General features: G+C 35.8%; 1 protein-coding gene across 1 annotated transcript; it reads right to left on the minus strand.

Moving 5' to 3' along the window:
• Positions 1-32,464: 32,464 nt before the first annotated feature.
• Positions 32,465-92,874, minus strand: LOC129237350 (putative uncharacterized protein DDB_G0291608). The gene is made up of 5 exons (XM_054872034.1): positions 92,290-92,874; positions 76,264-76,347; positions 33,694-33,791; positions 33,107-33,466; positions 32,465-32,689 (listed from the first exon to the last, which is right to left on the minus strand). Exons 1-5 carry the CDS (start codon positions 92,357-92,359, stop codon positions 32,465-32,467), a joined length of 837 nt encoding a protein of 278 aa, XP_054728009.1. The 5' UTR covers positions 92,360-92,874.
• Between the last annotated feature and the right edge of the window lie 51,305 nt (positions 92,875-144,179).

The following is a 144,179-nucleotide window of genomic DNA, read 5'->3' on the forward strand; positions in this document are numbered from 1 at the left end:
TTTTAAATTCGAAATCATTTAATTTATCGATGAGCTCTTCATTTGGCCGAGTTTCTTCCTGTTTGGAATGCGAAACTAGATTGTGATTGTGATTCGTAATCTTATGCATACCATTGTGACAGCACCTGGTATTCCGATGAGATGCCTTAGTATAGTATAACTTTTCTCCTGATGGTCTCGATACCCCCCTCTCGTCGGGCCTGGGTGTTTTCTATATTTTTTCCAGGCAAACGATGTGAGTGACATAACGTTCTTAAAACTGCCATGAATAGCCACCATGACGTATTTGCCTAATGCATCTCTCTCGGCTTTGCAACACCTATTTCTTGGTTTTCGGCATGTTATTACGCATTCAAAATGCAAAAATATGCACTTGAATCCTTGAAATACAAATTGAACATCTCACTGCACTTGGGGAATTAGTCCTAAATGAATAATAATACCCTAAAAGGTTTCGAGATCGAGATGAATCTTTATATAAATCAAGGTGTTCATTATTCAGAGAACAACCAAGCAGTAAGGGACCCAATAAGTCTTAAAAAAATAAAAATATTGAAATTTTAATTTTTTTTAAATATCCCTAAACGTAAGATATCGATATCGTATTCTGACAAGTTGAGAAAAGCAGACAAAAACTTCAAAATGTCTAAAAAAATTGGAAACTTGGTAGCACTTCATAGAATCTCGGTGGCATTGGAAGGTACCTCATAAACTATCAATTTTAATATTTTGCAAAGATTAGGTTAGCTTAGGTTGATCTGGCTGGCCTATTGGTTCATAGTGGTACCAGATAGAGCTTGACCCTTACGTTTCCTTGAACTACGCTTCTGCAGCCTTTCCTAACGCAAAGACTTCTGCTTGAAAAATACTGCAATGGCCAGGGAGCTTAATTGGCCGCCTGATGTTCAGCTCGACGCAATAAATCCCTGCACCTACACCCTTCATTATTTTTGAGCCGTCAGTAAATAATTAAGCGTATTGGAGCTAGGTTCTATACCCCATTTCCACACCTCTTCTTCTTTTGTTGTTCGGAATCTCTTCACCCAATTGTATTTCGGAGTCATATACTCCATATTGGTCCGAAAACTCATACCTATTGAGCTGTGTCCGAATATTTTACAGGTAAATTTACCCGTTGCGTTAAGTCTTGCGGCAGATCTAGCTGCTACACCTTCTGCCGTAATGTCAATGACTTGAGCACCATATTTTACAAAAATATATTATCAATCAGCCCACACAATTTCACGGTCTTAGATAGTTAATGCAGTTTAAAAAAAAAAATCTCATATCTGAGCAGTCAGTTATATGGAAGCCATAAATTATGGTGACCCGCTTTGTAGTGACAAACAACTGTATAGTATGAGGCCCCCCAGTCCCCCAAAACTTGTCTCCAAACAAAAATTTCAAATTAGGATAAAAGGCTGACGATGAATAATACCCAAAAAATGTACCTTGACCTTAACAAACTTAGGTTTATTGCCGGAATGCGCTTAACCTAAGAAAAAGTCTTAATGGTACGAATATCTTTTAATGTAACAAACACAGTTCTACAACGTTGGGTAGTTTACAAAGTCTGTCTTATAAGCGTTAGTGATGCCAATTAAGCTAATTTCAACAACATTAAACGAATGAAAGTGAAGATGTCGTGCATTCTGTTTGGATATAGAGGATATGAGAATGAAATTAGATTAGATTAAAGGAATAGTGCAGTGCTGATAGTTAAGAACTTTGTATAGGGAAGTACTTCATATAATTCCAAGTGTTCCAATATTTCGGACTGAATAGTAATTTCAGCTCATGTTTTCCTTATATCCCATTTACGGTAGAAGCTATCTTTCAAAGTTTCAAAAAATTATGCATCATGTGATAGACATTTTGATACTGAAGTAATTTAAGAAAAACAGAAGAAAAAAAAGGGTTAAAACAAAGACAATATATACATGTGGAAGGCAAAGATGAAGATGGAGATATATAAAAAAAAGATAAGAATAAAGAAAAAGATAGAAGTAAAGAGCAAGACAGCAATAGAAGTAAAAAAAGGACGGAGTTAAAGATAAGGAAAGATAAAAAAAAGATAAGAATAAAGAAAAAGATAGAAGTAAAGAGCAAGACAGCAATAGAAGTAAAAAAAGGACGGAGTTAAAGATAAGGAGATGAATATAATTATCTTCTCAAAATCACGTACTCGAAACATATATATCTATATAATATATATATATATTATATATAATTAGCGCTTAAACCCTTTTTGAAATACTCTTAGAGGTTTGCCGAGGGGAGACCGCTGTTAGAAACAATTTTTTCTATTATTTGGTGTTTCATGTACCTACGAAGACCAACTCAACACGAACTAAGAGGGAAGCTCCATATGGGGATTGGCTAGCGATCCATCCGCTTTACGGCGTAATTGGTGACCATCCAATGACCATACGAAGGTCATTACTACTATGCTTTAGATACATCAAATGTGCTTATATATCTAAATATAAACAAAGATTACCAGCTGCTATAGTTCAGGACTCTGTTTTCTTTTCATTTTAAAGTCCTTTTTTAAATTGTGCCGTTGCTGTTCAAATTGATATATTGAAAATATACTAATTATATACTCCTATAGATATTCATGAATAAAATCTAAATAAAAAAAATTGATTCCCTTTGTTATTTTTGTAATGAAAAATGGCGGGCGCTGTTAAACAAAAAAAAAACACAAATTAAATATAGCCGCCAGTTCTTTCCTATTACCTATTTGTTTTTATTACTTAGGAAAAATTCACTGGGACTAGACTGTCCGCGTATATTTAGAAAGTGGCGCAAAATTAATCACCTTATCGGAAGATACATAGCGGTCGCCGTAGTCGAATGAGTTGGCACGTAGCTACCATTCGAAAGTGTATAGGTTCGAAACTACGTGCACGAAACACCAACTGATAGAAAAAGTAGTTTCCAATGGTGATCGCTCCTCGGCAGACAATGGTAAGCCTCTAAGTGTATTTCTTTTCCTCACAAAGCTAATCATAAATATTCATTTGTCGTTCGGAGTATTAAACTAATTTTTTTATTTACTAAAAACGTAAAAAAAAAAATTTAATAATTTATTTTGCGCCACCATGTATGTACAATAAATACTCTATTTTGGAATTTTGCCGAACACAAAGCAAAATCTGCCGTGCCACAAGTGCCATATAACCAAAAAATACTTTTTTATATCGGTGAATCCTCTAATTTATCACACCTAACTGTAGTTTCAATTTACACTTTCCCAATTTACAGCAAGTGCACAGGGTTGCCATAGCTGCTGCCGCTGCTGCTACTGCTTGTGTTCCTTGTATCTGGGATAACAAGCAACAACTGTTGTTCAATATTACACCTAGGGCCAACCACGCTACTACCAAGCATATGCGAAGAATGCTGCATGGTTATAGGTGTATAAGCAATTGGTGGGACGCAGAGACAGACGTTCTAATATCCTCCAAAAACGCTTCTATTGCGCAAACATTTCAAAGGCACTTTGCCAAAAAGTTCAAGCCACACAAGCGCAATGTGGCCAAAAATGCTGGAAGCCGTTTACGCCATTACTATTTTGTACATGCACTACTACATGTGTATAGGCAGCATTTCTCGGTCCTTGTTTTGTTACATTCCTTTCAAAAGCAAAGCTTTCGGTTTATTTCCTGTTTTTTCTTTTCGATTTTTATGTTAGCCATTTCTCGTTATTTACACATGATAACAAAACGAGCAGCATTCTTGTGCTGCTGCATGTGTGCGTGTAGCAAACAGTGCTGCTACATGGTAATGATTGTTGTTCCATTCAAATTGATTTCAACAAGCAAATAAAATAGTTGAGTGGTATAGCTAGTAAAATTGGTAAAACCAACCAACCAACACCAGCAGCAGCCAAAGGAGCTCGTGCAGCGTCAGTCAAGCGCCCTTCGCCATTCTGCGTCTCTACGAAACGGCCTGCAGCCATGGCAAGCAGTAGCAGTTAATTTCGCTTTCACTGGCTTGACACTTGGTTTCACGGTCGGCTGAATGGCTGCTTGGCTGCCTGCTTATACACTATCTCTGGCTTTGGCACACGCTGGCGTATGCGTAACATTTGCGTGTATTTGCATTGAGTTTTTAATTGATTGAGTTTGTGTGTTGCTGGCTTAAATGTTGCTGCGCTCAAATGTCTGTGTGTTTTTTCAATTTCTCTTTACCCCTTTTACATATTTCTTGGAGTATTTTTTCAATTTAATGTTTGAATGTAAACAGATATGACATGCGTATGTACGTATGTTAGCAGACTGTTGTATATTCGGATGTGTGGGTGTATCAAAAACACTATTATGTGCAAATTTATTGGAGCGTAAACGATGCAAATATCGACAATAAAACATCATTGACATAAGCTAACATGTAAGCAAAGATATGTAGTTCAATACACTAAGCGCCCAAAGAAGGTACACGATTTGATATCACTTATTTCCTACTATATTTTTGCACATTTGGTTACACGAAATGTGGAAAAAATTCGTGAAAACAGACCCAGTTTGCAAATTTGCAAAAACTATCTTAAATCAACAATGGCTGAAATCCATAAATTAATGTTGGAATTGTTGTTCAATATATTTGGCCCCTAGCGACTTGCATCTGTTTCCAGACCTAAAAAAATTCAAAAAATGTTCTTATAGAACTTCAAAACTTATTGAACAACCTAATATATACTGAGCTAAATAACAAAATTACCAAGACTTAATTTTAATTATTATTTTAGGGAAGTATAGTTCATTCTCTGCGGCCGCCGTAGCCGAATGGGTTGATGCGTGACTACTATTCGGAATTCACAGAGAATCTCGGTGAAAGCACCAAAATTAAGCATCCAAAAACATACATCCAAGTTTTAAACTTTGAGCAAATGAAAAAATATATATAAAAATGTTCATCAAAATTTCAAATTTTTTATTTGAACTTTTAGAAAAATTTCGAGTACGCAGTTTAGCAAAGCATTGAATTTTGGTGCAATAAAATGCAAGTTCCAAATGGCTCAAGAATTGAAGGTTGATTTTGGCATTTTTGTTTTTTTTTTTTATGAATATTGGTTGAGCGTTTTTTTTTTAATTTGCAGAAAGTTTGAAACTTGGGTTTATAAGTTTTTTTACTAAAAAAAAATACACAAATAAAATTAAAAATAAATTTGGTTAAATAAAAATAAATAAGTTCTTAAAACTTGACAATAAGTCCCGATGCTATAATTATACAGGCAGATATAATTAGCCGAGCTCCTCCTCCAATTTGCGAAGTGCGCCTTGAAGGTGTTCCACAAATGCAAGGACCTACAATTTTATGCCGTCTTCGTACGTCAGATGGTCTTCTATAAGAAGATTTTTTTATAAACCTAATCTGGTGTGGAGCGTGGGGCCTTAATTTGGTGAAACTTATCGCAAAAGACCACGTTGGATAAAGAGCTGCACTGTGGGGTCGTGGACAGTTTTTAGCGACAACAAATCATAGAGCTAACGTGGAGCTATACAATTTTTCACTATAATTTGTAATAAAATTATAACAAGTATTTCCTAATTTTAGGTCAGACAGGGCATCCCTTGCCTTGAAAGTTTCCCTTGCCTCTTATTTGGGTTAAGCCTTTATGGAAATGAGATCGGGGATTTTTGGATGATTTGGAAAGCTAAAAAGTCAAGAAATTCGAGATTAAATAAAAACAAGATGCCGATTTTTTTTATCGCACACCCTCCAGAAGGTGAAAATTGGCTGCTTTTAAGCAAAGGAAATCATCTGGCTTTTGTAGTTAATTCCTATTTTCCTAGTTATTTTCTGTAAGAACATAGACGGCGAACTGGTGGCTGACGTTCAGAACATACTCAAGGTATGGGGGAACACTTCTCGCACATGATGAATAGTGGCAACAGTGGATGCCACAGGAAATGCGAACATCCCCATCCCCCAGGCGCTATCCGACCATGATGAGGTGAAAATATCTATAGAGCGATTAAAGAGTAGCAAAGTCGCTGAAGCCGATCCACTGTCGGCTGAGCTATTAAACCATGGCAGCGGGGAGCTGGTAAGCTGCATATATCAACTCCTATGCAAAATTGGAATTGAAGTGTACTCTGCCCAATGTATAGAAAGAGTGGCCCTGTAATCTGTGCCAACTACCGCGGAATTTTTATTGTAAATATTATATTACGTATAGGGTTCTAGCGAGCATATTGTACAAAAAGCTCAAGTACCATCAACCAACTAATCCGACTTTAACAGTGTGGCTTTAGACCTGGAAAATCCACAATTGACCTGGAAAATCACAATACGCCAGGCTTTGGAAAATACCTATGCAAGGCGGATCCACACACGCCATCTTTTCGTCGATTTTAAAGGCGCTTCGAAAGTGCAAAACGGAGTTGCTTATATGTGGCAATGTCAGAATTTGGTTTCACGGTAAAACTAATACGGTTATGCAAATGACGCTGCGGAATACCAGTAGCGCCGTCAGAAACAGGAAGGACCTTTTCGAGCCATTTGATGCCAGGTTTCAGAATGAGTGGCCATTTGTCGTGTAACTTCTTTGACTTGATGCTAGAAAAGATTATTCGACCCACAAAACTTCAAAATCGCTCAGGCTTCATTAAAAGAATATACAATTGTTGTAGTAAGAAAATTTGTTTATTTTATAACTAACATTAACACTGATAATAATGTCATCCTTGAAATTCAATGCCAACAAGTGCTACTTTGGAGAGAATTGAGTAGAGTGAAAAATTTAGTAGTAAATACCTCTCACAACGAAGAAAAATTATATTCATTTTTACTAGGCGAAGCTACCCTACACATACATATATTTAAGAAAATATATATATAGGCTCTTTGTGATTTAGATTTTTTTGGGAATCTTAATGCTGGAAATAATTTTAAGGAACATTGTTTTCTTCTAAAGCCACTTCCAAATGAGATAACTATACCAAAAAACGTTTACCTTCCTTAAAATTTTAATATATATTAGAATGAGACCTATAACACCTAATAAATGGTTCGACAAATTGCGCAAAAGAAAAATTTATATCAAAACTCATTAATGCAGTTTCGCTTAGATGCTATTACATTTAAAATCCCTATTAAATATACATAAGAGGTCTTAGAGAATATTTGTGCTAATTCGCCTCTTGGTATTTATCTGTTTTTGAAACAAAAAACGTAAACAATTATTTTATGTAAAGCACCTACTTAGCGGGTTCTGTGAGGACAATTAGGAAGTTTCCCCAAAACTTTCATTACGGAATTTTTTTCTCTTAGATATTGCAACCAGAATACTTTTCCAATACTACGCCTCGATAGATCGTGAACTTTCATGTGCCGCCCAATGTAGATGTACTTGAATATAAATAATATCACATCGGATTGAAATCCACCCGAGCACATTTACTCTGCGTACTTACGTATGTGCATGAGAGTGCACAGTTTGCACAATGTAAACGTCAGCAACAATAAATATTTTATCGATTTCAAGTAGCGCTGAGAAGCACACATAAGTAATTTTCTTTGCTGTTATGAAGTATGGATTGAGTGTAAAGTTATTCCTTGTTTTTGCAACAGATGGTGTTAGAAGAATTCTGGTAGTAGTAAAACCATTTGGAAGTACATATATCTGTCATATGCCATTTAATAGCTGATGGTTTAAGCTTCATTGGTAGAGTCTCAGATATTTTACAACAACTTTAAGGGGGAGCCTGGTTTATGAGGTCTAAAAATTGCATTTCTTTGCGATTTTTTTTAAGGAAAAAATTAATTTAGCACTGCAAAGTTTTTTATATCTTTTAATGAACATTTAAAAAGTATAAAAAATTTGTGTACTGGTTAAAATAAGTTGAAAAAAATGTTTAACATAGAAATTAGTAGAGCGCTGCAACACTGTAGTTTCCAACTGGCGTACAAAATACAGCTCGTAATTATTATCTAAAGCAAAAAATTCAAATGGATTTCTAATTATCATGATTTATTATTCTAGATGAACTAAGAAAACTGAGAGAAATTCCAAATTTCAACGTTTTAAAGAAAAAAATGTCTTTCTATAAAAAAAAATTCACTTCAACTTGGTATAAAAATCTTGAAATTTTTTTATTTATTTAATTTGTTAGTTCAAATAGAAGAGAATTTAATACTGAAGAGAACAAGCTATGATACATTTTAAAAGGTTCATTAGTTTTTTTTTTTTTCATTCATGTACGCCAATTCAAAGAAATCATAAAAATGAAAAGTCGAGAAAAGAACATAAAGTTTGTACTATAGCTGTCCGGTCACAGCGTAGCTACCTAACGCTCGCCTACCTTTGGCCTTGTATCTACGGAAATATTGAGAATTAGGCTCTGTAACTTTGTGTGAATATTCTGAAATATATTAGGAATCGCTTAAAACGAAAAAAAAAAAATTATTTTTTTTGATCTTATAAACCAGGCTCCCCCTTAAATTAAAAACCAAAACTGTGCATTTTCACTATATGGGTACTCACTGCTTGTAGTAAGCCTGGCCAAATTAGCAAATAAACAAAGAGTAAGAAACCCATAGCTTAATACTTAGTAAATTAAGAACCTACAGTTGATCTTTGGTTACGTTCTGGGATATTGTTGCTGCGTCTATATGCATTTATATCAGAGTAGCGGTTACAAAAACGTTATTACAGGTCCTATCCCGTAATGCACTAAATCTAGTAAAACTGTAAAAACTGGTAGCTTCTGACAACAACAATATAACGTCCAAGTCTCATTGGTACAAAAAAGATTTTTTTTTGTTGCAATGATCTATCAATTCTATATTTTTTGAATTGAATATTGTTTTTTTGTAATGTTTGCAAGATAAAATTGTGTTTAGAAATATTGGGTAAGGGAATAAGTTTCCGTCCTTTCTGAAGGTACAATATCTGTGGAATACGGGGGGTGGAGCAAGATTTCCCAATTAAGTTCCTCTAAATAAAGGGTGATTTTTTAGCTATTATCTTTTTAAACAGTTGGTTTAAACAGCTGACACACGTTTCGTGTTTTGTTTCACTGTCAAACATCTTCAGTTTGGTCTATAATTTAACCATGAATCGTCTTACAAACGAACAACGCTTGCAAATCATTGAATTTTATTATAAAAATGGGTGTTCTGTTAAGAAAGTTTATCGCGCGCTTCTTCCATTTTATGGTCAGTTTTATTGCCCCAGTGAAGCGGCTATTCGAGCTATTGTGACTAAATTTAGAACCAAATTTACATTATTTGAGATCAAACCACCAACACTCTTACGTAGACTGCGAACTGGGGAAAATATCGCAGCTGTATCGGCCAGTGTTAATGATGACCATCAATTATCGATTCGTCGCCGTTCGCAGCAATTGGGCCTCTGTTACTCAACAACGTGGAAAATTTTGCGAAAGGATTTAGGTGTGAAGCCTTTCAACATACAGCTGGTGCGAGAATTGAAGCCGAACGACCTACCGCAACGCAGAATTTTTGGTGAATGAGTTCTTAGAAAGTTGGCCGAAGATACACTTTTTCATCGAAAAATTGTGTTCAACGACGAAGCTCATTTTTGGATCAATGGGTACGTAAATAAGCAGAATTGTGGATTTTGGAGTAAAGATCAGCCAGAAGAATTGCAAGAGCTACCAACGTATCCAGAGAAGGTCACAGTTTGGTGCGGTTTATGGACTGGAGGTATCATTGGACCGTACTTCTTCAAAGATGCTGCGAATCGTAACGTAACTGTGAATGGTGAGCGCTACCGTGAAATAATATCCAACTTTTTTCCCCCAAAATGCAAGAGCTTGACTTGTATAAAATGAGGTTTCAGCAAGACGGTGCCACATGCCACACAGCACGCGTAACAATGGACTTGTTCAGAGGCGAGTTCGGTAAACATTTTATTTCACGTTCGGTACCTGTCAATTGGCCACCCAGATCGTGCGATATAACGCCTTTAGATTATTTTTTGTCAGGCTATGTTAAAGCTCATTCTATTCAGACAAGCCAGCTTCAATTAACGCATTGGAAGACAACATTAAAGCATTTATATGTGAGATACCGGCCGAAACATTGGAAAGAGTTTGCGAAAATTGGACTAGGCGGATGGACCATTTGAAGCGTAGTCGCGGTCAACATAAAAATTTCATGCATTTTTCTGAATTTTACGTGTGTTTTTTTTGAAAAACTTTCCTATAGCTCTTAAAAAATCACTCAAAAATTATGTCTGGACCGATGCATCTGGCCGATTAGCAACGTGTGGCCTGGCGTTGTCATGCAGCAAAATAAGTTTGTCATGTCTACCGTTCCGGCCGTTTTTCTTTCAGAGCTCGATTCAAACGCATTAGCTGCAGTCGGTAACTATCATCAGTGATAGTTTCAAATGGTTTAAGGAGTCCATAATAGAAGACACTTTGCAGGCTCTAACATTTTCGACGCTTAGGGTTATCATAATAGATCAATTTTTCATCACCAGTGACGGTGCGATGCAGAAAACCTTTTCTTTTCTGCCGTTCAAGTAGCATCTCACACTTCACCAAACGTCTCTCAATATCCCTCTCCTTCAATTGATGTAGCACCCAATTACCCGCTTTCTGGACCATTCACATCACGTGCAAACGTTTAACGTAGGTTGATCTGTCAACATCCAACTCTTTAGACATATCATCGAACTCTTGGTGCGTCTTCATCCAATAATTGTTTTCGTTGAGTATCTTCGTATTTTTTCGGTGCCCCTTCCCGATGTTTATCACTTACGTCAAAATTGCCAGTTTAGAAGCGTCGAAGCCACTCTTTACAAGATGTATAGGGTGCGCCATCTCTTATGTCGGTATGAAAACATTGAATAACTTTGAAAACAGAAAAACTGATTTATATAAGTGAGGTATTTTTATTTGGTTTGGTTATTTACAATTTATTAAAACTATTTTATAAACACCATTTCAATCAAGTGGCCACCTTTATTAGCAATCACAAACTGCGATCTTTTTTCTGCGTTTTTCATCCCCTTGTCAAGCATTTCGGGTTTTATAGCGTCAATTTCGCGTTGTTTCGGTGTAAAGCGATCCATGGTTGAAATTGTACTGAACTGACGTATCGAAAACATGAATGTTGAAGTCGATCGGTTGGTAAAAGACAAAGTTATTCAGCGTTTACATTCCGGCATAAAAGATGGCGCACCCTGTATGTATTTGATGGAGCGTGATTCCCATAAATATAGTTAAAGTAATTCAATAAGATGTTACGGACTGTTGCATAGGGCGGTACCGGATCAATATTATAAAAAAGATTATTTAGCTCTAAGAGGATTCTCAACAGTAGAGCAAACTCAGCGTAGTTAACCTCGGATACTCTCACAAAAAACAACTCAACACGCCGTAGGTTCCAAAAAGGGGCACTGAAAGCTGAGTTTTCTTAGAGCGCAAGACAGAGAGGCAGAGCTGTTCATAAAATTAGCAAAAAAATATATCTTGGTTATAGCTTCGACTTGGCTATCCTTTTATGGCTGATGGCAAATAGAATCCCAGTTGTTAAAATTGGAAATACTAATATACAACTTCTGGAGGATCACAAGACAGTATGCCTTGTCCTATCTTGTTTATATTTTTCCTTTATGACGTTGATCGTCGTTTCAAGTATTCTAATCATTTACTCTATGCAGATAATTTGAAATTTTTCCGCAGGATCCTCCCGTCTGTCGGATACATTGATATTACAAGAACATTTGAATGCTCTGAATGATTAGGCTCTGCAAAACGAACTATGCTTCAACACGTTTCCGCCGGCATGTACCACTAGTGGTACATTGAGGCATGTCCCATTGGGAGGCTTATCCCATTGTTGGTATATACGCAATTGTCTCCTCGGGTGGTTTTCTGAGAATGCTGGTAACGGTTTTCTGAGCAAAAAGGAGAGAAATAGTTTACATCTAACGCAGGTATAGTCGGCAGCTCTCACTGAGCGATATACAATCTTGGAGTTACAGAGCCGCCAAATGCCGAGAACAACAAATTCGGTCGCCGGCGGGAACATGTTCATACTAGTAAGAATTATTACATGACGTTTTCCAAGTCCACCAATCCACTTTTTTCAACTTATTACGTTTCAAATGCAAGTCGGGTCTCAGTCAATGAAATTCGTGATCTTGGTGTTATTTTTGTCTGGCCCTTTACGTTCGCTATTCATATTAACTGTATTCTTTCGAAGGCATATGCTAACTTAGCTTTATTGCGAGGCTATGCCATTAGTATTCAGAGGCTCATACACTAAACAAATCTTATATAGTACTGAATTCCGATCAAAGTTGGAGTATACCTCCGTTGCCTGGAATCCGCTTTGTTCCTCCCTTTCTCTTAGATTTGAAAGAGTTTAACGCGAGTTTGTACGCTTTGCTTCAACCTCTTCACTTTGATAGTCCTTAGAGCCAGGTGGTTGCTTATCAATGTTTTATTACTTGAGATCCGAAGACTTGTTCAAAGCTTATACGATATAATATCCGGGACCATTGACTGTTTAGGTCTACTGTGACAATTATGTTTTAATGTGAGTAGTAGAGTGTTTTGCCCTTATGTAATTACCTCAATTTAGCCCCTCTAACAAGAGGACTTGAAGAGTTTAATCAATTTTATATAAATTTTGCTTATGTTTCTGCGATTTCAAGGTCTTTGATTAAGTCACTTATTGAGTCTTATCAAATAAATAAACTATTTAATTTTAGTTCTTAAGTTTTTGTTAAGTAATCCTATAAAACAAGTCAGTAAGCTGTTACCATTGACTTGAATAAAGTAATACAGAAATAAAGACATTTCAATAGGAGCTCAACCCAAAAATCATAGTCTTCCCACAAAGGCGACCCAGAGTCTCCCTGGTTACAAGGCTCAATAAATTTATCAAAAAGTGTTTTATGTCCGAATAAGCAATATTTCTTCTCCATAAATTAATTTAATCAACATGACCTCTACTTGGTTCTACTTCAAATCTGATCCAATATATTTCGCCATGCACATTTCAAGGTACTTCAATCAGTCTCAGCAAATAGCTAAACACATACAAACATTGCTCTTAAGTAATGAATTCTTTCTCGCTAAAAATCACTAAAATGAAAATGTAAGAGTGGCAACAAAAGACTGCCGCAGCACTGTAACTATCAGAGAAGCATTGTGTCACCGTTGCAAATGAAAATTTTCATTGCAACTCAGCTGCAGTGCGGCATAATGCACGTAGATGTAATACATTTTTAATTTTTAATTAGCGAGCTTTAAATATAAATTATTAGAGATTAAACTCCGCGGTGAAATCATGAAACAATTACCTTTTATTTTATTAAAGGAAATTCCGTAGGAAAAGTTCGCTGCTGCTGCTGCTGCTGTTCAGATGCGCCTGTAATCGAGAATGGCTATGAAAAGTGAAAGAGCGCTGAACTTTGTTTTAATGACACTAGCTGACAAAGTGCACCACAGCTGCAGGCAATTTATAACAAAAAAAAGTCCAATAACGTCGTTGCAAAAGTGTGAAGTGCAAAACACATACACTTATATTTTTGCATGCGAACATTAAATGACCGCAGGCCACTGGAATTGCATTACGTAGTTTTCCAACTCGCTTGCATATAATACTTTTTCACTTCATTGCAACGCACATAACTCATCTAGTACTTCAAAGAAGATACTTTGCATTATTTTCGTTATTAATTTATTAGTTTCTTCTTGACTTTGTATTCAAAATTCAGTTAACTAATTTACGTTCATTCCTTTCTAATTCGAAAATTATCACAAAATTACTGACACTAGCACTATCACGGCTATCAGCGCGTCTACACGCCAACGAAATGCCTCCGAAAATGGCGGCGACGCAACTAGATCAAAACTAAACACTCAACGTGCTGCCAACGAACAGGAAAACAGTGAAGGCACAAAAGTGAAAATGTAAAGGCAGAAATGGAAAAGGACACGTGCATTATGTCTACCAGCTACTACACAACGCCAGTGTAGGCGTATAGTACCATGCATAATACTCGTATTTCAGTAATGTAAGTGAGCGAAGTGCAAATGTAAGTGCATATGTGTTTGTGTGTTGGAAAAGTGTGAGCTTGCCACCACAGCGGAGTGCAGCCGCAAAGCGTCATGTTGTCAGCCGCCAACAGACATCATAAGTTACCATCAAATGTCAGGGGGATGAAAAAAAAAAGTTGCGAAAGCGACAGCGGCACGCATACAAGGCACACACACACAGGCGTTGTTTCTCCTTTATTATTGCGCCTCATACACTGAGTATGTGTGCGCGTATTTTTTGTATCTCTTTAGCTTCTTCTGCTTCTTGTTCAACTGCATTCGCTCCAGTTCGTGCATTCGCATTTTTATTTGTTCTTGCATGCATGACATTCGTTATAGCAGCAGCCTCTTCATCTTTTGTTTTGCACAGCACAACTTCAGTTCACATGCATGAACGCACTCAAATAAAAGCAACAAAATAAAGTTTGCTGCTTTCATATTCGAGTAAGTGTTGTTACAAGCAACTATGTGTGAATAGAGGTTAGCAACAACTCAACAAAAAGTTTTATTTTTTATAAGAAATTGTCAACCAGACAAGTTTTGCGAATTGTTTCTAGTGGCGTCAACTGCGCGCCCAAATGTCTGTCGCATATCCTAGTCAATAGCTGTGAACATAGCTTGGCGCTCTTATTCGGTTATGGCAGGACGCTATGTAACAGCGCACTGTTAAAGCACACATTATGTTAGAAAAGCTTTCCGTTAAGTATTTGAAGGAGAGTTTTTCTTACTTTTTAAGCTTTTACTAGGCGCATATTCTAAACAACAGAGGGTTCACTTGACGAATTTTAATTTTTTTTAATTCACTAAATTTTTTTTATTTTTCATATTAACGTATGACAACTGTATTAAATCTACAATTTTTACAATGTGATCCCAAAGAATGTGCATGGTATCACAAATTTAAAAAAATACACTAGTCAACCTAGATGTGCAACAATCAGCGCGCTTTTAAGGTCTTACAACCGAAAAGGCTTTAAAAAATGCATAATATATATATATAATTGGTACGTACACCCTTTTTGGGTGTTTGGCCGAGCTCCTCCTCCTATTTATGGTGTGCGACTTGATGTTGTTCCACAAATGGAAGAACCTACCGTTTCAAGCCGACTCCGAACGGCAGATATTTTTTATGAGAAGCTTTTTCATGGCAGAAATACACTCGGAGGTTTGCCATTGCCTGCCGAGGGGCGACCGCTATTAGAAAAATCTTTTTCTTAATTTTGGTGTTTCACCGAGATTCGCATGCATAAGCTTATACAATAATAACCAGTGAATTACTACTAGAATTCTGAAAGCACTTACAAACCGTACTATTGCCTGATTAAAATGAAAAGTTTTTCTTGTGAGTTCGGCAATTTTTTAAAAATAGAGAACAAGTGTTCAAGATATGCAATTGAAGAACGCTCTGCACTAATGTACAACTATAAAAGAATCATGTTGACTATCTATGCAATAATGGAGGGCACGAATAATTCCTGGGACCTGGAGGCCATACCGAAGCTCCTCTGGGAAGCAGGTATAAGTGCCATTACCTGAATCCTTAAGAGGGGTACAATCTAATGAGTGCTCTATCTCCAACAATAATAATAGAGTAGCAATAACAATTATTGTTATAAAACTAGATATTTTGTGAAGTTAGCAGGTAAAATTAAATATAGGATGGTTTAGATCATAGGCGAGTCTCATTAGCGAGTAATTTTTCATTCTAAATGTAACGGGCAGCGCCTCACGATCTTTGCTTTAACAAGAGTTAAAAGGAAAAGATATGCACACCCGTGACAAAACGATTACACTTCAATATTTTGACTATTTTTCTGTTTCTTTTTAGTTTTCATTATTTTTGTATAAATTCTATAGCGCATTGTCTTAGAAACACCATAAAAATCCAATTTTTAAATTTTATGCAGAAATTTAAAAAATCCTCAAATTTCTAACCCAATTCTATAATTTTTAATTAAAATTTCTAAAAAAGTGTTTAGTATGCAGTTTTTTAAATTATTAATTTTCAGTACAATAAAGTGTAAGTTTGAAGATTTTGAAAAACACTGTTAATATTTTATACATATAAGAATACTAATATATAAAAAAAACGGAGATGTTTCGACAACATCAAACTTGCACTTTATTATACGAAACTTCAATGAACTAAAAAATTGCTAACGAAGAATCTTTCTAGAAATACTGAAATTGAAATTTGAAAAGGTCGAGCCAAGGAGCACCAGGAGATTTGGTGGCTCCTAAAACGGGTTGGGTACCTAATGCTGTATGATACAATATTCTGTTTACAAAATGCTGTATACAAAAGTCTGTATTTCAGAATTCTGTATTATAGAATCCTGTATACGAAATTCTGTATTTCAAAATTCTGTAAAAAATATTCTGTATTGCCGAAATACTGTATTGACGAAATTTCGTATTGACGAAATTTTGTATTGACGAAATTTTGTATTGACGAAATTCTGTATTGACGAAATGCTGTAAGTAAATGATAAGATATTCAACAAATTTTATAAAAAAGTGCGCACTTTTTTTCTTCAGTTTCGATAGAATCCACCGTATTTTTGCGTAGAACTCCTTTTCGCGTGGGCGGCCTTCGGCCGCGCTTCAAAAAAATAACCCTCATCAGTCCGACTCCGGCTACGCAATCCACCATATTTTTGCGTAGAACTATGTTTTTCGTTGACTTTTGTCAACACAAAATTTTTTCAATACAGAATTTTGTTAATACAGAATTTCGTCAGTACAGAATTTCATCAGTACAGAATTTCGTCAATACACAATTTTGTCAATACAGAATTTTTTTAAGACAGTATAGAATTTTGTAAATACAGAATTCTGTAAATACAGAATTCTGTAAATACAGAATTTTGTCACAGCAGAATTTTGTTACGTTAATTTACAGTATTTCGTACGAAAAGAATTTTGATATACAGCATTTTGTAGGGATCCCTCCTAAAACACTCAAGCTAAAAAGCCCATTGTATTTAAAGCTCTGAAAAGGGGGTAGATAGTCAAGGTGGGAAGGAGAAAAGTATCAGAGAAAGAGATAGGAAAGAATAGAGACAGAGATAGAGATACTTAGTCCAGTGAGACTTTCAAGATTCTTTGCCAAATCTGTTAATATCCTCCAGTTTTAGAGAACGAATATTACTCATTCTCATGACATCGGAACCCAATACTCGTAGCCGTGGTCTAGCAAAGGCAGGACACTCACAGAGAAAGTGATCAGTGCTATCCGCCTCCTCCAAGCATGACAGGCATACCGGGTCCTCGATGATTCCAATGGTGGTCATTTGCTGACCCCATGGGTTGTGTCCTGTAATGATACCGACCATCAACCGAATGTCTTTCCTTCTAAGTTTTAGTAGAAAGTTTGACAGTTTTCTGTTCGGACTTGTCACAAAACACTTTGCAGTTCTGCAGCCTTCTAGACCGGACCATCGCTCTTTATGTAGATTACATTATAATCGCTGATCCAATTCTTGATTCCTGCGGATCTAGAAATACTATTTTTTCTTGAATTTCTACTTTTTCTAGAAATTCTAATTTTTCTAGAAACGTTTCTTCTTAAAAGCCATGAAATTGCTGAGTTTATCTAATTTTTTTATATAGTACGAAACTTGTAACGATTTATACGGTTTTTATTAGACAATGATTTAGCTTTCATACGGCAATAATGAGCAACCAAGTAAGTCTTTTCTGTTAATGTTGTTCGTTAGTATCTTTTTAGGACTGATGTTTACTCACTGTTGTACACATTCGGGCTAATCGACCAGTGTAATGTTGCACGAGAAATGTTTCCCTATCTCTCCCGAAACCAGTATTTACTTTTCAAACATTTTAAAATACCCCTGATTTCCACAATACTGAGATCTTCCAATTAATTAAAAAATTGTCTATCATCTAATTATCTGGATAGAACAGAATAATGCCTCAGGAGGTGCGAGATCGTGTTTTCTTCTTATTCATCCTGACAGCTTGTGCAGAATTCATGTGTCCCATCCACCCACTGAGCTTGTCTGCCTATTAGGCATTGGCCCCGGTGCAACTAAAAATAAATATTTATCGAGAATGATTTTATTTTCCTCCAAAATATTGCTTATGAAGGTAAATATATTTTTGCAAGCAATTGAAAAAATGTTCGAAACACCATTTCCCCACTGATTGTAGTAACTACATATAATTTGGATTGAAATTTACTGCTTTTCGAGCGACGAAAAACGTTGACCATGCATTTTATTTTTGATCTACGATAAAAAGCAATCCTTGGTTCCAAATCAGTATTCCCATAAATTTTATGTTTTAATGCTTAAAAATTCATTTGTTTGAAATGTTGTCTGGGAGCTTGCGCCGTTTGGTCAAGAATGATTCTACATCTGCAATTAGCTTGGCATATTTTTTCGAACACTTTTAGCCACTAAAATATGGTATACTATTCAGAATTGACCAGCATTGACGCCTTAAGGGCAAAGTCACGGCATGTTCAATTATTACAAAAAACAGGGTACTATTTGCTTTGAAGTCCTTCGTGCGCAAATAATTTTCATTTAGTTTGACTTGTCGATGACTTTAGTTTAGTTCATGGTTGACATGCATATATCCCATGCGACTTAATTGTGTCAAAATGCGTTTGCTTCTTTGTGCACATTGAATTTCGACTAATCCAGCATAATTTTGAAACTAATTCAAATCTTACAAAAATTTTCTCCATCTCCCATATGATTAAAGAATTGATTTATGTACGCCCAACAGTTTGCGTGGTAATAATTAATATATTAAAATATAATATATGCATATATATGTATATACGTGTGATGCGCGTGTTGATGTTTTTCCACAAATGGGGGGACCTACAGTTTTATATCGCCACGGCGGCCGAATAACTCAAGTTAGTCAACAACCTAGTGTATGATATTATTTTTTAGCAATTTAGATTCATAAAGGACTATGCCCACCCTAATATTTCTATTAAAGGTTCTTAAAAACGCTGACTAGCAACTTTTCTCTGCCAGTTTTCGTGCTCTTCAATTCACATTGACTCTGTATGGCAAGTTCATGCCCTCATACTCTCTAATTTCGTAATGTCGCTCTCTTACGCGAGTCTAATCAAGCAACTGCAGCACGTGGTATGCAGCAGTCAAGTGAAGTGCAAACAAAAAGTAAAAACAACGATTTTGCAGCTTTCGCAACAGTACCAGACGGAAAGCTCAAATCTTCAACGTCGCAAAGCCCTTTGACAACATTTTTTAACTTGACTGCCACACGAAATGACAAGCGGCTTATGAGTCGAATTTTTAGCGGAAAAATTGCGAAACACTGGCAGCAGCGTCTGAGTATGCAATAACGTTGTTTTTATTGACATTTTTGCTGACCATCAGCATGTTTTTGAGCTTTAACGCTTTTTACATCAATGTTGCACAATTTGTCAGGAATTCTTGATGTTTTTTTTTTTTTGTATTAGTGATTGCCATGATTTTCATTTTAAACACTTTTTTCTTTCACATTAAGTTTTTATGTAACATGTTTTTTCGCGAATTCGCTTCAAATCAGCAATGAACATTGAATTTGCATGCATTGCACATATTTACGTGTTCTTTTCCTAATGACGGCAGCCACAAAAGTGAATGAAAACAAAGAGAAGCCTGAGCTGCCGCTGACAAATATCCTACATTTGTCTGCAAACCTGTGTGCGGAAGTATGTGTGCATACACGTGAATGCATACTCGCTGCGAAGCTGAGCTGTGACGTAGTTACTGACACTGCAGCTGCTTTTGTTTATGGTATCTTTGTTGTTGTTGTTTTTTTCTTCTTTTCATGTGTTTGTCTTCTGGCTTTTCAATGGTGAATAGCAAAAGGAAAACCAGGTATGAATACAAAAGTTAAAATAGATGAAAGCAAGGTAAAAGTTGATAAGGGGCGCAGCCCCTACATGTCAACCATTAACCTCTTACATTCCTCTTTTGGCACTTGTATATTTGTAGAATTGTTGATTTCGTAGGAATATAGGGAAAATTTGTGTAACATGCGGACATAAGTACATATAAAATATGGAATATTTACTTAGTCTTGCCATTAGGTCTGTTATAGATACTAAATTATAATACTTTTTTAATAAAGTCAGTTTTATTTATATATATAGGTATATAATTGGCGCGTACACCCTTTTTAGCTGTTTGGCTGAGCTCCTCCTCCTATTTGTGGTGTGCGTTTTGATGTTGTTCCACAAATGGAGGAACCTACAGTTTCAAGCCGACTCCGAACGGCAGATATTATTATGAGGAGCTTTTTCATGGCAGAAATTCATTCGGAGGTTTGCCATTGCCTACCGAGGGACGACCGCTATTAGAAAAATATTTTTATTAATTTTGGTTTCACCGAGATTCGAACCAATGTTCTATCTCTGAATTCCGAATGGTATTCACGCACCAACCCATTCGGCTACGGCGGCCGCCAATCATTTAATAATGTAAATATTAACGAAAAGGTTTTCAATTTTCATTCGAAATGGTCACCATTTGCTTTACACAAGCCTTCAAACGATTAGGCCATTCAGCTATTGGAGTACGCACGGTTTCCATGAATATTGACGTCGCTGCTCAAACCAAAGATTATTTGAGACTCTCCAAATTTCTGTGAGGCCTGCGAGAGGCCAAGTTCTCCAATTCTGACTACAAACTGTAGTCCAATATATAAAGATCTGGAAGTCCAGACGGCCAATTTCCTGCGGCTGTGAACCCAGGAATATTGTTTTTTAGCCCCTGCTGCGTGGTTTTTGCCTTATGGGCTGGAGCGGAATCTTGCTGGAAGATCCAATGCTCTCTACTGAAGAGCGTACATACTGCTCAACTGCCTCAGCACGCCTTCTAAGACCTCCTCCTGCTACACTTTTGCCCCGCTCTTAACCTCTTTTTCGCAGAAATGAAGAGATGTAACGCCTCTACAAGACAATCCCCACCAAGCCATTACGGAGGTTGGATGGTGGTCACGCTTAACCCTTGGAACAACATTTTTAGAGTCTTTAGAAGTTTTAGCATAGATTTTGTCATTTGGTTTATTAAACACGTTTTCAAGAGTAAAATTTTCTCATCTGTGAATAGAATATTTTCATGGCCATTGACCGCGTGCCACCAGAGAAGCTGCTTGCATCTGTCTAATTTTCTTCAAGCGCGTTGTCAAAAGATAACCTGTTGAGCGCGAAAGGCTTTCATGTGGGGATCATCTCTAATTAGTCTTGACATGGATCTGGTCGTTACATTCTTTTCCCTGGACATGACTTTCTGCGAATTCTTTCTCGAATGGCTTTTGTGGCTGCACTGATTCGAACCATGCGCGGACGATCACTTCTTTTTCTGTTTGCCACTTCAGTCGTTTGGGAAAATGATTGATCGTGCAGTAAACAAACATTCCCGAAATGTTAAATTCTTTCAGCAATTCGTAAATCTCACTCGCACGTTTACCACACTTTTGTAATGCAGTCACTGCAATGCGATTTTCATTAGCTCCCCACTCCATTGTTAACAAGCGAAAATTTGCCACGAAGCTGAGTAGAATTTATGAGTAGACAATGCATACGAACAAAAGCAAAAAGAACAGAACTTTTTTCTGTGAATTTGTTCTCGCCCTATGCATTTTAAAATTTGTCACCGAATTTATGGCAACACAAATATACATACATATCCGGTTCGAAATAAAAATGAGCTAATAGGTAATAGTTCGGAGACAAAGCAGAGTCGCGAACACCTTCCTATGTTTCCCATAGTTGAATAAGTTTAAGCATGATGTAACGGCTGCAGGCCTTGGGTTTGACAACTACTCTAGAAAATAAACCCACTATATTTTTTTTTAAATAGTTTCCACTCTTCGGAAGGTAAATCTCCGATATGGAAGGTGGTCAAAATGAATCACCCTTCCTACTTCTTTGTATTGCCAAGTTCAGTCTTGAAGCGTTTGATAAATTTGAAATTCGATAAAACCATGTCCTATACCATTCAAATCTCAGGCTTTGGTTGTTCCTGGAATAGCGCTCCTCGCTTCGTATTGGATATGAATATAAAGAAGTATTTATTCTGGCGCAAAGGAAACAACAAATTGTTCTTAAGGGCTGGCCATATTCTTTTTCGTTCATTATTCATAATAATATCATATTAAAAGTATAAATTATGAAATTTCAAGGATATTTCAGTTTAAAATTTTAAAAGGGCATTATTTTACTACAAATATTTGTAATAGCGAAAAGTAAACCAATTCGTTTTAAAAGCTGGATATATCCTCCTTTCCTTATATATCCATATTAATATCTTAGATTGAGTATAAGATTTTAAAACTAATTTTTGGAAAATTGGTCTTTTGAAACTTTAAAGTCCTTTAAAAAGTTTTATTCATGAAGCAATATAGAATTGAGTATGGGAGACAGTAGAAATGTTATAGAATGGCCTTGAGGATCAGACAAGTGAACTATCACAAAAAATTCAGCTGCTATAAGAAAGAAGTTAGTTCGGTGCGAATTGCCGTTAAAAATTAATAAAAGATTCACAGAGCAGTTTTTCAAACATTGTAACAAATTTAGTATAAACAAACTTAATTTGCGTGTGTAGTGTAAAAATAAATGTTTGATATTTTTTCTGAAAAAAGGCAAGTGACTTTGATATTAAAAACTCTGCTTTGGAACAGTTTACCGAGAATAACTAAAATATCAGAAACTTTAAAAAACTTCTTTCGTAGACATCCCAAAACCTAATCCAAGTTCAGAGAGAGAATTTAAGAGCAACCGCACAAGCTGTTTTTCCTCAGTTTGTTAAAACGTTAGTTACCCTTTCATATTCATATACAATATGCCAAAACCAATCAATCGTATGAGTAAAAGTTCTTTGCAAAGAACCCACCTTCTAATTCAGCAAATGCTCTTAGTTAGATTATTAAAAACTTTGCATAACAAAATTTCAAAATGGTTTTGGCTTTAAAATAGAATTTTCTACTTTGGTAGGAGGTTATCCTTAGCGGTGAATAGAATCAGCGACACAAGTCAAGCAAGTGGGGTACAATCAGTGGCGGATCTACCTAATGGCTTTTTGGGCTTCAGCCCAGGGCCCCGTGGTTGCAAAGGGCCCCCAGCCACCAATAAAAATAAAATACGAATGCCCTACAATGCCCTTTTACTACCACACTCACATTAGTTTTCTACTAAAAACACTAGACGGCCAGAACCGTTTAAACGGTGTAACGGTAAAAGTGCCAACTAATTAAGTACTGACACTTTTTGACAATGCTGATCCTGCGCTGACATAAACATTGATACTTGACTTTATATACATATGTTCTTTTGTTTGCTCACGTGTGCGAACGTTACTTGCAACGAAAAAAAAAATCGTAAGTTTGGCAACTAAAATCGATCAACTCGTGTGCGCGCCCATAAAACGAATCGGTAATTCACCTGCCACTTCCCTTGTCTATAGACGGTGTATTTTATAGCGTGCGTGTGTATTGCGTATATATTGGGGACTCCCCGTAGATCAAGAATTTAGTTCATGCTTGTCTTCGAAGTGCAAAAATAAACAAAAACTGGCTGTGTGCTGCTAATAAAGTTACTATATATCTTAAAAAAAGTTTTGGTGCGATAATACGTATCGAATTTTGAAAAGAGACGGTGAAGCTCCATGGAATATTCAGAACAAAGCAAAGGCAATTGCATCAACTTCGTAAGTAAATCTAGTTATATAGTACATAAGTGTTCTCTGTAAATTCTGTAAGGGTGGATGGGAATTCGAATTATGGCCAGCTCTACATGGAACCAAAAATCTGTAGAGGCTAGTGATTTATGATTTGTGAAATAATCGGTAGCGCCAATCGGTTTCAACAAATTAAGTTTACCGGTGGCTTCAACCAAACAAATCGACAGGAGTTGTTAAGAAAATTATTCCTCATCCAGCGGTCGGGTTCATCCACTCAAAAATTTATTCGCATGTTTTTTCTAATAAATTGCGTTACTTGTACAAAATATTAGTACCTATTAGATTATCTCAACGATTATAGGTTAATTCTGTTCTTTGATTATTTCTAGAATACCAAAATCATATCAATGTCTACAAGAAAATATAAAAGTGGAGCCGAAAAACGAAAATTACAGTTACCGAAACCAACAATATCGTACTTATCAAAAACAGATATGTCGGGTCAGTACAAAGGTGTCCAAGCATTAATTAAACAAAAAAATAAAAGTGCGGATTATGTACCATGTGCTGCACATTCCCTTAACCTAGTTGCTGAAGTATGTGTTGAAGTTGCAACCGAAATTGTAAATTTTTTTGGAGTGGTGCAAAAAATATATGTTTTCTTTTCATCTTCAACCCACAGGTGGGAATTGTTACATCGTGAAATGCAACTAAAATTTACGTTAAAAAGTCAAAGCTTTAAAAAATCATTATTCTGAAATTATGAAAATTTTAAAAACTTTAGCGAAAATGAGGATGAGAAAGCTGATTTCAGAAAAGAGGCACGAAGTTTATTTAATAAACTGACGAAACTGTCATTTGCAATTTTGATCACATTTTGTGAAGAAATTTTGGAGAGGTTTCATGTAGTAAATAAAAAAATACAGAGCCCTGGCTTAAACATTTGCGAAGGCACTAAATTAAGGCACGACAGCATTCGGATCAGAAGCTAAAAGAGTACGAAGGGAAAGCTAAAAAATTAAGTACTAGTGTGGAAACAAATTACAGCGACGTTTACAAGAGACAAATTACTTCAAAATTTGCCGATAAGTCTACTGCTAAAGTCTCAGTGTGCGGCGCAGAAAAATTTAAAAGAGACACGCTAAACGTTGCATTGTATAAGCTAATTATGGATTTAAATGAAAGGGGGTCAAGTCTATGAGACAACCAGCAAACAGTTTTATTTTTTAATGGGTTTGCAGAATAAAAACCAGGAAAGCGTGGATCTGCAAAGTGTACGCAATATTGTAAAATATTATTCAGATGACGTAGATGAAAATTTAGTAAATGAATGCATTCAATTAAAATTATATTTACTACAATCTAAATCAGACTGCTACACCTCTGGCAGTGAAATTTATAAGCTTATCCATGAAAGGGAACTTGTTGGTGTATTTCCTAATTGTTACACCATTTTAAAAATTTTTTTGACGTTGCCCATCACCAGCTGCGAAGCGGAGCGCTCTTTCTCCAGGGTGTTATATATTGAAAATAAGTATAGAACAACAATGTCGAACGATCGACTTAATCATTTATCTCTTCTTTCGATAAATTGTGATCTAACAAAGGATTTAGCAGTTGATGAGCAAATAATGGAATTCGCTGCACGAAAATGCAGAAAGATTGATTTGTAATTTAATATTCTTTATTGTCATATTTGTTTTGATAAATAAATGTTTTTATAAGATGATTTTTTTCTGATACATAACTATATACTGCATCACCATAGAAAACAGGGCCCCCGAGTAACATTAGCCCAGGGCCCCACAATGTCACGATCCGCCCCTGGGTACAATTTTTCAATATATTTGATAAATTTTATATACTGGATTCGATTTTACAGTTTTGAGTTTTCACGTTATTTTACGTTTGAAAAGTCCCGACTATTTTCAGTTAGTAGCATCTCTTTATATTAGAACACACATGAAACTTAGTTCAGCCAGATCAGTCTATTTCCTTGTGTTTCACATTCGTTTGAACCGAGGAAGTCGAGTAATTTTACTTTTCCATCATGACAACGCCCCACCTCACGCATCAGCAGTTATTGGGGCAAAATTAATAAAAATAGAGCTCCAACTCGTTTCACATACCTATTATATTATTATACTCGTTTCTCAGACTAATATTTGTAGAAATCACTGGCGGGAAAAAGATTTTATTCAAACGAGGAGGTGATTGCAGAAACGAATATTATTTAGACTTAAACAAGCGCTATTATTCGGAAGGGATCAATAAACCAGAACAGAGTTGGACGAAGTGTAGAGGGAGATTATGTCGAAAAATAAATAAATGTTCACCTCAAGCACTTACAATTAGAATTACAATTTGCAACAAACGAATTTTTCAAACGACTCGTTCATCGATCAAATCAGATCAGTGCAGGGAATTTACAAAGTAAGTTGAAAATTTTCAAATTTTTATTTTTGTTTTTAAATATTGAAAAATTTGCATATTTTAACTTTAACCTTTAATCGTAAATGCCTAGCCCAAAATTTTGAATTTTATTGTAACTTTGGACATTTAGCCGAATGGTACTCGCTAAATATTGAGTTGGGGAATAAGTTCAAAGCGTTTTTATATTTTCTTTTATTTTACAACGAAATGTTTGCTGTTTGGCAAAGGGTAAGTATTCATTCGATAGAACTCTTTCTGCTCTACAAAACTATGTTAACTGTGTTTTTGAGTTTTTTTAATTTTTTATTAGTTTTGAGGCTTAAAAATGGAATACCCAGCAGGCAAAAATCAACATTTTCGACACCTGCTCTTCTTTGATTTTCATCAAGGTCAAAAAGCTGTCGCAGCAGCCCGTGAATTTGCGACATGTATGGAGAAGATGTCTCAGGCGAGTCTACAGCACGAAAATGGATTGCAAAGTTGAATTGTTGAATTCAATGGGATTTAACGAAAAATTGGGAGCCTAGTGCCTCACGAGCTCAATGAAAAAACAATGAAAGTGTCCTTCAAATTTCTTCTCAGCATCTCGCCCGCTATCGAGCAACACGCGGTCATAAACAATGCTATTTGTGCCGAATCGTCACAGGAGATGAGAAATGGTGCCTATACATCAATATGAAGCAAAGAAAGGAGTGGATGGATCCAGGAGATCATGATCTGTGTTCGGTGCGACTGGGAGGGCATGGGGCACTGGGAAATGCTCGAAAATAATGCTCGGCCAAACCCCCAAAAAAGGTGTACGCGCCAAATATATACATATATATATAAACGTTAAGAACTTATTCCTACCCAATACTTCTTAGGTATTTACAAAGCTGAAAAATCCGAGTATCCGAGATACCGAGTAAAAACTGCAAGTTTTTTTATTTCTTTAAATGAAAATTTCAAGTCGAGCGGAGCAAAATTTAGTAGGTTATGAGAACTGGAGCATCCGTTGCTTCAGATCGTGTTTCTGTACCTACTCGGCATTAAAGCCTATTTCTGAAAGTTCTTTGTTTTACGTACTTGTACGCCATGACTCAAAATATCAATAATAATAACAAATCTGAAATTTTGCGCAGTACTTCGTCACATAATTTGTCAGGTAACTCTGAGAGCTAAGTTCACAAAACCGTACATGACATTTTTTTAGCGATAATCTGATTTTTTGGTTCTAATTTGTGATAAAAATTTAAGAAAATATTTTCCACCTGCAATATTATTATATCATTAAATTCGCACTATTTGTACCACAAAAAAAATTATAAAAACGTTAATTTTTTCAACCTTTGTTATTAATAGTAATTCTTACGATTTCTTCGAAAAAATTCAAATTCATTCAAATTTTTCTTCAGTTTTCTTAACGTTTTTGAGATTATTAGTTCAATGACTTTTGAGGAGGAGTTAAATGATATTTAAATATTATTAAACTTAATAAATGCTGGTATAAAAAAAATGTCGAATACTCTGAAAAGTTGTAAAATGGGTAATTGGTGCTGTGAGAGCAAAAAATATAAGTTAGAAATTTTTGGGGGATGCTGCCGAGGTGACAGCCCGTGGGTTTTTATACAATAAATTTAGCTGCTATCGCTTAAAAAGTAGGCTTCAGTTGTTGACACTATCCTTCAGTAAAAAAGCAGCAGAAGAAAATTAATGAAATTCGCATGTAAACAAAAAATATGCCAATAATAATAAATAGAATTTTCCACTGCAGCAGAACTCACATTAAATTTCTTACTCAAGTTTACCGCCCAACGAGACTTCATTGCAACGTGGCAGTCAAGCCCTTACACAACACACCGACGCGTAAAACACTGAGATGTAAGAGAGTGCCTTGAAGAAAAACCAAACAAATGCATGCCTTTCAACAGCGACAGCAACCATGTATATGTATGTGTATATGAACTCGAGTTGATACATACTTAGGTGGGTAGCTGCGTAAACGAGCTCGCATGCTCTAGTGATTTTTCCAGTAAATACGCGCACACGTATGTTTGTAAGTTGCATTTTTTGCTGTGCACACTTGCGGGCAGCGACGGAAGCTGCACTCGAGCAACAGCAATAGCAACACCCGCAAAAAGGCTAACCAAACAGCGTCAAACTAACCAACTATCCCACCAAAGTCAGCCGTGTGAGCAACTTGCTGTCGACCAAAAGCAGCCAGCCCGCCAACTAGCCATCCAAGCTGTATGAGTACACAACCTCACGCGCTCCGCTTCACTCCTTGGCAACGTGATTGCATTTAAAATGCAATGCAATTTACGTTTGCCACGCTGCTGCCGGCTGTTGGGGCGTGAAGGCACATACCAGTTGCTGCCCCTATTGCGGCAGTTGCCCTCTCAGTTGCAACGAATAATTGAGTGAAATTGCAAAACGAAAAAAACGAAAATATCCACAAGCTCATACAAAAAATACAAGTAAAAATCGATACACTGGTCGTTTGTTAGTGTGTGCGAATGTGTAACTGTGTACGAGCATTTGCCATACAAAATCAAGAATCGATTATTTCATTAGTTCTGCAATGTTGGCCTCTGGGGACTACTTCAAGCAACAGTGGACAAATAATTGCAAGCTGCTTCTTTTTTTTACCCTAAATGCGAGTACTAGACTTTGAATGCGGATGAACATAGAATTTTCTTAACTTAATTTAGATACCTTGGAATGCAACTAAATGCGAATGTTACAGAGTGGCGCAAAATTAATCACCCTCTCGAAAGATTTTTAATTTTTGTGAATGGTGTCGTACGTCCTACATATTTGACACGTGAGAACTGGACAACTGCAGTATAAAAACAGAGCAGCAATGAAGCGCGTAAAAGTCAAAATAAAGATTTTCAGTTATTCAAAAACAAAATTGGATGCAGAAGAAACACATATCTGCAATTGTTTCTTAACCCTTAAATACCCAAGTTTTTTTTTTTAGCAAAATAAATATATTTGGGTTTTTTTTAATTCTAAAACTTGTGCATTTTCCCCATGTAACGAATGTGCGGCGTATGGAAAAAACTGCACAAGGGTGTCACCAAAAGCTCACAATTCTTGGTAATGGAGTGTATACTTTTAATTAAGATTTTTTTTTTATTAAAACATGCATGAATGCAAATTGTTCGCATCCTCCACAGTGACCAATAGTTATTGACATAATATTGATCGAAAGCTATCAATAGAATATGAAAATATAGACTGTGATTCGTGAAAACGAACTAGCTGATCACACCGCCAAGTTAGCACCTCTAACTGCTCTGACTGCAGCAGAAAGACACCCCGCATGCCACTATCGACAAATCCGTAGAAACTTGTTTCTGTAGACCAAGCCATCAGCAGCAACCAATTGTTCATATAAACCTTATTCAACAGGTTGAACATTGCACACCTAGGCTAAGTTTACCAAATCTTTTTTGAAACGCATTCAGCGCAAAGCAAAAAACACTAGATACGAGTATAATAGTTTAAGAGTATAAGGGCCGGAGAACACCAAACAATTACGGCACATAAAGCCCACCATCGCAAACGATTTAAAAACAAAAAACATTTATGTGGGTGGTGAAGTTAGGCTTGGGGTCGAAATACGAGTATACATCCAAGGCTTTAAATTCGGTAATTGATCGTAGGGGGACAGACAATAAGATGTAAGAGCAAAACTCATCACTTTTGCGTAAGAGATAGAAGATGGCGCAAAATTAGTCACCCTTCCGGAAGGTTCATAATTTTTTCAAATGACATCAATCATATTTGACACTTGTAAACTAGACAGCTCCAGTATACAAACAGACAAGTAATAGAAGGGGTAAAACTCAAAATAAAGATTAGCTTCCCTTAAAATCATTGTTTTTATTTATTTACATGCTGTTCGTAGACTTTAAGAAGGCGTTAGACACTATTAAACGAGACGCACTGAGTAGAAAGGGAGTTACCCCAAGATAATCCGCCTCATTAAAGCCCTCTACGAGAACTCCGAACTGGCAGTGCTTCACAAAGGCGATATCAGCGATCAATTCACTACCAACCATCGTCCTTGATGACGTCATGAGCCAACTGACCCTGAACAAAAAGGCATCGTATGGAGTTTCACCAGACATCTTGAGGACCTTGAGGACCTGGACTTCGCCGATGACATCTGTCTTTTCTCTCACAAACTCTCTGATATGCCAGCGAAGGCGGACAAACTAGTCGCGCTGGCACGTACTGTCGGACTGGAGGTCAACATCGCCAAGACCAAGCCTATGAGAGTTAACCACAATAACGCAAGGCAGATATTGGTTGACGGATTCCCAGAGAAATTCGTTGAAAGCATCTGCTACCTCGGCTGCATCATCACGGCAGATGTCAGATGAAGATGTCAACTGCAGGCTAAACAAAGCAAAGGCTAAACAATATGGGAGGAAGCGAAACATGGCTGGTCTCTAACACCATCACACAGAGGGTATAATCCTTCATTAACAAATGGCTCCGCATCATCTGCAGAATATTTTGGCCAAACACCATCAATAACGAGGCATTGTAGAGATTAACAAACGAAGAACCCATCCTTAGACAAATCAAACGCAGAAAGTGGCGATGTGTGACCTACATTGAGAAACCACCAAATATCATCACAAGAATGGCACTGGACTGGAACCCGCGAGGCAGCAAAGGTCGCGGTCGACCAAACAAAACTTGTAGAAGGTCTGTGTTGCGCGAACTAGCAGATGCCGACATCTCATGGGACGGTGCAAAAACAACACCTCAGAACCGCATACGATGGAAAAGTCTTGTCGAGACCCTAGGCAAAAAAACAAAACAAAAATAAAAATTTGTTATTCAAAAACGAAATGGGATGATTGGTTATGGGTCTCCTTGTAGGAGGGCAATTTCCTTTCGAATTTCATTGACCTCCAGAAGTATACCGCCACAAACGTTGGTTAATGGTTCTAATTCGTCTAATTTTAGTTTCGTTAGAAATGTCTATTGGAGAAATCCATATTTTTCTAGTAGGAAGTGTATTTGTAGCCCATGAAACATTTGGGAGCACAGATTACTGCCAAGGCGGAAAAAGTGCATCTGCTCGGGATGGCACAGACATGCCAAGAAGTGATTTCCCATTACTTTCATTGCTTCTGTTCCCCTTCGTTGCTTTGGCTAAGAAATTTAATTGATGAACTTTTGCATCAATGCTGTGTAGAACTATTGCAAAATTTGTTTATTTTTCCCTAATTTCAATTTGAATTTTTTTGTACTTATGAATTGTATTTTCACTGTTTACTAAACTAGATTTTTTTAATAAAAATGAATTGCTTTTGTTTAAATTTATTTAATATGGATTTAATTATTACTTCTTTAGCATGGTTTTTGAAGAAAATATATATGTCGAATTTTTCTTCTTCTACGATTTTTGTTAAATTGTGGAACTATCCCCAAATTTACCAATATATGTGATCCTTTTTTTCTCCCTCGAACCATAAGAAATAAAAAGTAATATTTTTTTCACGATTTCTTTTCTGCCGCTTTTCTAAAGAACGTATCAACCGTAAAAAACAAAGTTGGGTGTATTTCGAAAACGTGTCTCTATTGCCCGATAACAGAAAGACGATTTACAGCGTTACTGTGAAATTTTTTCAATCTTCTTCTTCTTCTAGGGTTCAGCGGCCAAGCAACTGTAATTTTTTCAAATGATATCTATCTAGACATCGAACTGAAAACAACCGTTATTATATATTTGTACATTATGCAATAGTAACTGTTTACAATGTTTTCAGTTTACGTCTTACGAGTATACCTTCAAATAACCCAAATGTTATAAAAATTGTGGGCAATGTCCAAAAAAAACACCAAGAGAAAAGGCACTTTCTTTTCAAGCGAAATTAGTAAATGAATCTCAAATTAAAATATGCCATAAATATCATCCGCTACCCTCATACTAGCTTTTTATGATAAAGGCGGTTGTGATCGCGCTAGTTGGCCTTCAAGTAATGCTTTTGTTGTACTTTAGTTTCTGATGGTAACATTGTGCTATTATTTTTACCGGCACTGTACATAAGCAAATATTGCAAAATTAAAAACAAATACTCATATATCTTAGCGCATAGATGTATAAGTATGATAAAAACATATGTCTTATCTCATCAATAATAAAATTGTTCTTCATTTATTATCAATTCCGCTTTTTGTTTTATTTTCCATAATTTTTTTATCCACTTCTGCCAAAAATAAGCAATTTCCTGCTTTCTGTCTTTTTTTTTAATATCCGCTACGAATTTAAGTGGCTTCAAACTCATTGCAAGGTTATAAATATAAAAATATTTTTTTTACTCACATAATGCGATGATACGCATCTGGCTGGGCCTGCGTACACGTCACGGATTGCTCTGATTCCGTGGAGTCATCACGCAGCGTGGCAACTCCAAGCGGTAATATGGGTATTATAGCAGCTGTAGCAGCTGCTGCTGTTGCCGGAGGGCCCGCCACCACCGAATGATGTGTGGCTGGCGGCGGTCCAGTGATTGCCTGCGGTGATGGTGTCGTGCTTACACCCTCCTGCAAAATGTATTTACAGAACGAAAAAATTAATAAAAAATAGAAAGAAATGAAATAATGTTATAAATTGACTTGATGACGAAAGGATAATGTGAAGAATACAGTGGAATAAAGGGAAATGAAAACGGAAAACTCAATTTGCCTGGCTGCCGAACTAAATTAAAAAGTAAACGTACACACCATATGTACGACTGTCTGCTAGTAAGTGTGTAAGTAGAGATATGAGCATATGTATATGTATGTGAGGAGCTGAGCAAAATTAAAACCAATGATGCCGACACTTTAATGAGCTGTCCAAATTGCGACGAACGAACGGAAATTGCAATCGCTACACACACACGCACACACATATGCTCCTATATATAATATACTTAGACATATATTGTATTTCAACACACTTTGCCGCTTGGCACTCACCTTGATTTCGGCTGTTTCCGGCGCCGAATACCTTTTGCGCTCGTAATGTAGCTCACGCTCGATGGAACGACTTCGAAACGCTGGCGGACAGGAACGATCTGGCGGTGTTTGTATACGGGGCGCTGTAGTCCCGCTACTGCTGCTGCCACCAGTCACGTGTTGTTGTTGTTGTTGCTGCTGTTGCTGCTGTTGTTGTTGTTGTTGTGACTGGCCCGATGTTGTAGGTGGACTCTTCTCGCTTGGTCCTCCCTGTGCCTGCTGTTGTTGCTGCAGCTGATGTTGTTGTTTATGCTCTTCGCGCTTCTGTTGTCGACGTATTTCCAAATCAAGCAAACGCGCCTCACGTGCCTCTTTATCGCGCTGCATAGGTGAGCGGAGGAAGGAAAATTATAAATTTAAGTGAGTGACTGGCAAAAGGTTTGCGTGTGAAAATAAATCCGACTTTAAAAACCATGCGTTGACATACTTTTACTGTCCACATATACCGTTCATTTCTTTTTCAAACTTTTTTATTTATTTATTTTTTATCATTTTCTTATTTCTTTCCTTTTACGAGTGTCAATATTTTTCATTTAATTTTTACTCACCTTGTAATTGATGGCGTCCTGTTCCTCTTTCTTCGCTTCACGTTCGCTGCGTTGCCGGTCGCGTTGCTTCTCTTCGTCCGTTTGCGATGTTTTGCTGTCTGCAATTCAATTACAATCAAGTTTGTATCGATCTAATTATACCAATTAAATGTTTAATGAAATTTTTTTAACATCATTCACGTAAATGAAACGTAGTCGAAATGCTTTTGTTAAAAAAATTGCATGCAAATGCAGTCAAGACAAGGATTGGAAAGTCGACATGCTATTTACTATGCAAAAATTCAAAAGAAAATAATAGAAAATAGAAGTATATACAAAATTTACAGCTACATTCCACAAAATTTTTCTGAGTTATTTATGGCCTTACAACTATCACGCTTTGTTTTTCTAAATGCCGCTATTCATACCTATTACATACACACACATACAGATGCGGCCACTAAATGGAGCCAACATGCTCTTTTGTACCTCTGATTACATGTGTTATTCTATTCTATTAGACTACCGACATATAGCAAATATATATATATAATTTTTTTTTTCAGTTATAGCAACTTGCAATGTACGCATGGCGGGGTAACAAACAGTGATCCTAAACCTGAAAATTATGCTTTAGCTCAGCTGGCGCGTATAAGGAATATTTTTAGTTAGTAGCACCTCTTCATGTAGGCTAATGATCGCAGATTTCTCTTTTAAGGGCAATATTGCTATTCTTTCGGATAGCCAAGCTGCAATCCAAGCACTGGATTCAGCTACAACAACATCTATAGTGGTGGATCAAAGTAGGAATAGCCTTTCCAACTTGAGCGAAAACCATAATGTTACCTTAATCTGGGTCCCGGTACATCGGAATATTGAAGTTAACGAAAAAGCAAATTAACTGGAAAGAGGGGGATCTGCCATGAATAACGCTGTTGCAGAATCGGTATTCACACCATTAGGTGCAGTCAAGAGTACAATTTCTCTAAAATACCTTCGAATCGCGGATTGTAGATGGAGAGACCAGACGAAATGCAAAATCAACAGAACGTTATGGCCTACCTACAACCTCAAACAATCGTCAATATTGTTAAACATGAAACGACGGGACGCCTGGAGACTAACGGCAGTCAGTGCCGTTATTAAACAACTAAGCTCTGGGAATATTTTTAAATAGAGTTACTAACTAAGTTCTAACATAAAAAGTTTGTCAAGATATGTTAGTACTAAATGAAAACTATTATAAAAAACTTGTAATAGAGTACATCTTTGAATATTAGGACACCATTTTTGTGTTACAAATTTTTCGATTTAGGTAAATTTTGCTTCTGATATTTTACCTAATATGCTTAAAGCTTGATTCTTATGTATTTATAACCAGTTTTATGAAATTTTATATTCGATATATGTATGACAGTTGGACCACTGAATATTTTGATGAATATTTCACTTCAAAGCAATTAGAGATAAAGCAATTACAAAGGCAATATACACTGCGTTAAATAACTATAACAGTAAGACTAGAGACAAGTTTGGACATTTTATTTATTTTCTATTTAGTTTTAATATTCTTTTATGGAAACATAGTTATTACTCCTACAGAAACCACTTATATCCAAGTTTCAAACGTTGTGCAAATTAAAGAAAAATCCAGAAATTCAATTCATAAAAATGTCACGCATTTTAATCCAGGCAATTTTTTCTTCGAACAGCAGAACGCTTTGGGTATCTTGTTATTAAACTAACCAACCTTTCAGCCGAACATCTTTGAGGTAGTGGTCTATATTTTCAAAATGCATAAAACTGTCACTTCTCTAGATTTTTATTAAGCTTATGCATTTTTTCGAGTTCGTTGTGTAGTTTCAAAATGCGGTGCATATCAGTGTCTAGCTGTACAAACGCCTTTGAGACCAAAATCGACAGCGAACGACACGCATCGATTAGTCGGGACACCGCTGAGTTTATTGCCGGATGTGCAAGAATATTTCAAGGGATTTCCAGCAGAAGTTATTAGTAGTATTGAATTGCATTGGATAATATGGCAACTATCTTCATGTTGAAGAGTCAGCAATGGCGCTCGTAACTTTACATAACTTAACGCAACTTAACTTAAGTTAAAATTTTTCCTAGCTTATATATGGTCGTTGTTGTTGTTGTAGCAGTTTACTAAGTCCTGCTAGGTACGGTGAAGTCACCGACCGTGATCGTCAATCACATCTAACGGTAGGCACAGCAAACATGCTGCTTCGACAGGGTGGATCCAAAGAGAAAGACGTGTTGAATGCGTACGTTTAATGGGTCACGTTAATTTATGGTTATATCATGCGGTGTACTTTCACATGCATGACATTTGTTGAGTATGCAGTGGTCGATTCTGGCTAGGCAGGTGTTCAACTTCCTACAGTTTCCGTTACGTAATTGCTTTAGCAACGCGGATCTTACGTGGGAGCTGAAGGTGTTCGTGTGTAATAGGTAGTATTGGGGCTTCGATGACGGTGGTGAGGAACTCCCGATCAATATCGTTTATAACCAGCCCGTATACTGGGAGGTCCAGTGGATGTGAAGTCGTGGATCTCGCCAGTCAAGTCATGGAGATATTTCCTGATGCGCCTAGGAGGAGGCTCAACCTCCATCAGAAACTGCTTACTCAGCACAGTGAAATGCTCCTTAACAAAGAGCGTAGATGCCTTACATTGTAGATGTTGAAGGCGAAGTTCTCGAGAGATCTCTTATCCCTCCTTAGAGCAATATTTTTACAGTATTGTCGGTACTTGTTGCGGCTTTGCACTTTAGTGGCAAACGCAGTGCTGGCGCAGATAAGGACAGCAAACTGTCGAAAGTCACGTACAGTCGGTATTGGTATGTCATCGACTTTAACCATCAGTGAAATTTTGATTACCTTCATTCTGGTCGTAGATAAGGTCGCGTGGGTTTAGTAGAGGAAAATTAGAGATTCCTTGCAATGAAGAAAGGAGAAAATGTGGAGAAGTAATCGTTAACTTTTGAACACAAGCCATAGATGTTATTTGGCCCTTGAGGTACGATTAGCTAAAACTTTATTTAACTTAAGATCTTAAGAAACTGTAGATTTTAGATTCTAAAGTTTCAGTCTTACGTAAAATGAGAGCGGCGAGCGGGCTTGCATGTCTTCGAATTCATAATTCTTACAAAGAAATTTATGCGGCAATTATTTCCTAAAATAATTTATTTGGTGTTTTATTAAAGGACTCAAACTATTAAGCAGATGTAATAGAAAATATAAAAATCAAACATTGGCATATTAAGTTATTATTGCCAATTTCTTAACTTAAGTAATGCCTTTACTAACGGAGTTTTTTTGGGCATTCAAATCGGTGTGTGCTATTCTTTCGAAGCCAAAAAAAACTTAGGCTTTTTGGTAGATCCGACCATGTCAACTTTTGTGCATACAAAATCCTGATCGTCGGAAGCTTAATTTTTTGGTTTCATCTAAAGAAACTAGCAGCGAAAAACCGTTGTGTGACCCACACGGCTTTTGGAGAATGTGAATCATCTTTTTCAATTTGAGAATTTTAATTTAGACGGTTCAAAAGCGTTGATTTTGATACGACCCACAAAGATCGTGAGGGAAGGCCAATAATGCCTTATTGCGCGATGATTTTTTGGAGTGGCGCGATAAGTCATTTCATTGCATTTAAAGAACTGACTATCATGCGGGATCATTGAAGGCCCTGGAGAACGCGAAGTAAACCTCAAAGATTGTTCAAGAATGTAAGAAGAAGCTTAATTCTGTCGCAAGACAAAACAGGCTTGTACTTATATGGGTTCCGGGACACTCCGGTGTTGAAGGAAACGAATTGCCGACGAATTGGCCAAGCGTGGATCAGCGGTGCCCCTACAGAGGCCAGAGCCAATAATAGGAATCAGTCCCGATTATGTAGGCAGCGATTATGTAGGCAATCTACATAAAGAGCGATGGTCCGGTCTGGAACGCTGCAGAACTTCAAAGTGTTTTGTGACAATTCCGAACAGAAAACTGTCAAACTTTCTACTAAAACTTAGAAGGAAAGATATTCGGTTGATGGTCGGTATCATTACAGGACACAACCCATGGGGTCAGCATATGACCACCATTGGAATCATCGAGAACCCGGTATGCCTGTCATGCTTGGAGGAGGCGGATAGCACTGAGCACTTTCTCTGTGAGTGTCCTGCCTTTGCTAGAGCACGGCTACGAGTATTGGGTTCCGATGTCATGAGAATGAGTAATATTCGTTCTCTAAAACTGGAGGATATTTACAGATTTGCCAAAAAATCTGGAAAAATCTCACAGGACTAACTATCTCTATCTCTGTCTCTATTTTTTCCTATCTCTTTCTTTAATACTTTTCTCCTTCCCTACTTGACTATCTACCCCCTTTCCAGAGCTTTAAATACAATGGGCTCTTTAGCCTGAGTGTTTTAGGAGCCACCAAATCTCCTGGTACTCCTTGGCTCGACCTTTTCAAATTCAAATTCATTCAATCATGCGGGATAGGGGAAATCGGAAAAATTATTATTATTTCTAATAAGGAGCAGATGACTTTTCGCTACCTCATCGTTAAGAAGAATAAACTAAAATGTGATTGCATTAAATTTTATTCTATTTATTTTGCTAAATTATCGATAACTTATTAAGGCAATTCAAACTAATTCGGTTTCAAATTAAAAGCATAACAAAACTAATTCGCTTAAATAATTATATTTAATATCATTATTATGCCTGTAAAGTACTTAGGTACAAATACAAAGTAGGCTTTTCAAAAATAGTGCAGCACTGACTTTTATTATACTTCGGTTAGTAATTAATTTTCATTCATTAATAAAATCAATTACTGGTTGATTAGAAATTAAATCAAATAAATATCAAATAAATGTCAAGAGTACAAAATTCATAAATTTCACCAAAAATAATGCCCTGCCCCCCATTAAGCCACACTAACAAAAACCCCAGAGACGCTGCAATTAATTGCATTTGGTTTGACACCCAAAGGAATGTGGGTGCAAATAGAGTTGTGCGAGTGTATGTGCATGTGTGTGCATGTAAGTGGCTACTTGTTCACATATGTTTGTGTGGAATGCATGTGCGCCATTGTGGTCAATTGAACGTGACAGCCAAAGTAATGGCAATAAATGAATTGCAGCCAACACGCGCTCGCTCACTCGGTAAATGATAAATAACTATGTAGGACGTAGAGTAAATGCATAATTAATGAAAAATCATTACTTATTCAAAGCGATGCGTTTAAATAGTACGAGTGCATTCACGATTCGGAATGAGGTTAATTCACAACAGCATGGGTACAAATTGATTTGTGGTCGGGAAGCGTGAAAGAGTGCGCCTCCAAAATTTAAAAAAAGAAGACTTCAAGTACACAACATACACTGGTGCAGCAAAAATTTCTGTGAACTTGAAGTCAATTGTAAGCCATGTTTTGCGAGGCACATTGCATTGGATTCTACTGTAGGTGTCAATATTCGTCAAAAAAAGTTCATTGACAGCCATGTATTTGGTGAAGATAATTGAGTGTTACAGGTTATCAAAATTAAGGTAAAATCGTTAAAATTCTCTACACTCTTTTGTTCCACTGCGCCAATATGGAAAGTATGATGTGCTATTTCTGACCCAACGAGCGCTTTCATGCCAATTGCTTTAAGTGTTCCGGATATTGTTGTAAATTCTTCTAAATTTTGTATATATTTGTAGTGGTTTGAGTAGAACTAGAAGTAAACTAAAACAAAATTTAAGAAAATTTAATCATTTTGAACTCTTTTCTATGTTAAAAATTATGGCATGGAGTTTCATAAATTTAAATATCTCCGATTCTTTTAATTCTTTTATATACTATACATATTTGATTTTCTCAAATTGGAAACGAAATTTTTTTTTTTCAAAATGTTCAGCAAATAAATTAAATTTTTATTTAAATCGATAGTACAATCCATATAATTTAATGTTTGAAGATTATTTCACGCAAATGTTGACCGCGACTGCGCTTCAAATGGTCCATCCGCTTAGTCCAATTCTGGCATACTCTTTCCAATGTTTCAGCCGGTATCTCACATATAAATGCTTTAATGTTGTCTTCCAATGCGTTGATTCAAGCAGGCTTGTCTGAATAGACATGAGCTTTAACATAGCCCCACAAAAAATAATCTAAAGGCGTTATATCGCACGATCTGGGTGGCCAATTGACAAGTCCCGAACGTGAAATAAAATGTTCACCGAATTCGCCTTTCAACAAGTCCATTGTTATGCGTGTTGTGTAGCACCGTCATGCAAGTCAAGCTCTTGCATTTTGGGCAAAAACAAGTGGGATATCATTTCACGGTAGCGCTCACCATTCACAGTTACGTTACGATTCGCAGCATCTTTGAAGAAGTACGACCCAATGATACCTCCAGCCCATAAACCGCACCAAACTGTGACCTTTTCTGGATACATTGGTAGCTCTTCTGCTAGCAATTCTTCTGGCTGATCTTTACTCCAAAATCCACAATTCTGCTTATTTACGTACCCATTGATCCAAAAATGAGCTTCCTCGTTGAACACAATTTTTCGATAGAAAAGTGGATCTTCGGCCAACTTTCCAGGAGCCTATTCACCAAAAATGTTGCGTTGCGGTAGGTCGTTCGCCTTCAATTCTTGCACCAGCTGTATTTTGAAAGGCTTCACACCTAAAATTTTCCACGTTGTTGAGTAACAGAGGCCCAATTGCTGCGAACGGCGACGAATCGATAATTGATGGTCATCATTAACTTTAACCGATACAGCTGCGATAGTTTCCCCAGTTCGCACTCTACGTAAGAGTGTTGGTGGTTCGATGTCTAATAATGTAAATTTGGTTCTAAATTTAGTCATAATAGCTCGAATAGCCGCTTCAGTGGGCCGATTAAACTGATCATAAAATGGAAGAAGCGCGCGATAAACTTTCTTAACAGAACACCCATTTTTATAATAAAATTCAATGATTTGCAAGCGTTGTTCGTTTGTAAGACGATTCATGGTTAAATTATAGACCAAACTAAAGATGTTTTACAGTGAAACAAAACACGAAACGTGCGTCAGCTGTTTAAACCAACTGTTTAAAAAGATAATAGCTAAAAAAACACCCGTTGGTAAACATAGCGACGCTTCAAACGATTTGCAAACGAACGTGATACCCTGTACCGGATGTTTTTTAGCTGCATGAGAACTATCGATATCAATAACTATACTATCGATATCAATAACTATTTTTGTCAGCTGAGAATGACAAACTGTATTAACATTTCTGTGCACAAGTCATCGTGAATCGTTTAACGCCAAAACAACGATTTCAAATTGTGGAAATTCACTTAAAAAAAGCTGTTTCCATAGTTCATAGAGCACTTCGTCCATTTGACGCGAAGGTTATATACTGGCGGCCTCATCGGCCCTTATTTCTTTTGAAATGAGGAAGCAGCTGCCGTTGAGATGAATGGCGAACGCTGTCAGAAATTAATCAGCTAAACATCGACCACAGGTGGTTACAACAAGACGACGCAACTTGCCATACAGTGGGTGCAACAATCGATTTACTGCAATATTCAAGCAACCATTGACGCCATACGGCCAGATTTATTGGAAAAAATAGTCAAACATTTGACTGATCGAATGAACCATGCAACTCGTACCCACGGTGGACATATGCCGGATGTTATATTCAAAAAATAAATGAAATAAAATTATCTACCGGACTATAAAAGAAAAAAGTTTATTCCAACAATATTCCTGCTTCGTATCATAATTTTATGTTCTCAGGGTTTAAACACCACCAGGGTTTAAAACACCCGATACGAGTGCGTATGCTATTGCTTCGTAGGAGCAGTATTTTACAATAATTTTTGACTGGTTCGTTGCACGTATTTAAATAAAGGGTTTTCCAATAACAGGTGTTATTGGTGAATGTATTGCGCTATCGAGAGATGATTAACGATTTTTTATGGCCGAAATTGGATGGTATTGATCTGGACAACGTTTATTTTCAACAAGGCGGCGCTAACTGCCACACAAGCAACGAAGCCATTGATCTTTTACGGGAAAAGATTCCGGACCGTGTTATCTCTCGAAGACGTGATCACAATTTGCCACCGAGATCTTGTGATTTAACACCTTGTCACTTTTTTCTTTGGGGCCCCCAACAGCCCAGGGTCGATTCAAGAAATTATGGAAAATTTCATGAAAAGGATATTGTCCTGTAAGCGTGGTCGTGGTGGTCATTTGCCTGATGTTATTTTCCACTATTAACGGCATACCTTCCTCTTTATAATGAAATAACCTCCGATCATTTATATTAAAAAATAGCATTCTGTTTGGAAAACCCTTATCTATGTAATAAATTAAAAAGAAAAAAATATGAAAATGGTAAAAAGAACAGAAGATATTTCATTGTAACAAAAATATTTATATACATTTTTATTTTGTCAGTTTTGTCAATTTACTTTTTATTATACTCAAGTCTACAGGAGCCATTCCAATGTAATATACATAACTTTTTAATGAATTTACAATGTGGCCTTATTGATTGGTTGAATTTCTTTTGTCATTGCAAGTACGATTGCATTGATTTGTTGTACAACATACAGATGCAAAACTTGCAAAGCCGTAAAAACTATTTACAGACATATATACATATATCTCACATTCGTAAATGCATATGTATGTATTGATTCATATAAATGCACGTAATTGTCTCTTGGCAATATTATTGTCCATTATAATTTCCTCTGCAACGACCACCACATCCAAACCAGACAAATACCACGAACACAAATACTGCACCAAAACCGCAATCATAATGAATTAATTAGATGTCGGAAATTGACTATTAGTGGGACATAGTTTCTTATGCATTATGATTTACGTAAGACCAAGTGCACATTTTATAGGGTGCACAATCTTTTATGCCGGTATGTGAATGTTCTTTAAAAAGTATAATAATAAATTAAAAAACAACAAAAAACCGATTTTCATACATGAGTATTTTTTTTATCTTGGGCCAGTTCATTCGGATCAGCTTTTGAATACAGCAGCAATGTACTGGCCGCCGTTGCTGGTCAAATGAAAAATGTGCCCTTTTCGCTGCGTTTTTCATCACTTTTTCGAGCATCTTCGGTGGTACAGCAATTATTTCGGCACGAATGTTCGTCTTCAGGTCGTCAATGGTCTGAAGCTTGTTGGTCTTCATTTCACATTTCATAGTCCCACAAAAAGTAGTCCGGTGAGAATAAATCTGAAGGTATAGTTGGCCAGTTATTGCCGCGATTTATTGACCGTATGACCATCGGTAATATGCTCGGTGAGCTAACAAAATTTAATGACTTTTTTCAATGTACAACAACACTTTTTCGACGCAGTGGTTTGGTGTGATTCATGGTAAAAATTGGACTGTATTAATGTATTAAATGTCAAATATATTCAATATTTATAAACAGATATTAAAGATAGTGCACCCATTAAAAAATAATGTAAAATATTTAAAGAGATATAGATGCAAACTGTTTTAGTAAGTATAGGTCCGGAAACTAACGAAAAGTTTTGAATAATTATTTCCAATAGTTTGTTTATTCTTTAGTTACAAGCAAACAAAACAAACAAATAAAAAAAGAACAAAGTTGCTTAAGATGTTCAAAGCGACCTACTTCCATTCCCAAAACAGGCGCTACATCTTTGGCTGAAGGACGTTTGAACTCTTTCTGAAACCCACTCAGTGTCTTGGATTAGTTATATTTTTTAATTAATTCGTAGATGCAGTTATTCAAGGCTATTTACAGGATTGCCAAAACTATCAAAGGAAATTTTGAGGATTAAATCAGGAGATCTTGCAGATGAAGACTCCTACCTATCCACGTAGACAAATTTGATCTGAATGGCATCTAACGGCAAATGAAAACTGAACTAGAACCACATTTGCCTTTGGTTCAAAATAATTTCGTTCAAAAGATTAACCATTGTGTACGGCAGAAATAGTAGGTAAGCAGCACCTGGTAATCAGTTTGATAAAACATCTGGAAAACATTAAAGGAAAAAGAGTCTTATGCCCAGACTTCATTAGGATATGAGCCTTTTTGTGGGCCCAAACATGCGTATTGTGAAACTGAATAGCTCCGTTTCAACAGTCAGAAGGCGGAAACGCCTGAACGAAGTAGCGGCAAAAATTGAACACTCTTGATGAAGTCAAAGGAGCTATAATTGCTACCTCCGCCGATATTTTCAGCGTAGTCGCTCTTAGATTATGCTCTACCCGTGCTGAAATTCCATCTTCTGCTCCAAGAGTAGATATCATCTAAACATATTTATAATGATCTACACTCATCCCCGACTTCTTGAAGAAATCATGCAAAACAAAACCATGTAAAACGAGGCACAGAGTGCATACAAAGTAGAGGGATATGTTCAATAAGCCTGAAGTGTAAATCAATCTAAAGAAGACAATACAAAAGTCGTAGATATGTTCATTATACCCGTGCAAAATGAAATAAGAATTGATTCAGAATGTGTATTTTTTTAAGTTTTCAAATCATCCCTTGCTTGCACTAAATCCTGTAGTAGATGGGGTTTGTTGCTTTTCTTTTAAAGAGCTAAAAATGTTAAGCGCTTTGTATATTATCGAATTACAATCAACCGATGCTTTTTTTACTATTCTCCTCTATCCAAAATACTAGAGTTTTTTCTACTGCTTCTATTAAATCATCTCGATGCTATGTGGAAAATTAAAGTGGTTCCCCTGGCTACACTTTTCCGAATGGAAGCTTCCATTCACTTTATTATTTTAAAAGTCGCCTCATTCATTTCTATTCTTTTGCTACGAATCTTGAGCCTTCTCCAGATTTTAGTTTATGTGAAAAATTTAATTTTTTTCCAAACGCTACAGTTTTCCTTTCCTTGGATTTTCTTTTTGTCGACGTTATAGGGCTCTAATAAAGTTGAAGCACTATTACGAAGTAAATTTTTAAAACTAAAAACAGATTTTTTTCACCTGTTATTAGAATTCAATCAAAACGTTCTCAAACGGAAATCGTGTAATTCGAGTACCGTGCAAATCGAGGGACTGGAGTATTGCTTCGTAAGCAATAATAATACCTTTTTGGCAGTTCCGTGGGGAGAGAGGTAGAAAGTGGAGAGGTGTTTAGTCCGAAGGTGTAGCTAAGAGGCTTGATGTCATGCATACAGCTATGTCGGTATAGCAGTTCGTCCTCATGGGCGGAATCCCAAAAACAAAACAAAGCAAATTCGGGGATTTGGATATGTTGCAACATAAAGCGGGAGCAATAAACAGCAAATAACAAAAGAACTAAAAAGCTATAAAAACTTGCAATATCTCTATAATGACTTTTGTGCTTATTTTTGTCCATCCTATTATCTCCTTAAATATTTTATATTTTTTCGGCTCATGATTTTCGGTCGCGCCGTAGTGCGGGTGTAATTGAGAGAGATGTTGAAGAATTGTTGCGAGTTATTTAGAAATCCTTCACATCATAGTTGTAATAGATTTTGTAAAGTTCAATGGTCATCTTACGTAAGCCTGTTCGTCACATCTGTTGGTCAATCTATATTTTTTTGAAGACTCCCATTAACCAGACAAATATCTCTGACGCTTGCTATAAAAGGACCGGAGGACACTCCAAGTGTATAGTTGCAAATGCACGTGCAAGTGTATAGGTAGAAATGGTCATAATCAGAAGATTTTCTTTTCCGAAACTTTTTTTTTTGCTTTTTCTTTAGAAGTTCTTTTTAAGTGGTGTATTCCAAGCTCAGCTCAGTATGGGAATATAAAATTTTATCGCACGCCGTTTTCTCGTGCATGCTTTAGCTTTTTCCCGTACTTATGTCCTATACAAATTGAACTTATACTGCGTGATTTTTCAACATACTTTGAGTTTAGATGGAAATGATTCTACTTTTTATTGTATTAGAAATAGTAAGTTTTGACAATTATAAATGTAAAATTCTATCCAACAGATCTCTCCGCCGACCACGGTTACAGATGCTGATTATTTCTTCAACATTTTCAATCACTTCGTAGCAAATTGCGGGTCATTTTCGTAAATCCGCCATGAATTTTGACGTTTTAAAGCTTCAATCGATTTGTTTGACTAGGGATAGTTCTGTCTGTAATATATTTCCCCAAAAAAAGTCTAGTGGTGTTTAGTCGCATGATCGAGACGCCTAATTAACAATTGAATTTCATGAAATTATGCGGTCGGGAAATTCATTTAGCAAAAAGCCCATTGATTCGATAGTTGTGTAACATATGTATGGCACCATCCTGTTGAAACCACATGCCATGTGATATGGCATATCTCCTCAAAATAGTTGATGAATGAAATTTGAAAAAGGCGAGCACCGAAAGATTGGTAATTCCTAAAATACTCAGGCTAAAAAGCCCATTGTACTCAAAGCTCTGAAAAAATACTCTAATTGGAAAGAACGAAAACTACTAATTCTCATAACATCGGAACCCAAAACTCATAGTGTTGCTCTAGCAAAGGCATGACACTTACAGAAAAAATGCTCAGTGTTATCCGCCTTCTAGTAAAACAGGTAAAAACAGGCAAATCGTGACCTGTAATACCGACCATTCACAAACGTCTTTTCTTCCAAGTTTTAGAAGAAAATTTAATAGTTTTCTCTTCGGGCTTGTCACAAAACACTTTGCAGTTCTGCAGCATTCTAGACAGGACCAACGCTTCTTTTGTAGTACATAATACATCCAATTCATAATTCCTGTAGAACTGATTCCGATTATTGCCTCTGGTTTCTATGGGGTAACCGCTAATCCGCAGTTGGCCAATTCATCGGCAATTTCATTTCCTAATAGTCCATAATTCCGTTGTTAACATCATTCGATACTGGAATCTATTGAGAACATGGAGAAGTTGACGAATTCGGGCGTTTTTCAACACCGCGGGCAAATTTTGAAAAAGAAATGCCCATTTTGCGCACGGGGAAGTGCAAACTGGCACAAATTTTTTCGGAAGTCTTCCCTACATCTTGACGCAATATTAAGAGCATTAAACAAACAAAAAGTTAGCTTAAGCTTTATTGATTTTATATACTTATAGTTTCAAAAACAGGTAAAAAAGTCGTCCTATTGTGGCTTTTTTCACCACATTAGCCCCTCTACTTACATTCATAAGCGCTTCGATGTTGTTTATGCACTTGTTGTTGTTGTTGATGCCTATATTGTTGCTGTTGTTGGTGCACGGGTTGCATGGGTTGCTGGGGCGCGCCTAGTTGATTTTTACGTTGCGACGAACGTACATTCATTAAATATTTCGAGAGGTTAGGTGGTGGCACCATTTTGGGCCAATGAAAATGAATTTTATTTTTGTTTTTTCAATTTCAAAAACAGTCAATCTTTTACACGTATGTTACTATAAATATATTTAGATCTTGCCACACGCATGCCCTTTGAAAAGTTATCAAATAGACGAAACAAATGTATTATATTTATTTGCCACTTGCATGTTGCATGCCACAACTATCAAACACGCACCTCAAATATTTATTTTTATTTCACTTTCCTGCTTCAACGGCAACAATTTGTTTCATTTACACTTCGATTGTTATTTTTATTTACTGATACAACAACCACTGTTCATTTAATGTCCTTCGCTTGAAATGTGTCCCTTTTCGCGACAGGAAATCAAATAAAGTGGCCACCAAAACTAACAATCTTCTGTTTCGACTACATTTGTAACTGCAACTGTATTATTACTTGTACCGTTACATGTAATTGCGAACTGTAATTGTAATTGTAATGAGGAATATACGCGCCAACACTACCGGTTAGTTGCTTCCGCCGTTGCTGTGTCAGTTAAAAGCTGTCGAGTCGGCGAAGCGCGTGCTTTGCAGCCACACAACCTCGATTCGCCAACGCAACACAAAGGCTGAGAACTACAATGAATATTTGCCACTGTCAGTTTGAATAGTAGAGTCACAATACTCGGTTACATACTAGCTTTGACCCACTCAAAATGTTTAGTTGCCTGGCTAGTGGCCATCACAATCGGCAGTCGTCACGCTTTCGCTAGATTAGCGGTGAATGCGAAGCCAAGTAAGCCGGCATTTTCCAGAAGGAGTGGTGTGTTGCAAGAGCGACTGCCTGGCCTGTTTGATTAGCTGTGCTCATATGCTAGTTATACTATTTTTATCATCAGTTGTGCACACATACATTTATTTGAGTATATTTGGAAGAGGTGGAGCATGAGTGCAAACGTGTGCAGTGCACAGTGTGTCATCTCAATAAATCAGCGCTTAATATTGTGTATTTCCTATATTTCGGCTATTGAGACTGCCCACTATGAATGTGCTTGTATTTCTCTTAGAGAGTAAAATATGATAAGGTGTAACAGTAACAGCTATTCATGTGAAACTACAGCCATTATATAGTAATTCTACATACTAAGTTTTAAAGTATCTCATCAGTTGAAGTTTTGAAATGACTTTATAGTTTCAAAGAAGTTTTATTTTAATGCGATTCATATAACGCGTTTGTTCGCGTTGAGTAACCACTATTGGACAGTGTATTTAAATATATAATATGGAGCTGAGAATGTTTGTTGTAAAAGCTTTATTAATATTAGCTAGACTGGACTGAAAAATCTCATTGATTTCAAATCTGGCATACTTTTTCGGGAGCCAAATAATTTTCCAAATATTCCAAGGCCCCTGAGTAATACGTGCTCTTCTAAAGCCTTAGGGATCATCTAGTACAGTAGATTCTGTTTTTATGCGGTATATACGTTCCGCAAGAAACAGCATAAAAAAACAGCATAAAAAAAGCTACCAGTTCTATAGTAAAACTATAGATACGTTTCAAAAGTGCTAAGAACCGCATAAATCTGAATTAATGTAATAAAATCGCATAAAAAAAGAGTACTAGTCCCATATTATAACTATAGATATGTTCCATAGACCGAGTGAATCTGAAAATAATTAAATAAAATCTCATAAACAAAAAATTGTAGTTTTGAAAATTATATCTTTATTTAAGAAACGTCAGTATCGAAAATAAATTTACATCGTCAGAAATAGAATCAGACAATACCCGCCTGTTGCGCATTCGTTTAGGATTTGGCGTAAAATCACTTCCGTCACTTGAGGAAATGTACACGTCTGATCTGGATGGTGATGCAGGCGGTTCCATACTTGTAGGGTTAGCATTTTTGATATAATTTGTGATGAGTTTTTGCTTAGCTGGCTTAGAAACTTGTTTATATGTACAATTCCCGATAGGACGACACGCATTTTTTTATTTTTTTAAAAAGCGCACTATATCAAAACCGCATAAAAAAAAATTGCATAAACACAGAATCTACTGTATACGAGTTCGCTCGATTTCGTAATTAATATATTTATTCCTAAACGTCAACAGTGGTTATTAAAAACCCAACTAGCTGGTAATATTTTTTAAATATTAGAACAACCTCCCGCAAATCCTGTATTTGCTAACAGCACCAACGACAACCTTTCAACAAGCATTCACTTCATTAAATATTTCGCTGTGATATTTCCATCTATAGCAGATAGGAGAAGGAGGCGAACCTTTGAGATTTTGATGCAAAAATCTACACCTCCGGGTTCAAGATGAACCGCGAGGCCAAGGCAGGTTTCTAATCTAAATTCCTATAACAATTCATTGACTAGAAAAGCTAGCACCTTTCGGCACACCGCTACCTAAGCCTGCAAAACCATCACCGACATTATGCAAACTGGTGCCAAGATAGCTTTCCTCAAGAATAGCAGGCTGCTATAAAACTAGAAAACTCAAACACCATAACCTTCAAGCTTGTAATGCAGTATATGGAGAAACTCAAATCGCACAGTCAATGACTCAATATCACTCTAGTTCGGTTTGCAGGTCATAGAAACATCAATGGCAATGAGAGGGTGAATAAGCTTACTTGGCTAGGATCCTTCTTAAGCTAGACCGAAACAAAACCAGTAGAAGTTTCCTTCAGCTGTATTAAGACGGAAATATAGTCTCACTCTTACAGCATTGCAAGTAGGCAATGGAAGGGAATACCAACCTATGCCATGTCCAGGAAGATATGGTCTGGCTGTAATGTATCACAGGTGAAACCACTGCTTGGATATGGTTGACCCAACATCTCAAGATTAACCGCGGCTCTCACTGAGCACTGGAAGATAGGAGAGCACGGAGCGAGGTTAACCGTGCCACACAACACTATTCGCCGTAGTTGTGGAGCAGTGACGGAGAAGAAAGCTCCTTTACCGAGCTTTCGACAAACCATTCCTTAACAACACCGAGGTTCAAATCACCTTAGATATACTTCTGGGCTTTAAAAAACTTTTCCCCGATAATACCTCAAATCCTGATGATAATGCTATACTAAATTAAAAAAAAATTTATATTTTTTATAGTGATGAATTAAAAGGAGATTTTGAGAAAGTTCATGCACTTAACCTTTGTCATAAAATAATTTTTAATATGAAGTTCAAAGAAAAGCTAAACACGGTTTTCGAAACCATTGATGTATAAGTATAACTAACAGTAACTATTCTAGCAACTCTTTCTATAACAACTTTACTATAATGAATGATAATTTTCATGACTTTGCCGACTTACTGCATATTTAAGACGTACGATATCACAAGAGTGGTTGAGTTAGGTAGCACATCATAGAGGCTCAAAGAATTCTAGAAAAATTTGCTAAAGACAAGCAGCGGGTTGGAATCAAATTATTGATAATAATTGATACGATTGCTCCACTGTGATTAATATCGAATTCATAAAACAAATTGTGTACTATTATAAGTTTTTTTTAGAATTTTTTTGAGAACGTAGACAATAAAAGGTCTCTCCTCCGCGTGCACCTATCAAAATTGTATAGACTGTATTCATAATTAAAACAAAAATTTTAGTGAAGGAGAATTTTTAGAGAAGATATCGCTCATTTGCTGCAAGAGTGTCATGAGCAAAAACAAACCACATCGAGAAAATTTTTGAGTTGCCTCCCTAAGAAAAAGTAAAGAAATGTTTTCATGTAATGAATTTTCTGCACAACATAAAAGAAGAGCTGGTGATCATTTCTGCATATTTATTAACAAAAATACTTTGTTTGGATTTTTACACTCTTGTCGTAAAATAAGTGGTAGGTGCACAAATATTTCCCTCTAACTTGATACCAAATATGAGAAACCGTTCAATAACATGGCTAAGTCCAAAACAACAGCAGTCAAAATAATATGGCGCCACTTGTTAGCAGAAAAATTTACAAAAGAAAAAAGAAAGTGACCATCAACGCCGACTATATGAGCACATTTATGTATGTATATATATATATATATATGTATCTCTCTACACCTAAACCATATCCGCATACAGCAAAACGGAGAAAAGACGTTGAACTAAAATTATGGTATATCTTTTCAACATTTTAAACCTTGTTGTACACATTTAGTACATACACACATCCATATGCAGCTGTAAGAAGAAGAGCACAATAGGAAAAAAGCTCAGAATTGCAGTGGAAAAAAAAAAATAATAAACAGTGAAATGTGAAAAATGTACAAGTACTTATAGCTACATACATATGTACACCCCTCATTTCAAATGAAACTTACGAACGGGTGATTTTCGATGTCTGGAACTTTCGATCAGAGTATCTCTGAAGCCGCCAATCAGTTTTTCGTGTTTCGGAATAGAGGTTGTGTATGCCTTATGGGCTCATTTACACCGTGACACTTCAAAATTTGGCGTGCCTCGCTTTCTCCGGTTTTACAATGCATTTTAATGTGATTTAAATTTTTTAGCAATTTTTCTTAAATTTTACTACTTTTGTGGATAACGCCATCAGGTTCAAAGTAATTCTGCCAAAAATTTCCATAAGAGTTTTTTTTTAATATAACCTCACTTATTTCTCATAACAAAAAATAATATATAAATAAGATCTCAGTAGCCCTAAGGAATATTTCAAATACCATTATCTCGAAAACTGGATAAAGAAGCAAAGGAAAGGGGTTTGGTGATGAACGAGGAAGAGGAACAAAGTACCTCCTGTCATCAAACAAACAGTCGGCGCACTCGTGCATCGTCACTCGCGTCACTGTTGACAATTATGATTTCGAGGTTGTAAAAGACTTCGTTTATTCAGGAACCAACAGTAACACCTCTAACTATGTCAGCCTTGAAATCCAACGGAGAATCTGTCTTCCCAACAAGTGCTACTTTGGACTAAGTGGGAAATTCAATAGTAAAACTTGCTCTCGACAAACAAAATACCTTATAAGGCTATTATCATGCCCGTCCTATTGTTTGGAGCAGAAGCTTGGACAATGACAACATCCGACGAGGCGTCCCTTTGATTGTTTGAGATAAAGATTCTGCTGAAGATTTTTGGCCTTTGCAGGTTAGCAATGGCGAATATCGTAGGCGATGGAACAACGATCTGTGTGAGCTTGAAGCGACATAGACATAGTGCAGCTAATAAAGATCCAGCGGCTTTGTTGTGGGTCATGTTGTTTGAATGGATACAAACGCTCCGGGTCTAAAAGTTTTCAATGCGGTACCAGCTGGTGGAAGCAGAAGGAGAGGAGATCGCGTAAGCGGTTTTCGCGCGATTCAAGATGAAAAAGAAGAAAATAAAATCAACTATTAAAACATTTACCAAAAAAAGTTGAAAGTTTGACGGCAGTTTCTTCACTGTGGTAATTATACCAAGGAGAAGTATTTTTTAGCATAATTTTCAGAGCCTTTCTGGCATGAAAATCCCTACTCAGATAATTCGTCTACCTTTCTTGGTCGGCTTGAAGCAGTAACAGCCTTTATGAATTGGTGAAATTTATTTCCCAAATTCAAGCCAGACTCAGTCTACGTTACAGTTTCGGGTTTAATGGATGTATGAATAGGTGAAATTGCCGAATTTGCAGTGAGTAAAGTACTCAAAAGACACTACAGACACAAAATCTTTGAAAAGTTGCTGCGGGATGTGGTTTGCAAGCCAAAAGCATCTTTGGTCAATACTTTTTCAAATTTGAGAAAGAAGCCATGGTGATTTGGTTGCGGGGTACAGCTTAACCCCTTGGGTACATCTGAAGTCTCAGACATGTCGTGCACTTGTTTACCCTAGGAGCGGATGGCGTGTGTTATTTTTATTTATGTTTATGCTGTTTATTATTGCTTTGCAATTCTACTGTAATTACCTGAAGTCATCTTAATACTATATATTATATATGTCGCTAATATTTTTGAAATAAATGAATTTTTACGTATAATGTACTGCTTTTACATACAACTCCAAGCACCCAAAAATATTTTCTCAAATAATTCCGTACCCAAAGGAGTTTCTCACATCTATCCATCACCTATCTTCTAAGTGCTAAAGGTTTTAGCAAGGCCTTACAACATCCCATAAATGCTTGAAGCCATCACTTTTTGGTACGAAATTTTAGTAACCAAATTATTTCAAGAAACGGATCCGTGGTTCGGCTGTTTGGTTGATATTTCGAGTCAGGTGGGTCTTCACGGTATGCTCGAAACCATTTATAGGCATTAAATTCCTTAAAATTTATAAACTAATTTATAAAAATTTCCAAAAGTTAGTAATTTGAGTAATTCTTTCCTGTATTGTTTTGAATAAGTTGACCGAAGACTGAAATGTAAATAAAACCCACAATTTGATAATGATTTACTAATTTGCTCGTTCGATATTTCGCCTTCAGTCTAAAGTCATCTTCAGGACCATAACCCTATGTCGGGCATATCCTCCAAAAAAAGTCCATACTTCTGCAAAAACACCCTTTACATAAGTTTGTATTAATATACAATTTATTTCTGTACACATACGTCTGTATCTATTGTTGTCTTAATATTTCAAGCGGTGGGTGCAAGCGTGTATAAAAATAGAAAAACAAGAATAAAAAATAAAATTTCCTGCATTGTCATTGCGACACTCGCAAATCGGTGCTTTTAAATGTTTTCACACCCAACGATACGGGTATGTGAATGTGAAAATATAAAAGTCTTCAAATGCACGAGTAAATGTATCGAAATACTTTAATTTTCTTGTCATACAAATATGTATGTGCATATACAGTATAGCTTCTATAATATGAACGAACATGCTTCAGTAATTCAACAAACAAATAACGAGAATTTAAAGCTATAATCCGAACAACGAAAAGTTTTCTTGCCTTAAAGAAACGAAAGTATCCCTAATTTTAATATTTTAATGTGTTTCGTTTACTTTTGATTGCTCTACGGGCCTTTGATACTCCATACTTTTAACTTAGCACTGAAACCGCTATTTTGATATATTTTTCAATAAATCTTTGACTCAAATGCAGGGTGTACTAAATATATTTTTTAATTTCTTTCATCACTGTGCGAAAATATCAGACAAAGGAGAGCTCAGACTAGGCCGATTGCTAACTCCGTCTTTCTGCATTTACTCGCTATGAAGCATTTCTCAGGAGCCAAATGTGCGCGCTTTGAACACGAGAATTACAAAAACAGTGTTGCATGAAATAAATGAAGAACTGAGTACTTTGCTCATCAAAACATGATACTGAAATTTGAACGGGCAAGTTCGACAATGAGCGAACCTCGGGGGAAGCAAGCAAGACCATCAGAAAACGAGTAAAACGGGAAGAGAGAGGAACTTTTAGTTTCCGAGATTTCCGCTATCTCTGCTCGCAAAGGCGCAAGTGACTTGAATGTTCGTAAAAGTTCCTTGCATAGAATTATTCCCGAAGATATGTATCTCAACTGCTAGAAGATGCAGTTGGTTAAAGTATTACGATGCTACTAAGAGACCTCTGTTATACTAATCGAGCGTGTTTACTTTCATCTTTCAAAGCATTGTATACATACACATACTTGATGAGCAAGCAAAACTGCCAACACTGAAGTATTACAAATCCCAAAGATAAACATCAAAGGGCCACTTCATTCATAAGCAGTAACAATGTGCGACACAGAATATTTCCTTCAAAAGATGCAGATACTTTAGTGCACGAAATCCGGTTTCTGCAAGACAAAGTGAACCCTCACATCGTTCAGGTGCTGACGGATGTCTTAAAAGCTGCAGAGTTCACTCAATAGTTCGGACTTGGCTCTTTTCCTTTTCAGATTTTTCTTTTAACAGCTAAGGTGATGAAGAGTTTTGGGCGGCCGTAAAAACCTATTCTGAAGAAACATCTAAACAATACATTTTCTGTGAAAACTCTATTTCACTTGAGGCGAATCATAGTGAAAAATAAAAACGAATATAAATGTATAATTTTCATTCGTTAAGTTCCTTAGATCGTAAGCTTATTGGCCGCTCCTTCTTTTTAGGAGAAACTGAAAAAGGTTTACGTCTAAAAAGATGTTGTGATTAAGTAGGGAAACATGTGGCTAAATGTGGACGCAGCAATAATTGGCAAATCTAGGTGGTAACGATGACCTTCTACAAGGTGGCGAACAATTAATCACCCATATTTATTTTTGAATAACATTTTTGCTTAATAAAAACAATTATTTTAAGCGATAAGCGATATTTTGACCTTCACGTATTCATTGTCTAGTTCCCATTTGTCAAATATTGTTGACGTACGACGCCATTTCCAAGAATTATGTATCATCAGATAGGGTGATTAGTTATGCACCACCTTGTATTAGAATATTGAATATAAAAAAACTACCTCAGTTGATACAGAAAATGGACCGCGTTGACTAACAAAGTTAGAAGACTACTGGTCCCAATTCGCAAAGATGTAACAAGTCAAGGGTGGTTAGTAAGGCGGACAAAGAGAATGATATGGACATTTTGAAGCCTATTCCAAATGAGCAAAGCGCCACGGAAGAGAAAGAAGTAACACCAGAATTTGTAGAGCGCTCAGCTGAGATGCAGGTAGAATATTTAAGAAATGTTTAAAATAGGCTAATGGAAATCTAAGACAGAAAAGCACATTTAATTTCACCTGAAAGGAAAAAAGTATTCCTAAAAAGGCACCGCTGAGCAAAGCTAAATAACATAATTCCTATTATATTAATTCATTATATATTTGAGTAATGGACTTTTTTCATGTTTCAATGATTCGAAAATGTCGTTAGTTAAAGTCAATTGGGGAAACTATATTAAGGAGGTTATACTGTATATGCACATGACTCGCACAGCTTAAATGCAAACAGAAATGTATGTATACTCGTCAAGTATTTTCATTTAAAAACTATGTACTTAGAGTCTCGCGGCAATGACATGCCAATAGTTCTTAGATGCACCGTTGAGTTTTGTGAACGTAGTTAAATAATAAATATTCAAGCATTCCAAGAAAATTGCATTTAAATGAAAGCCCATAAAAAATCGATAAATTCTCATTCTAAATGGAATTTATGCAAGCGTTTTGGAGGCAATTAGATAAACGAATGCGCGTATGTATATGTACTATTAAATATAATTGTACATGTGCATGTATGAATGTACATATGGTTGTACACATATTTACACACCCCAACTTCTTATTCCCAACGGTCATTTTATTACGCTCAATCTGTTACACCCAACCTACTACGAGTACAGTGGAATGTTAAAGTTTGTATGAGTCCTAAACGGCTTAAGGCTAAAGAGCCAGCACCTTTTGTTATGTCATACAAATACATATATACATGTATATGTGTATATGTAAAAGAGCTGGTTAAATCTGATATGCTAAATGCCATGCTAGTACCTACTTTTATTCAACAAAATTTCCAATGATAGTCACAACTTTACATTTTTTATAAATTTTAGCTTAGGTACATTCTTTATCGGCTACATACCGTAACTCACTGAAATTTAATATAAAAGCCCTCCAAATTTGTAAAAAATAAAAATAAAAATATAGAATTTAAGTGATATTCATATGCATTCGAAGGCATTCCGTGCTGCAAATAATTTCGTGGGAACCACCACAGCTCCGCCTTCCAGTAGCTCACTCTTAGAAGCCATAATTGCTCAAAACTGGCTCAATTTTATTTCAGTTTCGAAGAAAAATAGATCCTTTCCAAACTCTCATATCAAATTTTGAAACAGATAATTTTCTTGGGCAATTATTTTTGTGTTTTGTTTGGTAGTGCATCTTTAAGCAGTCACAACTTGTGAAGCCTGTGAGAATCTATCTTGTAAAATATCTTATTTAAAAGGTATTTTTTAATAGTTTAAATATTTATAGTTAGTCAAAAAGTTTCGAGGAATAGAATGGAATAGAAAAAAATAGGTCTTCATTTATATTTATTATCGCAAATCCCCATGCTATTGTTATTTAATGCAGTGTAGCTCAATTGATACCACAAGTATTTCTATAATTTTATTGCATCTTCGTGTACGCGCTTAACCTTCCTCCAGTCAAAACACATTTTGTTTCTAAATGTGAGCAGCTCGTGTAAGTAAAGCAGTTGAGAGTCTATAGAGAATATATAAACAAACAAGCAGGGGCAAACGTCTGCCTTTTGATAAATCAAGACGAAAATACTATTTTTCCAATCCATGTCCGTAAGCATAGTTGCTAGTCGTTCTGTGCTGTGGTTCTGTGCTAATGTACATACGTGTACGAACATACATATGTATGTATATTTACTTACATTGCCTTTAGAAATGTTACAGTAATCCTCTTATCCACTAAGGTATACAAATTAAATTCGAAATATGTAACTCAATATTTCTAATTTTTCTTTTTTCTTTATACCTTAGATTTAGATTGCGTTTCCATTTAAAGCATTTTTACTTTTTGCAAAAGCGATCCTTGCTATGTTTTGCCTTTAGAAAATGTTTCTTCCGCTTCATCTGTGTTAATCGCAAAATCTCTTTGCACTTTGTGGATTTCACCTTCAGCCTGGTTAGGTGTATACAAATACATACACAATTAAAAATACTACTTACCCTTGTTTGTGTCGATTTACAGTTGCACAGCTTTACAAAGGGCCCACATTTGAAACGGCAACCTTCTTTACTTTAGCTTTAACTTTTTTACGAGTTGTAGAATATTTCTTCGGCATTGGTTTTTAATTTGTTTGTTTTCTACACAAACAAACGAGGACGGCGATGGTATCTTAGTTGCAATTTTTAGGAAAATATCAATGGAAGAGCAAACAGTTTACAATGACCATGAAATTGTGCACTCGTAATGCCACAAAAGTATTGAAAGAAATGCCTTCTGATTACAAACAAATAATAGATTTTCTTAATTTCTCAGATTGTTTGGCATTGTTTTACCAAAATACCGCTTACAAATTGCTGGAAGAAATTATAATCTGAGTTAAATTTTTCAAAAGCGTATTTTGTATTTGTTTCTTGAAAAGTATAAGTTGCTATTGATATTGGTATGTTGTTATGTCACTGGTAAGTTTGTGGCGAAGAAACAAATTGTGAGATATAGGAAAAACAGACTAGTTGCAATATCAGTAGTCAAAAGGGAAAGATATAAGTAAAGTAAGAGAGAGATATAGATCGCCACCTTGTTTGACACCAGCCTTCTGGAAGGCGTATTCCACGACGTTTGGAAAAAGCAGCTATTAGTGCTTTTGCTATGTCTGAATTTGGTATCCCCGCAAAACTAATACGGCTATGTAAGATGACGTTGCTCAACACCAGCAGCGCCGTCAGAATTGGGAAGGACCTCTCCGAGCCGTTTGATACCAAACGAGGTTTCAGACAGGGTGACTCACTGTCGTGTGACTTCTTTAACCTGATGTTGGAGAACATCGTACGAGCCGCAGAACTTAATCGCTCAGGCACAATATTTTATAAGAGCGTACAATTGTTGGCGTATGCCGATAATATCGATATCATCGGCCTTAACAACCGCGCTGTTAGTTCTGCCTTCTCCAAACTGGATAAAGAGGCAAAGCGAATGGGTCTGGTGGTGAACGAGGACAAAACGAAGTACCTCCTGTCTTCAAACAAACAGTCGGCGCATTCGCGTATCGGCACCCACGTCACTGTAGACAGTTATAATTTTGAGGTTGTAAAAGACTTCGTGTATTTGGGAACCAGCATTAACACCTATAACAATGTCAGCCTTGAAATCCAACGTAGAATCTCTCTTGCCAACAAGTACTACTTTGGACTAAGTAGGCAACTGAGCAGTAAAGTCCTCTCTCGACGAACAAAACTAACACTCTACAAGACTCTCATCATGCCCGTCCTAACGTATGGCGCAGAAGCTTGGACGATGACAACATCCGATGAAGCGACGCTTGGAGTGTTCGAGAGAAAGATTCTGCGTAAGATTTTTGGACCTTTGCATGTTGGCAACGGCGAATATCGCAGACGATGGAACGATGAGCTGTATGAGCTTTACGACGACATAGACATAGCGCAGCGAATAAAGATCCAGCGGCTTCGTTGGCTGGGTCATGTCGTCCGAATGGATACAAACGCTCCGGCTTTGAAAGTATTCGATGCGGTACCAGCTGGTGGTAGCAGAGGAAGAGGAAGGCCTCCTCTGCGTTGGAAAGATCAGGTGGAGAAGGACTTGGCTTCACTTGGTGTGTCCAATTGGCGCCGGTTAGCACGAGAAAGAAACGACTGGCGCGCTTTATTAAGCTCGGCCAAAATCGCGTAAGCGGTTATCGCGCCAATTAAGAAGAAGAAGAGAGTGCTTTTGCTATGTTAGATAGAATCGGCAAAATGTTGGAGCGAATAGTGTACAACAGAATCTCAGCCAGTTTGGTTTTCGAAAAGCGCACTCGACAGTGGATACCATAAGTATGGTAATGAGCATTACTCAAAAAGCCACAAGATGCAGGAACTTGAAGAAGTAGAAGATGCAACTACTGTGCTATGGTAACACTAGACATAAAAAATGCATTCAATTTTGCGAGCTGGAGCCAGATAATGGGAGGGCTCGCAGCATTTAAAGTTCCGGCGGACTTACAGCGCATTATTGGCGACTATTTCAACAATAGGCTGGAGCTCTACGACACGCAAGTTGGCGTTATACAATATAAGGTGACCGGTGGTGTGCCACAAGGCTCGGTACTTGGTCCAACACTATGGAACGCAATGTACGACGGCGAGATTAAAATATCCCTTCTCGTAGAAGCAACCCGTGCTGGGTACGCTGATGACATCGCGTTGGTGGAAGTAGACAAACGTGTCGAGCCACTGAGGCCATATGCAATGACGCAATTTCACGTATACGAAAATGATTGATAGCAGCAAAACTGGAACTTGCAGCGCAGAAGACGAAAGTAGTTTTGCTTAGCAAAAGAAGGGCACTCGATGAGATCGTAATCCCGGTAGACGGGCACTCCATAAGGGTTGAACCGTACTTGAAATGCCTAGAAACTATTCTTGACTCGAGAATAACGTACAAGGATCATTGTGAGGCAGTCAGGAAAAAGCGCAGCTAGTACACTCGGGAAGAAAACCGACAGCTGTTTTCAATTGTCGCCACATGTACAATATAATAACATATGCGTTGCCGATCTAAGCAAATGCGAAAAAATCGCGTACGAAAGAAATAAAAACCACACATAGACTTAGCGCGCTTAGGGTCACGAGCGCTTATCGCATTGTTTCAGACCATAGCAGTCATATGGAGGAAAATCCCTATAGATCTCTCGGTCAAAGAGCTGAAGAGGTTGTATAACCTACCGCTAGGTGTTATAAAAGAAAAAGAGAGGCAGCGAACCATCTGAGAGTGGCAGCAACGCTGGGGCCTTTCAAAAAATGATCATTGGACGCACAAACTGATACCAAACAAATCGAAATGTTATCGAAGGAAACACAGGGAAGTTTACTTCTATGTGACGCAACTGCTGAGCGGTCACGCATGTTTTAAAGAGTATCTACACCGCTTTAATTTGAAAAATGACCCCTTCTGCCTGGTCCGCCCTGACGAACCAGAGAGTGCAAAGCGTGTGCTATTCCGGTACCCACGTTTCAACACCGCAAGAATACCTTTGCAGGTTTTTTGGCGAGCATCCCACAGAGACAAACCATACGATGCAAATGTGTGATAAACCTGCAAACTGACGAGCATTAATTGGTGTAGCAGCGCTTATAATCAAAACGCTGCGTGATGAAGGAAAGCGAACCTGCGCCATCTACAGCTTGATCTCCAAGCTGATAGAAATGATGAAGAATTGTTGAAAGACGAACACCAAACAGATTCTCGTACTGACAGAGACTGACTGATTTCAGTTTATATAAAAATATATAGTGATAGAAATAGAAATAGAAATAGAGATAGATATAGAAGGAAAGACGAAAAGGGAGATAAATCCACTTACCGTCTTTAAATAAAAAGTTAACACCAAAGAATCTTAAATGATATTCAGTCTAGCAGTATTTCTGCCGAATAGAGGCTGCAAGAGCCAGGAAAGCTAGTTGCATTTCATGCCCTAAAGTTCGGCCAGCGCATATTTAACTGTCATCTGACCAAGAGCGGGAAACAGTTAGCTTAAGGATTATCTTAAGCTTAAATAAATTCTATTCTAACATGGTTCAACTCGCATACAATTTCCTTTAATATCTCTGTGTTCTGATACGCTTAACAATTTGATAAGAAAGTACTCACAAGCTCCATTGAGAGAAGGAAAGACAGGGAAATTAGTCAGGAATTTGCAACCTAATTTTGAACACATTGCCAATTCAAAGAATGCTTGTCTATCGCAGTAAATATTGTAATTCTTAAAGGATACTACAGTGCTAAATAATCAATTTTAATATAAGGTATTATAATATAATAAAATAAAAAAATTAGAAGTCAGCAAAGAAGAAAAAAGCTTAAATTTATAGTATGTGGAGAGTTTTCAGCAAAAACAAGCTATTCCATCAATGAATAATTTAATGGATTATTGAAAATATGACCTTGCAATCACATACCATGACCACTCAAGCATATTGCGCCACCCTGTTTGGAGAAATTCCATTTACACTCAATTAATCTTATTGAATTATGCAAACGTATGCAAAATTATGCAAAAGTACTAAGTGAAACCATTAGATCGAAATAATTCCACTTAAAATTTTATTGCTGCATAAATTTATTCATAGCATATATTTCTTCAAGTCAGCAGACGAATGAGGCAATTTCAATAAAAACCAAAAACCTACTTTACATATGTATAAGTAATATATATATAAGTATGTATGTGGCACACTTTTAGTTTGCGTTCATTACATATTGCCTACTCAGAGAGTAAACTGCAATTGACCCAATTTGAACTCTATTGATAGTTGAATATTTAAAATCTTGGTATGTGAGCTAAGCAGCAGTTTTATTCTTCATAGTAGAAGAATTTTACATTTCCTTTATATGGAAATGCTCTTGTTCAGCATTACCGATTATAAACCGCGCAAAAAAAACGATAGCACACAAATATATTTTGGACAGTTGTGACTATTTTTTTTTTAAAGTTAATTATTTTTGTATAAAAGTATAGCTCCTTGTTTAGTAAAAACGATTTAAATCCAATTTTAAAATCTTGTATAAAAATTTGAAAATATCCATAAACTTCCATGTTTTTAATTAGCATTTCCAGACATTTGATTTTTTATCATATTTTCCCCTGTCGTGCATTTGTTATATGAACAAAATGCAAAACAGTGTCAATGAAAAAAATTATAAAATATCAAAGAAGCTTTTTAGCTACGTGAAACTTGCACTTTATTATTATACTAAAATTTAATAAGCTTCAAAAGTGCCAAAAACTGTTCCGAGTACCAAAAATTTTTCCGAAAAATTCGAATTAAAGCCCAAGGAATGGAGATGAAAGGTTTCTGCCATTTTTTTATAAGTTTGAAACTTTGATTTGTATAGTTTTTATTAGACTATGAGTTATAATTTTATAAGAATATAATATAATGTACATTAATAAAAAATTAAAAATTAAAATATTCAAATGTGCTTCCGCTTGTTACGGGTGTCGCACAGTGGGGACTTTTTTTACAAATTTTGTTCAAAAATGGCTACAGGATCCAAGTATTGACCGATTTTAATACTTCTTATTTTAAAATCCTCGCCAAATAATTTTGGAAGAGACTTTCTAGACTCGAATTTCCTTCTTTTTTATTATGTGAATCCTCTTTGTGAAAAAATTCGGAAAAACTTTAAAAATAAAAAAATGTAAGTATTGACATTCGGTTTGGCATTTTTTATTGTAGTTCTAATCGCCGGTAGTATATCCTGGCAAGTACACAAATTTCCAGCCCCTGTTAAGACGCGGAATCCTCTCCCAACTACCTAAAAACTTAAACATTAATATTTTTCAAGGACAAACCTAGAATATTCTCCACAAAAATATCAAAAAATTTATGTATTCGTTATTGTGCTTTCGGGGTGAAATTGAAGGTCAGTTCAAAGTCAAACACAGAATATTCACCGGAAAACCTTCAAAGTAATCATGTTGGCTTTGATTTACTCATCTGGCCTAAGCTGTTTTGATTTTGTTTGTGACAATTTGTTGACATGACATTTCGTTTAGTCTGATTTCTAACTTTTATTAATGATTCTACTTGCAATTATTGCGTGAACCTTGATATAATCATCTGCCCAGAATTGCAAAACATTGTGAGTTAAAATTTATTTTGCTTGTGGCTGAAACGTAAAAACTTTTGAATTATTTGTTAACTTTTTCTTTATTTAAGTTTTGGGAATAATCATGAATGTGTTATAATTAGTAAGCCCTATTCATGCGTCAAATTATTTGAATTAGAACATCATGATAGAAATGGAAGTTCATCTTAGCCTTAATAAAAAAATTACCCTTCTATAGATGCTGATGGTGAAACATTACTAAATAAACAGTTAGAGAATACCTTCATACAGATTTTTAAAGCAAAGCTAAATAAAGCATTAATAATTTTCGAAAAAAAATATTAAAAATGGCTGACAGAGGATTTTGTTTTAAGCAATTTTGGTAAACGTGGGAGACCAAGATATGCAAGTTTTGCAGAATGCTCCCGAAGTACAAACAATTGAAAAGTAAATAATATTATTGAAAATTATTATGCAGATGAATTTAAAGAAGCTTTTTTTAAAACTTTGAAAGATTCTGGGTGAAAAAATTATATCGTGATATTCAGAATTTGTTTAAATAAGAGGATCAACATGAAAAAATATGGTTTTTAATGAGAATGAAAGCTTAGCGCTCATAGAGGATTTAAAGCTATTAAAATGGCAATATGAGACGTTAAGAAAATATACAGAGGCAAAGGAAGTTGACTTATTTCCATTGTATAAATCTTTATATTCAGCAAAATATTCTTGTTATCCTCCCAAGGAGAGTATCACCGATAGCGAAAAAACAGTTCAGATCAAATTACAATCATTGCTGGACCATACTTCTTCACGTACATTAAAAACACCCAGTGTTATGGAAAAATTGTTTCCCATAAAGAAGCTTCTTCACATCGTATTAATATTTAAAATTTTTTGTTTCAAATTTGAACTTTTTTGTACGCAGATTAAAGTCCCAAAATAAATTTTGATTAATGGAAAAATTTCCAAAATCGCAATAAGTAAAATTTCTATAAATGAAAAAATGTTTTAACGAACTTCCTCTTAGTTTTATATTTCGCACATAAAGGCTATGATTCGTTAACTCGCCGCGAGGATAACATTGAGTAAAATTGCCAATTATATGATCAACCGTTGTTACTTAATTGAGAAAAATATGTAAAAATAACTATAACATTTAAATATGTAAATATAAAATATAAATATTTTTAATAAAGATGAAAGTTGTGTATACTTTTAAACGATTTTTCGAAGCACTTTTCCCATTCCGCGATAACATCACGTAAGTGAATTGAATGCATCAATCCTCACTTTCTGAAGCATTGTCTTCAAGGGAGAAGGGAGAACTTCTATAATGTGTTTGCTTTATTATTATTATCATATATGTGAACGAGTGTTGAACGTACTCGTTTGATCGAACTGTCATTCGAACACCGACAGCCACCCGTAAACGATCGAATTTAACCAAAAATGTAAGTAAATTGTAAAAATATATAATTACATATGGTTTTTGTAATAAATTTATTATAGGACGAGTTTTAATAAACTCAAACCCATCCAAAAAGATGTCATGGAGAAGTATATGGCTAGCAAAGAGTGCAATTGGAAGCCCTGAACTACTCAGGGAAATAAGTACCTGCAAATTTGAATTTTAGTTTTAAGTATTTAGTGAAGGATTTTTGATTTCATAAGTTGTTTTGAATTTTATTTTATTTTTTTAATAAAGTATATTCTTTAAAAAAAATATCGGGAATTGTTCATTTAAAAAGCGCGCGTTACACATATGTCAAAATTTTTTTTGCTGGAATATTGGTACAACTGTCCTTTATAGTGTCGCAGAGTTTGAGCGTGATCTGTAAATTATCTTGTTTTGGGCATTTGGGCGATTTTAACTATGGGAAAAAATATCGAACAAAGAATTTGTCTTAAATTTTGTGATTTTGTGTTTTGAACGGGACTTCGTTTGCCGAATCGTTGAAAATGTTGCAGAAAGCCTATGGCGAGTGAGCTTTATCAAAAATAAGGCATTTGCAGAGGGTCAAGAAGTCGGGGAAGACTTGTCTTCAACGGCTGAAAGGTCGACAAAGTCAAGAAAATGGTGCTGGAAAACCAAACGACAAATAAAGGATTTTATTTGGAAGTTATGCGACGTTTGAGGCCCAATTTGTGGAAAGAAAGCTCATGGATCTTGCACCATGATAACGCACCGTCTCACAAGGATCATATTGTGAACACTTTTTTGACCAAAAACTCGACAAATATCATCGAACAACCACCGTATTCACCGGGTTTAGGCCCCTGTGACTCTTTTCTTTCCACTAAAAACTTAAACTGCCACACCGCGGACGCCGCTTTGAGTCGATAGAGACCATTAAGGAGAATTCGCTGAAGGAGCTGAAGAAGATCTCTTCAAAAGCGTTTAAAAGGTGCTTTGATGACTGGACGAATCGTTGGTATATGTGTATTGCTTCGAATGGAGCCTATTTTGAAGGCGACAAAATAAATGTTGATGATTAAACAATTATTTTGCGTTTTATTGTACAATTACAGGTACTTTTCTGATAGAGTGTATGTGATAAAAATAAATAAAAAATTAATTTGTATGAGTATTATCTTTTTATTTCGCCTTAAGTATGATAAAAATACTTTACATTCAAGTTAAAAAATATTTTAAACACTTTTACAAGAATGCACATGTGTACATATATTTTCGATTTAGAGAAAAATTCAGTAAGGAATATCTCATTTGGTCTCTTATTGTTTGGCCGCTTCAGGAATCCGCAAGGGAAAGTTTGTAAATGAGCTAAAATAACTAACCATGTACATATTTACGCTGTGCCTCTAGATGCCTCCGCACTATTTTTTCAAACACAAAAACAAGGGCGAATCCATGGTTATATATTAGTTGTGTTTATTAAATTTGACAACAGTTTTGACAGTTTCACGTCATTGTAATCTCAAAACCCGATCCAAAGCATTGAAAAATTTGTAAACTCTTGTGAATTGAAAATAAGTTAAGATCCGTTGCATTCGTGGGTTTGACTGCGACACAGCTTATACGATTGACGTCTTACGTTATTTCGAATGGTTGTTGATCGTTGCACGGATGTGATGATTCAACAATTTTATATTATTGCTAAAATAACACAGCTCACATAAGTAAATACCATATACTTAGTTGGAAGTGATAGCTATTTATTTTAGATTCAAAATTTTTTATCATGTGTTAAATTTCTTGTGAATTGTTCGTTAGTATACGGTAAAGGTCTTAGACGTGATCAGCGTGTGCAAACCATACATTTTTATCTTGTAAATCAATGATCCGCCTGAGAAACCTTCTGCGTATAAAATAACGTAACCCTGTTGCCAAGTTCGCCTTGGTGGCCAAATTCGAATTCACAAATTCAGGCTTATGAAATTCACTCTTTCTTGGTGTGATGTAAGACTGGTTTCCAAAGTATTTTTGTACGCAGAACACTAGAAAAGCAGAGGTAAGAACACCCAAACTCACCGTTTTTATGGCTTTTCATATCCACTTTTCTCAAAACCATGACGAATCGGATACCACGGCGTGCTAGAAACATTATTCCATACTCAAATTAAAGTTTTATATAGTAGTCAAATTAAAGCTGTATCCAAACAATAAATAAACAAAAAATGTGTTAGGTACACTAAAATACATTGGAAACCAACATCATACATAAAGAAAAAACATGCAGGTCTGCGTAATCAGGTCTGCGCAATCAGCTATATAGCACCAATATAAAATAGAACTAAACCAGAAACATAATGACATTTTGGACTGTTTGCCACTGGGACCATGAAATTTTTGAAAATGGTAACTTATTATATATTTTAAAAACTGTATACTATAAATGATTTTTTTAAATGAATCATCAGCTGTATCTGTAAGAATGTGAATAGCGATAGAAGTAGAGAAATTTTTTTTTTTATCGAAGAGCTCTAAATTCAAATAAAAATCATTCGAAAATTTTGTATGAAAAAAATGCAATAAGTCGCAAAATCGAGAGAATTGAGAATGTAATTTTGAATATACAAGTACAGTGTAACCTCTCCTAATGACTTGTTTTCTATACCAAATCTTATGTATCGGAATCCCTCTTGAATGGACAAAAACTGACCGACGGTGAATGTGCGTCCACTCTAAAGTTAAAATTTTAAGTCAATTGATGAAGATTTATTCGAGCTAAGCTTCGAGTAGGTTTGAAAAATTTTCTTTAAAAAGAACGCGTTTAACACATTGAGTGTCAAGTGAATTTGAAGATAATCTTCACTGGAGCCAAAGCGAGGATTTTATTGGAAAAAGGTGCTAAATTAATGTATGTTAATTCCAAAGCGATCAACGTTCTGCTTTGCTGATTATTTTGAATTTTGGCCCTTTTTTATATGTCGCTGGTTTTGGTTTTTTTGTGCAACATGGCGCTGTATAACCGAATTAGAATAGTACAACTCATCAAAACGAAATGAAATTTGGACTAAATTTTTTTTTCCATTCTAAAAACATAAAAAATCGTCTAATGTGAAATAAATCCTATAGTGGGCCTTCAAGCAAAAAAAACCGTTCTGTTTGTATCGGCGATTTTATTTTAGTGGAGGCTAGATTTTCGCGTTCTTGTTGCACATCGGTGTAAGAAACTATGGGAACGCTGCGTTTTGGATATAAGATATGATCAGCAGTTCTATGTAAAACACAGCCAGAAATATTTTTGTGGAATATGTTCACCACCTAACTCTTCAATAAATGGATATTTTTTGTCTCTTATGTGGGAAAGCGCAAATACAATAGCAATACAAAGCGCAATACAAAGGGATTTAATGGTTTCAAATGCACCACAAATATATTTGTCTTAGAATTCTACTATAAGTGTCCTAATATCACAAAGCTCAAATTCCAACTTAAACGCTAGAAATAGGTCAAAACTCAAAATGTGTAGATGTTTCGTTAGGGTGCGTTTTTTGATTTTATAATAATTAATGCTGTAAACTTTAGTAATTATATATTTTTGATTTATTTTATATTATCGTATTTTATTAATTTAGTAAACATAAAATTAATAATTGTATGCATGCTTTTGTATATCTAAATATACTTATCATTCAATATAATTTCTTTTATTATAATTTTATTATAATTATTTTAGTTAATATTTCGATTTTTTAGCGTGTGCACAAAATTATCTTTTATGGGTTTTTTTTTTTTTCAATGCTTCTTTTTTGTAGTGGCCGCCGATGCCTAACAGCGCTCAAGAGACCGTTGACCTTTTAGCTGCCAGTTTTAAACCTACCTGGTGTGAGTGGTGAGTATCCAGTATTAAGCTAAGTACATTTATCAGATATACCTGTATGTCTCATCTCCTCCACATAAAAAGGAAAACAAAAAAACTGTAGGCTTTATTTCTGCAATGGTCTAAATCTTAAACTGAAGGAGTTTTGAAGGTTCTGAGAAACTGCAATTTAGACGCAATAACTAAGGAATTCGGAACTCACAGAGAGAACATTGGTTCGAATCTCGGTGAAACACCAAAATTAAAAAAAACATTTTTGCCCCTCGGCAGGCAATGGCAAACCTCCGAGTGTATTTCTGCCATGAAAAAGCTCCTCATAAAAGTATCTGCCGTTCGGAGTCGGTTTGAAACTGTAGGTCCCTCCATTTGTCGAACAACATCAAGACGCACACCACAAATAGGAGGAGGAGCTCGGCCAAACACCCAAAAAGGGTGTATATATATATAAAGTAATATTTCGCACAGCTTCAATGGCAAACATTTTTTTGTTTCTTTTTTTTATTTTTTTTTTCTTTTTATTAATTTTTTTTTGTTTTTTGCTTTTTAATAATTTTTTTTTGGTAAACGAAAAGAACTCGTGGAGATCGCACAAAAATTCAAAAATCGATTTCTCTTAGTAAAAAACTCCACAGATGGCGAGATTTGTGCCGAAATAGCTGTCACCCTGGCGTATACCGCAAATACGAAAGTTTGTTTGGCATTATAAATAAATACAATGAGTGATGTGTGTGGGTTCATTTATAAATGTCAAAGTACGCTTTTCATACATTTGTGTATACTTTATGTAATTTTTTATACATTTGTAAAATTTTTAATAACTGCACTACCAATAAAAATATTATACATAAAACAAGAAAAAATATAGATATTAGCAACCATTAGCAAATTTTTAACAAAATTATTACAAAACAAGAAAAAAAACTATATAATGAACGCACTAAAGTTTCGCACAAAATACATTTGTATGTATGTGTGTATGTATCTTGCTTTGCAAAAATGTGGCAAATAAAACTAGAAGGAAATTGAAATGTTCGCTAATCAAAACACAGCAAACTAAGTAGTAGACCAAAAATGCTGAACTCAAACAACAAACTAGATTTTTATTTTTATTTTTTTATTTTTTGTATGGTTACAGTTTTCAAGCCTTACCTCTAAGTTAGTGTTTAAAAATTGTTTGTTCTATGGGTACGATTACGATTACGTGAACGATTGATTACGTTTTTACTTTAACGTTTAAGTTGTACGATTTTGTTTTGTTATTGTACATACACTTGTACACTTTCTACACGTGTTTTTTATACAATTTTTTACTTGGTGGTTGTGACTTAAGTGGACTAAAAGTGGAAGAACCCTAAATTGAAAGAACACATATTTAAATACAAAATACGTTAAAAATGTTTGGATTTTAAATATTCAATTTTAATATAAATGTTGCGTAAACAAGCAAACAATATTTCTTTTTCGATAAGCAAAATTAAAGATGATCAACATTTAAATTCAAATGTATACATACGTACAATCAACTAATGTGAAGATTTAAGTACAATACATACATATACTATATAATGTTAAGCAGTGTGAATAGATGCAATTTATGTGTGTGTGTGTGTGACTGGTAACATTGTTGATTTAAACTGCGCAACAATATGGAGTTATTGTCTTGAGGTGGAATGAAATCAAGTTTGGATGAAAGTTCTAAAGCCATACAGTAAAATCTTCAAAGCTTTTCGCATTTCCAGGTAATATTCTCGTTTATAGCTCAATTAATTTTTAAATTATGTACCTAGATGCTTTTCAAAAAAGTAGAAAGCCTGGTTAAAGTACTTCTCTGAGCAAAATGTCTAGTTTAGAGAGTAAAATTTCACGAGGAGTAGGGAGCTAAGTAGACGAAATGGTTGAAGTACCAGTGTGGCACTGCCCAAATAGCATTAAAGTGCCGTTTTGGTACCATTATGAAACCTCCAACAGGAAGATATCAACAACCAACCGGAGCTATTAATGTAATAGGGCAGGTTAATAGAATTTAAGTAGGAGTCGTAGAAAGAAGCACCCATTGACCTTAATCGACTAGCAGCTAAGCTCGGACATTTACAGAGAAAGTGCTAAAGAGTCCTCTTCTCTGAAAGGTCCCCACAGCTTCTGTATGGTAACCCTAGCTTTTCTTTGATCCAATGACCCGTAAAAACAGCTACGAGTTGGAAAATTGAATAGCGTGGAATCTTTCAAACTTTCTGCGTCCTGCCCCAATTGTACTGGGGTCAAAGAATTTTCGAAAAAGCTCTCGAAGAAACGGAACTCTGCGCTTTTTTGAGAAATATTATAGGTTTTACAATTCCTCTTTAACAACAGTCAGATGAATGCCGATTACCTCTGAGACCAATTCAATCATTCCCTCTATGTTCTTAAGCCCTGGAACCCAGTTCAGAGAAATGTTATCTGCGCACTTAAAAGATTTGATCTCCTCTTTACAGGAGTTTACTACTTTGCGTCTGCACCATGGCATCGACAGTGCCTTAATCGCAGCTTTATTATCGTCAGCTTGTCATATCTCCCTTGCTCCCACGGTCCCTAAGCATTCTGCACTCCAGCAAAATCGCAAAGACTTGTGCCTGCAAAACACTAGCAGTATTCCGTAGTTTTAAGGAAATTGATAAATTTGCTGATTTAGGAAAACCTCTGCTTTGACTGCCGATTTCATCTTGCAACCGTAAGGGAAGGCAGACTGTACCAGCAATACGAAAAGTATTTTTTTTAATATTTCACAGCATTAGCTTTCTCGAAATAAGATCGTTTTGACCTATTTGCTGAAAAAGTCCAGAAAAATGCATTTTTTAGGCTGCCCTATGAACCCTATGTTTTAAAAATAATTTCACGCAAAATTTCACAAGGGGTCTTCTCAGTCGAAATGTGCATAAGAAATACGTAAAAGTCGTAATTGCATTTTTTAGCGCCTTACAAATGGGCCGAACTGGGTACATATTTTAGATAATCGAGGTATATATTCAGATAAGTATTTGAACAATTTTTTCCACTTTTTCGAAAGGCGTTCAGGTGCATAATTTAAAAATTATTTAAGCTATAAAAAAAACCTGACCTGACCAGAGTATTCAAAAAGCTTTGAGGATTTGAGTATTCATTTATTTATTACTTTCATTCTGATTTGGAATTGTTGCGCCCACTCAATGGCTGTTGCACTGTGTTATAAACTTTGCTGGTTTCAAAGAGGCTTGCAAAATTATTTCTAAAAAATACCTAAATTTCTTTAATTTCGGCAAAAGACATGAATTGCAGAATCTTGTGAGTCCCAAGAAACCTCTCTAAAATGAATTTATTGTTATTTACATATGCAATCGACTTCAAGAAAAGAGACCTGCGTAGTCGAATGTGCTTGCACTGTACGATCTTGCCTTAAAGATGCCTCGCCTATTTATGAAGTCTATGATTGTGTCTGCGGGTCTGAAAATGAAAGGACTAACTAACTAACTAAAAACTAACAGCTTCCTTCATTTCAGCCCATGTACTACAATGTTCGAGTAGGTGGAAGGGCTTATTTATTCTTAGCTGTTCTGAGAAAATAGTCTTGCCAACTTTAACTCTTGAATACCCATGATATTTAGAAGAAGAAGAATTTTTATCTTTCACTTGGCCAGAATGTGCAAGGTTTTAAAGTTATTACAGGCTTTATACATTACCACGTTTAGACAAACACTGAAGGTATTTTTTTCTGGTCGATAGAAATATTTGTTGCACCAGTTAACCAAGTAAATATTTCTATTAAGTCCAGATATTCTGTCAGTTTTGAACTAATTTTGTGGAAATTCTATACCAAAATTCTCGTTTTAATAACATAGGTTAGGTCCAAACACTGGTATAATTTTTTTTTTAAAGGTTATTGGTCATGTAACAAGTGCTGAGAGTTCTCACCTCTTCATCTCAATAGTGATCAAATATGAGTCGTTTTGTTCAATAATTTTTGTCAGTTTCGCGCATAGTTTCGTAATTCCACAATTAAAGCAATCCTAGTCTCTTTTAATAAAAAAAACTTGGCCTGCTTCTTTCCACAAGACAAACTTGATATCAATTTTGTAACGTTGAGAAAAATGTTTAAATGTTTGTCAAAGTGCTCTACTATATAGCTGATGCTGGTAGTGTCGTCATATAAAACAAAGGAACGATTCCATTCCAGGCGATCCAAATACTTTCGATATTGTCGTAAGCTCTCCCGAAAATTGGATAATTTGTTGGTGCGAGCATAATAAAAAGCGAACTGAAAAAAATGTTTGGAACAAATTTTGATAAAATCGAGATTCATTCAAAGTTAAAAATTTTTTTACCTAATGTTTTTTTTGGTTCCTTTTACATTTTTTATGAATTTTGTGTTCTCTTAATATTCTAAGGAGTACATAATAATAAAATAATAAAATAAAATTTTTTAAGAAACATTTTTATCGTCATATTTGAGAAAAAATCTGAATAAAAAAATTTGTAATTTTCGAGAAAAGTCCATCTTTTATTATTATTCCTCAAAAAGTTTTAACAAAAAAAAACCTTTAAAAAGAAAAATTATTACTGCTCAAACAGTTTTAACAAAAAAACAAACACCTTTAAAAAGAAATTTATTACTCCTCAAAAAGTTTTAACAAAAAAATAAAATTTTTAATTTATTTAATATAATTTTTTTTTTTATCGTAAAAATTGTAACATATTTATGAAAATGTTAAAAGGAGCCGATTATATTTTACTTTAAAAAACTCTATACCAAATTTTCAATTTTGAATGAATTGCAAAGTTATACAATTTTTTGCAAATTTACTTCTTATTATACTCGAGCCGACAAATAATCGAATATTCAGAAAATACTTGTATCACTTAACAGGGAATCACTCAATACCCTTCTTATCCGCGAATTCTGGCTGATACCGTTTGATCGCCTTTTTGAAATATGGTCAGTTGTTGTCTGAAATATTTAGTGTTTGGACCGACGGAGGCATATCACGGAGAATGATTCCCTTAAAATCCTACCAAGCACACAACCGTATGCCCTATTTTCGGTGGTCTCTAATCCGGGCTTGGCGATCACTTGAGATGGCTAACCGCGATCTTGTTCTCGTACTATAAGTGGCCTATTTTTCATCATCAATTAGCCTTCGCATCAAAATTAAACGGACTTTTTTAATTCCATTAATTTTATTTATGAAATTATTCAGACAAGGACTTTGTGAGGCATGGCACACTAAAGCGATAAAATCGATTTCCAAAGTTGGGCGAGCAGCATCTTTCTTTCGCGGGAGACACGTACGATATACAAATATCACTTTAGGTGATCGGTTGCTGTCGATTTTGCAGGCATTGTCAAATTTTTTGTTTTCAAAATTGCTGCTGATTGTTACGTATATATCTTCACTTCTTTGAATAATCAGCCTCTTCTCATCCGCTGCACAGAACATAAAGATCTTTAGCTGCACTGAAGGAACCACAGATTTGCAATTAATTAATAATTTTTTTACCACAGAACCATATCGAGTGGAATGCAAAATCTTGAGTCCAAAAATCCAAATAATTTATTTTCTGCAATGTAATTTTTGAAATATCGGCAAATAACGATTTTTGGTTAAAGAAAAACTTTCCAATTCAGCAATCAAAATATGGTGTGCACGAAACTTTATATTTATTAAAAACTTTTTTATTAAACCTTTTCCTTTTTTCTTTTTTACCTTTTTAGTTTTTGTAAAAAATTATTTATATATACCTATTTATTTTTTTAAGCATTATTATACCTTGCGAACGTATATTTTTTTAATAAAAACTGAATAGATAAAAATACGAACATTATTGATTTATGTTGTAAGAAATATAAAGGATCTTTCAAAAGACGGGCCCAGATGTTGTTTTAAAATAAAACATGTAAAAATTTAAAATATTTCAGGCTTCTCTATCTTTATTCCAAATACGGCTCTTAACAATTGTATATGAATCATTTGAATGTCCACCCCGAGCACGTCTACAGGTGACATCCGCCCAACAGTCGGCTCATGAATGCCTAATTGATGTGAACGTCGAGACATCGATGTTGTTGAGTGTTCAGCAACACTTGGCGCTACATCAACAATATTCTCAACAGAACCTTCAGTTTTTGGTCTACCAGTTTTTTTATGTTCGACAAAACCAGCTTGTTGAAATTTGTTCACCATTTTTTAAATTTTCCACTCATTAGGACGATTATTTTCACCAAAAAAATCACGAATTTTGCGAATGTTTTTCATAAGAAGTTTCAATAATTTTAACGCGTTGTTCTGTTGTGTAAAATGATGCATCTGTCTACTTGACAAATATCAAAGATGGTATAATTAAAAATATATAAAAAAGGAATTATTCACTAATGACATCTAGGCGTTCTTTTGAAGGACCCTTTATAAGAAAACGATTTTTTCATTTTTTGCTATTTCTTATACTTAATATATCCAGAAAAAGTTGAAGATATGTATACGCGAAAACCCTTGAATAGATTTAAAATTTATTAGAATATTAGAATAAAGTAAAAACAAAAATTAAATAAGTAAAATTTAGCAAGTGGCCAGCACAGAATCGATTTTTGTGGAATCATCAGTAAGTTTCTCTAGTTAAGATGGTAAGAAATTGGAAATATAAAACTACATACTTAGAAAGCCTTTAAACAATTTTTCAATGTGCATCAATAGTGCAGTTATTCAACTCACAGTTTGTCTTGCGATCAAATATCCTTGGAAAATTTTAATTCCAAATAAACGATGTCCATTTATTAATAGCACTGGAAATTTTTGGACACAGCGACAGGCTTTTCATAGGAACTAGATTGTCTGGCTCTAGAGTTTTTTTTTTTTTTGTTTTTTTTTTTTATAAACTAGTATACCTTCTAGTCCTTCTGGTCCTGTCTTTCTTAAGCAGCAGCTAAAGACCGCAGTTGAAACCATTTTACCTGGCCTGCTTGAGCACTCAGAAAATCAACTTGTCCGCACATCGACTACGGTTCGGGCCTAAAATTCTCATATGGTCCCAATAGCTAATTTGAGAGAAAGTAATATAAAGTGCATGGGAAATTTAGCTGTTGCATGTAGCTCATTAAAGGGCTCTGGGCAGCAATCTCACTACTGTCACTTACGAATTAGCTTCACACGAAAAATTTCCCCGACTTTGAGTTAGAGGTTTTGGCGATAAAAGTGTATGAATGCGATGAATGGTACAATGGTACGTTAGAATGATACAATAGCAAGCTGGACAATTTTTATTGAATATAATATAACGTAATTTATAAAAATCGCAAAAATAATACAGTTATATATTAGACAAAACTAAAAAATATGATTATCATAAAATATGTTTAAATACAATTTTTTATTAAATATTTTTAATTGTTAATTAATGATTTTTATTAGTAATTTCTGCTTTTTTCCAATCCATTGCACTTGCACGACAATTTTCACATGTCCAAAATCACAAATACAAAATACAAATACAATACAACACCAATACACGAGTATGTGAGTAGAAATTATGTAAATACATATATAAATACAAATACGAATATGATTTGGACAAAAATAAACATTTAGTGATTACAGCAAACTCAATACGTTACAACAAAAAATATATTGTAGTAGGCACGAAATTTCGCGAACAGAAATTATTTATGAATTTTTGAACATTTTTTATGCAATTTTTTCAATAAACTTTTTTTGTTTTTCATGAAATAGGACAAAAATAACAACAAAATATATAAACGATCATAAATATTAAATAGATTGTTTAACTCACTGGAAGAGCCTCCGCCAGCGCCCGGTGGCGGATATGAGAACCAAAATTGATGTGCCAGTTTGGTGGGGGTGCCCTGAGGGCTATCTGCAATATTAAATTCGGAAAAAGCGAAAATATTATTTGAAAATATCCTTCAAATATTGCATTCAATAGAAAATTAAAAAATATACATTCTATTTTTTGTATTTATTATAAATATCATGAACATTTATTAAAAAAAAAAACAATTTTCTATTTGATAAACTCTCGTGCGACAAACTGTGTGCTGACCACAACAGCAAAATACACACTTGCGCACACAAATACCATATGCTTGGATGTCAACAGCGGCAATCATAATAAATAACCAACAACAACAACAACACTTGCACCAGCAGCACAACTCAACAGAAGTGTCAGCAGTAACTACAAAATTCACACAATCATCATCGACCAAGCCAAGTAGTGCCAACAAATACCTTCTTTTTGTGGTTATTGTTGTTGTTGCTTATGTGTTGCTTTCAGCCGTCAATTTGGCTGGCTGGCTAGCTCGCACTCGTATACCTACATTTGAACGCTTGCCAAAACTCGGTGATATTAATTTTTAAATTTCACGACTGTCAAACGCGTCAAATTGAGATGGTCTGGTTGTGAGCCCGCCTATATGGGCGTTCCAATTAAAGACGAAGAGGAGTTGCTGTAGGTCTTAAACCACTAAGGGCGACAAAAATTCATGATGCTATTTTAAATTACAATAGAGTACAAGCAATCACACGGACGATATGAGGAGTGATCTCATCTCGAAGAAGACTGAAAAAGCTATGTAACAACATATTTTGATTGCTTAGAATAAAAGTGAATTATTTCAATATTAAATCTATGCCTTTAAGACCTATTTCTCTATTTTCGATTCCCAATGCGAAGATCTGAAAACCAAATGCTAGAAGAAGTTATTCTCTAATAGCGATAATTGGCTCGGCTGTCAGCCCTCCGTTCATGCCTGATTTCTGACTTAAATATGAAACAAGAAGTATATTTAATGAAAGCTTAGGTATTAAATATCTCAAAGTGTCAGAAAATTCATAAGGGCGGTCACTAAATTCAAATATTCATAACTTTCAAAGATACAAATGCAGCGCCATAGCGTGGAAAAGGTTGAGATATCAACTGCAGCCAGAAAAAAGGCGCATATGCTCAATCGAACCTAGCTCCATCCCGAGTTTAATAAGGGAACTGGGTCTGGATGAGGTACTGTGAGGAGTAGAGGCCACAAAAGAACATGAAGCCTCAGAATGAATCTTAATCTAAATCTCTAAAGATACAAATCAGTGCGGATTGTTTTCTAATCTTGCAATCGAGCGGACATTGTGTATATGAAATCTAATTCTTATCTAAGTATATTTGTAAACAAATTTTGAAGTATGAACTAAAAGTTTTCCGCATCTCATTCGCCTGATGCTAAAATATTACTGGAGCCATTAGCCCACAATGGATGCGTTAAAACAGATGCGGAATCATTTTTGATTATAAGTTTCCACGTGTCTCAAATGTAGTTTCTTCTTCTTCTTAATTGGCGAGATAACCGCTTACGCGATTTTGGCCGAGAGCAGTTCTGCTGCTCACGGTTTTTATAGATTACAACGACATTTTACACCACGAATTTTTGGCAGAAGGTCAGAAAGTTAGCACATGGTGGGCCGGCCATCTTCCGTAACTCGCGGATTTTGCACCATGACGACTGTCGCGCAAATAGAGAGAGAAATATATCCAGAGTTGGATCAAACGCTTATGGGGAGTACTTTGAAGACGATAATATCACTTTTGGAGAATAAAATTCTAAATACAAGAATTTTCTGAATATATTCCGGGAACTTCTTGATCAAGGGGGTATAACAGCAAAATGATTTTGAGATATGGCAAATTTTATTTTGACCTTTACGCGCTCCATTGCTTATCTGTTTGTACACTGTAGTTGCCTGAGGGAACCCCTACTGAAATTTTATAGCAAATAATTTTCTATAAAATTTTAACCATCTAGCGACCTTCAAAGTGCCATTTTATTCAGAGTTTCTAAAAAGGTGCCAAAACGACAATTTCGTGAGAGAGCTAATGAGCTGATATGTTCTACAAAATTATTCCTCTTCAGAGTTGGGTATAGTGCACTAAATAATTAATGAAACAAGCGGATTTAGGGAATTGAAAATTTAGGGATAATGAAACCCTAATTTTAACTACCACCAAAAAATTAGTGATAGTACAATTTAGTAGTAGCGCAAAATGCCCAACCGAACAACATATAGCTCTCTGATATGTATTTTAACTTTTTTTTCATTTATTCTAAAAACACTTAGGCAAAATATTGCAAATTTAAAGTGGCCATAGCAAAGAAATTTTAGTAAAAATGCTATATGGGTCTAGGCCTTTCATCCTGCTTTGGAATTATCGCACTCCAATAAATGCTGTTTCACAGTGTTATTTAAAGTTTCATGTGGCCCGGTGAGTGCCGGAAATAGTCTCTACCGAATAGTAATTGCACACAAACCCATTCGGCTACTGCGGTCGAATTAATGGTCGTACGGTTTTTTAATTTTATTTTATTTTTATTTTTTTGATAAAGGTTAACTTTTTTATTACTATTCTTTACGTGGACCTTAAAGTTTTTGCTACAAATATTATGGATTTTTAGCTGTTATTAAATTTTATAGAAATCATGAGAAACTGGTCGTATAACATATTTGGCTAAACCGAGTAGCAACTGTAAAATTTTGATGCAGATTATGAGCCAACGGCGTCAAGTCGAAAAACAGAAGAGTTCTTAGGAAAGTTAAAAAGGAGTTCTTTACCATCTCTGCGAGAGGTCAGGCTGGTTCTTAAAGCAAAATCTAATGGAGATCTTTACGTGTTATCTGAATAACAAAAGTAGAATCTGCGTCATATTGAAGGCTATGAAGATGACTGTGAATTATTATAAGGCACCATATCGGAGGTTCCACGAGAAAGTGTAGCAAAATTGTCCTCCACGCGCTAATTGGATCCTGGGATAGCACGCGGGCGATGCTGCTAACGACCAAGAAATCGTCATAACGCGAAGATACGATAGATAGATAGATAAGCCTGAAGAAATGTTTCGATAATAAAACGTATGCTCTGATAAATGGTCTGGTAGGTTTCCTAAAAACTGGGAAATATTTTTATTTTTATTTTTTGTGATAAATAGTTTTTTATAAATTGAGAAAAATAAATATTGAATGTCGTTGAATGTCGTTATTGAATGTTGGAAATGATAATTGAATATTTGTATTCACTTAAGATAAGTACGTACCATCTTGGTCCTTCTAGTAACAAAATTAATAATTGGAATCTCACTTAAAAAGTTTTGCAAATCATACGCCACCAGAAATTATCAAACAAGTCTCCTCCCCTTCCCTAATAATTTTCCGCAACATGTTCGAAAACATTCTCGTTTATATGAATGTATGTATACTTGTTTGTATGCGATTTTAGTTTCATGACCGTTCGACCGCGCTAAGCAGATGCCCACAATGGGAGGCGAGCTGTTACGGTGCTCAATATGTGATTGTGGGCATATTAGGATTATTTAGTGCACTCTTCTTCACTCCTCGCACTGCTTTTCAGAGGAATTTTTGGCTCCGACAGCTTTATTGTCGCCACTATTGCCCACCCGACCTTTTCGAACCAGTAGGCTGCATGCCAAAAACCACTTGCTTCACATTACTTCTTATAGCGTACGCCCCCTTTGATGTGCCTAGCAGCTGTCAAGCAATTGCTGCTGTTGATTGAGCATTTGTGGATTACTGAAACTTTGTTGTGTCATAGTGGAAGCTGGTGCGGTATGGGAAGGCACTTATGCTTTGAAATTGGGATAGCAAATGTGTGTTTGTGTGTACTCTAATATGGAAGTATGAATATTTACCCTGTAGGAAAATTCACAGGTGCGCTTCTAGTAAATTTAGAATCGTAATTGGTTTATTGGTTAATTTCACTAGGAAATGCCAATTTCCCCGCCTGCAGCCCACTCTGATTAAAAAGTTCCTGGAATATATTCAGATATTTCAAAATACAAGTTTATTCCACAAAAGTAATATTATCGCCTCCAAAATACCATCCACCAACTGCAAAGCATTTATGTTAGCTTTTATTCAGCTCTCGAAACATTTCTGGGACTCTATTTATTTTTCGGTATAACCATCAGAGCCGCCTTTGATTTTTCCATTACTTCCTTTCGCCTGTTAAAATGCATTCCCCGTAGTGGTTTTTTGATTCGAACAAACAGGAAAAAATCGCAGGTGAATTCGATGGCTGTTGGATGGCATTCGTTTCGCTCTTGGTCAGAAATTCATGGATAGAGATGGCACTGTGTATGTTTGTATGTGTATGCTTTATCGTGATGCAAAACCCACAAACTGTTTTCCCGCAAATCCTTTCTTTTTTGGCGTATTGCTTCACGTAAACGTCTCATAACGCCCTATTAATAGCCCTTATGACTGCCTGATCTTCTGACAAAAAAAAATCATTCCAGTTCTCTGCCAGTTATCTCATGGTGAACTTACGATTATTGATCAACTTTTCATTTACTTCATTGATATTTTCGATGTCGAGGGCCTGACACTAAGTTTATCATGCTTGATGAACTCACGATCTCTTTTGAAGCATTCATGCCACTCGTAAGCAGCTATTTTCTTTAGAGTACCATTACCCAAACAGTTTCCCTACATATCGAAGGTTGTTGTGAATATTCCTAGTAAAATGTATCAGTCTCTACAACGATTATGATAAGATTTAAAAAAATGTGTTTTCGAAAAAAAATTTTTTATATTATATGTATATATAATTATGCTGTGAAACGGGCAAAAAACGGCAAGAGTGCAAATCAAATTTATCTTTTTAATCCAATATTTCATACTTGTGGATGCTACTTTGGTCATTATTTTCAAAAAGGTGAAATATATTAGGTTAGTAAACTCGATGGATGGCTAAAAAAATCCACAATAATATTCCGTAGAAAATTTCAACACACGAGAGCAATAACGATAACAGACAAAAACACGCCATAAGCATACGAAATTTAGGGGATTTACAAAACTTTTGAAGTTTTATATTGATACCGCCAAAACCCCTAAAATTCTTCGAGGCGCCGTATATTTTATAAGAGCTTAAGAACTTAAAATGATAATAATTTCATAGAATTTCTTTCAAGATCATGATATCCAGGCATATGTCCGCTGCGTCTACGAGTTACATACATACTTCACTCGAACAGCACAATTTTAGACCACTTTTTCCAATAAATCTGAGTAATATGTCTAGTTAAGTCCAATCAACAAAAAAAATCAACACTTCGTTCTATGAACTTCGCAAACAGACTAATTTGTTTCGAAGTAAATTTCCACAATTAGGAAGCGTTGCTCTGGCGTTAAATGATTTACGATAACTTGCCAAACCTTACTACCTCCTTACTTACTTAGATGGCACTACTTAGATGATCAGTTTTGACCGAATCTAAAACATTGCGCCATCTAGTTCGGTTCGCTGCTTGCTGGCGCCAATTGGTGGCACCGAGTGCTACCAGGTTATGCCTCATTTGGTCTTCGCAACATATTATAGATTAGGTCTTCTTTTTCGTCGGCATCCACCAGAAGGTTCCCACTCGAAGGACTGCCATGCTGGAAAACTTTAATTCGTTCTCGAGGCATGACCACGCCAGCGCAACATTTTAATACTCTTCACTATGTCCACATCTCGGTATAGCTCATACAGCTCGCAGTACCGTCGGATACGGAACTCACTCTCACCTACGCGAAGAGGACCAAAGATTTTTCAGAGAATTTTTCTCTCGAACTCCGTGCGCTCTCTCATCAGTTGTCGTCATCGTCCAAGCTACTGCGCCGTATACAAGGACGGGCATGATTAGGCTTATGGCGCACAGCGTTGTTTTCGTTTCTTGAGAGAGGGTTCTACTTCTCAATTTCCTTCCTACTAAGCCCAAAGTAGCACCCAAAGTAACACCTGTCGTTTAATCTCTAAGCTGACAACGTTTGGCTGTTAATGCTGGTATCTAGATAAACAAAGTATTTCACCGCAGCAAATTCACGGTTGCCAACAGTGAAGTATTGTCCAAGATGCGAGGACTCTTTGTATGTCTACAAACTGGAGTGCACTGAACATACGGTGCAGTTGTTCCGACCGACAATATCAATATTGTCAGCATTCGCCAAACCTTTCTGAATAGGAATGTCAACACAGTTTGCAATTGTCAGCTGTCAAACCATAGTAATCGATATGGTTAGATCTCATACAGCTAAGAAAACACTTAATGCATACATCCCTTGAGCGTCGCCGCAATTTTGTCTGGGGCTTTTCCATAACTCGAAGCTTTTCTGTATTACGGAAGATTCGTAAGAGTACGCGTGAAAGCTTCTTTGTCGACATTTAGGGTCCCATGGTGGTGCCTTTTAAGTTAGGATTGTGCGTTTGGGAATAGGAAAAAGTCTGTTGGAACCGTGAGGGTAAGAAAACGTATCTGTACGGTTTTACGTTAGCGTTGCGGTGACTGATAAACCACATCAATGACAAGATTTTGCATAGAGCTATTCGACAGTTCCGTGAACTTTGAGCCTGCCCCGAGTCACTCGATCGACGTTCACTAAAAAATCGGTACACAGCAACTTTAAGAAAAAAATGTCCTCGTTACCTTTTACACACAAACTCTATAAAGGATATTAGTGGGTAACCCTCTTTAAATCTTCTTCTTTATTATATGATTAAATAAATTGTTGTAGCACAATTTTTATAAAAATGTTACAATTTGTTTGTTCTGTATATAAAAAATTTTGGTTATTGACCTATTTAAATCTAATTGGACAGAGACAACATTTGGGCAAGGATAACATTTCTCTGTTGTCTGTAGTAAATTCCATAGACGACGAATTCTCGTATTAATTTTCACATTTAAAACTCTGAAGCACAAATGTCATTACTCGCATTTTGGTTTGCAATAACCCAAATAATACCATGATAGAACTAAAAATTGTTAACACTAGCTCAAATTTTTCCTACAGGGTACTTTCTTATGTGTGCTTATGGGTCTAGCTAGTGTAAATAAACACGATAATTGTAAACTGTTGGCATTCCGTTGTGATTTGGTTTATGATATTTTTTCTCATCATATTTAATGCAGTGTTATATTTGTTGGCACTGACTTCTACATGATTTAAATTTATTTCGTCAATTGTGGCTAATGCCACTCATCTACGAGAGCTTTGCTGAGTGATTTGAAATGCTAATTGATGAGTGTTTTTATTTCATTTAATTTTTTGTTTTTAATTTTTGGCAAAAAAAAACAAGTGTCCGTAAGTGTGGACGGCATTGAAATTTTTGCATAAAAAAACAAATTCTAGAATCTCCCTATTGGCAGTGACGCTAAAGTGATTTAAATGATGGCAGCGGTCAATACTAAGCAGGAGAGATTGGGGATAGAACCACTCTATTAGCAGTATTAGCGGCATTAGGACAGTTTTGATTGAGTTTTATATTTGTTAGCTTAGGGTATTGACCTATACGAGGATTGCCTTTTATATGTTATGCTTTTACGACACTAATATTTGCAAATATATTTACATGCACTATTTGCAAACGTTCACATAACAAGCTACAAAAACAACATCATTTGCATGTATTAAGCAAGAAGAGAGAGACAAATAGAACTGTTGAAAAATTATAAACGCACTTTGGGAATTCTTTTAAAATATTTTTCATTTGTTTTCCCTAGTAATGTGTGGTATTCCTATGAATGAAGAAGCACATCTTTCAATTCATACATTTTAGAGTTCTGCTTATTTCTTCCTTAAGCTGCTCGAACGAATGCACCCCACACGTTCTCCGTGAAGATGAGATCTGGAGAAATTGATGGCCACTCAAGAAAGGAAGTGCATTACTCAGCAAACCAACTCAAAGGGCGATGAGAATAATAGCATTCAGCATCATCTTGCTGGAAAATTTTTGCCAAAATGCACATTGAAAAATGACATTAATTTAGCCGAAAATAAGCTTATGTACACTTTGGAAATCGTGTGTGTTGATGAGAAAAGAATTTGGATATTTCCTTGTGTACCCACAACTCCCCACATCATGAGAGATCCACTGCTACCAAAATATCTTACCTCTAAACGCAAATCTCTCCAATACTTACTAAATCCATCTGGATCGTCTAAGTTAAATTTCTTAACCTTAAAAAAAATTGATAAAATTTAGAAAAGTTACCCATTTTTTTAAGTTTTTTTATTTTGTGGTCAGCGGTAAGTTTTGGAGTTGGCTTCACTTTTATATCAAAATTATGTCAAACCACCTTCAAACGTATGCATTTTTGAATAATTGTACTATGGTTTTTTTAAATTTTGCAACAATTGTATTTGCCTACTCTTTCCTTGCCTAACACAAATGTTGCTGTATTTGTTGATTGTAATGTGATCTTGTTTCTCTTAACCCGCATGTGCAAGCAGGGCATGTAATAATATTTTCTATAGGACACAATAAAAAATATAAATAAAATTATAGTGCTCTTATAATTATGCAACGGGGTGTATAGAGAAAGCTATGAGGTCCTATAAGTTTCAAAGCAGACATACATAGCGATTGTTCTTGACTTTGTTAACTGCGAATGGAAACTTGAAAACACTGGAAATTACTGTATAGTTCCTGAAAAATCAATATGAAATAGGCAGGACTCATTGAAATGTGCAGGATCACAACATTTTCTCCTTTTTTCCTTTTATTGCCATTTGCTTCGTCAGCCTTGAAGGTAGAATGTGAAGCGATTGAGAAGAGGTATGCGGCATGCAGTTTAACCTACAGTTCCTGTAGTTTTGCAGCAGTTAATCGTACAGTGTGTGGTGTGGGACCTACAGTTTTCAGCCGACTCCAAACGGCAAATGGTTTTTTATGAAGAGCATTTTGATGGCAGAAATACATTCGAAGGTTTGCCATTGCCTGACGAGGGGCAACCGCTCTTAGAGAAAATTGTTTCTACCATTTGGCTGTTTCATGCACGGAGATTTGAGCCGTCGCACTCCCGAATAGTAGTCGCCAAAAAAGTAAAAGATTATCTTGGTTCATTTTCTTGCACATGTTTGCATAATTTTTACCCTTGTAAATCGATAAAAAAAATTTGGACATTATCAGTTAAGGACACAAAATGACCACTTATATATTTCAATTCAAATATTAGAAGATATAATTTAAAAAATAACGAATTCATTGTTTTTAAAGTTATTCGAATTAAAAGTGCCGATATTCAAAAAACTAGAAACAACTTCTTTAAAGCTTATTGGGCGTGTTTTTGGCAAAATTCTGGTCTGATGCTGAAGGCACACTACAATTCCGCATACCGAACAGTGCTCGAACGTATTTCGACGATTCCCAGTAGATCTTTTTCTTATAAGTCATTGGACGAATTCCTATCATCATCATCATTATCAATTCCAAGTTGACGCGGACATTCGGTTAGTTTGTCTTTTACAACATTAAGTTTCTAACAATTGATCACTTGTAACTACAACTCGCTTCGTTCTGTTGTAGTATGCAATAATATCGAGCAGTTTATCGACGCTTTTCCCAAGCTAATTTGGAAAATGGGCTACCCACGCTCCATATTTATGCAGTTTAATTTGCATGTACACCATAAATGATCATCTATCTTTGAATGAGACTAGAAATTCATCTAGAGTTACGTTCTCGTAAGGTGCAAACAAATAGAGTAGATGTGCATACAATTTTTCATACAAATGCCGAATGGGTACTATTTTGTCAATGGGCCTCGAAGCCCGCTATAATCTTTAACATCAAAACGAGGAACATTCTTTTTTTTCAGTAACACGAGTTTTAGACATAATACAGGGTGGCGCACGAATCGTGCTACAAAAACAAAACGTAATAACTTTTTTTCCTTGTAATCGGCTTTTTTTTATTTTGCAGATTAGTATTTAGATTTACAAAAAATGGAGGCTTGGAATACCGAAAAGAGGATTTTAATAGTGCAACGGTACCATGCTTTGCAGTCCATCATTTCCGTCCAAAGGGAATTTAGGCGGGAGTTTGGCGGCACTCCCCCGAGCAGATGGACCATTATGAGGCTGGTGAACATGTTTGCTGAATCTGGAAGCATCGCACGCAGACCGTACCATCGAGATCCCCATGTTCGGGTCGAAGCCACAATCGCGGCTGTAGCATCGTCAATTCAGGCAAATCCAAGAGTTTCGACTCGTAACTTGTCGGCGCAAATTGGAGTTAGCAGACGGTCATTGCAGCGGATAGTTCATGATGACTTAAACTTGTTTCCGTACAAAGTTCAAATCACAAGCAAATTAAACCCTCTGGATTTGCCTATTCGCCTGGAATTTTGCCAAAAAATTATTGAAATGGCCGAAGAAGACAACAACTTCATAAAATTATGTCTGATGAGGCCCATTTTGATCTAAACGGCAATGTAAACAAGCAAAATTGCCGTATATGGAGTCAATCAAATCCGCAAATACTCCATGAGATGGAACTGCAGCCAGAACGAGTCACAGTGTGGTGCGCAGTTTCATCAAGGTGCATTGTCGGGCCATACTTCTTCGAAGAAAACGGTGTAACAGAACTGCGGCGAAGACGTATCCCTTTTAACAGCATTTGGTTCCAGCAAGATGGAGCAACTGCACATATAGCCAGACCGGTTATGGAGGAGCTCTAACGAAAATTTAGAAATAAATTGATATCCAGAAATTCCACTTTCCGCTGGCCCCCAAGGTCACCTGACCTCACTGCACCAGATTTTTTTTATGGGGTTATCTCAAACAAGAGGTGTATAAAGCAAAACCAAGTAATTTGACTGAATTGAAGCAGTCCATCACAACAATAATTGAGGCGATCGCGACTTCAACCCTTCAGTGCGCAATGAACAATTTTCTCATCAGGTGTCGCGTATGCGTGAATGAGCATGGAGGTCATTTACGTTCTATTATTTTCAAAACTAATTAGTTACATAAAATAAAATTGAATTATCTATACAATAAAAAAACAAAAAGTTAAATACATTGATTAGAAAAAAAGTTATTACGTTTTGTTTTTGTAGCACGATTCGTGCGCCACCCTGTAGCTTTCCATGTAGGCCTCCCATATACTTCGTTCAAAAAACGACCTGAGATCGGCATATAGTACACATACATAAAATGTTAAAAAAATAATAATAATTCGATATATGGGTTTGAATTTATTTTATCTGCCAAAATCAGTAATACCACATAGATACGCATTGAACTCTGTTTAATCGATTTGCTTTGATTTTTAGGCTGGTTCTCCCCATATTACTCTACTCAAAATAAATTTGCCTCATCTGCTTTGAAAAACATAGGTCAAATGAGTTCTTGATAAAAGAGGTGCAATGCGTAGCATATGGGGAAATTCCAGTTTTTCCGAGAATTAAACTCTCTTTTTTGCACTAGAATTTTCTGTTGTAGTAGGCTATGGACACCACTTCGAAACTTCATTTTCAAAAAGTATGACTAAATTTACTTCTCAGCCAGTTTAGCTCAATTCAAAAAAAGTTTTTTTTTGTACTGTGGCATAATTTTTTGGACTTTTTTGAAGAGAGCTAAAGGAGACATATCGATTTGCAAACCTTTATACCAAATTTACAGGAATTGTTTTTTTTCCTGGCGGTACCAGATGGAATTATTATTAGTTGCGCCTTTTTACCCGCGTGGTGCCTGTTTCTATTGCGAATTTAAGTAGACATTTCCAACTTACTGCTAAGATGTTTTCCAATCCATCAAACAGTGGTGCCAACCCCACCCCTATATTTTAAACGGGTTTTAAATAACACAGGACATACACAAAGGATATGCTACAGTTTCTCTTGAGCTCCGCTCCCTACATTTCCTGATTCCCTACATTACATCATCTTGGCATTTCTGCTAGTGGACAAGCTCTGCCGATTTGTCTTGAATTCTCTGATCATCTTTTCGTCTAATTCGTTGTATAATGTTCCTGTTTATTTTTGTATTTCGTTAAGAAAATACGAGGATAGAGGGACCCCGTTTTTCGCTATATCGTCTACCATCTCATCGCCTTCAATGCACTTATGGCCCGTAAACCAATAGAAATGTAGTTTATAACAGCCTTCGTGCTCTTAAGGACGATTTTGTGCTTTATACTAAACGATGTAACTGCCTTAATGGCTGCCTGAGTCTCTATGTAAAAGTTAACTTTGGAGTTGGTCACAGAAGTATCACAAGCTAGGTCTACTGCCTTTTCAACTACGAAATCCTCAGCCTAGAATTCACTGCAGTGATCTGGAAGCTTGTATGGCTTCCTCATTTCTAACTCTGTATAGTACATTCTGTTTTCTATAGTGTCGCAGAGTTTGAGCGTGATCTGTAAATTATCTTGATTTTGGCATACCGCAGCTGTGCTCTGCGATTTTCACTATGGATAAAAATATCGAACAAAGAATTTGTCTTAAATTTTGTGATTTTGTGTTTTGAACGGGATTTCGTTTGCCGTATCGTTGAAAATATTGCAGAAAGTCTATGGCGAGTATGCTTTATCAAAAACACGGGTCTACGAGTGGTATAAGGCTTTTGCAGAGGGCCGAGAAGTCGTGGAAAATTTGCCCTGATCTGGACGTCCATTAACGGATGAAAACGTCGACAAAGTCAAGGAAATGATGCTGGCATACCATCATCTAAGTTTGAGGGAGGTAGCTCGTGATCTTAGCGTGTCTCACGAACCAATTCGCCTATTGGGCATGAGACGCGTGGCTGCTCCACTCTTTCCAAGAGAGTTGAATTTTTATTTCAAAAAATTTCATCGAGAGAAGGTGGCTGAAGACATGCTTTGAGCAAGTAAATTCGGGCCCAACGTTCCTAACTGAAGATGAGACATGGGTATATGAGGTTGACATGCAAACCAGCCAACAGGCGGCTGAATGGCGCCACATGAGCCGAAACCCAAAAAAAAAGTGAAAGTTATTCTACTCGTTTTCTTTGATTATCCTGATACTGTGCACTCGGAATTCATTCCAAAAGGTTTTACGGTGAATGAGGAATATTATTCGGAAGTTATGCGACGTTTGAGAGAGAATGTGCGTAGGAAACGGCCCAATTTGTGGAAAAAAAATCATGGATCTTGCACCATGTTAACGCACCGACTCACAAGGCTTATATTATGAACACTTTTTGGCTAAAAACTCGACAAATATTATCGAACTATCGTATTCACGGGATTTAACTCCCTGTGACTTTTTCCTTTCCCGAAACTTAAATTGCCACTCTGCGAGCGCCGCTTTGAATCGATAAAGTCCATTTAGGATAATTCGCTTAAGGAGCTGAAGAAGGCCTCTTCAAATGCGTTTAAAAGATGTTTTGATGACTAGTGTAATCGTTGGCATATGTGTATTGCTTCGAATGGAGCCTATATTGAAAGCGACAAAATAAATTTTATTCTATTATTCTACGTTTTATTGAATATGTCCCGTCCGTATAAAAGTTAGGTGTTGCGTTTGAAGCTAAAACCTTTATGATATCCTTTTTTTCGATAATAATTCTTAACCTTTTTCCCCCTTTAAAAACCAGAACCGTATAGTCCATATTTACTATATTGTTCCGGTATATTGAACTATGTCTATATGTGTTGTATGAAAGTTCGTTTGCGGTTTTCAGTCTTCCTGCAGTCGTTCTTAGGGATAACAACAAGAAGAAAAAATGTGTCATGTTTTTTGAGCCGCCCTAACTAGTGTAACCTCATTTTAACCCGCCATCTGTTCACGCTCAGTTTGTATGCTAGAATAAGAAACGAGCTTTGTCTGCCGAAGGAATTTCATATCATATTATCTTAGAGCTCTGTTAGCCAAGACTTAAACATAATTGTACATAACTTAGACCAGCCTACCATACCAGCATCACGGTTAGCTTAAACTCCACTTAACTTAAAAAACAAACAGAGGTGTAGGTTTTTAATTTCTAAGCTATGTATTTTACGTAAATTGAGAGCCGTGAGGGACTACGTACGTCGGTTACTGTTTTCAGCATAACGACTTCTATGCTTATTAGAGAAGTAAGTTAAACGAATCAAGGAGAATCGGTACTCAGGAGATTGGTGAGTAGAGGTACGCCGCAAGGCGAAGGCCTCTCACCGTTTTTATTGTGAATAAACTTCTGTTAATACTAGAATCGGTGGTTCGCGAGGTGATAGTTGACGCCGATGATGTTGATGCGGTATCTAATAAATTTGTATCTACATTAAAAGGCGTAATACAAAATGCTCTAGATATACTTTCTACGTGGGAAGAAAAGTGTGGTCTAGGAGTCAACCCAGGCAAACCCAACTCATATTGTTCACTAGGAAACATAGAATTCCTCAGCTAAGTCCAATTATACTCAAAGGGGAGGCTCTTGTGATTTCGGAAGAAACCCAGTACTTGAGACTATTGGGTAATTGACTTGTAAGTCAAACATCTTAGCCAGCTTTTTGATGCTGTAAGAGAGCTTTAGGGAATCCCTGGGGAATTAAGCCTAAGGTTGCTCATGGCGTAATACTGCAGTTGTCAGGCCCATTATTCTACATGGAAATGTTATCTGGTGGTGAGCTATGCAGAAAAAGGCCTATTCTAATTTATTGAGTAAGGTGCAGAGATAAGCGGAACTAGCAATATGTGACGTCATGAAAATCGCGCGTCCATGGATTTGGACATTATGCTACTTCTGCCACCCCTTAATGCCTTCTGCGTTTTGATATTCAGAGACCTGTTCCGCTTTAACGCTCAAAGCGAGCTCACAGTGGTTGAATTTCACACTTGGGCATTCAACTATCTTAAACTCCTATACGGATATACGTAATGATAGTGATTATCACTGAGTAGGAGCACTGCTTCCAAAGGAATTTCTCAATGAAAATCCCTTCTAAACTGCATGGGCTTGAAGAAGATTCATCACCCAGCACATCCGTTAAGATCTACACGGATGCCGGTGTAGGATCAGGGTTATATTGCGAAGAGCTTTTTATCAGTTACTCTTTTAAACTACCGGATCACTGTAGTGTTTTGCAAGCAGAAATAAACTCTATTCATGAAGCCCTAATATGATCAAAGACAAACAGAATATCGTCGAAAGTTATCAGACAGCCAAGCTGCTCCACGGGCTCTGGATGCATTCCAAATAAAATCAAGGAGTGTCTTACATTGTCGCCAATCTCTTAATGAGATGGCTAATCAGTATGGTATTATCTCATGTTGGGTTCCAGGTCACAGAAATATACCAGGGAACGGTAGGGCTGACCAACTTGCAAAGGAAGGTACCTGTATGCCAAACATAAATAATTTCATGGGGGTACCTCTCGCAACTTGTAAGTTTCTTGTTATGGACGCACTAATCAATTTCTAAATCAAAGGTGGATTAGAGCCAATACCTGTGAAATTGCTAGGCAAACATGACCAAGGCTAAATTTACGTCTATCCAAGAATATTATAGAATTGAGTAGACATCAAATGAGGACCTTAGTAGGGGTCCTCACGGGGCATTGTCTCCTAAGAAATCACGCAAGGAGATTAGACGTTTACACGCATGACTTCTTTCTGCGGCTATATTAATGAGGAGGAATTGGAAACAGTTCAACACCTTTTTTGCACGTGTCCGGCCCCAGCTAGAAGCAGGAACCGATATTTAAGATTCTATTTCTTAAATAATATGGATAATCTATACACTTTAGGTATCACCAACCTTTTACGCTTCGTTCAAAGCTCAGGATGGTTCAATCTGGAAGGGGAAATGTAGACCAGCCCCTGCGGCTCACAACGGCTGCCAAACCTACTTACCTACCTAAGTTAAGCACAAGTCTTGACTAACAGAGCTCTTAGTCTATGGAATAGGCGAGTCCTTCAATCCGAATCTTATCCAAGTGGCACATTTTTTCTTTTATTTTCATATTCTGTTTTTTTTTCTATTATTAATTTTTCTATTTTGATATTTATTTTTATACTCTCCCGTTTTCACATACCTGTCTTATTCGCAATCATCACTGGCGGCTGCTGCTGCTGCAAAAAGTCATTAGACGAATCGCACATCATAAAAGTATGCGAAAGGAATCGCACACACACACTCCCTATATTTCGCTTGTTCAGAGTTGTTAAGAAAGAAAATACTCAAATAGGTATTTTATAGTCATTTGTAATCAATAAAGAGTTCTCTGGCTAAACAAAGCAAATGTTTGTTTACAAAATTTAATCTCTCGCAAATATTTGTTTACACAACCTAAATATAAAAAAATTTTAAAAATCATCTACACTTTCCACCCAATAAAATCCGGTCGCACATAATTAACGCTTAACACTGCCGATTTTCGTTTGTTTTCAAATGCAATTTTCGACGGTTTTTTATTACAAATCAGCAACAAAAAAATAACGTAGAAGTTCAATTCTTATTTGCTTAAATTAGCTTTAAATTTTGCAGAATTTTTATACGAAAAATTTCCCATCCAGCCGTTAATTACCAAACTGTCGTCAGGCACTTTTGCAACTTAATAAACTTTTTAAGCATTTTTCGTATTCGAATTTTTGAACGCGTGTGCGCATCACACTGCCGCGAAAACCCTCATGGCGTGTATTGGCAGCGCGAATCAATTGGAACGGCGACAATATTATTTTAAAATTTTCTATTTTATTTTACATTCGCACATATACATATATACACACTTCCACACACACAACTACACTTTCACAGCGGCTATTAAGCGCAACGCTGACCCAAAGGTATTGGCCACTTTGCATATCATTTGTTTTTGCTTTCGATGCGCTCTCTTCGCATGGCTTGCTTTAGGCCCCCATGCATCGTGGCTGTGTTTACTTCTTACTTATTTTGAGATATTAAATCTCATAAATTCTCACAATTGGCTGGTTATTGCAATGAGTGTGGCTGACGTCAAACAAGTGGTAATTATTATATTTTCCTCCAAGTTTGCTTCAAAGTCATTTTCCAACAGAATAATTTGCAGGTTTATGGCAGGAAGGCAACGGAGCGGCATTCGCAACGAATTTAAAAATATTTTACTTACATTCGTTGTGCAATTTGTTCACTAGTTTACTCTTAGTTTATTTAGTGCAATAAGAGAATCACTTCACTAAATATTCGTGGTTTTTAAAATATCGCTTATTATTTTATTCTTTTCATTCCCAAAGTTTCTCCTATACAAATATTATACTACTTATGTAGTTCCCAAAACTTTAGCGCTTTAAAGTGTTGGAAGGCTATGGAGAGCAAGAATTCCACTTATGGATAAACGAAGCGTAAAGCATTGAATGGCTGGCATTTATTTTAATATTTTAGGCTTTCCAATTTTACGCTGCTTAGTTCGCTTTCATATTTTTCATATAGCTTTAACTTTAAAGTCACTTCAACAAATATGCAGAAGCTTAGAAAATATAAATAAATGTCTTCACTCAGGATAATTTTAACTGTAAACAACCTATTCGCAATGAAAAATTTCGTTCCAGTGTATTTGCTGTTGAGGAGAGTGAGCGATTCTCAAGGCATTTTTCGATATTCGAAACCTTAAGAGGTTGAAGTACAGTAGGTAGATGCTTGGAATGGGTATATCGCATCCAATTACGACTGTTTTATGATAGAGTGAAAAAGCGATATATGGATCACCGAAAGCTTCGCGGAATCAAAATTTCCTTTTCTAACATTAAATTTAGTAAAGAGTTCACGAAATTATTTTAGCGATGAAATTTATATATTCAGTTATAATTATGCTAATGCGAAATTTCTTCCAAACAGTTTTCTAAATAATTTTCAATTCCTGGCCAATAAAAATGAATGCTCAAATGCCTATCCACCTAAACGATGTCCATGATTTTATTAGCATATCGTCCCCTTAGTATTAAAATAGCCTATAAATTTTTTGATGTTTTGAGAAAATGAATGTCAAACTTTTTGTCGAAAGTAGCTCTCACTCAAATCTCGTTATGTCTGTAAATATTTATTATTTTTTGACTGACGTTTTGACCCACTTTGTGGAACTAGAATTTGAGAAAATTTTGACCACGTATAAAATCGACGATGGAGAATCCAAAAATTCAATAAAAAAATAATAGCCTATGAGCACATAGGCTATTGTTATACTAAGGGGACGATATGACTCACTCGAATGGAATCGTTGGAAACAACGCTTTGATGCTGCATTTGATACTCTATTGGGACTAAGAAAAAATATATTCGCCTTCCTACTCCAACTTTTCACTTCAACAACGTAATGGTGTTGAAGAATATGCCTCCTTTTTTACCTTCACTTTGGAACGATTTAACGCACAACAAACTTCTCGAATCATATACTGTGAAAAAACTTTTTTGAAGCCTAAAAGTGCCTTCAAATTCATAATGCAATGTATCCATAGTGAGATATGGATCACTATAGACAGGTTCTATGTCTGACCGGCGATAATAGGAACTCAGCAGAGAAAATAAACATCTAGAAAAACATTCAAAGCTTTGTACTTCATTTGATATAAAAATGTATGAACGTTCAGTAATCACGGAGATGTGATGACAAGTATTGGCTGTCGCCCTTCGGCAAGCAATGGCAAACTTCCCAGTGTTTTTTTTTTTGCAACAAAAAATTTCCTCATAAAAAACCGTCTGCCGTTCGCATTCGGCTTAAAACTGTAGGTTTCTGCATTTTGTAGAAAAACAACCTGAGGCACACCACCAATAAGGGAGAAATTCGGCGAACGCAAAGCAACAGGTGCAACATCCATATATATGTATATATATTTTTACTCGTATATATTATAGCAACTTGTTGTGATATATACATATATATTCGCTAGGATCGGTGAGATGCTGCTAAAGTCAATGATATTGATCATCATCATCATTGTTAGCTCAACAATCGGTCCGGGTCTTGACTTGCTGCAACATTTGTCTTCAGTTCGATTTATCCCTCGCTTAAGTTCTCCCACAACTTATACCAAATAACTCAGCATCCCGCTCTTCGCCATCGAACCATCGGTCTTCCTTTACTTCTATTTCTTCTGTAAGTACCCAATAGGATTTTCTCGGGTGGGTCGTCTGCCCTTATAATATGACCAGCCCGTTGTAGTCGATAAAGCTTTACTGTCCTGACAATATCCGGGGGTCTTTAAAGCTCGTGATTAAATCGTATTCCCCAATTGCCGTCTTCGCAAACAGCACGAAATATTTTTGGTAGGTTTTTACGCTCAAAAACATTGAGTGTTTGCTCATCGGCCTTTTTTAGTGTCCAAGTTTCACTAACGTATATACAGTCAATATATTTCTAAAAATTGCACTTAAGGCCTGATTATTTTTACATTATAACTTTTAAAAACTTGTGCTGACGCTATTGGATAGAAATGTTTAGCATTTTGGTTCCAACAAGACCACCCAACTTGGCATACAGCCGCTTAACAATCGATTTATTGGACTAATCAAATGGACTATGTATGAAATGGAAATCAAATTCAAAAAGTAGTGCCACAAAATTATCTACCAGATTATGGAAAAAAAAATGCATTCCAACAATATTTCTGTCTCAAGCTCTTAAAAAAACATCCGATATGTGCAATGCATACAATAATATCTAAACAAATGGCTTTACATGTTAAATATACAGGGTGCTTATTTCCAACTACAAAGATTTAAAATTGAGGTTGAACGCTCTAGGAATTGGCTGACTAGAATTAGCGGCTTAACACCACAATTTTAGACAATTTTTGTGGACCGCCGTTATGAATAAAACTTACGCCAATCATCAGAAACGATTTAAGAAAAACTGCACAACAAATCGAAGTTGCGACTGGTTAAAAAAATGTCGAAACTCGCGAAATCATTTAAAAGTTTAAAAAATTAAAAAAATAGTCAATCATCTTTTATGCATAGCCGGATGGCTCGTAGTTAGACGGAAGAGTTGGTGGGGAAGTATACTGCGAGGAGCTCAAATTTAGGCTTCCGGGCTACTGCAGTGTTTTACAAGTGGACTTCTCCCTCGATTGCATCCGAATACTTCGATATTAGGCTCATTTGGGTTCCCGATCACAGTGGCATGGAGGGCAGCTGCTGGGCTGATGAGCTGACTAGGCAGTGGACTTTGCAGATAGTTTTATTGCAAAACGAGAGAATTGGGGTTCCCTTGAGAACCTGTGAAGTACTTTTGGAAAAATAGGCCTCGCGTCAGTTTAACGAGCCCTAAGTTAGTGCGCACAAGTGCAAAGTCGCGAGATCCTTCTGGCCATAGGTAAATTGAGTGCGCTCGAGGCAACTTCTAAGGTTAACAAAGCGGCAGCTCTCGAATTTAGTAGGTATCCTTACCGGACATTGTACCTTAGGTGTCCATACCGGCAAATTCAGATTTATTCAAGTCCTTACTGCAAAAGCTGTCTGAAGAATGAGGTGGAATCATCTCAGCGCCTTCCTCTCAGCTGTTCTGCTTTCATCGGGCTGCTTTCTTCTGATTTAAACATCTGAGCTCTCACTCTTTTACTACACCTGTGAATATTACGGGCTTAAATATCACACATCTGGTGAAATGTGGCTTGAAGTGGTCATACGTATGTAATTAGCCACTGTCATCGTTAGCCGTCAACCTGTAATCCAAAGCCGCTTCTTCACTTTCCCACCTGTTTGATTATTTTCCAGTTCACAGTTCAACGTTGTATAAAACAAAGTTCTCTTAAGGGGGGGGTAGGGTCACAAAATCGAAATTTTTTTTCTTCACTCATCTTATAGTAAATCATTTCAAGAATGTTGTGTCAAAATTTTAAGTGGATCGGAGCAGAACTCTCAAAGTTATAGCCTTTGTAGGCACTCTACCTCGAATGCGGAGCATAGATAATTTTTCAGAGTCATTTTTTCAAACGCGTTTTTCCCGAAACGACTTCTTAAAAGTCGGTGCCAATCACAACTCCGAAACTATTCAACCGATTCTTTTCAAATTTGGCACACGTTTTCTAAATCAAAAATACCTCCCCCCTACACTTTTTTTTTTATTTTTTGTTTTTTAAGGTTGTTTTTCACTTACAAATGTGGCGAAATTTTTCGCCAAAAATGCTCGTTTTACGTTTTTTTGCCACCAAAACTACAAAAATGAAAAAAAAAAAAATTTATTAATGTAGGGGGGAGCATTACGTCATACTTTAACTGAAAAATTCGACTTTTTTAGTTTCAGATGATTCTACGACGAATGCCGATTGGCACCGCAGAGCACCTCTCGAAAAACATATCTCCAAAAAAACTCTGTCATGGGCTTATTTGTCAATATTTTATTATTAATATTTTTTAAAAACTTATTGAAAAGATGTACAATAACATGTAACTGATTTTATTAAAGTATCTTAAGCCATATTTCTGTAAAAAATTCACAAAAAAAGTGTTTTTTTTTTAGCGCTAAACCCTACCTCCCCCTTAATGCAAGGATTGCTATATGTATTTCCGGCTTAACAATAGTTGAAAACGGTTTTATTGTTTTTCAAAATATCCTCCATGATGATCAGTAACCTTTTGCATTCATTTGAACATATTTTCGAAGCACTTTGGTCAGAAACGTTCCCAGTGCGTTTTTAAATTGTGTGGAATCCAACGTCCATACACCTTTTCTACCACAAGGCTAGCATGTAAAATATATTCATCAAACTGATGCCCTCACTCTCACGTTATGTGACATGACCTTACCCAATCATTCTAGGCACAGCAACGATATTTTCTGATACAACAACTCATCTTGGACGACCTGCTCGGAAATCATCAGTGACGGAACAATGACCACGAAGAAATTCATTGTACCATTTTTTATGATATAATGATTTGTTTTTTGTTCATCGATGTAATCTTTTCTTTTTAATCCACGAGTTTTTGAAGCCACTGTAAACAATAGTAATATGGCTGATACATCAAAATAAGATGAATGCGTTTATGGTCAAATTTGTCAAACTTTAAAATGGAATCGTCATATGGCGATTCACAACACTAAAAAAGCTCAAAGCCAGAAATATATATAGCGACCTTAGTATTAATGTTGTGGTATTTTATTTAATGATTAAATAAATCAAACAATAAACGCTTTCTGAGACTCGCTTACCGATGTACTGGAAATATAAATACAATATAAGAAAGTATGAAAAGTGGGTTTATTACTTTGAAAAAGTTGTGCGAAACAATTTTCATCCTATCGTTTGCTTATTTTCCAAAACAACAAAAGGAAACACAGCTCCCACACTCATTGTCAATAAATAAGTCTGTATGTGTGTTGTCCTTGCACCTGTTCTTATTGTTCTGTTTTCAAAGTGCCCGAGGTCATGGTTACCGCAATGCGCTTACTCAAACGAGCTCGATTGTGTTTCATGATAAAAGCGTACATTTGTGCCTTTATTATATAAACTATATCCCATATATATTTTTTTATAAATTTTTTATCCTTCTCATTTTTACTTTGTACGTACGCTACAGCAAAGCAATAAAACAAAAAACCAGCAAAAAAATATTTAATAAGTTTAAAATAGCTTAGCTTCTGTTTTGGGTTCTATGTATTTACTTCCTCGAATAGAATGAAAAAGCAGAAAATGTTATGTCAAAGCAAATCCTTGCTACAAATTCACCATTTTATAGAAAAACGTACAGTTTCAGTGCATCAGTGCTCAATCTTATGTGGGTACAGTATTGATTCTAACAGCTTAGCAGTTTTTTACACCACCAAACAAGTAACTCCAACGTTGATAAATTGAAAAGAAAGTATGTCGAATTTAAAACACTTCTTCAAACACTCTCGGTATAACCAAGTACCGCAGAGACTAACCAACTAACAAGAATTGTAATTTAAATTATGACTTTTAATAGGGTAAAAACAGGCTGATTAATGAGAAAAGACAAAAGAAGGGAAAAAGAAACTGAGAGCTAATTGAACACCGCGCTCTCCAAATGCAATCAACCACGAAGCAGAGAAAATAAATTGAAAAAATTAGGAACAAAGTTCAACATGCGCGTCCTGATCGAGGGCAAACTAACCTTAGCGCTGACACTAGAGAGTAGTGACAATATACAAGCGAAGAAGAAAAATGAAAAATTCATGATAAAAAGGCAAAAGATTTACGCCGCCGCTGAATGGGCCTAGTAGTGAAGCTGCAGGACAAGCGGTAATAGGGAAAACGTGTGAGATGAAGTGAAAAACGATGAGGGTGTGCAAGATGCATGGGCCATGACTGAGGGTAAACTAATATACTCTACCAAGTATGTGTATGTATGGCTATATGCGCAAGTGCAGCTTGCAGTGAGTGATGTAGCAAAAATGAAAAACGATAAAAATCGAAGCAGCAACATTAAACATCAACTGGCAAAAGGAAATAGACTGTAAAAAATTAAAGTGCATGGCAAGCGACAGTTGGCAGAGGCAGCCATGATTCTGGGGGTGCGTACAGCTGGCATGACATACTCAAACATACTCGTACATATTTACATACTGATATATACATATATACTGCATTTACACAACAAAGCAGCCGTCGCAGGCACTGTGTGGTTGTAAAAGCCAGCCATGTGGGTATTTGAATGCTAATGCGCCAGTGTAATCAAGGCGTAAAAAGGATGTGACATTAATAGCACACAACAGTATTGCACTTCCGTAATAAAAATGATGTCAAATGCTGGAGAGCTGATGGTGATAAAAAATGAACGCATAAAAGGACGCCAAGTGCAGCGACAAGGGTGCGATCTCTCATCAATATATAAGCTAGCATATGAATTATGCATTGTGATTTTCAATTTAGAAACATTTGTCGTTAATTCGGAGGTTTTAAAGAATTTATATCCGATTGAGAATTTATGTCTAACTGAAAATGGTAATTTTACACGAGCTCGCACAGATTATATATAATTGGCGCGTACACCCTTTTTGGGTGTTTGGCCGAGCTCCTCCTCCTATTTGTGGTGTGCGTCTTGATGTTGTTCCACAAATGGAAGGACCTACAGTTTCAAGCCGACTCCGAACAGTAGATATTTTTATGAGGAGCTTTTTCATGGCAGAAATACACTCGGAGGCTTGCTATTGCCTGCCGAGGGGCGACCGCTATTAGAAAAAACGTTTTCTTCATTTTGGTGTTTCACCAAGATTCGAACCAATCTTCTCTCTGTGAATTCCGAATGGTAGTCACGCACCAACCCAGCCTTTGTTCAAGTGACGTCCATATGTATAAAAATTAAATTTCAGGATATTTTTAAAATAGTCCGGGGCTTCCGGGACTCGTTCCGGGGCTTAAATTACTCAAAGGCATAACTTTTTTAGTACGAGTAAAACTTCAATAACTGAAAGCATATAAACATATAATATTATAAAATTTTGATTTCTGGATTACGGGACTATTTTTGCCCAGTCCCGAAATAGCGGGATTCGAATAATATTTTCTTAGCATTTAGGGCAGAACTATTTTTTCTCTTCTTTTTCAGTGGCATCACAAAGAATTTTGAATGATTTTTCGTCCAAGTGGGTCTTCTCCGGCCTTTAACATTTAACATAGTCTAAGAAAAGTAAGATTAAAATTAAAAGAAAGTAGATCACAACTTTTTTTAAGCTCTTCCGAGCGATGTTAAAAGAGTACTAACAAAAATTGCTCAATGCTACCACAGGAATCATCCTATTATTTCCCCACTGGATAAGAATTTAAGCTTTAAAGGCCTACATAAAAATGTTTAAAAATTTTATCAGCGGAATCAAAGAATAAGATTATTGGCGTTATTTTTGCCTTTTTTGGCGATAGGTTTATAGCAGATTTATATGTTAAAGTGAAATCAATTATAACGAAAGCGATCACATGCAGCCGCCTTGCGAGTTGTAAAAGAAAGAAGATGTAGAACGTCAAAAGCGGAAAGATGTAGTTGACATTTGAAGTATCAGTTTGACATTCACTTCAACTTAGCATCAATCTGACATTCGATTTAGATGCCTATTGTATCATTGGAAAGGTATTTTCTCATCATTTTTATTTTTCCGAAAATTAACCCATTCACGTTCCAAATACACTGTTTTGATTCTGTTGATAAAACTTTTTAATATTTTTATGCTGACTTTTTAAGCTTTAACTCTTCTATTAACTGAGGTGATTTTCTAAAAAAAATATCTTTAAATCTTTATAATTATACAATTGTTTTGTTTTATTATGTAAAGGGTGATCAATTTAGGGGTGTTGGATTTTAAATTTAAATAAAACAGCGAAAATTCAATTGATTTGGCAATCTTTATTAATTTTGTGGAACATCATTCATTTATTTCTAAAGATAATCCCTCTCACATGTGGCCACAACTGCGTCGTAATTCGTAAACACTGATTTTGAATGACTCGCTGGAGGAGTTCGGTCGGTATCTCGTAAATAAATCTATAAATGTTGGCTTCCAATGTCTCAATCGAAACTGGTTTGCCCACAAAGCATTTAGACAAATAAAATTCCAAAGATTTGATATCACTCGATCTTCGTGGACAATCCACTGGTCCCAGACGACAGATAAATTGCTCGCAGTCTTGTTGGAACCAAATGTTGTGGAGCCAGCCTCGTCTTTGAAGAAATATGTGCCGATGATTCCTCCAGGCCGCACGAAATGGTTATTTTCAATGAATGTAATGGCTGTTCTGGAATGGCTTCACGTTGCTCTTCAGCCCAAATATGGCATTTTTGCTTATTGACGTAGACATTAAGCTAAAAATGGCCTTCATCGCTGAACACCATAAGTTGGCCTAAGTGTGCGATGAACACTTTTCACAGAGCGTCGATTTTCGTAATACAACTGCACGATTTGTAAACTTTGTTGAGGCGTAAGTTTTTGCATGATGAAGTGTCAATGAATACTGAAAAAAATTACGTATTAAGTTTGACAGTAGTCACACTGAATTTGTCAAAAAAACCCCATTAGAAAAAGTACCTCCAATCCTTAAAAAAAACTCGGTTTTTGAAGTATTTTGACCTCGGTTTAGCTCCCGACAATCGTAATACATATTTTACCAAAATATTTTGGCTGAAGTGTTAAAATGTAATAAATTTTATATTTCAATAGAAAACACCCCTTCTTTATGTTTTAGGAAGGAATGATCAACCACCGGATATCAAAAAACCGTATGCAAATTAACAAAAACACAAAGTGGGCAGGTTTTTTACTAATATTGAATAAGATAAAATTGTGAACTCATTAAAATCGTTACTGTCGTTTCCACTGCAGGCAATGCAAAGAAGAACTTAACTTTAGTGCCTACGACAGACATCACTATCATCTGGGTACCCGACCATGGGGGCATAGAAGGAAAAGAGAAAGCTGATGTACTGGCAAGACAGAAGGCATCCTATAACGAATTCGGAGCGGTAAAAATAGGCTGTTCCCAAGGCGTGTGCATAAGGGAGATCTCCTCGATATTCCAGAAACAGGCCTTTGACAGATCGACTAACAGGGATACCTGCAAAATAACTAAACCATCGTGCCTCAATTTCAACAAATCCAGAACAAAAGAGTTGTTAAGAAAGCCATGAGCAGACACATTCAAAATTACGTCAACAATAATCGGTCACTGGCATTTGGAAGCATGGTCTTGGGGGTGGATGGGATGATAGGGTGGATGTGCAACAGCAGATGTAGAAGCTGCAATAAAGAAGAATCTAAGGAAACAGACTTGCACTATGTGTGTGAGTGCCAAAGCCTGGGTGCTCTGCGACATAGAATGCCGTGGAATTCTCGATGGTTAACTTGAAGGAAATATCAGAACAGAAAATAGACGACATAGGCAGACTCATAGTCAAATATTGATGGTTCGATTAATAAAAAGTAGTGGTGTATCAAAATGGTATCTTTTGTGCTAGCTGGGTCTGGGTCTTTGCATTTTAGCTTTTAAAAACCAATGTCAGCGAGTGTTTTTTGATATACAAATTTTTTCACGTACATATAAAATTAACCATTTTACACACGCATCTCTTTTTCACAACTAAATCGCTTTTATGTGTGGGTCGGTAAACTGCCAGCTAAAAACAAGGCAAAACGATCCTAATCCTTTAGTAATCCTGTAACCATTTAAAGCGTGAGAAAAAGTGAAGTGAAGGTTTACACAGCAATGAATAAATTGCATTTCCCATGCAATTTTGAAATAAATATTTAAAAATATATATCTGCACTCAAATACGCTAGTCAAAGCAATGAAAAAATTCTATTGCTTTTTCTTCGTCATTGACGCAGTATTCGCCTAAGCGATTTTTGCCTAGCTACTGATTCTCTATAAAAATCAAGCTGTCAGCGTCACTTTTATGGGCTTGTAAAAGAGGGAAATGTGTTAGTATTGCGCAAAGAAGGATAAATATTTGATGAGGTGTAAGCACAGATAGAGACATATGGATGCATATGTGTGTGTATAAATATTCATACAAGCTTTTTGTGTGATTTGAATGTATGTTCTGATATATGTGCATGTATTTGTACACTCGCCCACAAATGTTCACCCTCAAAGGATCTTTTCTAACACTGCCATAAATGTATTCATTCACTGATGTCACAGATGTCATGTAGCTAATGAAGATGTAGTTGCGTTCGTATACTCCCACTCACACATAGAAGACAAATGACCCAGAAAAGGATGTCCGGTAAATTGACACACATGCAGAAGCTTTTACATTAATATTTCGGCCGTATCGTTAGAGAAACTACGAAATTGAGATAGTGTTCATAGAAAATGGACACTTTGCCTTAAGTGTGACCTAGAAAAATGAAGTTGACGAAAAGAACTTCTTTATTTTGAGGAGATTTTTTTGTTTTGCGCGCTCGAACGTATTGAGCTCAGAAACTTGGCAGTTTATTGAATTCTCCCATTTTCTAACAAATGTAGGTTACATAAGTGGTAAAAGAATTTCTTTGCATTTTATTTGAAGAATTTATTTTGCTGAAATTATGTAACTCAATTTGTCTCCCTCTTTGACAACTCAGTTAGTAGTTTCGTTTTTAAAGTAGTAAGTTTTGCTACTATAAATGGTTCTTCTTTTCCTTTACTGGCGCAGTAACTCAAGGGTGACAGATTACCAGGTTTGGCCATCCGAAGCAAAATTGTGAGAGTAACTTCGGTTGATACGTCACCGGGAACTCATCAGGAGAATTTTTCCACCTCATTTCATACGTATTCAAATACTCGTATTTATACTTCGATTTTAATAAGGCGGATATGGTTCAGTAGTTTGGTAGCCAGATAACAAAATTTGCATGATTAGACTGGAATCCATTCAAGAACAGATTAGATTAGATTAAATTAGATTAGATTAATTATTAAACATAGAGAAAATATTTTTTTTTTAATAATTTATATATTTTATTAATGCAGACAGAAAAATCGGTCTGTGACATACAGACAGATGAATCGCTCTTCGCCATGTGTTGCAATAACAGAATTTGGAGAAACAAAAAATCAAATGACACCACCTGTCAATTAACACTTGGGTAGGTATTGAAGCAGTTTACTCGAAGGGCATAGAGAGCTGTATTTTACATAAGTTGAGAGTTTTGAAAGATTCCTGCCGCCATATAATTTGTTTTGCCTTGTTCGAAGTATATTCCTCCAAAATACATACCATACAAAATACATTTTTAGCACAAATGCAAAATGGAAACGCGCGAAAGCAAAAATATAGACAAAGTAAACAAACAAGCAAAAAAAAAAACAATTTTTAATTTAGGCAATGGAAAATATTGCTGGTGCAATCCTAGCAACTTCTATGTTTCTATGAAAACTAGGTAAAAACTTTGTAAAAGCACAGATCCAATGTACGCTGGCTTTGTTTGATTGGTCTCGATAACTAACAAAAATATATAGAACAATACTGAAATATATGAAATGAGACCAAATCGCAGCTTTACTTTGAAGTACGACAAAATTTCAAATAGCACAGCGGGGTTTTTCACATTAGGTATTGCATACCCCTGTCGTTCATTTGTCGATCTAAATATAATTCGCGCATCCAGAACTTTCGTCATTGGGGTGATTTGCGTTTTATCTTATATAGTGTTATTCAATAGGTGTGCTTCAACTTTTTTCCGATAAGGAGGGCGAACGACGCAATATTTTTAGTATACATTTCATCATGGAACGCTACACACTTGAGCAACGATTGCAAATCGTGCAAATTTTTTATGAAAATAATCGTTCTGTTGCTGCTACTTTAAGAACATTACGGCCATTTTACGGTCCATTTAACAAGCCGTCCCGTTTTGGGGTTATGTGAAGTCATTGGTCTACAGTAACAAGCCGGCGACGATTTGTGAGCTCAGAGCCAATATTGAACGCGAAATTGCTGGAATTTCGGCCGATTTATGCAAAAGAGTGGTCGAAAATTGGGTTCAACGATTGGACCTCGTAAAACGTGCACGCGGTGGTCATGCAAAAGGAATTGAATTTCATACTTAAATGTATATGTTCAAACTCGATAATAAAAAAAATTAGTTAAAAAAGTCAAACCGTTTGTGTTTTATTCAAAAAAGTTCAAAAGTTGAAACGCTCTCACTGAAAACCCCTATATATGTTTACTATTAAAAGAAAATATTGCAATATTTTTTTACAGCTTCTAGTTAACATGTGAGTGAAAATTGTATTAGTAGTAATAGTATTGGATATGGTTAATATCTCCGTTTCCTTTTTCCTTTACGAATCATCTGATTGTTATGACAATGTTCATTTGGCATTACAAATTTTCAAAGCCAAGCAAAACAAGTACAGTTATCAAAGCTAGTCTGCATTGGCCCAGTACCTTATCTATCAGAGCTCTAACGCTGGTTCCGAATTAGCGAAAAATGACTGCAGCGTTTAACAAAATGTAACTTCCTTTAACATTGACACTTAAAATACAAAAGATTAGATACGAAAACCGGGCAGCACGCAAAATTCACTTGCTTTGCATCAGAGATACTAGTGTCTTTTCCTGCAGGGAACTCATATACCCTCGAATGGAAAATAGAGTTTGTACAGTCAATATTTGTGCTCCCACAGTAGTGCACACAAAAGCGTCACAATTGTAGACAATACCAAACAAACGCAACGCATTAAAATTGCGCGCTTATTTTGACCATACATGCGAACACAAACCCATTCTCATGGGAAAAAGACAGTTAGCGTAGAAGTAACAATGGCCATTATAGCAATACATACAAACAGTACTCGTAAAACGCAAAAACAATTACAACAATAGCTGATATGCGTGTGATCTTCGTGTGTTTGTAGCACAACATTGGCAGACACTTTAAATGACAAGGCCAAATCACAAAATGACAGCAAGTGTCATTTGTTGTGTCTGCTGAATGCTGCAATAATAAATGTTCTACTTGGCACACCATTGGAGTGTGAGCGATTTTACTGCTTTTTTGCATATTTACATATATGAGTCGTTTATTTTGAAAGTGGTTTAAGTTCATTTTTAAAAAAATTCTGGTTAATGATAACAATAATCACAATCCTATATAATATTTTTTATGAACAATTTAAGTCTAATATTATCATTAAAATCGCTATGATTTGGCTGGCAAAAACAAAATTATTTGGAAAGTGGTTTAAGTCCACTGAAAGAAATAATTTCGATATGGAATGCTTTATGGCCTACGAAAAGTCAAATCTCGTTTGGTACCGAAAATTCTCAATTTCTTGGAAAAAAGTCGTCGCGCTGATGTGTATAAACAATGCTTTCAGATTATCAGGACAAGCTCAAATGCATCATTACTGGAGATGAGACTTGTATTTATGCTTACGACCCAGAAACAACCGACCAATCAAGCGAATATCGTGCTAAAGGTGAGGCCAGACCGAAAAGAGCACGTCAAAGTCGTTCAAAAATAAAGGTCATGATGACAGTTTTTTTTGATTTTCGTGGTGTGGTGCACTATGAATTCCTTCCACCCGATCAAACTGTTAATAAAGAATATTATTTGAGCGTTATGCGTCGTTTACGTAAAGCAATTCGTCTAAAAAGACCAGAATTATGGGCCAACAACTCTTGGTTTTTACATCACGATAATGCACCGTCTCACACTGCACTCGTTCTTCGTGACCATTTCGCCAAAAATTCCACGCATATCGTTCCGCAACCACCGTATTCACCTGATTTGGCTCCGTGTGACTTCTGGCTATTCCCAAAACTCAAGAGACCACTTCGGGGAACGCATTTCGAGTCGATTGAGGAGATAAAAGCTAAATCGAAGGAGGTGCTGATGGCTATACCGGAAATGGCCTATTTGGCATGTTTCGGGGATTGGAAAAATCGTTGGCATAAGTGTATTTCATCGAGAGGGGATTATTTTTAAGGGATAAAATTGATTTACAAGAATAAATAAAGATTTTTCATTTTACAACCAAATTCACCTTACTTTTTGCCCACAGGTAAATAATAATAATAAAAATATCTAGGGGCGCCATCTGAAACCCCCTTTAGTTGTTTCCCCTACAAAAACCATATAAATCTAAAACTTGTAAATTTTCATCAAAATTTCGCACTTTTTACACATATTTTTAGAAAAATTGCGAATATTCAGGTTTATAGTTCATTGAATTTTGTAAGTAGCTTGAAAATATCGTTGAGTTTTGAATATATTATTTTTTTTTTTTTTGCTGGTGACAAAACAAATTTTACATTTTTCAAGCCGAATACTAAGTATGCAATTTATAGCCCACTCGTCAAAAACACTCACAGAATATTATAAACCCCTAAACGACTTGTCCCAGTATTTCAAATGTAAACCTCATTCGGGTGCCAGGTCATAGAAATATTTCAAGAAACTGTATAGCAGATAAATTTGTCTGAAAAGGTACAACCCAAACTAATCAATCGAGTAAAGCGTTGATAGCCATGCCCATAGCCACTTGTAAATTACTGATAGACAGAGAAACTATTAAAATAGTAAGTAAGCAAATTAACATCGCCGAAACTGAACAGAGAGAATACAAGAACTTTGATAGGAGTATTAACAGGGCATTGTCTAATAGGTAATCATGCTAGAAGGCTGGGAGTCCCATACTACGATTCTTGTAGAAGCGTAAGAAGTAGAATTGTAAGAAAAAATTTCCAGTGGTGTCAAAACGGACCTTTGACAACAGACCTGTGACATATTGGTCCAGCCACCAGCCCTAACTGGTAGTGTGTTAATTTTACACAATTTTTCTTTGAATAAAGAATGCTGAAAAAATATAACGACTCTTTAATTTGTACTAAACTAAATATTTCTCCAATGAGCTGCTTAGTATTTTGTGGACTACCTCCATCAACCTGAATTATCCACAATTATGACGCTACTGCATTGTCACAGCGAAGTTTTGAGGAGTATCTAAAAGTTGTTAAAGAGCATCACTGTTCGATGAATACTTTCCTCGTATTGGCGGTTGTAATGTATTATACAAAAGATTCTATTGAATTCAGAAACTAGAATTTCTGGGAATTCTAGTAATCACTCCGGTACATCGCTGTAGTTGGCTTCAAACTAAATACTTCTTTGGTCGCTGAGTCGTTTGTCTATGTTGTACAATATAAATGTATTGCTATTACTAAAATACCTCCTTAGTAGAAAATGTCTCTTCAGTTTTACCTAGGGAGTCATAGTGAAGTGAAAATTTTATAGCCATTTTTTTTAAGCGTTACAACGTGCTTCTTCATCGTGAATCAGGTGGCCGGAAAATCGGATCTCCAACGAAAAACTTATAATGCGAACTAGGTCAAAACCCGTCAGTATTGAAATTAGAGAAAGAAAGTAGACAAGTACGGTGCACATCCTTCGGAAATCCGAATATTCTTTTAGTGGGACCGCACTAGACTGCCATTACTGTTCGTGTGTCAAGACAAGCGCGAACTAGGAAGACACCCACTCTGAATTCCAATAAATTGTCAGGAACTAGCTGAAGACTGTGGTTAGAAATAGGTGACAATGCAATGCACTATGCGCCCCCCATTCGGCATAAAAGCAATAAATTATAATAATAATAATTACGAGTACAGCAAAGTAATCTCTTGCATTCACATGATCTTCGAAATGTTCCAATTTTTTTTTTTTTGGTTAATCTTAGCACTTCTTTTACTTGAGCCTTTATGGATTTTTCAATTAAGTTTTGTCAAATTGGTGATGTGTTTGCATCAAAATTAATTCGTTTTTAGTAAATTTTTTTATATAACTTAATAAACTAATTTTCTTTAAGGGGTTAAAGGTAGTCAGAATTTTCAAAAAATTGGAATTTTTTTACATTTTCTTAAAGTATAATATCTTAAAAATATTGTGGGATATTTGAAGTGAATCCAACAAATACTTTTCGAGTTATTACGCAGCGTTCGCAAGTAAGTAGCTAGAGCAGCTGCACGAATAGAAGTGGGAGATAAGCGCGCTAACAATAATACTCGAGAAGATATCTAAAATGCTACGTAGGCAACAGCAAATCGATATTTTAGAAGATGCTGTAGCGGCTGAAGAACTATTATATGGCCCAGGAATAGTGTAAGTAAGTAAACAATTCGTATAACTATACATAAATCGATAATAAAACTTGAAATGCGTTTTTCTCAAAACTATGTTTCTTGAACTGGTGTTCACTGTAACTTAAAAACCGCTTGGTAGATTTCAATAAAATTTATACTGCTTTTGAAAAACATAAAAAACTCGTGCCTGATTGAAAGATTTTTTTTCAAAAATTTTGATTTTTTTTTTTTGGCTGTTTCTCGAAAATCTGATAAATATTTCTTGAGGCCGCCATATTGTTAATTTTGAAAAAAAATCTTCGATCAGGCACAAGATTATCTATTGATAAAACTAATTTCTCTTGGCCGATTGATTTTAGATGAATCTCCAAGGGCTTGTGATAATCACCGCAAGGGACTTCTGGAGAAACGAGCTCCACACAAACAGCGATAACTTTTACAATTATTAATTTTTTTTTTATTTTACTAATTTTGCTAAAGTCAAGTCTAAATATGATGTATTAATACTATGTTTTTATTTTTGTAAAATAAAGCAATTGATAGCAAAAAAAAAATTATTGAAAATCATCATTTTTTCGGGCCTCTGACTACCCCGAACCCTTTAAAAAAACATATTAATAAAATAAATACAAAATTCATATTTAACACTTCACGTGATGTTTCTTAACCACAGGTGCACTTTTGCTTTTCTGACTTGCATTATATTGGCAGCACCTCTTTTTCCATTTTTGGAGTGCCTGAATCGTATGAACTATGCTTTGATTATGGGATATTTATAGTACCTAGAAGAAAACATTAACTGCTACAGTCTGAAGAAAACCCAATTGAAAATTGCTACAGTTTAGTACTGGAAGGCGCGCAGGTATAACGATGCTTTAAATCCAACTTGTTGTCAATTTATTGTATTATTTAAGTGTTTAAATAATTCTTAACTTTGGCTTCGAATAGACGGAAATTTATTCCCATACCAATAAATGAAAAAGTATTTTCCACAACAACGATTACTCTCCTATCTTGCATTTAGTAGCAAAAAAATCTTTCACGATACTGATAGTCCTACTCATTCATTTAATTGTATCAGCATCGCTTCCGCTTAACATTTAAGCCGCAACCAAATTTGTTTCTAGTACAAATCTTAAAAAGCTTTGATTTTATTGCTTTTTTATCACCAGAAATACTTTTACAAAACATCCTGAAAAATATCCTGATAAAACCCTAAAACGTTTTTATAATACGCAGCAATAAAATTTTGTCATAAAATAGAGGAAAAAATTAAATTTTGTCTATTCAACATACAAAACTGAAATATTATTGCCACTTCAGAGCACAACAACACTGCTGGCGAGTGATAGGTAATTGTGGGAAATTTGAATAGCACCAACTAGAAACACAAGAGCCAATCGGCAAAAATGGAACGAACAAAACAATGAGCAAAGTTGATCAAGAAAAAAGTCGCCACCGTAACAAAGTTGGATGTATACAATGACATCCGGCGCAATAATGGTCAAGTATCTTACTTGCTTTCTTTTCTTTATATTGTACAATAAAGGCTAGTGGAAGAAAATAATATTTGAAACGACAAGTTGTAGAACGAAGCAGACTCGCTTCCGTTTTGTGCGTTTAGACTGTGTCAATCTGTTATGGAAACAACAATAAAAGTGCAAGAACTCTGCAACTAAATAGTTTGCCCATGTACTTCAGTTTCTGTCCCATCCTCTTACCACGAAGCGGTACACTGGCTGCTACAAAACTGTTGGTCCTTTCAGCGAATGTCTATGTATTCGAGTCCTGCCTATTCAATGCTTGCTTAGACAACAAGTTGAATGCCAAAAGGCGAAACAACTGACAGAAATAAAAAAGTATATATATAAAAAAACGTCTTCAAATGCATCAGCCAAAGAACTAATGACAAAAAGATTGCCGTTGTCTGCGCTTAAGTGCTTTGAGTTTGGGAAGGCGAAAATTAATTGCGCAACACATGAAATTTGATATTGTTTCCTAAGAAAAGTGGGTGTCCTGTTCGTTCGAGATGTTGATCGGACTTTTTGTGATTTTTGGTCACCAAAATTAGGAACTAAAGACAATTTGTTTTTTCTAAAACCAAAACTATTCCTAATGAACATTTTTCTGATGAAAACCATTTATCACTCAGAGACGACATAAACCCGTATGATGCATAATATATGAAAAATAAATTAATATACAATAAATACATCCCGAAAAAATTTGAAAGTGTTTTGCCATTTTATATCCAAATTTCACGTGGTACATAACTTCCAAAAACGGAAAAAGGTAAAATTTTTCGAGAAATAGGCCGTCTAATAGAAAGATGTGATTGTGTCGTGTGAAATAAAAAAAGCAGAAAATTACGGAGCTACAAATAATCTGCAAGGACAAAAACAAATTGTAAACATCCGTGAAGTGCGAAAAATTATTCGTGCGTAAGGTTTATGTGATATCAACCACAGCAAAGAGTACAAAGAGTAAACAGCGCAAAGAGCTTACGTAATACCAAGGCTGAATGTGGCCTCAATGTTTCATGGGCTACGTTAAGTCGATTTTTAAATCGTTTGGGAAGTATTCAGTTCTCTAAAATGAAGCTACCTCCAAAACTTATGGCTGACCATAAAATGAGACAAAAAACTTCGCTCGTTATAAAATTTTTAACACTTTGGGATCTGGTAGTTTAAAATAAATAAAACTGCTTTTCAAAAATCTTTAAGTTTTCTAGTTTTTCCAATTTTTCCAATTTTTTAAGACTTTCTTTTCTGATGAAAAGAAATTTAACTTAGATGGGTCAGATATATTCAGTAAGTATTGGAGAGATTTGTATTCAGAGCCAAGATATTTTGCAAAAATAAATTTCGGCGGGGGATCTCTGATATAGTGGAGAGCTGTGAGAACACTTGCAAAGATGAATATCCACTTCTCATCAACACGTGCATTCTGGCAAAAATTTTGTTTTCCAGCAAGATAATCCGAACCCATGAGAACTTTAAATAACTTTGACAGTTGTTGCTCGAATGGTTTCCTCTATATCATTTTCTGTACATATTTGCAGGACAATTTTAACTATGGAACGATATACAGTCACAGAACGCACAGAAATCGTAAAAGTTTATTTCCAAAGTAATTCTTCAAATATCTCAACTCAGCTGCGCTCATTACGCTCTCAATTAATAACCGAAACTGTCGGTTCTAGGACGGAGAATATTTTCTAATCGTGCATAAACAACCTTTACACGAAGTTAAAGTAACTGTTTGGCGTGGTGTGAGCGCTACAAACATTATGGAGCAATTTTTTTTTTTAGAGAACGGTGAGGGTCGTAAAGTAACTGCCAATGGTATTCGATCATGACCACTGAATTTTCGAGGAAAATCAGTGGGAGGATTATTTGTTCCAGCAGTTTGACGCAATATGCCATACGGCGTAGCAGACGATATTCTCTCGGTGGTTCATCTCCGCAAACAACAATTTAAACTAGTCTCAATACTCGCCCGGTTTAACAGTTTCGGACTTTTTCGAGTTGAATACGGAAAATACAGAGAGCAAATTAGGCCGCCGTAGCCGAATGGGTTGGTGCGTGATTACCGTTCGGAATTCACAGAGAGAACGTCGGTTCGAATCTCGGTGAAACCAAAATTAATAAAAACATTTTTCTAATAGCGGTCGCCCCTCGGCAGGCAATGGCAAACCTCCGAGTGTATTTCTGCCATAAAAAAGCTCATCATAAAAATATCTGCCGTTCGGAGTCGGCTTGAAACTGTAGGTCTGTCCATTTGTGGAACAACATCAACACGCACACCACAAATAGGAGGAGGAACTCGGCCCAACACCCAAAAAGGATGTACGCGCCAATTATATATATATAACTTAGGCTGTTTAGAATTTGATTCACATTTTTGTCAGAATTTATACCGTAAATAGCATCGTACTGCAGAATTTAGGACCACTCTTCTTTGTTAAACTAAAATCTAATGGAATATAAAATTCTGATTAAAAAGTTGAAAGTTTTGATGAAAGTTTGAAACATTTTGTACAAAGTTCGAAAACTTTGCGTTATATATCCTAGTTTTTGTTGTAGTATGAACTATATTTTTATAGAAAAAGAGTAGTGTATTTATAATTTGCAACCGGGTATAATGAGAAGAAGTCGTAAATTAAACAAATTAATACATTTGCAGTAAGGGCAAGTACAAAGTGGCCCAAAATTAATCATACAAACTTGTTTTTGGATAACATATTTTTTAAAGAAAAAAACAAGATATTGAGTGAGGTTAATCTTTATTTTGAACCATTTTGCGCATTTCTTTACCAATAAATACATATATAAATATTTTTTCTTTAATTATTCAATGCTTACATAATAATTAATTTTTGTATAAGCTTTCGTCTGAAATTTTAAATAAAACACCTCTTAACTTTGGAATACTCCTTGCGAGAAAGGTAGTCAGTTTTCTTCCACATAAATTCAATAACTATCCGCATATGTGCTTAGGTACCTGATTTCCATCAAGTATGTCAAAAAACTATTAAACTTTTAAAAATGTTTTCTGCTGGATTAAGTGAGTTAATTCATAAAGTCCCTTTACCAACGTGAAAATTTATGATTTGGCCTTAAAAATGGCAGAAGCTTTTTTGCGAAAAAGTTGCAAAATTTTAAACAACACAAAATAAGTCTGCGCGAAATTTGACAAATGCGAAAAAGTTGGTTTTAACGATTTCCTGACACAAACGTCGCGGAAAAAGTTGCTAGTACTTATGCGCGGTGATGGTTTGCGTTGGCTTATTTTTATGCGTAGTTATAATTCACTTTCCGCTTTTTATTATTTCACAGCATTCGTGAATAGTTATGAAGCATTTTTAATGCTTTTAATATGCAAATCGTTAGCAATTTGTCATAGATGCTGGTACAGCAATTTTGTAGAAAGATGAAAACTGAGAAAAGTAGCCAGTGAGTGTGTAAGAATAACGGTACACACTCGAGAGGTAATGTTATATAGCTCACAACTACTACACTGCCCTCTATGCAAAACAACAGCTGCAGAATTACATTTAGAGTTCAACATTTGCAACCTACACACATTTGGTAGCCTATGCACAAACCCGACTACTTATAGCCTCTCCATTTGCTACATTGTCATGCCTCTGCTCCGTGCCATTCGCTCTGTTAATCAGCATTAAATTTCCGAGCACATACTCGCCAGCGCTGCTAAGTAATTGTACGCCTGATGCATTTAATATGGACGTTTGGTCAATATTGTCAGCACTCAATATATTAGTCACATTATGCTGAAGGCACAAATACCGACTGAAATCCTGTCAAAAACAATCTCACGTTGGTTGGCATAAATTGTAGAAGCTTAGCATGCGGGCGCTCTTCATTGGAATAATCTCTTTTGTTGATAGTCACTTATGTGTGCTATTTGCAAATGTTTGTGTGCCTCTACACTGTACCCGTATAGGTTAGCGGTAACAATTAACTCTTATTAAAGCCAACATTTCTGTTAGTTTTGTGAGGTACAAAGAGATAATATTTTTTGAGTTGGATCTTTTTCGTATTTCGTATAAAGAAAATGATTTATCGTGACTGTCAAAAATTTCTTAACTTTCAACGATATGCATTTGGGCGTTCAAATTTTTCCTCAACTTCGTTTCGATGCCTAGTGCATTCGATTGATTATTGTAGGCAAAACAAATCGTGGCAGTATATTCCTAAAAGCAGTTTCCAACCATGTTATTTTAAATTTTAAGTTATTCATCCCAATAAGTGAAAACAAAAAGAATTAACTCCCGTGTATGTTGTGAAATATTTTTTACATACGTTTTAGCAGAAAGTGTATTTGGGCACTTTTAGGCAGAAAAAGTTCAGTTCTGATGTATTATATTATATATTTATTTATTTTTCTTTTTTTTTCTAAACCTTAGCTAGTAGAGGGCATAGCATACTTTTTCAGTTTCAATATTTTTTAATCCTATTTTTTAATTGAAAATATAGACAAAAATAGTAAAGCAAATTTAGTTATTAAAAATATTATATTTGACAATAAGAAATTCATCAATAAAATCTTTCATTCTACCATTCGGTAGTGTCCAGATTTGAATCTCTCTTCAGGAAACACGAAATGACAAAAAATATTTTCTCCAATAAAAACAATAAATTAGTTAAAACCAATTTTTACTTATGAAAAAAAAGGTTATTTTATGGATTTTCTTAGCTAAATTTCCATAAAAAAAGTTATATTTACTTTACCGATTTGTCATGCAAACAAAAAAAGTCGATAGATTATGTTAGATCACGCCCTCTAGCGAAGGTTTTTAAGCTAAATGATCCATCAGAAATGACATCCTATACCTAGAAATGCTTTTAAATACACTTTCTACTATTTCTTTCTATTGTGAGATATATGCTTCGCGTATTAAGATCAGTAACTAAAACAGATTCATGAAAAACAAATTAGCCCGCCACTGACCACTCTTTCCTGTCTGAACTTTCAGATTATAAACGACACTGATATATGGATCAATAAGTGATGTCACGACGATCTGGATTTATTATCTACAAACACCTGTTGGCAGTTGGTTGGTTGGTTGAAGTGGTGATTGATCCAGAATCCAACTAACGCTTCCGCACATTTTGTAGCCTCATTACCTCGTTACCAACTTCTTTAACGATTATTTACAACGTGACTATATCCAGTTTGTGCAGTTCCTACAGTTCTAGTACAGTTTCTACATATATCCAGACAGTTGTTCGAGATTCTCGAACAGTGGTTTGCCCAAATACAACTGTGACAGTGTGTACTCTGAGGGATGCCCGTTTTGGCTGCTTGTTCTCCGACAAAAGCCAGATATGACTGGCATGAGTCTCCAGGCATCCCGTCGTTTAATTGAGGTCGACGTTTGTTTAAGGTTGTAGGTGTACTCCTCTAAAATTGGTGGTAATGTTGAACAATATCATAACAACTACAACAATCGGTCTAAATACTTTTATACCATACAAATTGCTGTGTTGAGCTAGAAGGGAATACTTTTAATAAAAATGAATCAGTTGAGTAAAAAAAAATTTCTAATATTTTGATTTTTAAAAAGTTAAACGTTTAGTTAGGCTTTGGTGGCCACAGCGCCTTATTGTGAAGTTCAAGAGAATTCTCCAAAAGCTATTCCTATATGACCTTTACCCGCAGTTACTCGCGCGGTATGTACATTTCACCTCACTACGTAAAAGTATTAGTATACTTACATACATATTTTTTCCTAATTTATAGGTCACATCTATTTTAACAGCTGATTGTACTGAACTGTACTGAACCGCTTTATTAGCTGATCAGTTTAACTTATACCGATGAGGTTAAAAAACACTGGCCTATACAGATAGTCGCTGTTCTCCCAAATATGTTGTTTAAAACTTCAACATTTTTGAACACATTTCGAGTTCGTTACCGACCTAAGGACTTTGATCACAGTCTGTTGTCAGCAAGGAAGAGAGGTTCTTCATAATATGAAAAATATTAATTATTAGCCATGGCGCCAAAAATTACTGATATTTAGAAAAAAAGAAGTCGAGCATTCGTTATGCAGAGAAAATGTACCAGACCACCAGCAAAAAAGTTTAAAAAAATCAGCTCAGTTTTTAAGCCACTTTAAATGTTCTCTTTGTTGGCTATAAAACTGCCTACTCGAATTTTTCCAAAGGCTGTAATTAAACTTTTTTAAATTTTTATGAAAATTTCTTGAATTTTTTTGAAATTTTGACAAAATGTAAAAATCCGATTTATGTGGTTATTGCAGTAGAATGAACTAAATGTTCATTAAAAATTATTAAAATTACATGAAAAACTAATAAATTGTCAAAACTTGTTAATAATTCTCTGTGCTTTAGTCAACACACTGTAGTTGCCAAAAAATTGTCCAGAGGCATCAAATCAGTCAATTCAAATCACTTTTTGAGGATAATCGCACACTTCAAAGTATCGATGATTTCGCGGATAGTATGCCAAATCGTAACAAAAACTAATTTTTGGGACAGCTGCGGCATTTGATGAGTAACCATTTAGGATGGATTTGATAAAAAAATAATACTTATGGAAATAATTTAAAAAATAATTGTGCAAAAAAAATTTCACATTCAAATAATAAATTCCTTTTTTCAAATTATTATATTCATTTCAGATTCATAATATTAATGATACATTTTTTCATCGCTTTGCTTTCCTATGAACTAATGCATACTAAGTATTAAACTGTGACTTATTTGGTGAAATGAGGCCACATCAAAAAAGGCTGAAACCAAGAGCGACGAATTTGCATACATAAATATATAAATACATTTGTAAGTTTACTTGAACTTCCTAACATAAATGAAATTTCGAATTTTTGTTTTGTTTACTTTTCTTTCAAGAAACTTTACAAATGCACTAGTCGAGCTGATTCACATGTCGCAGCTGACGCAAACATAAATCAGCTCATTGTGAAAAATTCCATGAAATGCAAAGACACAAATCCGCCAAAGCACACTCACAGCCGTATCTCATAATCTCAACGACTTTAATGTACGTTATTCTGATGCCTGTAAAGTTGCAAGGAAATGAGCACAAAAGGATTCCCTAATAGAAACCGACATCCAGCATCATGCAAGCTGTATGCGTGATATGAAAAATCGTTGATGACACTACGCTGGCTATTCCAAAGCTACCTTAAGGAGTTTTTGGAACAACTGTTGCACTGCTGACTTGTCACCCATCATGTCATGCAGACTAAGTTTAGTATTTTTTCTATTCAGACCTGTTTTTGTTTTTCAATATGACAAGTAATTAACATTGTCATATTGCATGTGATGACACCATTTATAACAGAATTAGATGACAATCCAATGATATGAAAAAGATTTTTGAAACAACTAAGGCGTTTGTCATACTTTCCTCTGGATACATGACATCCAGCACGACATGTCACCCATCATATATTACGGATTAAGTATCACTGTTTCCTATACTGAACCTTTTTTTTGTTCTTGTTGTTGTGATGATTTGTCATGAGTGACTCTAGATCGTTAAGATTATCATGAAGCATATGATTACGTCCAATAACATTAACTTTCCTTCTCTCCCTTTACTGACATTCCTCTGACTTTTTCAAAGGGGTATCAATGACTTTTGCAAACAACTACTCCGTTTGTCAGACCGATGGGTAGAATGTTATGCTGACCAAGTTTATTTTTTCCTATTCAGATAACATTTTGCGTCCTCTCTCATACGCCATAACAAATCTGCATATATCTGAAATATATGTACATATGTACTTCCACTTGCCACCGAAAAGTGCACGACCCTCCTACCCTCAAAGGAAGAAGGAAGTTGTAAAACAGAGCAAGCTCATCCATGTATAGACAGTTGACACAAAGCTCAAAGGCATATTCCTTGTGAATGTATGCGGAGCGAGAGTCTCACTATATCGGTTGGAGGACTTAACATTGCATCCCAAACATTGGTAAAGTATCTTGGAGTCCACATTGATGAGAAGCTAACATTTAAGGAGCATCTAAAAATAACCAGTAACAAGGCAATGAGATTGAATAACGCACTCATGCGTATGCTACCAAGTGTTGGAGAACCCCATGAAAGTAGAAGAAAGATTATTTCAGGTACCGCAAGCTGACAGACTTAGCGCGCTCAGAGTAGCATGCGCGTACAGAACAGTATCTGATGATGCCATCGGCGTTATAGCGAGTAAAGTTCCCCTCGATATACGAGCAGAAGAACTTAAGCGAATGTATCACTCCCGTGGGCACAAACCAACATCTGTAGCTAAAATAACCGAGCGCGAACGTAGAATAGTAAAGGGGCAAAATAGATGGGATCACTCCTCCAAAAGACGATGGACGTATAAGTTGATCCCCAAACTAGATAAATGGATAAGCAAAAAGCACGGCGAAACGGATTATTATTTAACCCAAATCCTCAGCGAATATATTGGATGGATTCTATCGATAGCGTATAACCCCAATACGCAATTAAGAGAGGAACCTGGTCACAGGCATAAACACGGCTCCACCTTGATGAAATTACTTTTAGCAGTCCCAGGGTGGAATCAGTCGAGAAGTGAAGAATGTTATAGGGTTAGTGGGAGCATGCCCCGCATACCACTGGTGTGACGGCACCTTTGATGATATTTCTGACATTTTCGATTTTAAAATCCTCTGCAAAACAAAAAGGCATATCCCGTATATCTAAGGATCTCCTTTAGTATACTATTATTGGTATTGGTATAGAGTGTGATGCGATACCGTGAAATGATATCTTCATTTTCAATAACAGTCAGGCGGCGATAAAACCCCTCACAAAGCAGTTGGCAACCTCTCAGGTAGCCATGAAAAGCCGTACGTACATCTCTTAACGAAACGGCTGAGTCATTTGCCGCAAATGTAACATGGATTCCTGGCCATTGTGACAACGAAGGGAATTGTGGGGCTGATTAACTAGCGAAATTCGGCATCACACTACTTAACAAGAATGTTGCAACTTATATTAGTACTAGCAAACCCGGCCCCCTTCGCTGGGCACACTAAAATAGAATAGATATGGTTTAGAACAGAAAATATATGGTTTTCATATTATTTATTTCTTTATTCTTTATTCAAGCGCTTTGGCATAAACAATATTTTTTGTTTTTCTATTTGATTTTGAGTAAATATAAAATATAAATTGAAAATCAGGAAAAAAGAAGATTGTTTTTAAATTTCAAATCAACGCATATGAATAAACAATCGTCGTTTTTCCTGATCATCCATGAATTTTTTTTTATTAAGCATTGGAGCTTTTTTAACCATTATCCATTTATATTTTTCAAAAAAAAAAAACGAAAAAAATTGTTTTTTCCACGAACACATAATTTCATTCGGATTTCACATTAAATTCTCAAATTTCGTAAGAAATTATTCACTGTTCCAAAATCCACTCCAAAAAAGTTCACAAACAATTTTTACCTGTTGCACTTACGTTTTTTCCTTATGGCATCCAAATCAGAAAGAAATATTGACACATTGTAACTCACACTGTCAATTTGACAGTTCAGTTCCGCCCCAAGCGTTAAAAAAGTAAGCAACATTATGGCTGGCTCAAAAGAACGCTGTACCCGTTGCCACTGCTCCGAATTACACCCAACTTTACGAAACCCATTTTCAATACTTACTTAACAATGTGCATAAGCTTGGTTTAATTCGGTGCAAAGACACGGCGGGTCCACGTTTTGGCATATATTTCGAGACCCTAGTCATCAATAGGTATGAAAATTACCCCGTATTAAAGCACTTATCAACAGCTTTCATTTGATACCCATATTGTACATACACAACCAAAGGTTACCCGGGTCCACGTTTTGACCTATATCTCGAGACCCCAGTCACGTAGTGGCATGAAAAATACTCTGTACTAAGGCATTCACCAACAGCTTTCATTTGATATCCATATTGCAAAAACACATTCTAGGGTCCACGTTTTGGTCTCTATCTCGAGACCCTAGTCACGGAGCGGATGGAAATACTCTGAACTAAAGCATTCACCAACAGCTTCCATTTGATACACATATTGTACATACACATCCGAAGGTTACCCGGGTCCACGTTTGGATCTATATCTCGAGACCCTATCTACCAATAGGTATCCAAACTATACGGAAACCATCTTCAATACCTCCTTAACAATGTGTGTAAGTTTGGTTTAATTCGGTGCAAAGACACGGCGGGTCCACGTTTTGGCATATATTTCCAGACCCTAGTTATCAATAGGTATGAAAATTACCCCGTATTAAAGCACTTATCAACAGCTTTCATTTGATACCCATATTGTACATACAAAACCAAAGGTTACCCGGGTCCACGTTTTGACCTATATCTCGAGACCCTAGTCACGGAGCGGATGGAAATACTCTGTACTAAAGCATTCACCAACAGCTTTCATTTGATACACATATTGTACATACACATCCGAAGGTTACCCGGGTCCACGTTTTGACCTATATCTCGAGCCCTATCCACCAATAGGTATCCAAACTATACGGAAACCATCTTCAATACCTTCTTAGCAATGTGTGTAAGTTTGGTTTAATTTGGTGCAGACACGGCCGGTTAGCGAACATACACAAAAAGTTGACTTTATTTTATATATAAGATTTTTTTCAGTTTGTGTCCGAAAAATCCAAATATCTTACGGAACCCTATTTTTTTCCAAAATAAAATGTAATCCATGTTACTCTTGGATAATGTAGTTTTCGAATGGTGAAAGAATTTTTAAAATCGGTCCAGTAGTTTTTGAGCCTATTCGTTACAAACAAACAAACAAACAAACAAACAAACAAACAAACAAACAAACAAAGTTTTCCTCTTTATAATATTAGTATAGATAAACCAACAAACATGTAAGCTACTTATTTTTGAGAAATTTTTAAGAAAAGCGAAAGACAGATGGCTTAATGAACCCACACAGAATTATCCGACAATTGTGGCCGAGCAGCTTCCCTGCTAAGCCAAAATAAGCATTGTCTTAGCACGCTAATTTCTATTATAACAAGGCACTGTTACAGACACACTCAGAGGCTAGGCATACAAATATCCTATTTAGCTTTTGCCGAAGTTGTTCTGGCCCTATCAAAACGAAGATCATTCACTTTAGGTAGACAATTTTTAGTGAGTTCAGATTAAGTTAGGTTGGGTTACGGTGGTAGTCAGTCCATATGACCAACTCACTTAGACTTTACAGGTCCGTTGTGACACCACTGTGCGACACGGGAACCTTGTTTATTTATTTTCATGAAACCTCTTTGAAGCTTTTATGAAGTGTCTAATCGCCACGCCAGACAGTTCTGTAAGAGAATTGAAAACGTGTTTATGTGTATGAGTTGAGATTAGGGATCTTCTAAAAATTTTAAAAGTTTCAAAGTTTAAATAAATTGTAGCTGTGTAATTTCAAAGCCTACTGAAACGAATGAATGACCATCTGCAAGGCATGCCATCTATAAGGTCAATTATTTAGTGGCTTCTTGCAAATATTTCAAGCTGTATAAATGACTTCATGCTAAACACGCTGGCAGGGTAGTCAGCTTGAAATTGCTATAATTTTCTCGCCCTTTTTTGAGCAAATCATTCGCAATAGAATACCTTCTGTCTAAATGATCAACTATTGACTATACCAATTACACTATCGTTCTATCGTCGATGAAAAACTTTCCAATTGGGATACTAAGCCATACGCGCGTACCTACTAATACACTCATGAAGACATACATGCACTATCATCCTGTGTGTGCTTTGTCATGTGAACTTTGCGCGATAGCCTTCTCAGTGGATGATAAATGGCATTCGCTAATGCAGCGCTGAAGCTACCAATGGTGCCAAGATTTAAGAAAATTAATTAATATCTCAAGCATTTAGTTTTTATTTGAATGTTTGTGTGCGTTTTTGCTGTAATTTCTTTGACTTTGATAAATTTATGGTATGTAAACATTAATGGTCTAATATTCATACTCAAACAAATTCTTATATACTCATTCGCGTGCGATTTGAATTTCGCACATAATCACTTTGAGTAAGTATACGCCTAGGCGCACAGCCCTTCTTAAGTCATCACATATTATATAACTCTTAAAAGCTTAAAAACGTATATACAAACATGTATGTATGTACATATCCATGTGTAATCAACTTAAGCCAACTGACTAGAAGGAAACACTCTAACACAGAAAACCTCTTCGCTCTCAGAATAAGATATCTGGTCTAAAGAATAACAAAAAAGCAATAGGGATCCAATGATTGGTGCAAAGTCCTCTGGCTTGATGAATGGAAGCTTGAGATTTTCAATTTTAAATGAAAAACATTTGGGAGGCACTTGCCACCCCACAGAGACATTCTTAGTATCAAAAGTATGAAAAGTAAAAGCCATAGGCCGAAGCAAAGGAATTTTGGATAAAAAATAATATGGGGAAATTCCGGAAGATAGTGCAATGGCGATTGGACTAAGAATCATCGAATTGGATAAGCACTTGCGTAAGAGCCAGAAAAAAAAATAATGCTGGAATAATTTAATTTTATTTCTATTTGTAATTATTCTCAAAATGCTAATGTCTTATTTCGATTTTTATTTCAATGCACTAGTAAGTACATACTAAACCTCGAAGGAAGACCTATGTAGCAATCTCTATATAGCATTGAATACGAGTACTCTAGAGACAGTAAGAAAATCGCTTGAATAGTGCCAAGGTGTTGAGCTGAAATTATAAAAATGAGAAGTGGTCACATTGATATAACTAAGAAAGGGACTTTCATGAAGGTCGCTGAAACTTTGAAGAGAAGTAAACCAAAAGTTGAAGTATTATTACCACTGGAGAACGCGAAGCAACCCTCAAAGATTGTTCAAGAATGTAGGAAAAAGCTTAATTCTGTCGCAAGACAGAACAGGCTTCTACTTATATGGGTTCCAGGACACTCCGGTGTCAACCGTGGATCAGCGGTTCCCCCACAAGAACCAGAGCCAATAATCGGAATCAGTTCCGCAGGAATCATGAATTGGATCAGCGATTATGTATGCAATTTACATAAAGAGCGATGGTCCAGTCTAGAACGCTGCAGAACTGTAAAGTGTTTTGTGACAAGTCCGAACAGAAAACTGTAAAACTTTCTACTAAAACTTGGAAGGAAAGACGTTCGGTTGATAGTCGGTATTATTACAAGACACAGCCCATGGGGTAGGCATATGACCAGCTTTGGAATCAAAGGAGGACCCGATATGCCTGCCTTGCTTGGAGGAGGCAGATAGCACTGAGCACTTTCTCTGTGAGTGTTATGCCTTTGCTAGAGCAAGACTACAAGTTTTGAGTTCCGATGTCATGAGAATGAGTAATATTCGTTCCCTAAAACTGGAGAATATTTACAAATTTGCCAAAGAATCTGGAAAAATCTCACAAGACAAATGTTCCATCAAGTGGAGGCACCTGATTAATGCTTCATTGTTTTTGATTGCTCCAACGCTGACAATTAGTTTTTTACAAAGACGCTAAACTAGAAATCAGTCTCATCACTGAAGATGATTTTCCTCCCCAGAGCAACCAAAGCGATAAATTTTAAAAATTTCAAATCGTAATTAAATGCGAAGCCAAAATATTATTCCCGCCATTCTTTACAACCGTAAGGATAAAGTGAATGCCCTTTAGACCAACTCAGGCCCAAGTCAGCGCATCGGAACGTTTGGCAACCAGAGCACTAGTTTTGACAATAAATTTAAAAAATTCAACTTGTAATTAAATGTCAGGAATAAATAAGTATTCCCGCCATACATTACAGCTGCAGCTTTACTAATGTGGTCGCTAACCCTGCTAAGGCTCAATTGAAAACCGCTTCGTAGTTGTTTTTATAAATTAAAAAATTATATTTAGAGTTTTAAACAATATATTTTTCCTTATCTTATGGCATAATACTAATTATTATTAATAATGCTGAAGGTAGAGCAGTACAACCGCAAGGATATAGAGAATGCGAATTTCAATTTTTTTATTGTCGGTTTTTTTTTCTAAAATTGTTAGTTTTAATAAAAAAAGCTTCAATCTGGCACAAAATTATGTATTAATAAAACTGATTTCTCTTGTCTAATTGATTTTAGATGAATCTCCAAGGGCTTGTGATGATCACCGCAAGGGACTTCTGGAGAAACGAGCTCCACACAAACAGCGATAATTTTTACAATTATTAATTTTTGTTTTGCTAAGGTCAAGTCGAAACATGATATATTAATGCTATGTTTTTATTTTTATAAAATAAAACAATTGACTAGAAAAAAAAATTATTAAAAATCATAACTTTTCGGGCCTCTGACCCCCGAGCCCTTAAATATGTACCTTGAAATCTTCTGCTGGTTTAACATAAATAAATTCGTAGCTTCGTAAGACGATAGTTCAGTTGTCCTACCAGGAAGTTCATACTATAGATTGTTCACAAAAACTGATGCAGTGCTCAAAAGTGCTCTGGAATGACTTCAACCTAGTTAATTTTTCTATTAGCTTCTTACTCTTCTCTTATTGTCCTACCAGGAAGTTCATACTATAGATTGTTCACAAAAACTGATGCAGTGCTCAAAAGTGCTCTGGAATGACTTCAACCTAGTTAATTTTTCTATTAGCTTCTTACTCTTCTCTTATTGGAGTGGATGACCTGAGATAACATTTGCATAAGCCAGAGAGGGGCTCTGCACCAATAAATTGCATTGATGCTCCTTACAACAATCTTATTTCGCTCTCAAGACAAATGTGTCCCAGAAAATCCCAACTTGAGGGTCATGTCAAGTGTGATTAGCTTACTAAAGCATCTCATAGCCAGTTTAGAGGTTACCTGATAAGATTTTGAAGTCTTAATAGGCGCTGGGTTCTCTTTATAATTAGCTAGTTGTGGAGATTGTACTGAACGTTGATGCCCGCATATATTTCTATTGCATATACCATATTTTCAGAGTATCTCAGTCTTATTCCAAATGCACCAACCCCGGAAGTTCTTTCAGTTTCTGACCCATCCATCTTTAGTTACTGGCATATTTTTTACTAAATAAAAAAGATGATTTTGAGTCATGACTTACTTTCCGATTTGTATAATGCAGCCATCTAGTTCACTAGTTTAAAATATGATTGACGTACGACGCCATTTGCAAAAATTATAAAATTTCCAATAGGGTGATTAATTTTGGTCCACCTACTAGTTATTATCAAGTCAGTTTGATTTCAACGTTATCAGAGTTATTTGTAATACAGCAAGAAAACCGAAACGTGCCTTTATATAGTATATAAATTTTACCGAATATATTTTGTATGCTTTAAAGTATTCCAAATTCTCCAAACAGTTGTGGAGCTCCGTTTCCAAACGCTCTTTCACTTGGCGCAGGGATTCAAGTTGAACATTTTCTAATCAACTCGTCCACACCTGGGATGGTATTTTAAATTTATTGGCTGCTGCAATGAGTCTGCTAATCAAATCTATTCCAAATAATCAGGTATATAATGAGGCTGCTCACTCTCGCTGTGCTTGGTGTTGAGACAAAAAGTTATCTCGCTCATAGAAATAAATAAAAAAAAAATTAAAAAAATGGTGGAAAAAATGTTACCATTAAAAAAATGTTGATTGATTTCCTTTATTTGAGATCGAACTATGATACTTTAGTATAGAAATGGTGTCAGTTTGAGATGAAAACTTATTTTATAAAGTGTAATCAAAGAAAAGTTTAAACATGACTTTGACGTTTGAATGAGTTTTGCGTTAACTATACGGTCGTTTTTTCATCTTTGACACGGCGTTCCCTCTATTGTTCGGTTGTTTCGGGGTCCTAAGAAACGATCTAGGCCTCAAATCCAATTCTGATACATTTCGTGCCCGCCTCACAGTCCAAAATAATCTCCTTAAAGTCGTTGTCAAGTCGTACAATTCAGTGTTTTTCAAAACCATGAGCCATATGAAATGTCCAAATGGAACCTCAAATATTTTTAACATTGATTTGAAAGAAATGTCAGAACTGTCAGCAATGTCTGGTTCTTCACTTTATGATGTATGTCACGTATTCAGCTATAAAACAAATGATAGTTCTTCGAGCCAAAAAATATTAACAAAAGTATGCTGCGTTTTCTCTATAAAAAAAACCAAGTCGTAAATTCATTATATGGAGAAAACCGTAACATCGTCCGGGACAAAAATTAACTAGAATTTAGAGCCAGTTATAGTACTAGAATTCAATGGGATATAAAACTGCGTATTTAAATTAATTTTTAGAGTTTCGGAATTAAAAAGTTTGAAATTTTAATAAAGATTTGTCGAATTTCTAAGAATCTTTACCAAAGCTTGAAACATTGATTTATATGGTACTTGTTGTAGAATTACCATATTTTTATTAAATACTTTTTTAATTATTGAAATTAAAAAAAAACCGAAGTAGTCAAAGGAAAAGTAGACTTGAGTAGACTACCGCGTCAGATATATAGAGTATAATTTCCTTTCTGAGTAGATCGAAAAAAATTTTAATACCAGAGCCAGGTTCCCAATAATGAAAAGTATGTTCCCATGAAATTTCAATTTAATATCTTATACAGTCAGTCAGTTACATACGATTTTAAGGTTTTGAAAGCAAAAATTTAAATCAGGTGGCAGTCGTTGCTCTTTTGAGGCTCGTTTGAAAAGACTATGCAAAACCAAAAAACACTATTAATTTTTTTTTTTTTCGACATAGTCTTCTTTCAGGCTTATACACTTCGTCCAATGCTGTTCTAGTTTGTTCATCCCTTCCGAGTTATAGGTTTTGTTCAAGTCTGAAAAATAGCCATTCGCTTCCGCAATCACCTTTGAGTTCGAATACAATATTTTACCTGCCACCCATTTCTTCAAATTGTGGACCAAATAATAGTCTGAGGAATCTGAGGTACCAAAGTTTAGCGAATAGGGATGATGTGAAATGATTTGGAAACCCATTTCCATTAACTTTGCAATCACAACTGCTGAGGCGTGAGCTGGTGCGTTTTCGTGATGTGAAAGCAAAATCACTGGACTTGCTTGATTCAAACGAATGCAAACACAAGAAAATAGACCAATCTAGCTGAATTTTGGTGTGTGTTCTTCAAGAGATGCTACTAACTAAACTTAGCATCAATACGGGCCAGTAGTGCCATCTCGCTGACTTTTCAAACAACCCCCGTAAGTGAAAAAATAAAGATCACATGATAATAGCTATTTGTAAGCAAACACAATAAAAATCGCAAGCTGAGTATTATTCGCCAGCGAAAAAATAAGAATTGCAAGCTGTATATTACTCTCGAGTAAAAAAATAAAAATCGCAAGCTGAATATTATTTCGAGTGAAAAAATAAAAATGGCAAGCTGCCATTACTCTTCATCAAACACATTAGAATGAAAGCGAAATCATAGTTCAGCAACGGACATTTAAAAATCAAATATTAATAACTACTTTCGACTAGAAAAAATAAAGTTCAAATTTTAAATATTATTTATAATTTTTACTGGAGAGACTCGAAAAATAAAACAAGTTGTTCTTTTTGATAAATTTCAAAAATAATTATTATTTTCCTCCTAATTATAAATATTATTTTCAGAATAAATTTGCATTCCTTTGTACGGCACGGTTTCAACTCTACGGCAAAGAATATATTTTCGAGCAGAAAAAACCAAACGCAGCTCAACCCAGATTTGATACTCTCATAGCTTGATGTAAGCATTGTTTAATTAAATATATGTTTTCAGATTAACTTTGTACTTTGTAGTCAATCTACTTTGACATAACAACTGAGCACTCACTCTCACTTTGTAAGAAATCATTGAAATCTTATATGCATACTAGACATTTTTTATGTGCATGACTCTATAATTTTTTTTCTTTTTACAATTTTATCGAATTATAGCTCAAGTGTAATGTACTTACACAGGTAAATGGTCAAAAGCTTTTCGCTTGCCTTCATTATTTCGCATACTCACTTGAGCGAATATAAAATTACATTATTATGACCACTTTATTAACCTTATGGTGTTCGTAATGTACAGTTATTAAACACAAGAGACTACTGGCGATATTATGAGCGTATAAAAACAACGAATCACCCACGATACCGCTGTTTGGACTCGGAGAAAAAATCAGTGCAAAGCAAGCTGTAGGAAATTGTGTGTAAAAGAGCGATAGAGAGAGAGAGCGAAAAAGAATACTAATAACTTATTTTTGTATAAAAAAAATTATGGGAGTTAATTAAAAGGAATTTAATGTTCAAATATTTATATGTAATGACATGTTTAACAATTCATATTCCTCCCTTTTGGAAGGTGTTTCGGTAGTTACATTTGCACCCAATGAGTATAGCCAGAAATTTGTATAGATATTTTTCGCTATTAAATTCTAGGAAGCTGCATAAAATTTCATCCAGATAGGTAAATTATAAATTTATCTATGTATTTATAAACATTTACAAGCAAAAAAGTGTACGACCAGACTTTTATGCCAAAGGCAAACTTTATCTCTTTTTTAAGGTACTGCAACAACACTACTGATAGATTACTTTCATAGTAAAGTAGCACTATTTCTGCACGTTCTTTCATTGTATATCGTATATAAGTGTTTAAATAATCAACATTTAAAGGATGTAACTCATGACCAGACTAATATATTGACCAGAAAATCACTATAAGCGAGGCTTGTAAAACATACATGAAAGGGAAAAACGCCCAATGCAGCCGCTAAACTAACTATTAAGGCTGTGCAAAATGACTTTGAGTAATACCAGCAGCTCCGCAAGAATTGGGAAAGACCTCTTTGAGTCGTTTGATACCAAACGAGGTTTCCAACAGAGTTTTTTACAAAGGGGCACAAAATTAATCCCCCTATCGGAAAATGTATAATTTTTACAAATGGCATCATCCGTCAAACATATTTGGCACTAGTGAACTAGACATCAGTGGTATATAAAGAAATAAACAATGAAGCGGGTGCAGGTCAAATAAAGATTTACATCACCCAAAATATTTTGTTTTTTATTTCAGTTACAGTCTGTGTCAGAAAAAAGGAACCGCGATTTTTCATGAAGTATAAAAGATATATATTTAAATAAAATTTTACTCGAAAGTATGTACAAAGCTACGAGCCGCAATAAGCCGTGAAGTCTCCATCGTTGTCGAGTATAGCCTGGCATATTCTCAGCATGGTTTGAACCAGCTTTTCTGCGTAACTCGTCGACAAAGACGACCAGATTTTGCGAACTTGATGCACGATTTCCTTTAAATCATGGACTGGTCTTCCGGCAAGATGCATTTTCATAGTTCCCCACACATTTTCAATGGGGTTGGCGCCTGAGGACTGGGAAGGCCAGTCCAATACTGGGACGCCATTTTCTCGTTTTGTTGTTTCTCAATGTGTTTTTCTGAGAGCAGTGGTTTTGATGATGTCGAATCCTTCAGTCGACGTTCGGTAGTGTCGATAAAGTTGCGCGATCCCCTTATCCTGCTTTTTTGTCGTCACTCACTTCAAGACGCGCTCGGAAAATTCATCAACATTTTTGTACACTTTATACTGCTGATTCCACATCACAACAAACTTGTTTGATTTTTTAATCACTTCTGCAGCCGCGGTGTAAGGTAATTTCGGCCCTTTCGAGTGCGTGCATAAAAATACCTCCTCAAAACGCTTGTCTATATCAATTTTGAATCTTAAAATTATAATACCCTTGGGCCCAAGCGAACATAGATAAAAAAAGCATTGGAAAATAGATTTTCTTATACAAAAATCTCAAATTGATCGTTAAAAACAGGCCGATAGCTGCACCTACTAATTACCTTACTGCTGTAATGTAAGTATTTATAATTCTATTTCATAAAAATAAATAAATCTTTAAAAAACATTCAACATAAAAATAAAACACTCAAAGCCGAATCAAAAATAACAAAACATCGGAAGAAATCGATAACTCCAAAAAATTGGCCTAAGCCTGTTATATTTCTAAGCCTTGTATATACTTCCACAAGCGCTAAAAATTTATATTATATTTTCCTGTCTTTCATTCATTTCTTAGCATTTAATTTCTTGCCCCACTCAAACGGAAACACCACTGACAGAATCTGTTATGAATATTCAGCACGCAATAACATTTCGCATTTTATGTAAATTGCGCAAATGGTGAAAATTCATGAATTTAGCTTTCGTTGACTTCAGAAAATTTACACCCACAAATCACTGTTGGAATAATTAAAATATAAATGAAATGCTCTTAAAACCCTGTGAACACAATAAATAAGTAGAGGGAAGGATGCAAACGCACACGGTAGGCAGCACAGCTATGGTTAATTAATTTCTGTTTGGCTTCGTAATTTATTTTAATTCAATTAAAAAGCGGAAATCGCTGTTGTCCTGTGGTAAAAGGAGTCAAGGGTTATCAACCGGTGCGTTTGTTTTGTTTTTCTTTCCTTTGTCAACTACCATCAATTCGAAAGATCAAGCTATACAAAGTGCTTGTCCAATAAGACATGGCAACCGTCGACGGGTACGATTTTGAGGTTCCACTGGGTCACAATTTACTTTCATATGGCTATCTCTTCTTTAAGGTCAGCAGGTTGGATCTCTAACGTTTTATAGCTTCTAACAGCTTCTAATGAATCCTCCTAAATGTCAAGAGAGGAATTTGCTGTGCATTGTTTACTAAGTCCAAGGCAGCAGTTCCTACATTTGATTCCAGGGATTAGATTTCAGTGATAATTTTTTTAGCGGGTTAATGCCGATTTCCAAGTAAGTGATCTTTTGTCTCGAAATTAAAAGTGGCGTAGGTTAAAAGCTATATTTGCTAACAGAACAAAACTTCCGATTCTTTCGTGCATCAAAACCTAGAAATATTTAAAAACCGATTTTTTTTCGTTTTGAAACATGTTTTTCAGTTTTTTATTTTCATTCCGTGTGACTGCTAAATTTAATTAAATTTTTTTTTTGCCTTGATCGTATCTAAGTAAAGTTCATTCTGAATATATCGTTAAAAAACTGTTAAGAAGAACAAAATTCCACTCAAAATTATTCGGTGTTTTCTAAGAGCTTGAGAACTTAAAATGAATATACAAAACAGAAATATGGTTAGAATGAATTTGAATGAATGAAGCTCTGTCAGCATATCTCGATAGTGCTAGAGCTCCATGAACTTCACGAACAGATTTATTGTTTTCAAAGTGAATTTCCACAATTTGGAAGCGTTTTTCTGCCGTTAAACGATTTATGATGACTTGCCAAACCTTACTGAATATAAATGTCAACACAGTTTGTCATTCTTAGTTATTAGACCATAGTTATCGATATTGATAGTTTTCATGCAGCTAAAAACATACCCGATATTAAGATTATGGAGCATACAAATAATAATTTGTAATTCTGATATAATAGGTATAAAAACATACTTACATACGTTTATATAAAACGTATTAAAAAGGTAAATTTAGTGGGATATTGATGATTTTTTAGTTTTTCTATTTTTCGCCTTTTTTTGGCGAAAATATTAGATTTTACTAGTTCCCATGACCGTCAGTTCTACATTACCGGAATGACCTGGATTTATATACGATAAAAGACTCCCTGCAGTGGACTTGCTATGGCAAATTCTAATTTTTGTGGTAACATTAAAAACAATAAAATATCTACAAAAAAAATACGAAATAATATCTTTACAATAAGCAAATTTACAAATTTACAATAACAACCATTTATAGCTAAGAAATAATAAAATTACTTTTTCATTGAGTAATTTAATTTTCTACGACATTATTTAGTCTTTTTGATACGATTTTCTTTGAAATTTAATCATTTTTATGCAACCCTGTTACATAAAAGAGCGTTTTGGAATCAGGGCATTTGGGCATTTTTGACGACCATTTTTTTAATTAGACGTCAACGAGCTAACACAAATTTATTAGTATCTCGCTACTTTCTATATGTGAAATAGATGGTTTTTATGAGAAGTTTTTTCATGGCAGAAATATACTCGGAGATGGGCCATTGCCTGCCAAGGAGCGATCACTCCTGCTTTTTTTCTATTTGATGTTTCGTATCCGGCTTTTTGAACGATCATCTTCCGAGTGGTCGTCATGCACCACCACATTCGGCTGGCGGTTGAAATTTTAAAGTAAAGGTTCATTGGTTAAGATTTCTCCATGTTGGAGGCTCTGCCGGTTTGAAAAATGCAGTTTTGAAAAAAAACTCTTTCAAATTATCAATATGGGTCGTCTCAAACTAGAAAGGCTGCCCCAAAATTCAAAATGGAAGCATTTAGATATTTATCCCACCCTAATCCTTTGAGGGGTTAGGGGTAGTCAGAACTTAAAAAGATTTTTTTTTTGCATTTTCTTAAAGTATAGTATCTTAAAAATATTGTGTGAAAATTTTAAGTGCATCTGAGAAATGCTTTTCGAGTTATTCAACAATGAACATAGGGCGCTTGGGCGCTCCGGAGCATTCGAGAGCAAGTATGTAGCTAGCAGCAGCTGCAAGCAATCGACTTCTCGCCAACGCGCTAATGGTAACACTCGAGCAGGTAGAATGCAGCAGATCGATATTTTGGAAGCTGCAATGCGTTTTTCTCAAAACTATGTTTTTTGAACTGTTGATCACTGTAACTTAAAAACCGATTGGTGGATTTCATTAAAATATATACAGCTTTTGAAAAACATGAAACCCTCATGTCTCATCGAAGGATTTTTTTTCAAAAATTTCGATTTTTCCAAACAACTAATATAATTGTCTGTTTTTTCTCGAAAATCTCAAAAATATTTCCTAAGGCGGCCATATTGGTAATTTGGAAAAAAAGCTTCTATCAGGCAGAAGATTATCTATTAATAATACTCATTTCTCTTGTCCGATTGATTTTAGATGAATCTCCAAGGACTTGGGCTCTACACAAACAGGAATAACTTTTACAATTATTATATTTTTTTATAAGTCGAACATAATATATTAATGCTACGTTTTTAGATTTGTAAAATAAAGCAACTGAATAGCAAAAAAATATTATTGAAAACTACCTTTACCTCTGACTACCCCCAACCCCTTGAGTGTGTTATGTTTAAAAAGCAGACCCATTTGGGCAAAAAATCCAATTCCTCCTTTGTGATGCCATACAGCGGAAAACATAAGGTAAAGATAGAACAGAAGGGAAAAAGGAAGAGGGGCTTTGGGTGAGTGGTGATTTCTTTACTTAATTTCTTTCCAAGAAACTCGTAGTATATCTGCAATCTCCTAAAGTGGTTAAATGAATTTAGTTTGCTATGCTGGTTAGTATTCGCCCGCCTGTATTATTTTATTTTGCAGCGTAAGTACTTAATTGTAAGAGAGCAGACATATTGAAATTAATTACAAGCAAATGTAAGACCAAATATACTATACATACATATACAAGGTGGCGGAAAATTAATCACTCCACTATTCATTTGTCGGCTATTCACTTATCGGCCGCCGTAGCCGAATGGGTTGGTGCGTGACTACCATTCGGAATTCACAGAGAGAACGCAGGTTCAAATCTCGGTGAACCACCAAAATTAAGAAAAAGTTTTTTTCCAGCAGCGGTCGCACCTGGGCAGGCAATGGCAAGTGTATTAAAAAATATCTGCCGTTCGGAGTCGGCTTGAAACTGTAGGTCCCTCTATTTGTGGAACAATATCAAGACGCACGCCACAAATAGGACGAGGAGATTTTTAAAATTTTCCAAATGACGTCTTACGTCAGACACTTGTGAACCAGACAGACAAGCAATGGAGCAATGGTCAAAATAAAGATTTCCATCACGCAAAAAATTTGTTTGATGATCAATGATTGATTTTGCGCCACCTTGTATTTGTATGCTTAATTACATCCACATGCAGCATACGCAGAGCAGCTTTCAAGTGTGTGACAATAATTAATTATAGGTATAGAGTATGCACAAGCACCATCATTATCCTGTTTGTAATGCAGTATTAAATAAGTAAGCAACCATTCGCATTTCTGAGAACAAATGCAGGGAGTGCCAGCAAGAAAGTTTCACTTAATATTTATCAGGTGTCCTTGTCACGTTCGTATGTGTGTAATTACCTCTTGCCTAGCGTATATTTGATTATCTTAAGAAGTGTGCTACTAACAACAAATATTTTTTATGTAACATAACTACTGCAGATAGAGAAAATAAATACAAAATTAATATAATAACAAAAATAAATAAATTCAAATTCCCCAAATGCACACTTTACACAGTTTTTGTAGTTGTAATGATGCACCTCGAGATGTTTGGCATAATAAGAAATTTTCGAATGCATCTCCATTACCACTTTTCCTAAAGCTGCACTCAGCGCATACTTTGAAAAGAGAGGGGCAGTTTAATTAATTGACTACACAGCAGGCAACATTCAGTCTTTAGAATTAGAACAAGATTAACCCTTTGCGATCCGCAAATGTTTCTGATGGGAGTACCAAACAAATTTAAATTTTCTTATGTTTCCTTCAGTGATTTAAAGCAAATATATGGATATTAGAAAAGACAGAATTCGTTGAAACTGATTTATTGTGTTAAATTTAAAACAAAGCTACTGATCTCTACTCTACTGATCCCGGAAATTTTTCATGTCATTTTAATGGCACCGTGCCGCCAGACTGACTTTTACGACGACTTGCGAATGCCGCAACTGTCGCGGCATCGACCTCAAAAGGTTCATGTTGCTGAAAAATTCCAGTCTATGGTGTGCAGCTAATGTTTCTGCGGTCAACAACTTTCATGAGTTGACAGTTTCAAACAAAAAGAATGTTCAAACACCTAAAAGTAGCATTTTTTATTTGGCTTTTGTTTCTTTTTTTTGTTTTTTTTTGTTTTTTTTTTTTACAAAATAATATTTTTTTTTTTTTTTTTTTTTTATTATTAGTATTTTCATTGCAACTAGTATAACATTACATACATAGGTATATATACTAACGAGCAATTTTTGTTGAGTTTTGTTACAACAAATAATTTGAGTTAATCCTCAGCAAAATACAATTCATACTTTAACTGATTTTTATTTATTTATTAGTTTAAATCTAGAGGTTTTTTACGTTTGAGCCTTCGTTTCCATTTTGTATTATCGTTAAGAATCAAGGCTTCATTGTTCACATGCTTGCTTAGTCGCTCTGCGTGCGACTTTGCAAATTTCTTTATGGTTGCCGTAACCGAATCAATATTGAGGTCACGTTCTAGGTCTTGCGTCCTAATATACCATGGAGCGCAAACTGCATGCTTGAGTGCCTTAGTCTGAAATCTTTGTATATGCGCTGTATTACTATAGCTGGTGCATCCCCATAGCTGAATCCCATAGGTCCAGATAGGTTTGAGAACTTGTTTGTAAAGCAGTATTTTATTGTGTGCGGATAACGCTGATTGCTTACCCATTAGCCAATGCATATTTTGGAATTTTAGGTCCAGTTCTTCCCTTTTCTTTTTCACGTGCGCACTCCACCTAAGTTTCGTATCGAGCGTCATACCTAGATACTTTGATGTATTAGAGTATGGTACTTTAATGCTGTTTATGTATATTGGCAGGTAGTTGGTCTTTTTGTTTGTAAAGTTGATGTGTACAGACTTAGTTTCGTTCAGTTTAATGTGCCATTTATCTGTCCAATTGTATATTTTATTGATAGCAAGCTGCAGTTGTGCAGTAGACTCTATTTCTGTCTTTCCGACGGTTAGTATTGCAGTGTCATCAGCAAATGTTGCTGTAAAGCAATTTCTGCTGTTTGGCAGATCGTGAGTAAAAAGTAGATAGAGAAGGGGACCAAGCACACTTCCTTGCGGCACACCAGCTTTAATCTCTTTCAGTTCAGAGAACTCATCTTTGTATCTGACGCGAAAATAGCGCTCAGACAGGTAGGTTTTTAAGATATTAAAACATGTTTTTGGCAGTACATTCTTTATTTTCCACAGCAAGCCAGCATGACATACTTTATCGAAAGCTTTAGAGACATCGAGAAATACAGCCGAACACACATTTTTTTCTTCAAATGTGTTCTCGATGATACGCGTAATTCTGTGAATTTGGTCAATAGTTGAGTGGCGCGCGCGAAATCCAAATTGGTGTGTTGGTATTATTTGTTTGTTTTCTATGATATTGCTCAGGCGCTTTATCAAACATTTTTCCAACAGTTTTGATAAGATGGGCAACAGTGAAATTGGTCGATATGATGCTACATCGTTTGGAGGCTTTCCTGGTTTTAGAATCATGATGACATCAGCTATTTTCCAATAGATTGGAAAGTATTGCAGCTTAAAGCAAGCATTCATTATGTTTGTTAGCTTAGTAATGATATTTCGTGGAACTTGTTTGAGGACTTCGGCAGTTATTAAATCAAACCCTGGAGATTTCTTCGACTTCAACTTTTGTATCTCGGCGCACATCTCATCTTCAGTTATGGGTACTATATCGCCATAATCATCATTGGCTATGCCATCATTATTTAGTATTGGTGATGTGTCGCTATTGGGTGTAAAGATTTTTGCTAGATAATCTGAAAATAAGCTTGCTTTTTCTATGTTGGTTTTCGCCCACCCATTATTGTCTCTTTTGATTGGTGGATTATGGTTAGCTGGCTGTTTAAGCTTTTTGGTGCATTTCCATAGTGAGTAGTTTGTGTCTCTTTTATTATTTAATTGCTGTGCGTAGTTTGTAAATGATTGATTTTTATATTCTTTAATTTTATGGCTGAGATCTTTCGCTGCTTTGTTCAAAGCTGCTTTATCAACAGGTGATCTTGTTTGATGCCACCTACGCCGCATTTTTCGCTTCTTTAGCACCATTTCTTTTATATCTTTTGTGTATTTGTGGCCAGCGGAAATTTTCATTAAAGGAGGTGTGCTCGACCAAGCAGAGTGTTGTATTTCTCTCGTCAGTTTTAAAACTTCGTCATCTATCTGTGTTGTTGATTCCATTGGAAACGTATTGTCTTCAGATTCTTCTAACATTTTGCGGAAATAATCCCAATCGGTAAATTGACTAGTTAATTTGAGAACTGGATCACGTAACACTACCGTTTCGCTGAGAGTTAGATAGACTGGCGAGTGATCTGAACTCATGTCTAGCCCATTTTCAATATTAAGATATGCACTGGAGACTTTTCTGGTGATGAAAAATAAAATAAAAAAGTTTATATGCAGGGCGATTTATTACACGGAAGGCCGAAATGCCCAAACAATTTGGACGTTTGACCTGTTTCAATTCCAGACGCTTTTATATGTAGAAATAGAGTGGTGCTCTTTAATTTGCGAACGCAACGAAAATGTTGAACTTTCTCAGGGCTATTTTATTTTAATTTCAAGAAACGAGGGAATCTACAGATTTTCAAGAAATTAAAAACATCATTTTAAAGTCTATATTGAATTTATGAACCAAATAAATTATTCAAAGAATGTGCTCCTAATTTGTATGTAATATTTTTTCTATTATATAGGCGCTGGATGCACTATAATATGTTATATCCTTATACATACATATACATATACAAATAATTGCCGCTTACACCCTGTTTTTGCGTATTTCGCCGAGCTCCTCCTCCTATTTGTGGTGTGCGCCTTGACGTTTTTCCACAAATGAAGAGACCTACAGCTTTACGCCGACTTCGAACGGCAGATATTTTTTTTTGAGGAGCTTTTTCATGGCAGAAATACAATCAAAAAACAAAGAAAAATATTAATATTATGAAAATTCATAACAAAACTTTCGACAACGTGTCGAAAATCCAATTTTCAGTATTTCTAAGAAATAATAATTCAGCATATCGCTCATTTTATACAAGAGTGTCATAGTAAAAAAAAGCCAAAATTTAGCGAAAAACAGATTCTAAGTTATCAGTTTCTATGCCTTTCTAAGTAAAAGTAGAGACATATAGTACATAGCCTGTGGTTATTTCTTTATTATTATCTTGAATTTTTGTGGATTATGACGCTCTTGTAGCAATTTAACAGTAAGCGTACTACTTCACCCTTTAATTTTTCAATCTGAAATGGTTTGAACTCTCGCTGAGTTTACTTATTAATTTTTTTTGGGATATGTGTTGATGCTGCTCGGCTGCATGATCACGGCAGATGGTGGAGCAGATGAAGATGTCAACTGCAGGCTAAACAAAGCAAGGGCGGCATTCAGGCGAATGCATACAGTATGGCGGAGTTCGCAAATCTCCAGGCGCACTGAGCTACTAATATTCGGCTCATGCGTGAAGTCCCCATTGTTGTACGGAAGCGAAACATGGCTGGTCTCTCACATCATCACACAGAGGGTTCAATCCTTCATCAACAAATGCCCCCGCATTATCTGCAGAATATTTTGGCCAAACAGCATCAGTAACGATGCACTGTGGAGATAAACGAACGAGGAACCAATCCTTAGGCAAATCAAACGCAGAAAGTGGCGATTTATAGCTCACACATTGAGAAAACCAACAGATAGCATCACGAGAATGGCACTGGCACAACAATGGAACCCGCAAGGGAGCAGAGGTCGCGATCGACCAAAAAACACTGGGAGAACATCAATGTTGCGCAAACTAGCAGATGCCGACACCTCATGGGATGGTGCAAAAATAACAGTACAGAACCGTGTACGATGAAAAAGTCTTGTCGAAGCAGTATATGCTCCCGAGAGGAGTGAACAAGGAAAACAATGCGTTGATGCGCTGTCACATAACTAAAGACTGAATCTGCTGATCGAACCACAAATTTTCAAAACACTGTAACCCATTAGAGGTGGCAGACCAATTGAATTTTGATTTTCTGCTGTAACCATAAGCAGCTGATTGTTGATTTCCTGCATTGTAATATAAAATGTTTCTTGAGATCCTTTACAACTGTTTATTTATAACACAATTTGGATTCAAATAAGCTATGGGAACGTGCGAAGCGTTGTCCAGCCTTCAAGTCCTAGTACAAAACCGTAAAGTCGTCCAGAAAATTTGTATATGCTTCATTGACTATGAAAACGTTTTTGATAAGGTACTGCACACAAAACTATCAGTTAACTTAGGAATAAAAGTGAACGGCGAAATAATAAATAATATACGATTTGCCTATGGCACAATATTGGGTGCAAAATCAATGGTCTGCTCGTTAAAGAAGTCAGCCAAAAGGTATCCAATACGGCCTAAGTATTAACACCCATAAAACCAGATTCATGGTTGTTTCAAAAAACTCTCAACAAATCACCAATTCAAACATTTATTTATATGACAATCTCATCCAAACAGTATCACGATTTGGGTACCTAGGATGTTTGCTTATCGAAGCATGGACAAATGGCAGAGAAATTTGCCGTCGGATTGAAACAGCAAGGAAAGCTTTCTTCAATTAGAGGAAAGTGCTTTTCAATGAAAGCTTGAACATGATATTACGTACCTGGTACTTAAATGTTACGTTTGGTATATTTTGTTAGACGGTGTGGAGGCATGAACACTAAATGTTACGAGTATGAAAAACTTAGAGGCGTTTGGCATGTGGTGCTATCAGACAGACAAAGGTAGTAGCAGAGAAATTTTAACGAAACTTAGAAAGGATTGAGATTTGCAAATCACTTATTTCAAACCGCTTATTTTTGTCATATTATGCGTGATCCTAAATATGAGTTGTTGGACAGTAACATGAGTGGTCCTTAAATTAGGCAGTTGGTTGAAGCAGAACGAAGCAGAGACAATTACCATAAAATAGTTGGATGTAAAAAAATAGAAAGAATTATTTATCATATTTGTATCAAAATTAATGAACAATTTATTACTGCGATTGCTTACATGCAAAGAAAGTATATAATGCCAATATTGGAATTAATAAAATACTAGTTTCCTCGTCACTGTTCATCTTGTTATTTTTTGTTTTTTTAGTTTCTGCACTTTCGAAATAACAAAATGATAATACAGGGTGAACGATGTGAAGTGTTACCTATTCAAAACACCATCACTTTTTTGTGTGAAACTCGTTTTTAAAAATTGTTCAAAAATGATTACAATTTTAACATATATTCACTTAAGCTCGATAGGGCCATCTTTTGCCTTGACTATAGTCTTCAAACGGTCAAAAAATGAGTTGCATGCTGCACGAATGTGATCTTGAGGTATTTTGGCCCATTCTCGTATAATCGCTTTTTTCAGCGCATCCATACTGGCATATTTTTTAGTCCTCACCTTGCTCTCCAAAATGGACCAGATGGAATAGTAAATCGGATTTGCGTCTGGCGAATTCGAAAGCCATTGTGTGGACGAAATGAAGTGTGGAACATGATTTTTTAACCATTCTTGGTTCACACGAGCTTTATGAGACGGTGCCGAGTCCTGTTGGAACGTCCATGGTCTACGACCGAAATGTTTGCGTCTCCCCGGCTCTAAAGTAGCTTCTAAAACATTTTCCCGATAATAAGTCGCTTTCACTTTGACACCAGGCTCGATAAAAACGATTGCAGAGCGTCCACCACTGCGGCCCAACCCATTACTTGCGATGGGGATTTGGTTCGAGTGGCCATACGTAGCTCAAATTCTTGAATGAGCGTTCGGTCAAGTAAACACGATCGTTTTAAGTGTTTATGAACTCCTCAATTGGGAAATTTTTTTATCAGAAAACACAATGTAGCAAGCGCTACATTTCCTTTGCTGGGGTGAAAGATCGTGTGCTTTTTGGAACTTGTAAGCCTTGACTTTGAGCTCATTTTTCAATATGCGTCGAATTCTGTCTTGCGATATTTTCAGTTCTTTGGCCATTTTTTTCACTTCGACGTGGATTTCGTTCAAGTCGAGCCTTCACTTTCCGAACCATTTCTAGCGTTGTTGCGGTTTTTTTGGTCCACCTCCATAGCGTTTTGCAATGCTACGAGTATCATTGTAACGTTTTATAGTGCGACGCACAAGCATTTTATTCACTTTGAGGTGACTGGTTGTGATTTTCCAGCCAAATATAACGTAATCACACTATTACGTTTGAATTCCATCACAGAAAAAAAAATTCAACAAAACTGAGACGCAAATGCTTTTGATGGCTTATAAACAATATATTACTGTCATTAGAACAATTTTGACCTTGGTGTCATGAGCTGTTTTACAGATGCAAGCAGTGTGGAGTTGGTAACACTTCATATCGTTCAACCTATATATGTAAAAATCTAAAACATATATCAATAAATATGTAATGGACGACACTAAATAACGTTATGGTTAAGATACCACTATGGCGTTATGGTGTAGCACCTATAATTTAACCTTTAGTCGATCGAAAAAATACATTACTGCAGATAGCAAAAGAACTACAGATTAGAGAAATAATAAATCAACGAAATTTTTCCCAAACAGTGGCGCCTGAAAAAATTAGTGCGCGTTAGGTAATGTTAATGCTCATACCACTCGAAAAACATTTTTTTTTTGTATTTGGAAATAACTTTCTCAATAGTTTTCTTATGTTTAAAGTATATTTTGCCACAATTGAGAGATGTGACCACAGATGTAAAGATTTTTCGCGGTTATCTCAGTAAAATTGTATCGAAATTTGCAATATTGACGTGACCATTGATAAAACTTGGATTCGTCCGTATTATCCAGAGCAAAAGTGAAAGTCGCAGTAGTGGAAAAAGAGCGGGAAAATGCAAGCAAAAGAAATTCAAAGAAGAAAAGGCGGCGTCAAAAGTTTTCTGAGATAGCGAGACAATTTTATTAATAATTAATAAAATAAATAGTTATAGTTATTTATTCTTAATCTTAACCGTCGTATCCGTGCTGGATGTTTGCGTTATTTTGATCTCAGTCGTACGTTATTTTGATCTTAGCCATACGCTTATCAGGTCATATTATTAGCGATGTCATTAAATTTGTGTCTGTTTCTCTCTGCCACTGTTAATTCGCCGATTGTTTTGAAACCTGTCCACTCCTTGATGTTGTCGAGCCACGACATTTTCTTCCTATCAATTCCTTTTTCTCCTTCAATTTTTCCTTGTATCAGCAGTTTTAAAAGACCGTATTTGTCACCTCTTGTAATATGGCCGAAATAAACGACTTTGCTTCTTCTTATGTACGTTATCATGTTCCTTGAGGTTTGCATTCTATTTAGCACTATGTCATTTGGTACCATGTCAGTCCAGCTCATTCTCGTCGTTCTATAGCACCACTATTCGAAGGCTTCTAGTCGGCGTATGCTTATAGTTTTCAACCCCCAAACTTCGCATCCGTATAAGAGTGTTGATCAATTTTCATGAAGGCCGCTCTAACCATTTCTATTCTGCCTCTTACTTCATGATCATGGTCCCATTGGTCATTCAGCCATACTCCTAGATATTAGAAGCTCTTTACTCTCTCTATTGTTTTGCCCCCTGTAGTTAGTCTCGCATAGGAAAGGTGTGTGCTGCTTTTATTTATTTATTTATTATTTATTACTGATCTAAAAGAACTGCAATAAACAGCCAGTGCAATGCAAATTCACTGAGTCAGCCGATTGAGGCAATCTTACAGAAGAGACGTGGCAATTGAGGAGCGGGGTGATATATCTGCAAGACAAGGCGTTCATTAACACCACTCGGGTAGCGAGGGATATATTAAAAGCATTGGAATTCACAAACACTTATCATCCAGCAGCCATACCTACCCAAGAATGATAGGAAACAAGATTGGGATACCAGCGAGGGTATTTTGGCAGTGACGCAACAATTAAGGAAACAAGGAAGAGAACAGCTAAGTACCATAAATCACTTGTTAACGTCTTATTTAAGCAATCAATGCGCAATAAGTGGGAGCCATAATAAAGAATTGCGTGTAAACAGTGAATCGAAAATCAACTGATTCTGACAAATCCACTGTGACCGATACAGTGGTTAACGGATGTGGCCACCTATTTATATTCTCTCCACCAAGATGCAGCCGGAATTTAACTCCAGTGGGGTTTTCT

This window comes from Anastrepha obliqua, chromosome 2 (assembly GCF_027943255.1).
Source record: "Anastrepha obliqua isolate idAnaObli1 chromosome 2, idAnaObli1_1.0, whole genome shotgun sequence".
NCBI lineage: Eukaryota > Metazoa > Arthropoda > Insecta > Diptera > Tephritidae > Anastrepha > Anastrepha obliqua.

What these genes read in the sequence shown, in the direction of transcription:
- LOC129237350 (XM_054872034.1), bottom strand. Translation starts at nt 92,359, where the DNA reads ATGATGTGCGATTCGTCTAATGACTTTTTGCAGCAGCAGCAGCCGCCA. An exon ending in GATGATTGCGAATAAGACAG is followed by an intron (nt 76,348 to 92,289) that starts GTATGTGAAAAC and finishes TTAATATTGCAG; the next exon opens with ATAGCCCTCAGGGCACCCCC. An exon ending in CGCTGGCGGAGGCTCTTCCA is followed by an intron (nt 33,792 to 76,263) that starts GTGAGTTAAACA and finishes ATTGAATTGCAG; the next exon opens with ACAGCAAAACATCGCAAACG.